This window comes from Amblyomma americanum, chromosome 5, assembly GCF_052857255.1.
Source record: "Amblyomma americanum isolate KBUSLIRL-KWMA chromosome 5, ASM5285725v1, whole genome shotgun sequence".
NCBI classification, from domain to species: domain Eukaryota; kingdom Metazoa; phylum Arthropoda; class Arachnida; order Ixodida; family Ixodidae; genus Amblyomma; species Amblyomma americanum.
In genome coordinates, this window is record NC_135501.1 from 177078114 (window position 1) to 177222292 (window position 144179).

At 47.0% G+C, this 144179-nt stretch overlaps 3 protein-coding genes across 3 annotated transcripts; all 3 read right to left on the minus strand.

Annotated features, from left to right (window-relative positions):
- Positions 1 to 16524: 16524 nt before the first annotated feature.
- On the minus strand, positions 16525 to 32168 carry LOC144134389 (uncharacterized). Its single transcript, XM_077667311.1, has 7 exons — positions 32161 to 32168; positions 30819 to 30922; positions 29119 to 29226; positions 26776 to 26954; positions 23790 to 23930; positions 19244 to 19417; positions 16525 to 16617 (listed from the first exon to the last, which is right to left on the minus strand). Exons 1-7 carry the CDS (start codon positions 32166 to 32168, stop codon positions 16525 to 16527), a joined length of 807 nt encoding a protein of 268 aa, XP_077523437.1.
- Positions 32169 to 55279: 23111 nt separating this feature from the next.
- On the minus strand, positions 55280 to 75009 carry LOC144135338 (membrane metallo-endopeptidase-like 1). Its single transcript, XM_077668035.1, has 4 exons — positions 74822 to 75009; positions 63780 to 64009; positions 63232 to 63375; positions 55280 to 55693 (listed from the first exon to the last, which is right to left on the minus strand). Exons 1-4 carry the CDS (start codon positions 74955 to 74957, stop codon positions 55343 to 55345), a joined length of 861 nt encoding a protein of 286 aa, XP_077524161.1. The 5' UTR covers positions 74958 to 75009; the 3' UTR covers positions 55280 to 55342.
- A 2803-nt stretch (positions 75010 to 77812) lies between these two features.
- Positions 77813 to 118442, minus strand: LOC144134390 (uncharacterized). The gene is made up of 12 exons (XM_077667312.1): positions 118413 to 118442; positions 113576 to 114661; positions 109221 to 109297; positions 107462 to 107565; positions 105770 to 105877; positions 103466 to 103644; positions 100792 to 100932; positions 96304 to 96477; positions 91891 to 92050; positions 88327 to 88425; positions 78320 to 78631; positions 77813 to 77829 (listed from the first exon to the last, which is right to left on the minus strand). Exons 1-12 carry the CDS (start codon positions 118440 to 118442, stop codon positions 77813 to 77815), a joined length of 2487 nt encoding a protein of 828 aa, XP_077523438.1.
- Between the last annotated feature and the right edge of the window lie 25737 nt (positions 118443 to 144179).

Consider the following 144179-nt stretch of genomic DNA (forward strand, 5'->3'; position numbering starts at 1 on the left):
ACCTAAGCTATGTAATGATGGGGACTCTGCGTGTGAAGCATTACACGTTACTGAATTGAAAAGAGAACGAAGCGCAACTCATAAGACTGAATGAGCACGAGCAATAAAACCACCATGAACTACTGCGATAGACGTTCGGCATATCCAACTATTCTGGACAAAAAGCATTTTTCACCTAGAAACCTTTAATCAACGCATTTTTTTTCATGTAATGCAAGGTTTAATTGTAAGAATTAATATATCCGCACATCACCCGATAGAAGGCTTGAATTTTTTCTATTAACGTTTTCGCTATAGACAATAGCGTTCCCTAATGGTTTTTTAAAGGAATCATAAATGTTCGGTGCGATAGATGCAAACTCTGTAAAAGAAAGGATTTGCTACATATCTCAAGATTGAACCATTGCCGTCATTATTTTGGTAAAAGTATCTTACAATTTTGCAATATTGAAACATTTTTGTGCGAAATTGGTGGACATGGTTTGTGGAAAAGTAAAAGATGTTTGTCATACGAACCTGTGCTGAAGTAACGCTGGGAGACAGCCAGGGGCATCACGCGGACGACGTGTTTGTAGCAGAAATCCGTGACGTGGTCTTCCTGGCCGTGAGATTTGGTCAGAGCTTCCGAGTTCATCATCTCGCCATTGGCGAATGGAAGGAGCTGGTGAACAAGACTCCAAGAAATTAGAAGCCGAGAATCATTGCGCGCCATCAGGTTCCGGTCCAGCAGCAACACCACAAGTTGCGTTGCGTTGCCTTGCACCTCAACGCTGTTCTGAGCTTTCACCCTGTTGGAGGTGGCTTCCGCGATCAGGCGCACCCATTCATCTAGAAAAGGCGAACGCGCATGTTTTGATTAGTACAGCTGGAACAAATCCTGGTCCTCAGACCATCGAGTTCATAGTCACCGACGGTTTAATTAGTAAGTGGTTTCATTAAAATAATAATAGAAAGGAAGGAAAAGATTTTTGCTAGTACCGGCATCTGCCATCGATACTGGAGCACCTGAGCTGGGGTAGGATATCAAATATATCAGGCAGAATGAACAAATGAATTGAAAGAGGTGAGGGGTCAGGAAAAGAGGATAGGTGGAGGTGCAATATACACAAACTATTGTCGCATAAAGAAATGTGTCCATGTTGTGCGCGTGATTAGTTCATGATGGAGCAATAAAAACACAAGGGCACAGCACTATGTTGCCTACAACTGGAGTGGGGCGTCCAGTTGTTAATCGTCCAAGGTGGCACACGTTGAGAGTTCGGTCACTGCGTGTAACTACCCGGCGGAGAACAGACGGGAAGCCAAGCCCGTCTGTTCAAGGAATTCGGAGAGGCTCACCAAGGTTCTCTCACGGGTGCGCGCACAGCCCTGCGGCCACAATAGCGTTTTGAGGGTGTCTGGTAGTATGCCGAGCGCCTTATAGGCCGCAAGCATATAGCGACGAGCTTCGGCGAACGCGGCACAGCGAAGGAGCAGGTGCTCCAGTGTTTCCACTGCACCGCATCCATCACACACATCACTCGTCGCGATTTCGTGACGCTCCCATCGTTTCCCGGGCCACATGCAGCCAATGCGCGCGCGGAGGATGGCTCAGTGGTTAGGGCGCTCGACTACTGATCCGGAGTTCCCGGGTTCGAACCCGACCGCGGCGGCTGCGTTTTTATGGAGGAAAAACGCTAAGGCGCCCGTGTGCTGTGCGATGTCAGTGCACGTTAAAGATCCCCAGGTGGTCGAAATTATTCCGGAGCCCTCCACTACGGACCTATTTGTTCTTCTCTTCTTTCACTCCCTCCTTTATCCCTTCCCTTACGGCGCGGTTCAGGTGTCCAACGATATATGAGGCAGATACTGCGCCATTTCCTTTCCACCAAAAACCAATTATTATTATTATTATTATTATCGAAAGTTGAAGGCGAATATGCACTAATGACCACAAGGGAAAAACCGGTGAGGTGGCTTAGAAGATGGGACACTCAGCTGCTGAGCCGAAGAACCTAGATTGAATCCCAGACGCATGGGGCCGCATTTAGATGGACGCTTCACGCAACAGGCGGCTGTGTGCTGCCCCTTGTCCCTGCATTTTAAAAAATGAATGTAGATTAGCTCAGCTAATCCAGGATAAACAAAGCGAAAGCTGTCGGCGGTCATTGTGTTGGCGCTGGCTTTGACAAGGTTCTGGACGCCGATAATTTTGAGGAAAGGAAGGGAGCATAACTGGCCCCCTGGGACAGTGGACGCTTCATATGCGCTTTCAGGTACTTAGCGGTGGTGAGAGTGAGAGAGAGAGAGAGAGAGAGAGACGTGGGCTGCGTGCATTAGCGGAGCGGCGACAATGTTGTGGCAGAAGCGGCACTGCAGCAATAAGCTGGAGCATTAATCGGGTGACCAACCTCTCGCGATGAACCAATAATTTAACAGCTAGGGCGGCAGGGTGAACGCCCCGCCTATCCAGTGTGCGGAACGCACTCAACGTTACAGATGCCATGCCGCGTCTAGTTGCGCCACACACGACAGCTTTCGCTCTCAAAACAGGGACCGGATTACGCAACTCTCAATTAGCAAAGTTGTCAAAAACTTGTCAAAAAGGTGTCATTTAGCCTCGCTCCTATTGGTCGGTCGTGGCCGGCAAAAATTTTGCCTTTTTGCGTCATGGGTGGATGCAGATTACGTCACGGATCTGGCAGAAGTGGTGACCTTGCACACCTAATTATGCAGGCGCTAACTGACAGTTTTTTGTGACAGTCTCGAGGCGGTCAATTTGACCGTTGCGTTTGACAGAAAATGGCGGTTGTGTACACGGCGATACGACTGAGCCGGCCTTGCCAGTGCGAGCAGCGGCGAAGGAGGGCTCACGAAGAGGCCTTAGACTACGTTTGACTTGCCGGACGAGCTGTTTCGACGCATTTTTGACTGGAGAAGGAGATGGTGGAGTGGCTATGCAACGAACTCGCTGATATATGAGACAGATACTGCGCCATTACCTCCCCCCCCCCCCCAAAAAAAAACAAACAATTAACTGGGTGTTTTGCGTGCGAACGCGCCGTCGGTGCGGCGGCAGGTGCTGTGTGTACTGCGGTTCTTTGCCACCGGCGGCTTTCAAGCTGCCGTTGGTTACGAGGCGCACGTCGGCATCGCACAACCGATGGTAAGCAAATGCGTGCGGCAGGTGTTGGAGGCGATCTGCAAAGTTAGCACGCAGAAGGGGTGGGTTCCCACGGTAACCTCTGTGCCACATAAATAAAACACGCTTATGCTGGCAAAGCACTTTATTTTCCCCAGGAAATCGCACTTTGTGGTCGTCTTCTGTTTCCCAAGGGAAAACAAACAGACTACACATGACACACTGCAACACCTCTCATTTTGGCATTGTTTCCATCGATCGAAAGAGCCGAAAAACACAGACTTCGGATTTTTACGTTGCGGTCTTTGCGTTGCTTGCGTACGTAGCGTTGACAAACATGGCGGCGCCCTGCCCGCCGCTTCACAGCGATAACAGCTTCGTCGCTAATCCCTCGACGCGATATCGTGCTCTAAGCTGTTGTATTCGCCTTCGATTTGCCCATTCTTACCCTAGCACAAGGTTTCAAGCGACAAATAGCTTTTGTTTTTCAGACAGAAGGGCGATTTTTCAGCTATTAAGCCTGACGAAGTAGCGTTGGTCGTCGTCATAGCAACGGTCTCGCGAGATCTCGAACTAAGAGAGCCCCAAACCAGCCAAACATAGCCAAACCGCCAAACGCGAGGACCATAGAGTTTATTATTATTAATAGTAAGTTAATAGTAACATTAATAATAGTTAATAGTAAGAAACTCTGTGACGAGAACAGACCGAATGGCTTGGCTTAGACTTGTTTTGGATGATTTAGGCTACAACCAGTGTATGTGTTTCTTACTAGATGGCGCTAGGTGTAACGCGTGGCGTGCGTCGCGTACGTGTCACTATAAAGCCCCAACTCGATGCACACATCCTAGGCGTACGGCGGAGCGCCTACGCGCCCAGCGCCGCGCCGTGCCAAGCGTCGAAAAAAGTCATAAGGCGGAACCGCATGGCGCGTTTTCCGCGAGTGAAAAACGCGACGCGCGGTGGACGCCCGCGTTGCCGTCAACGCGCGAGCACCCGCACGAAAAAAGGGGAGCGGCGCCTTCGCGGCGCGTTTTCCGGGTTGCCAGACAACGTAACTCCCAACGACATGAATTGTCCCTGCTACCACATATGTAATATGCCCTTAAACTTACACAACACTGCAATAGAAATAATCTTAGTGTAATTACACAACGACCTTTTTTTTTTCCGAAGTGTATTTATCAAGCTTAATTTCAAGCAGGAAGAGTGTGTGCGAAACTGCGACTATGTACTTTCTGCATGCCAAGAGGCCGCTGCTTGTTTACAACTCGACATAGAAAATGGAGAGTCGGGCGCTTACTACAGAGCAGAAGAGGCGGTCGCGTATATTCCACAGGACGCGACGCCTCTCCACTTCCGTGATAAGGGCCTCGTTGAAGACTGCTTTCTCCATTTTCGATGAACACGATGCGCGCACGAAACAGTAGCACGTGTTTTTCACGTGCGCGCCGGTTCTGCAGAGCGAAATAAAAATGCGCCGAAGAGGTTCCGTCGAGATGCGCAGAGAGTAGGGCCATCTAGTGGCAAAACCAAAAACCAAAAATGCCACGTGACCAAATATCACGTGACTTACTTGAAATCTGATTGGCGGACGCGCCCCGGACGCGCCACACGAGGCGTTTTTTTCTACTCCGAGCAGCAGCACGCGGCGGCGCGATTTCGTGACGGATCATACTGGGCACGCGTCAAAATGACGCGCGCGTCCCACCATCCGCGCGTCAATCGCGCCTGAAATCGCGCCATGCGGTTCCGCCTATACACCTCCATGCTCCCTGTGCTGGGGCGTTCTCCCTCTCGAGCCGACCGAAGGAATTTCAACCGTGAAGTAAGGGGATTTGGGGGGCGCTGAAAGGACAACTTAAACCGCGAAGAAAAGTTCCAGGAACCTGGGATAGGTTCAAGCCATAAAGAAAAGAGTCCCCGAGAGCCCCCGCCGTCCTCCTATTGTAAACCGGACCCCGCTTCCGACGCGCGCGCAAGCGCGCGCGCTCAGGCGCGGATATCTGACATGGACAGATATCTGCCCCTGCTCGCGCCTGCGCGCGCGTCGCGCTTTGCGCATGCGCAGACAGGATCCAGCGTACGCCCGTGCGCGTAGGCGCTCCGCCGGTACGCGTAGGATGTGTCCACCGAGTTGGGGCTTAAGGGTTTCAAACGACCTGCGTGCAGGCTACGTAGACTTCTCACGTTTGCGTACGTGAACCCTCTACGTACGTGAAACTAAAACTCTCTAATTCTCTTCGGTTGGTTCCCGTTGACTGACGCCTTCCATAGGCTTCATCTCGGCGGCTATGCGGCGTCTATTACGCTCGGCAGTCTGGCGTCTCCGTTTGGCAAGGCATTCCTCTCTCTGTTTGGGCGTCTCCGCTGCTCTCTTCACCTTCTGACGCCCACTCTCTGTTTGTTGAGTAGCCAATTGCCAGGCGACAACCTCATGATTCGAAGAATTATTGTTCTCTTGTCCATACCTCCGTTTAGCAGCGGCTGGACTCTCCTTCTGTGCATCCATATCAAGCGTTGTGATAAAGCCGCCGATTACATCTCCGCCTTTTATACGCAATGCTGCGCATGCGGCGACGCGGGGTTCGGGTGATAGAGCGGCGTGCGGCAAGGCGGTGGTGACGAGCGCGGTGCAGCTGTAGGCTCTCTCGTTACGATAGTATCGGCGCATGCGCACAACTGCTCATCCGCGTGACGTCACATTCACATTCGACGGTGGAGCGCGTCCTCGGCGACAGCAGCGACGAAGCGCGCAGCGCACCCACTGCTCCTCTCCGGTTGCCATGGTAACGGCGCATGCGCAGAACTGGCCTCTCCCATGTACCAGAAAGTGCGCGGCGCACCCACGGCTCCTCTCCGATAGGCATGGTAACGGCGCATGCGCGCAACTGGCCTCTCGCATGAACCGCGAAATGCTCGAGTGGTAGCCCAGTGTAGCTTTCGCTACAAAAAGGGAGACTGAGGACGGGGAAAGGCTTTCAGGAATAATTTCGACCACCTGGGGAACCACTGACATCGCACTGCACACGGGCGCCTTAGCGTTTCAATGGCGGCGAAAGGCAAAGGTACCTGTATGCTGCGCGATGTCAGTGCGCGTTAAAGATCCCCTGGTGGTCAAAATTATTCAGGAGCCCTCCACTACGGCACCTCTTTCTTCTTTTCTAATCTTTCACTTCCTCCTTTATCTCTTCCCTTACGGCGTGGTTCAGATGTCCGCCGATACGTGAGACAGATACTGCGCCATTTTCTTTAACCAAAAGCCAATTTTCAATTCCACTTGTCTGCTTAACAACTTGAAAATTGAAAATGGCCTTTTGGGGAAAGGAAATGGCGCAGTACCTCTCTCAAATATCAGACGACACCTGAACCGCGCTGTAAGGAAAAAGATACAGGACGTGAAAGAATACAGGAAGAAAGAGGTGCTGCAGTAGAGGGCTCCGGAATAATTTCGACCACCTGGGGATCTTTAACGTGCTGTGACATCACACAGTACACGGGCACCTTATCGGTTCGCCTCCATCGAAACGTAGCCTCTAATTTTGTAGCGTAAGCTACACTGGCCGAGGTTGAGAAGTTTCGCGTGGCTCCTCAAAAGCCGTGCTGCGCATGCGCGACGAGTAGTGACGTCACACAGCTTACAGCTGACGCGCCGAAGCCACCGCGTGCACCTCGCTGGTCTGCGCATCCTCTGGAAACCGCACCACGTGACCAGCCACGGCGCCACTAGGGTTGCTCGAAAAAGTTCCAGCCACTCTAGCGCCGTCCCGCCGGCATCTGATCCGCACCAGGTGACCGACCACGTGGGCAGTCCCCCGCACACTCACTGAATAAAAAAAGCCCTGTGTGGAGGCTGGGAATCGATCCAGGGCCTTTGAGGCGGAGACGCTTCCACTCCAACACGACGGCTGTGCGTACGTTTTACCGTGAATTAAAGCGCAAGTAGTGAATGCGCGCATTTCATATATTAACTTTTCCGAACCTGATGCCGGCGCGCTTACGCTACGTATATCCTGGCCTAACAGAGCTAGGCCTTCATAATTTTTTTTTTCGTGTTTCGCCTCAATCGAAACTCGGCCACCGCGGTCGGATTCTAACCCGGATACTCCGGCACACCAGCCGAGCCCCCAACCACTCAGCCACCGCAGCTGTTTGAGTTCTTGTCGTTGCAATTCTTTTGTCATACGCGAAAGAATACTGAATAAAGATTGATTGATTGATTGATTGATTGATTTCGTTCTGTGTGGCTTTAAATGGTCATATGTTCCGGTCTATGCCTGCGACGTACGTCTAGGATTGAAGTGGCGGTGCTACGTTTGATGTGTGTGCATGACATGCGGCCTCTTATGACGTCACCCTACTTTCTTCACATGGTTGGAATTTGCTGTACCATCTGCGACACGCCGCCAGCACTCTCGTAACGGGACAAGCCACGCTTTCATAAGATATTGCTAGACGAGTCCCGTATTTCATTTCCGCCCACATTAGAAATCATAAGTTTGTGAAATTCTGGACAGCGTGGGCATACCTAACATCATACCGCTCACGGAGCTAAGCTTCTCCAAGATACATAGCCGCCTTGTCTTCCTGAAAAACACACGCTGCCGCACCAATACAATGCGCAAGAGCTGAGCGAAAGAAAAAGGTTTCTATGCGACTAAGAAGAAAGAGATCAAATTAAACTACAACGCCTCACTCAACTCATCAGTCCTTTATTATTTCTTCCATCCATTGCGAGAACGCCCGAATAAATTTGCCGGCAAGGATTGCCTTTCTTAGAAAAACGAGCCGTCCAGACTGTCAGCATCTCATTCGTCTGTCTGTCTGTTGTTGCCAGGAAGAAAGAAAAGGAAAGTGCACAGGCCTGCACACTGGCCCAAGCCGAGCCACAATCGCTACCACGTGCAGATAGTAGGAGAGTTGAAAGATGGGATAGAAAGACAGGATAGCAAAGACGCGCTAAAACAAGGCCGATGCCAGAGGTAGTGCAATACCGGACCAAACTGTGGCGGGAGTGGAGCATCCTTGAAACTCTCCGCCACATTTCCAAAAATAAGTCCATTTGGACCCGTAACAGATACTATACGGTGTCCGGACAGTCGATACTAAGCGAATCTCATTCGTTCAGTTCCTGCACACAACTTTCGTTCGGCTTCCCTTCAATCGCTGAGCGCATTAGGCGTGCGCCCACCGAGATGGCTCAGTGGTTATGTCATTCGACAGCTGAGCACGAGGAGGCCGCACAGATTCCTGGTTGCTTCGAACCCTATACGATTCAATAGGCGGCGGTTTCCTTAAGTAAAGTAAATGAGATTTTGATTACACAAAATCCGCTTTAAGAGCGTCAGACACCGCTGACGCGTCATCATAGCAATAGGAAGACGTACTCATGGGTGACCAGCCTCTAACGGTCAACCATTAACTCACACCTGCCAGGGTAGCAGGGTGGGAGCGCTGCCTATCCAGGGTGCGGAAGGCAAAGCCGGTTTTTGCAGTTAGAAACCAACGCCACGTATGTACATGAAAGCGAGACTGAGGCTCCGTGGTGGCTCAGTGGTTAGGGATCTTGGCTACTGATCCGAAGTACCCGGGTTCAAACCCGACCGGAGGCGGAACGCAAGGCGTCTGTGTGCTGTGTGATGTCAGTGCACGTTAAAGTTCCCCAGGTGGTCGAAATTATTCCGGAGCCCTCCACTACGGCACCTCTTTCTTCCTTTCTTCTCTCAGTTCCTACTTTCCCTCTTCCCTTATGATAATAATAATAATAATAATAATAATAATAATAATAATAATAATAATAATAATAATAATAATAATAATAATAATAATAATAATACTAATAATAATAATAATAATTGGTTTTTGGGGAAAGGAAATGGCGCAGTATCTGTCTCATATATCGTTGGACACCCGAACTGCGCCGTAAGGGAAGGGATAAAGGAGGGAGTGAAAGAAGAAAGGAAGAGGAGGTGCCATAGTGGAGGGCTCCGGAATAATTTCGACCACCTGGGGATCTTTAACGTGCACGGGTGCGGTTCATGTCTCCGCCGAGGTATGAGACAGATACTGCGCCATCTCCTTTCCCCCCGGAAATTGCTGATGATTTCGCTCTGGTTAACCCTGGTCGAAAGCAAGAAGCTGCAGCTCCGTGGTTACGTTTGTGGTCGAGCGACTGGCGGTCTCCTCAGCAGGCGTCGCAATGCACACACCTAGGGTTAGGCTGAACGCGTCAAGGGGCACCAGCGTTTGATTGAAAATTGGTTTTTGAGGAAAGGAAACGGCGCGGTATCTGTCTCGCATATCAGCGGACACCTGACCTGCGCCGTAAGGGAAGGGATAAATGAGTGAATGACTGAGGAATGGAGAAACTAGGTGCCGTAGTGAAAGGCTCCGGAATAATCTCGAACACCTGGGGATCTTTAACGTACACTGACACCGCACAGCACACGGGCGCCTTAGCGTTTCGCATCCATTGAAAAGCGTCCGCCGCGGTCGAGTTTAGAAAGTAGAAAAGTGGACAGCCGCCGAGTACTCTTATGATGCGCGGCGCAGCACCCCACATTTATTTCTTATTGTGTATTTGAACATAGTGTCTATTACCCCCTACCACTATTATTTCTCACTATCACTCCTCCCATTCTTTTCACTCTCCCTCCACTAGCCGCCGCTCAGGTGCTTCAGGTTTCGATGGCAGATGCCATGGCTAGCAACACCGTTTCCTTCCATTGTTATGTTATTATAAGTAGCCACTTACAACAACAGCTGCTCGTCATAGCTGAGTTGGTAGAGCACCGTACGTGACATGTGGAGGTTGCGGTCATGCCGTTACACAAATATCTTTAGACAGTCCATCGGCTGTCCATGGGCTTGTGTCTATAAACACTATAGACTCTCTATAGAGAAACCGTAGAGAACAGTGTATAGGCAATACAAATCCTATAGACAGTCTACCGACCAGCTATAGATTTAAGGCCGTACACTTTTAGTAAATTTTGTGGATACACCGTCTATAGCCTAGGAATGCGCTAAAAGAAAATCCATAGGAATGCAATAGAGTCTATAATATGTCTGTAGACTGTCTATAGGCCATTTTATAAGGGTGGAACCCACTGGTGGCTTGCAGCTTCTTTTTCTTCTCTTTAATCGCTTATCATTCAGCCAGAAAATGATTACGCTAACATTTTCCCATCAAAGAACACCAGCAACCAAAATGAATAGAAATGTTGCGCTATGCTTACTTTGCTCTTGATGACATTTGGCTTCCTTATTACGCATGTCATAACGTACTCCCATTTTCCTTGCATTTTCTGCTCCTTCAGTTTTGTGCTGTGAATACGTTTTTGTGATGTGATATTGCTCCCCTGAAATTATCATGCTGACTGGTACCATGGGACTCTCAATTAAGCTTGTGACATTACAGGATTCGTGCGTTCTGCTTTACACGTGGCAGTTCGCTCTGACCGCTGAAATGACAAAGATCCGCTCTGCCGTAGTGAGTCCAACAGAGCATGACCCATCGTGGGTATCAAAGGAGCCGTATTCACATAACTAAATGTAAAAAAATTCGCAGTGGCTTAAGTTGGCTAATCCTGGAATTCAGCGGAAAGCAAGGACGCTTGCTAAGCCTCTGAGGCTCGCCCTTGGCAGCTCCGCTACACGCTCGCGACAGCCGTTATCTATATAGACAATGACCACGTGGCTATGACGTGGTACCACGTGGTCTTTTGACACCCCCATCGGATGTCAACACGTGGCTTCACATCACCCCGTTGGATGTTCTTAAGGTCAACGGTCAGCCCAAATCTCAAAGGTCAAATAAAGGTCATAGGTCAAGTTCAGGGGTCAAGGGTTGCGACACCATAACTGTAGCACATATGGTCATACACGGCTAACGTGGTTGGGCTGAAGGTCGTTCAAGGACATTCTTCAGCCTACGAGCCGACTGTTTTATTTAGCTAGTGAAGATTTTCGCTTCAAACTGCTGTTGCGATCTTATGCAGTCCCATTTTCTTAGCGCCCAAGTAAGGGTAACGGCCGTGTGTTTAGAGTTGAACCCACACTAGATATACGAATCTGACGGTAATACACGGTGCAATGCTTAGTTTCGCGTTTCAAAGCGATATTTAGGCTGTGCAAGACGCAGTTGCAGGGGGCTTCGGAATAATTTCGATTAGCCAGAGTTTTTTAACATGCAGCGACCTCACACAGCGCACCGGCGTTTTCGCGTTTCATCTTCTTCAAAATGCAGCTGACGCGACCTATGGGTTAAATTATATTAAGAGCCCAAACATGCCTTGCCGCCTTAGGTGCATAATTATAATGAATTTCATTCCTTGAGGGGTAACCCAAGAGTGCCATAATGGTGCTGATTTCCAATAAAAGAAAACAAAACGAAAATTGCGTTGAGTGCCGAGCTCAACAACCGATAATTGTGTTGATATAACGACTAAAGAGAAATTTTGCCCCTCTCTTGCACTCAACTGATAATTTAAAACACTGAAAGGTGCTAGATGTATACTCTATACCCTACTGCAAGTTTCCATATGAGGAGTTTTATAATTTTATGTGATTCAATAAGAAGTTTTACGGAGTCAGTATAGAACATATGGAGACGGTATGAACTGTATGGAAATGCGTATCGAATCATACGGATTTCTGATGATGTCAAGTCATGGATGTCAAGGAAATCGCAAAGAAATTATGTGGAGTACTTATGGATTCTGTACAGACTAGATACGGATTTCTAAATATTTCCCATATCTCGTGGACTCCATATTTTCATATATCTATACGAGCGGCTCATTTGGAATGTTTTAGTCGGATGCCGATGCCTCTAAAGGACCTAGGATTATTTACCTGCAGCGCATGTTCTTAACGGGCAGTACACTGTAAACCAGAACGCACCATTTGAAACGTAACCATCCGTGAAGGTTCCGAGGGTCCCCACATTTCCAAGCACGGTGTGAAATCCATGCTGCCAGAGATTTCGGACATGCTTCATCACTGCGGTGTAAAAAATACGAGGGCATTTTGTAGCTTCAGAGAGACCGGCACTATACCAACCTGCAAAACTGTTCTGACAGGCTCCGGTTTGTGCCAGTAAATAAGAGAGGTAACGAATCGCACACCTCTTTATAGTTGCTGGCCGGACCAAGAATGTAGTTAGAAAAACAAAGCGCGAAAAGTAATTCTGCAAAGTGCACTTGCATCCACTTGCACACTAGTGTCAGTAAGACATCAAATGGTGAATCCTGTGCGTGTATTTAAAGCGGCGGAGATGGTTCGGACCTGCAGGAACACAATAGGCATCTAAATGATGTCACAAACCCTGAAAAAGTTGCTCAGTAAAAAAGTGCGAAAAACTAGAAGCATGAAAAAACCATTCATTGGTTTCCGCGTGAGGAAAGATATTGCCACCTGAGTTAAGAGCGACGCGAATACTTTCGCTTTGCACCGAAGAACTGTGCTCAAGTAGCTAAGGCAAAAGCGTAGGTGCGTGTAGAACTCTGAAAAAATTGGCGGTGGTCACGTGACCAACCACGTGACAAACTACGTTATCAGCCGCGGCTCCGCGCCGCCGGCAGCTGCTCCGCACCACGTGACTAACCACGTGACAGCGTGGCGGCGCAGCCACCGCTTGGTGGCGCGCAGCCATAGGGAGGCGGCGCCGCCACGCTGAAGGCTTGAAATGCTACCGTAGTTAGTGTAGCTATCGCTACAAAAAAAGCCACCTTGACGTCAACAGAAACAGATTGATCATTGCCCTTTGGGAAGCTGGTCCACAACGTTGTACATGCTGTCTCTTCATGCCATTCATTTATCAGACTTCCAATGCCGCGAAGAGCTACGTTTTCACAGATAAACCAGCCGTCTCAGTATTTAATGTGGCTCATCCTGTTGAAATCAGTATGGATGTTGATTGCCAAACACGCTATTGGCTTCAGCATAACAGACGGACGGCAGCTAGAACGACGAAACTCATTGATGTGGTCTTCCTTGCTTTGACCCCCCCTGGGCCGGTGTAGGCTTGGATTACTGGAACCAATTCGCCCAGCAAGTTTACGTGCCTAGCAAGCTGAGTGGCAGGGTCGTGCGTTCAAAGATAACTATCCTAATTTCAAGAGATTGTGTCATGCGAGGAGCTGCGGCACGGAATCAACATATTGGTTATCACTTTCACGCCATCCAAAAAAGAACTAGTCACTTGTTCTTAGAGTAACAATCACCTCCTGTTTATTAAAAAGCTGCGACAGATAAATTAACCAAACATGCAACTACAGTTACTTATTTCATTCGGAATTCTTGAAAAGTGAAGTACTCCAGAGCACCCAAATCGAATAGGTTAACACGAGAGGAAGCAGCTTCATATTGACTGACTGCACAACCACAGACGAATACGCTGAAGTGTAGCTATTAAACGCTAATAACTTGAAAAATATTAGGTTTCTGCTGATCGCCGGTAAAAAGTCGAGCAAACAGCGAGGGCCTATTGTCCCCACTGTGTGCCATTCGTGACGTTTCCCTGTAATTAAGTTGCAAGAGCACTGAGGGCTGTTGCGTGGTACGAAGAGGTTTTCACTTTTTTGTCACAGCCACTGCAAAATGTTGGCAACCTTCGCAAACATTCTATATTCTAAATGCGGGGCGATGACACAACCGAGAGACAGCAGAAAGCCGCTTTGAAGGCAACACGTCTCAGGAGTTTGTTAATAAACAAACCACGCATAAAACGTGCGGCCATTGCTATAATATCGCTGCATAAACGATGCAGAATTGAACGCGTAGGTTATTTTAAGGTCATCAGTCTTCGTTTTTTATTGGTTCCCGGCAAGAACGCGCAATTTTTTATCAGGCGGTTAGCTCCACTCTCGCTAGAGGCAAAGCCTACTCCTAAGCGGGAAAATACTCTAGGGCTAGATGGCCTGCTTTTAACAATATAGGAATGCGCACATTGCAACAGCACCTTTGCGCCCCCATAACGCGGCGGACTTTTGTCACAACCCTTACAGAAAGCTCTTCAGATAGTCTATAGATTGCACATAGATTTCGGTCCATAAAGTCTACAGGGTATAGACGAACTTCAGGGAACAGTTTATGCGCAATACAAATTCTGTGACAGTCTATAGAGAATCTATACATTTATGGCGATACACTTTTAGTAGACTTTTGTTAACAGAGAGCCTATAGACTATGATTATATAAAAAGAAATATCTATAGGAGGGCAATAAAATATATAAGAAGTCTATGGACTATCTATAAACAATTTTTATACGCGAAGACTACAAGCCGACGTGAAAATAGTCAAGGTGCCTGCCAGTTCACCTGCATTACACCGAAGACCACCCTATTCGTTAAAAGCCTAGATTTCTTACATAGCCACGTACAACATGCATTGAATACATGACATCATGTGCTGGAGCAGATTACTTATTCTTCTTAGGCGAGCTTGCAAGAGTGCAAATGTGAAGAATTGAAATTACGTTGCAAAACGACGAATATTGCTTTAACAGAACACAGGGGCTTTTAAGCGAAGCCGCACGCAATCCATTTTTTCAGCAGTTCCTGCGCATTTAGAGTGCGGCAGGTACGTTTTGCACCAATACTTTTCGCTATTCTACTCTTGTCGGCACAACCTATTCGGTCGTAATTAGAAATTTTTCGGTGTAATTAACACGGTTGCACACAAGGCTGGTACACCCACCGACCAGCTCCGCACGGAGGATGCGCTCGACGATTGGCGCGGAGTCCAGGTTTGGGTCGTAAATCGCCAAATATTTCATGTAGAATTGGTTTAAGGTAGACCCGTTGTACTTTTTGTGAGAAGTCTTCATCCACATCATGTCGTCTGTGTTTATCGAGATCTGCGGAAGTGTAGAGACTTCAAATTAGGCGCATATTGTAAGACACTCGTCTCCGTTAACAGTAGAATAACAAATAGGAAAAAAAAGATTCTGGACCACGAGTAGCGTAAACGCGACGATGGTGGTGGTAGTGGTTTTTTTAAAATTAAAACAATAGTAAAAAGGAAGGGAAAGATTTTTGCTAGCCCCGGCATCTGCCATCGATACTGAAGCACCTGAGCTGGGGCAGCGGAAATAAAGGATAGCAGGCATAATGGAGAAATGAAATGAAAGAGGTGAGGGGACAGGAAGAGAGGATAGGGGGAGAAGTAATATGTACAAGCTATTTACACAATAAGAAATGTGTCCACGTTGTGCGCGTGATTAGTGCATTTTAGAAGAATTAAATCACACGCGCACAGCACTGTGTTGGCTACAACTGGAGTGAAGCGTCCAGTTATTAATCGTTCGCGGAAGAACTCGCGGAGCGTTCGGTCACTGCGTGTAACTACCTGACGGAGAACAGACGGGACGTCAAGCCCGTGTTCGAGGAATGCACAGAGGCTCACCAAAGTTCGCTCACGAGTGCGCGCACTGCCCCGAGGCCACAATAGCGTCTTCATAGAGTCTGGTAGCATGCGCTGCGCCCTATAAACCGCGAGCGTAAACGCGACGGCATCGCCGTTTCCAGGGTGAAAAATTCTCCGCCAACATTGCCTCAGTGTTCGACTTAAGCGCGTTATCTACGGGAGCTTCAAGTGTTCACGTCTATGTGCACAGCAAACATGGAGAAGACCAAATCCAAACAACCGCGGAGTTTCCTTTCCAGAAACATCTTTTCTAAGACACAAGCAGCGCAGTCTGCCTTATGAATTTTGCACTGTTATTGCGATTTACAGCCTCCTTCTCTACACCCGGTATATTTTCTCATTATATCAGTTATATAATTCCATAAACGTGTGCTTCTCGACACGACGAATCGTTTGAACCATCCGGAACTCTTTGCGACGAACTGTTCGGCCGTCATGGCCGTGTGAAGGTCATCGGAATGCATGGTTTGGGGGCGTAAAGGTCGTCGGTGCGAATCCCACACACGCTTCGAGCTTAATCGCAATTAGTAATTTCATCCTCAGGAACATGCCTAGTCATTTGACACCACTTCAAACATTCTGCGTCAAACGGGTGGCCCCCACATTTTATGCAAATGGTGGTCCCGGGTGGGTGTCCCACTTCGATGACCGCTATACTGGCAATATATAACGGATCCAAAGTATAGGTATCAAATGAGACGCTGCGCTCCTAATGTTGATATGCGATACAGTGTGGTCACGTGGCAACTGTTTTGGTCGATTTGACCTTCATTGCAGACCGGCGCGTCCTTGACAAACGTTAGTAGTAAGCGTTCACGCTCTTAAAATCAAGCTAAATTGCTCGTTCCCTGATGAAACAGATCAAAACGCCGTCGATATCAATCCAATAATGTGAGAAAATCGAGGGCACCAGAACTCAGCGAGGGGTTTCATCATGAACCGAACACAGTTTTACAGTTGGAGTTGATGCTTTTATCGCATCAAACTTCCTCTTTCATGCACAGTTTTTAGTTCCGAGTAATGTCGACTAGGCGGGCTTGGAATTGACGCTCTGATGATGAATGCCTGCAATCACAAAAGAATAAAAAAATAATGGTATGTTACTTCTGAGGCAAGGTTAGTGGGTGGAAGTGTGCCCGACTAACCAGAAGTATCTATCACGCGTAAATTTGGCGAAATGATCTACTCATTTACCTCGGAAAAAAACAGGGAGGGAAAAATGCTTGCCATAAACACTATCAACTTTGCAGAAATCGTCTGTTGCCTGCTTTACAAGTTCTTGCGCAATACTGAGTTTATATTTTACAGTTCTCTTCACAAACACGCTATAGTTTCTGTGTAGGGTCTCAATCAGATTTACCAGGTAATTTGTTTTACCTGACAGCGATTTATGAAGTGTTTTTAAACTCCAATGGTAGAAAAACTAATTTGTTCTTAATAGTCGTAGTAAGCCATTTTTAAAATTTCAGAGCCATGCGCCACATGGCGGCTGCAAAATGAACTACAAGCGTTCATCGCCAATTTCTGCAAAGCTGAGCCGCGCATCCACAGCCGTTGCGACGAGTTTCGAGGCTAAGGCGTTCCCTCTGAGGCTTGTCATGGGGTGCCTGAACCAATGGTTTAAGTCCTTTGTTTTGTTCAGGCAAGGTAGCAGTTTCCGTGAACTTTGAGGCATTTGGAATGCTGTGAATGCGTAACGAGTAACACAGCGCGACCCACAATGTAACCGCTTGAGCTGCTTATTTTTGACAAAGACTGTACCTTTACCCGACATATGCAAGCTAGTGTTATGATCAATGGCTTGTGCAACGACCTCCTAGCTGGGCTAGTTGGTTGATAGTTTGATCGATCGACTCTCCCAGCAGAAAACGTTTTCAGGAATGTTGCACCTCTCATGATAGCTCACATATTTATTGATTCATGTCTACTCAGTCACCACGCTGCCTCTGTCTCAGATTCCTCATGCGCAAACCCCCTATTCCAGAAAGAGCTGCACACTGTTAATCCTATGGTAATTCCTGGAGGTCCCAGTCCCCAATGTGCCTGGCGTTTGCTTAACCGGAACGAGCTCGAAGCTCAACGCACATGACTTCCTTTTATTGCCACAGCCTTGAGAACTTATTAAAGGCTTCCTTTTTTTTATAGCGTCCGTCGCTCTGGCTTTATAACTTTTTTTTTGTAGTCTTTAATGAAGCTGTTGATAGGATATAGGTTTTTCCATTGAATACACGCGGCTGTCAAATCACCTGCTCTTTCGACCGTGGCGAGTGGTTAGAGAATGCTCGCGCCACCACGTGACGCTTCCGCGAGGTCCAGAGAGGAGTGCAGTCAAGACTACGACAACGCCCAGGGAGAGCTTATCGGAAAAGTCTGTACGCCATCACGAGAACACGCAGAGAGACGTATTGTCTGTCATGCCACGTGCCGGAGGAGGCCGAGTTTCACACACACCCAGCAATTCTGGACAAAAGCGTATTTGAGCGGGAAAACGCTTATGTGCTCAGTTTTTTCAAATAATGTAATATTTCACTACAACATTCAATATAACCTTCGATCACCTGACGGCAGTTTTGTATTTTTTTATCTATTACCGTTCTTTCAGTAGTCAAAGGCGTTCCCTATGGGTTTCATATGGCAGTCTTAACTGTACGATGCAATCGATGGAATCACTTTGAAAGATTTTGTTACTTATAAGAACAATGGACCATTACCTTTAATATTTTCATAACGGTGCCTTATAATTTTCTAATTTTCACAATTTCTGCCTGAGAATGCTGGGCATGTTCACTTCGCTTGCAGGGAAGGTGAATTACAGGCAACTGCTTGGATTACCCTATTAAAAAATGTGTACAGGTTTGAATAGGAGACAAATAGGATTATGACACATTTCGTTTAACATTATAGGATGAAGCTTCCAAAGCAATTCAGCCTTTGAGTGACTCCTTAGTGGAGGGCTCCGTATAACTACCATTACCAGCGGGTAATTACCGTGCACTTACATCAATCAGTGCATGCAAGTGATGGGTTCAAACCCGCCCACTACGGTACCACTTTGATGCAGAAAAAATGTGAAAATTCTGTGCACTGTGCATTGTTAGTGCCCGTTAGGAACCCCAGGTGGTCGAAATTATCCGGAGCCCTCCACTACGGCGTCCCTCATAGACTGAGACGCTTTGGGACGTCCATCCTATAAAGCCAAACCAAATGTGCCATAATCCTATTTGCTGACCCGTTCAAAACAATATACATTTTTCAGTAGGGTAGGGTCTCATCCAAATCCATCAATGGCTGTTGGTAGCTTGGTTGCAACGCGTGCCAGTTTAAAGTCTTTCAGTAAAGAACACCGCTTCGTGGCCCTTTCCCTCTAAAATGTCAATGGCTCAAGTTGTTTAGGAATTAAATTTGGTAAGCGCATTGTTCCTAGCCTTAACACTTTATTACACTCTTCTCGCTTTCCAATGGTCCCTTGAGGATAAAATAGCTTTTTTTCTTGCATGCAAACATCAATTACCAACCTTAGTTATCTGCCATTTCTTTAACATATATCGCCTAAAAGTGAGTCCTCTAGCGATTGACATTTTCTAAAGCACGCGCTAGCAATTGATATCCCACAGAGTAAGGCGATGCACTATGTGTTATTAGAATGTGATGCGTTGTTAGTGTTGCCGGGGGTGTGAAGAAGCATACGTACTTCTAGCAACTGGTTCAAAGTGTGAGCCGTGGCGGCGCCGAACCAGACGAAGGTTGGAACCCCGTACACGAAGCTCAGGTAAAGCAGTCGGCGCAAGATGTCGAAGTTCGGGTCTTCTTCATTGCTGGAGATGTCGAGGCGGAGCTCAGACAGAAACATTTTCAGCGCATCCACCTGTAATAATAATAATAATAATAATAATAATAATAATAATAATAATAATAATAATAATAATAATAATAATAATAATAATAATAATAATAATAATAATAATTGGTTTTTTGGGGAAAGGAAATGGCGCAGTCTCTGTCTCATATATCGTTGGACACCTGAACCGCGCCATAAGGAAAGGGATAAAGGAGGGAGTGAAAGCAGAAAGGTAGAAAGAGGTGCCATAGTGGAGGGCTCCGGAATAATTTCGACCACCTGGGGATCTTTAACGTGCACTGACATTGCACAGCACACGGGCGCCTTAGCGTTTTGCCTCCATAAAAACACAGCCGCCGCGGTTGGGTTCGAACCCGGGAACTCCGGATCAGTAGTCGAGCGCCCTAACCACTGAGCCACCGCGGCGGGTGCATCCACCTGTACTCGATACAGCAATAAAAGCGCTCGAGGGGTAAGTGGCAGCGAAAGTGATGTTATTCTGCCGCTATTTTGATTATCGCGAGTGTAAATACTTCAGTGCGAAGCATTCTTACATTAAAATTCCCTTCATCCTCACAGCGGGGCCATTCATGCTAAGGAAATATTCCTCTCCGTTTTCTACTTTTAATCTCTCTCACAAGAGTGTTATAACCTTCGCAAATCGTGAGAGTGGAAAAAACAGACGCTGCTGACTCATCTCAATTATAAACCAAAGGGTTGGTTCCACTTTGGTGAGCTCCGATGACTTTAAACCCCTTGGTTTTCAGGACTGTGCGCTAAAATATCGAGCTCATTTGTTTATCCCGGCCTACGACCAGCACTGATATAACTAGTCATTGCATTAATCGGCACGGTATTTATGGAGTTACCTCCATTCAGCCATCTTGTATTCCAAGGAAATAAAATATGGAAAAATTAGTTGTCTGTAGAAGTAATGTTAACCTTGATATAAAACACTGGCTGAGCGACAACGCGGTAGATTTCTCAGAGGTCAGTGCATGGGGAATGTAATTATCACATAGAATTGCCTATGTAACAGTCTATTTGCATCAATGTCATCACGTGAAACAGTGACTCATAATCAGCTTCTCGTGAAGAAATGTGTTATTTACCGTGTGATCACCTGTCCTGCAGTTGTGCTCGCTTTACAGACGACCTAGGTGGGATTTCTTTACAAACAGACCTTGATAGAATTATTTACAAGTGGAAATCTTTGATGAGGCGAATTGTCCAAAAAAATTACTCTAGTATTTATTCTGCCTTTCTCAAACATGGCAAAGTCATCGAACGAGCTTGTAGTGTGCAAAGTTAGGAGCCATTATTTGTAAACGTATGAGCAGCAAGGCTCAATTAAAATACATCACTAACAAAGAGCTTAGTAACGTTGACCGTCTGATCTGTCTATTTCTTGATAACTTTGACATGAAAACTTAACGCATATTTCTTCGGTCGCCGTTCCAACACTCTCAGGTAATATGGGACCAGGGCATTACTAATCTGACTAATACGAAAAAAAAAACTAAGCCAGTAGGCACTCAAACCAACGAATGGCGACGTTTTTAAGTTGCGCTGTCTTAAAAGTGGTAAATTTCAAGTCCGATAATTTTCAGAATAATGGCAGAATGGCTCAGGAAGCAGTTGCGCTTAATGACGTCCTAGTCGAAATCAAGAATTGGGCTTGGGCAGGTCACGCAATGCAAAGGCAAGACAATCGACAGTATTAAGGGCATAGTACTGGATTCCAAGAGAAAACAAACACAGCAAGGGCAGACGAAATTAAGTTGGGCGGTGAGATTAAAAAGCTTGTGGGGATAAGGTTCTTTCAGCTGGCTCAGGACATGATTAATTAGAGGCGTATGAAACAGGTCTTTGTGTTGGAGTGGGCGCAGTCAAGGCGATGATGAGAAGAAAAGGCAACATACCGCTGGTGGTATGTTAACCCCAGACCCGCATGCCACGTACGGTGCACTAACAACTCAGGTACGGCGGCAGCTGTCCAATATTTTACGTACTTTTGATTGTACTTGTGCCGTGTTTAGCCTTACTATGAAACCACCTGAGACCTTCTGAGACTAACCACCTCATAGAGTGAGTTCATTATCGCATGTGCCATTTTATTTGTAGTGTATAACGATACACTGTAGCTTTGTCGTCTCGACAGCGAATTTTCTTCTGTGTTACGCTCCGCAACATCTGGGTGGCCTGCGAAGACGTGTTTGATGCGTGCTTTTTTCCTTGAAGGTAGCACTTCTGATTGTTCTAAGTGGCACAGCTGTTTTTGTGACACTAAGCCTATCACGTGCGTATGATAGCAGCGGCAGTGGATTCAGCCACGCAGGAGTCGTCGAAGCAACGATCTTGAACTGGGTACTGGCCAAAATGAATCCGCGAACGCTACAGCACTCTTTATCAATGGATCTATAGACTCGAAGCCCTCCTGGAAGCACCTGCGAGGACGTACCATCGGGGACAAAAGTAACAGACCTCCCCTCCAGACCTCCCCTCCAAGTTCCGACCCGTGCCACCATGCGTGGGGGCGCCACCTGACGAAGCACTGCTGGTGTTGAAACAGGTCCACTGCGTCGGTTTCGACACCTGATGTGTTTTGTCAGGTAGCGCCCCCACGCAGAGTGGCACGGACCGGAACTTGGAGGGGGTCTGTTACTTTTACCCCCAAAGGTACTTGAAAGGGGTATAGACACCTATATTTTGGGTGCACGTTTTCTTGTTTTTAATGATACGTAAGGCTTTACTGTGCATGGATTACCACCTGGTAGTCTCATACGAGCGCTAAATAATTTATGATCGCATTTCTTTTCCGTGCTGTTTCGGTTTCCGTTTCAACAGCCGAATGAGGACTGTGACGTCAACGTGTGCTTACAGCTCATGTGAGACATGAAACAAACTGCAATATAATCGCTGCTTCTTCACTCGTTGTCATTCCGGCTCTTGAGGAAGGCTGGCTTCAGCACTGCAGTAAATTGAAACGACGAAGCAGCGATTTTGTGGACGTTTTTCATGCCTCACGTGACACAAAAGCACTCTTTGACGTCACAGCCATCGTTCGGCTGTTGAAACCGAAACCGAAAAAGCATGGTAGAGAAAATTCGATTGTAAATTATTTATTGCCCGTAGGCGAATATCACATGGTGATTAATGCGTAGTAGTACCTTCCGCATAATTATAGAGAAGAAAACATGCCACCAAAACTAGGCGTCTATACTCCGTTAATTCGACACATGTACTAAGTAACTGCAGCTTTGAGGTGCTTCCCCATGAACCGGCACCCGAAATAGCTGAAAGCCACAACGCTGCCATAACGTAAGTGCCGGCTTATGCGGTACTGGTTTTAAGAACCAATATTGACCTCCTAGGAGATTCCGTGTCGCGCAAACCATGTCTAATTAATATAGGTCTCGCTATGAAGTGCTCGCTCTTCGGTTGGACAGAAAATGTGAATTTTGTAACGTCGGGTGTTAAATGACTGCTGTGAATTGATCACACTGTTCACGTGAAATGACGTCATCATCATGTGGCCAGCTGCGCAGATGTGAGTTAAGAAACAGCGCGAGCCGGGACAGGAAGATAAGGGTAACAGACACTGATCTTGTAGTCAGCGCTGTTTATAATAATAATAACAATTGGTTTTTAGGGGAAAAGAATTGGCGCAGTATCTGTCTCATATATCGTTGGACACCTGAACCGCGCCGTAAGGGAAGGGATAAAGGAGGAAGAGAAAGAAGAAAGGAATAGAGAGGTGCCGTAGTGGAGGGCTCCGGAATAATTTCGACCACCTGGGATCTTTAACGTGCACTGACATCGCACAGCACACGGGCGCCTTAGCGTTTCTCCTCCATAAAAACGCAGCCGCCGCGGTCGGGTTCGAGCCCGGGAACTCCGGATCAGTAGTCGAGCGCCCTAACCACTGAGCCACCGTCTCACTGGCATCCTAAGTCGTCAAAGCGGATGTTCTAGCTGAAGCGGTTGCGTCGGAATTCGTTGAGCTCTGCGCACACGTATCAAGATGATCCGTGATTGCGTGAAAGCGCCACGACTGCAACCGCTTACAGCAAAAGCCAGGGTTGCATGTATAGCGGGCTAGGTGGTCTAGAGACCACGTTCTCTTTAAATCTGTATCACATAACTACAAACCTCTGGTATAGCATGAGGTGAAGCACGAGGTAAGTCACAACATGAAAGTTTATTTGTTTTCTTTATAGAATTTTAGTATATTATTTACATTTAATTATAGCCAGATATCAATTTGGATGAAATTATATGCATGTTCCTATTATGTATATCAATTGGAGTAAATATTTTCAGTCTTTGAACGTTGAAAGAATGTCCTGTCAAGCAGAGACAGATCGTTTCATATCATGTCCACCCTATGAACCCCTACCTCGGATCTCCTAGGGTCGGATGCGAGGTCGATGCAGGCACGATATAGGCCGGCCGCCTTCTCCACTGCTGTCTGGAATCTGGGTGGGATGTGCATTGTGGCCAGCATGCGTTTGATGTCTTCGTGTGTGCGTGTTGCCAGCTGCGAAAAGGAAGGGAGTAGCAGTAGTAATTAGGTCTCAAGATTACGTTTGTTTAAGGAACGTTAACTCTTTAAAGGATGTCATGGTTGGTACATTTTCAGGTTAATGTAGGTAAAAGGGCTGTCGTAATAAACTGAGTTCGCTGTTGTGTTCTAAGCGAAATCTCTCCTTCCTTAGCAGAAGAGAAGCAGTGTTCACGGAAGACCGCACTAGCGATCCCGATCAGCATGCACATCATCACCACAACCAGCCTGACTACATCGATAGCAGGATAAAGGCCTCTCGCATCTCTTCTCTTTATACAGTCTCATGCACATATAAACGTACCATACACACAATTTCAGTTAAGCAGTGCGCGAGAAATATAGATGTCCATAACATGCTGCTTCAGTTTATTATTCCTTTGTTTATAATTGTATATGGGCAGTGAAATATCCTGACGGTCCAGAGAGGGTGGCAGGGTAAAGGATAATCGAAATAAAACAACTACAAATAATTGTTCTTGCTCTGATGATCAGATAGTGCAATATGGGAGCTGGCGAAATATAGGAATAAGAAATGTAGGCACACAACCAATACTTAAGTCAGAGATAAAAGAGCTAAAATAACACAAAAGACATAATTGGATGTAACAGCAACGATTTTGACGCCAAGTATACAGCACATGGCAGCTCCTGAAAATTAACACGAGAATGAGAAAAGAAACCGTGACGCGAACGCACTTCACTAAGGAGTGAGAATAGAAAATCCATAATAGCCAAAAAACAACATGATGCTCTAAAGTGACAAAAGATAATAAAAAAATTACAATGCGGTTACCACTGGCTAACATGAGATTCAGCGACAGCTATAAAGGTATTTGTAGTTTTTGATATGTTGTGGTATAGAATATCAGAGCGTCTCCACATGTGTATAGTTGTACGGCGCTCTTTTTATTTTTCAGCACATAGTCGTTTTTCGTCTCGCTCTGCTCTCTAGTCTGCCCCTCTAGAAGCGCAGCGCCACCTATCATCCTCACCTCGGGCGGCGCGTTTCGGAGCAGCTGTCGCAGATTTACTGTGCTGCATTCTTCCGCTATCGCCATACCCTTCCTCTTTTTTCCAAGGTACCCAAGTTCCGGATGGTTAGTGCAATACGCCATCCTACATGATCGTCTTGACATCCTCTTCTCACGTGCCCTCCTTCCCCGTCAACCTTCCTTCTCCTTCTAAAGTAAATACCCCGCGGATGGTTACCATGGCAACCACGTACTAACTGCGCCTTCTCATGCTCTCGCCATACCCTCCTCCTCCCACCGTAATCATCCTCCGATTAGTGTTTTCCCCCTCTCGCCACACTCTCCTCCTTCCGGGGTAACTACCCTCCGGACAGTTACCTTTGTAACCATCCTCCGGTTATGCCTTCTTGTGGTGTTGTCATAAAGCCTCCTTCCATCGTAACCCTCTACGTCCTTCTGGGGTTACTACCCTCCGGACGGTTACCTTTGTTGCCGTCCTTCGGTCATGCCTTCCTGCGGTCTTGCCATAAAGCCTCCTTCCATGGTAACCCTCCACGTTCTTCCGGGGTAACTACCCTCCGGACGGTTACCTTTGTAGCCATCCTCCGGTCATGCTTTCCTGCGGATTTGCCATAAAGCCTCCTTGCACGGTAATCCTCTACGTCCTTCCGAGGGTAACTACCCTCCGGACGGTTACCTTTGTAACCATCCTCCGGTTATGCCTTCCTGCGGTCTTGCCATAAAGCCTCTTTCCATGGTAACTTTCCACGTCCTTCCGGAGGTAACTACCCTCCGGACGGTTACCTTTGTAGCCATCCTCCGGTCATGAATTCCTGCGGTCTTGCCATAAAGCCTCCTTCCATGGTAACACTCCACGTCCTTCCAGGATAACTACCTTCCGGACGGTTACCTTTGCAGCCATCATCCGGTTATGCCTTCCTGCGGTCTTGTCATAAAGCCTCCTTCTATGACAATACTCCACGCCCTTCCGGGGGTAAATACCCTCCGGACGGTTACCTTTGTAACCATCCTCCGGTTATGCCTTCCTGCGGTCTTGCCATAAAGCCTCTTTCCATGGTAACTTTCCACGTCCTTCCGGGGGTAACTACCCTCCGGACGGTTACCTTTGTAGCCATCCTCCGGTCATGAATTCCTGCGGTCTTGCCATAAAGCCTCCTTCCATGGTAACCCTCCACGTCCTTCCAGGATAACTACCTTCCGGACGCTTACCTTTGCAGCCATCATCCGGTCATGCCTTCCTGCGGTCTTGTCATAAAGCCTCCTTCTATGACAATACTCCACGCCCTTCCGGGGGTAACTACCCTCCGGACAGTTACCTTTGTAACCATCCTCCGGTTATGCCTTCCTGCAGTCTTGCCATAAAGCCTCCTTGCATAGCAACCCTCTACGTCCTTCCGGGGTAACTACCCTCAGGGTGGTTTCAGCGGCAACCGCCGAATGGTTCGCCTTCCTACGCACTCGCCATACTCCCTCCTTCCAGGGTAACCGTCCTCCTGTTGGGGATTCCTTCGCTCTCCCGATACCCTCCTTCCATGGTAACCACACTTCGTATGGTTCCTGGGGTACCCACCCACCGACTACGCCTTTCGCCGCTCTCTTGATATCTTCCTCCAGGCACGGTAACCACCCTGAGTCGTTCCCACGGCAACGCACCGACCAGTTACGCTGACAACAGCAGAGAACGATAGGCGAAGACATGTCTTTACAACGCGAAATCCAGAACGGTCGTTCATTAGCTTTCGCGGTGAAATGAAGCCTGCATTTTTCCCAGTGTTTTTTCGGTTGTGTACGTCTCAACATTAGAGGTTGGCCAAAAAGAACCTCACCTTCTTGGTGGCGTCTTTTCCGCCCGAGAATGTACTGCATACGAAGCTGTAGAAGTCGTCGCATGGTGCATAGCTCCTGTTGAGCGCCTCTTTTATAAATCGTGCAGCGACTTCGGCGCCACTCGGGCGGGGCGTAGTTGTAGAACCTGCTGGCGTTGGAGCTCTCGTCTTCGTGGTCACTGTTGGCGGGACAGGAGTAGCGAACACAAGGTTAGCTTCAAACATACAGTAAGTATCACTTGGGCTGTTCGACAAGAGAAAAACATGCTGATAATAAACTGAACTTTGATTTTATCAAATTGTTAACCAATTTCAATCAAAACGGGTGTATACTTTCACTGAATACAAACACAGTATAGGCTAGCCACCGTTTTCGAGAGCGATCTGAGGTGAGGTCATGACTTTTTTTGGGTGTCGATGCTTGAGGTTCGGTAGCATCGTCATTCAGTTGAAATAGTGATGATGGAATAATTTTTGGTGGATTCGTTACGATTTTCAATGGAGAGGGGACAGAAATTTTGTGTATTTTAAATACAATTACACAAATCTATTTTTACTTGTTTTGCTCCTGAGCAAACACCAAAATGGCCTAAAAGGGCTATAGAATCGATTTTAGTAAGAATGAAATTTAGATAGCAATTTCTTGAACGTCAATATTTCAGTGAAAATTCTTACGTAGATGACATGCTGCGCTGCACATGCGCGCACAGCCTTTGACAAAAAAGAATTGTGAAAAAAAGATTTCACTAGCGCAACACCCCTGATGTACCGACATTAAACCAAAATGTATGGCGTGCTAATGGCTCAGAAGAAACACTCAATAACATGTCAGCTCCTACAGCTCACATTAAACCTCCTGCCCAACTAAGATGACGCCCAGCAACAATAGGAATACAAGTGCTTCCTAACAGCCTTCGGAGCAGCTTGGCAGTAAAGGCCAGCAGCTGGGACGAAATTGACAATCCGCTGAAAATCCCTCTCCAATTAAGGTCTTAAATTTTAACCACTTAAAACAAGAAGATCTCTATCCTTCTTCAAATTTGCTCCTTCGCTTCTGACTCGCAGTGATTTTTTTGCGGTTCCAATGAAACAAATGCGACGTTTCTTCTTTCTATGTAACTTCCTCTCTGGCCAGAGAAGCGTCACGTTTCCAGAGCTCTCTCCATGTACAGTGAAAGCTGTTGTAGATTTGGTTTAGGCATATAGCCCTGCATTCTACCGGTGTATAGGTATACCAATGCTATTTATTTTATTTACATTGCCTGTTCAAGCATTAGAGGTAGGGCAACATCATTGTAACAAAAGTGAAAAGAGAAATAACATGTACAAAGAGGGGCATAACCTATTACATGCTTTTGCTGAAACAATATTTTAGTGCGGCCACGGTGGTTCAGTGGTTATTGTGCTCGGCTGCTGACCCGAAAGATGCGGGTTCGATCACGGCCGCGGTGGTCGAATTTAGGTGAAGCCGAAATGCTAGAGGCCCATGTACTGTGCGATGTCAGTGCACGTTAAAGAACCCCAGGTGGTCGAAATTTCCGGAGCCGACTACAGCGTCCCGCGTAGCCTGAGTCGCTTTGGGACGTTAAACACCCATAATGCAAACCACACCAATATTTTGATGGCAAAGCATTCGATGCACTTTGCGTATGTGCAGAGAAGGAATAACGCAGGACATAACTTGTAAAAGGAAGTTCACGAGATTTGAAATTGTAATCCCGATAATATAATAATAATAATTGGTTTTTTTGGGGAAAGGAAATGGCGCAGTATCTGTCTCATATATCGTTGGACAACTGAACCACGCCGTATGGGAAGGGATAAGGGAGGGAGTGAAAGAAGAAAGGAAGAAAGAGGTGCCATAGTGGAGGGCTCCGGAATAATTTAGACCACCTGGGGATCTTTAACTTGCACCGACATCGCACAGCACACGGGCGCCTTAGCGTTTTGCCTCCATAAAAACGCAGCCGCCGCGGTCGGGTTCGAACCCGGGAACTCCGGATCAGTAGTCGAACGCCTAACCACTGAGCCACCGCGGCGGGTTAATCCCGATTTTGCGATACCTAGTTATTGGAAAGCCAAAACAGCTTTCATTCTTTAAGGCGCTAATACGGTAAGCTTAGCTCACCAAGTTTTTCTTTTTATTGACAATTAACACCGGCAGGTTCATTCTTGCTCGCAAAAAAAAAAGTGCTTGCTACGACCGCTCTGATAGTGCGACTAACTTCGCCACTACCAAAACTACGGCCATTCAGCAAAGAGACAGAAATTTCGTTTTTTTTAGGTCAAAATTCACAGGACTTGAAAAAAGCCTTTTAACTTGCTAGAAGGTACGCTCCTTACCTGTTGGATGCGAGGTGCAACGTTTGCATCCGCCGGGCTCGGAACCACCACCGCCTATTCCTTTGCTTCCGATGACCTCATCATCGAGACCTCCATTGCGGCCGTCATCTGCGTCAGACGGGGCCATGACAGGCAGTATAGTACAGGAGGCTTTCACGTCACTGTACGCGTGCGATTATGTGCTAGGGCGCGCCGCGTGAGTGCATGCTCCCTACAGGGAATCACGACACTTTGGACGCTATTTTGTGGGCATGTAACGCGGTGGAAGGCTGCTCTCATATCCAAACGGCTTATGAGCACCTGCTCCTGCTTGAGCTGTTGAATCTACGCGCAGTACCCCGAAATTGCGCCCGTGGCTCACGTGAATCCCTCGAAGAGGAAGCATACAGGACGTCAATATGATCGCAGTTTTGTGAAGCATGGAGCAGGGCGAAAGTCTGCTGTATCTAATCCGCCACCTGCCTTGGCATGCACTGGTTATGCTGCGCTCTGTGGCTCCAGATGCCGCCAGTGACGACGAGTGTGTACATACTATAGCTTACGAAGAGGTGCACGAACTAGTGTGAGAGCTCAAAATGGTTTCCTTTGTAGTGCGCATGCGCCGAACACTGAAGCGTAGTTGTTGCTTACGCATTTGTTGAGTATCCAATTTTTATGTTTATCGCATGCGTGCATCACGTGGCGAATTAGAAACAATTTGTCAACATGACGACGGTTTATGATTAAGTGCCTGGAGCTCTCCAGTTGAGTCATTTTTTAACGGTTTTACGATACCTTTATTGTTTCTCAAGGTGCATCACGGTTGTGTATCCAGTCTTGCCGCTGACGACTAAAAAGGAACGCTGAATAGACAAAATTAGTTCCACTTCCTTCTGTAATTTTGTCGTTTTTAGTGGTAAGCCAACGCGTCAGTTTATTGACAGGAACTGACTATAGTTAATACCAGCAAACGTCAGTGAGAATTAAGATATCATTCTCGATTGAGTGGGGAAAACTAGAAGTACGTACAAGAGAGCCCACAAGGTCACGTGTTTCGATTTTGTATAAGTGGTGGTAGTGGTTTTTTTTTATAAGGATGTGCACGCCGTAGTAAACTGTGCATCATCTGTGTGCGAAAGATTGTTAAACCTTTTTCTAGCTCAAGTGCCACGATCCTTTACTGCCACTACCGGGCTTGATATTAGAATTGAGAGTTTGCTAATCTCAAGTAGCATCCATCGTTACCTGTCGTGACAGTTGCTTTTAATCCTTTAGACATTATTCTGATTATTCTTTTGGTCGTTTCTGATGCCATATCGACTTTGGAACATACGAACGCAATAATACCGTAAGCAATTAAAGAAGCGTTCGTGAGTGCTGTTAGCCATTCTTCATCTCTCTTGAAGGGACATCATGTGGACGATCACCAAAGCGCGCTCTGCAACTATTCGTTTAGCAAACCTTGAACATCGACTAACCTAAGAACCGGAAGATCCGGCCCAGTGAACTTAAACAGGCAGTGAACTTAAATTTGCGTACGCCTTTCCAATACTCGATACGAGGATATAAGCAGGTAAACAACTGCCTTTAAACATCAAACGTAGCGTTCCCGCTTTTGACTGTTAAAAACATGCCAGCCTCAATATCATATTGAAGAGGACTCTAAGGAGTGCTGTGCGGCCATACCTCTTGCATTTGCGCTGCAAGTCATGAATCCTCACCAGGGGCAATCGTTCCAACGTAGACGATGATTACCAGTGCAACAATTCCAGCTAGAAGCAGGCAGAAGACAACGACACTGATCCTCGCTTTGGTGACGAAGTCCCTGCACGAATAGCGTCAAAATACTCTTTAGGATTCCCATGAATACCTCGCACCATGAGCTAACAGGACGGACTAGGAAAGGCGTGTTGCATTGTGCACGACTTTGATGAACGCATAGGTGCTACACAATATGCGTCGACCCAGGCTCTGGCAAGAGCAAGAATGAAAACCACCAAACTATGTATTTTAGTTGCATATTTGAACGTGGTTCGCTGCAGTGATTTCCGAGCAGGATGGGGTGGCCCAAGAAACATGTTTACCATCGATTGTGTAGGCAGTCTAAGAAATACAGAGAAGGTTGTTAGAAGCAAGTAAGTGCACGCTGTGGATGTGTCCATGATCTTGCAGTGACTCTGTCGCCAGCGTTTTGGACATATAATGATGCTCAGATGTAAAAGAATTAGCCAGGACTTACTCTATTTTATCGGATGAAATTAAGAAAAACAGCATTAGGATTTCGGGAGTAACCCAACAGGTGGGATACTGTTCATTTAAAACAAGCTGAGCTGTATATATCAAAGAAGAGGGCGCTTGCTGTAGCCAAAAGCGTAAAATAAAGGGCAGCTGGCACTCTTGTATTACCACGCAGCTGAGATATTACTTTCATGTCTTGATAATAACAATAATTGGTTTTGGGGGAAAGGAAATGGTGCAGTATCTGTCACATATATCGGCGGACACCTGAACCGCGCCGTAAGGGAAGGAATAAAGGAGGGAGTGAAAGAAGAAAGAGGTGCCGTAGTGGAGGGCTCCGGTATAATTTCGACCACCTGGGGATCTTTAACGTGCACTGACATCGCACAGCACACGGGCGCCTTAGCGTCTTGCCTCCATAAAAACGCAGCCGCCGCTGTCGGGATCGATCCCGGGAATGCACTTTATAATCGTCTTTAAGGGTGAAAGCACAGCTGATGGCAGGCAAGCTTATGTCCGGACGAGACTGCCTAATGTCTACAATTCTTCTGAGCTGTTTTCTTAGTACGTATACGAATCCTCCTCTAGCTGCCCGTATCCAACGCCCGCTTGCGATAGAAATAGAAGAGGACGCATCTGAAGGCTGTGCTTAGGTCTACGGCACACGCTTTGGTTTAGTCGCGACATAGCATCTAGAAGTGGAACCTTGCAATACACTCTTAGAGTTGCTCTTATGACTCCGCCCACAAGCAACATATTTTGCTTTGTGTTCATCTTGACAGCTTACTTTAAGTTACGTTACTCTCGACCCATGCCCATGCTTACCCGACCATGTCGATTCGTACTGAGAAGGAGCAGCGCTCAGGAACATGGTGCACCTGTATTTTGACGCGTCCTCCCGAAGACGGACGCAAACAGCCGTGAATATAAGATTGGTTTTATTTTCTTCAAATATCCTCTTGATGTAGGCACCTAGATCGAATCATAGTAAAGAAATAAATGTGACAAAGAAAATCACACTATGGTTGCGGCAATCTAACAAAAAACGTGAATGGGCATTGCTCACTCGTTCCGTCACTCGATAAAACAGGAGCAGAGCGGGCACATACCAGATATAACTTAAAGGTCCGTGCATCTGTAGCTGCAGAAACGATGACTCGCACCACTGCAGGGTCGCCTTAAGATGGCGGCGGCTATGGGGAGTCCGGAATCTTGAGAATGCTGGAAGAGCCCATCGTCTCACCTGAGGTGAAACCGGGAGAAAGAGGCTGCGTTGGAAAAGCTACCATGAGATGTACTCGGGCCTGAAGGCCGGAAGTTCCGCGCAGTCTCAGGGCTGTGGGAAAGGGGCGACAGTGAAATGCAAAGATCGCCTGTTGCGAAAGGCAGGACTCGGTAAGGAAGGAAGGCCTCAGACGTTGCTAGTACATACCCACTACGGGGGAGTGGCCAAGACTCAGGGAGTTAATTGCTGGATACAGGAAAGTTTTGACGGGAAAAGGAGTGGTATTTGTAAGTAGTCTGATAGATTGGAAGACGGAAGGACAGGGGCCCTGTTAACTTAGAGATCGAAGACGGGACAATGGCTTAATGTGCATAATTGTATAAAATGCCTGTAATGCTTTAATGTCGTACTGACTGAGACCGGGAAAAAGAAATTAGAACGGGAGTCGCTGCGTTTCTTGAAGGAAATTTTGCACAGCAGAGCGCACACTCCTGTCGCTTCGTCCAAGCACAGAAGCGCCAATGGAAAGAACAACCGCGGAAGACACAGGCAAGCCCAGTTGATGAAATGGAATTTGCAAAAGACGCTTCCTCAAATGAGAAAAGCGGTGGCAGAACAGCAGGAAGTGATCTATTGTCTCAGGTTCGGCACAAAAAGGGCACACTGGGGAAGCCGCCAGGCCAGATTTGTGAAGGTAGAAATTTAGAAGGGGAACCCGGCAACGCAAACGCGTGAAAGAGACCTCTAGTCTGCGCGAGCGCCAGTCTTTGCTACTCCAAGGATGCAGAAGATGCTGATATTGGGGAGATGATGTAAGAGCCCAGGCAGAAATTTCCTGAAATATTGTGTAGCTGCGAAACCTCACCGCAGCTGTATATGCACACGCTGGCAGGACAGCAACAATTGGGCCGCAGAGAGAGGCTCTTGCTAAGGAATCTGCTACTTCATTTAAGTGAAAGCCCATGTGACCTGGTGACCAAAGCAACCTTACCGAATTTAGATGGAGCGGAATCAGGAACTTAAAGAGGCGTAATGCCCTAGACACTGTGGGTGAGGATAACAAAGAGCAAGTGGACAGAGAGTCCGTCATAACCACGACCTGGGAAACGGTAGTTTCTAATTTTCGGAAGGCTAAGATTAGTGCTAATAATTCAGCCAGATAAAATGAAGTGAAGTCACGAAGACGGAGAAAAAAGGACCTACCCAGTAAAGGCGAAAAAATTCCCACAGCTGCCTTTTCGCGATCCTGCGAGGCATCGGTAGCAATAAGTACATGAGAGGGAAAGGACCTTAGGTGGTCCTGCAACAGACCCTGAAGAATCGAGAAGGGCTGCAGTCTTGCGTTCGATGGGAAAATGTCATCGAATTCAATCTTGACAGATGATGAGTTGTTATACATTTGGCGGACATCTGTGAAATGAATGTTTATGGGATCAAGGAGAGACTGCACGTAACATATCTGCGGAGTATGATAAGGAGACCAGGCGGCACTAAAAAAGGCGGAAGGTTGACTAAGAAATATGATACCGGAGGCGTGAAGAGGTGAGTTGCACAATTTTAAAAATGTTTGAACTATTAAAAGGCGAAACCTAGCGGACAACGATGGGATTCGCGCCTGAAGGTGCAGAACAGTATTGACGACATATTTTGGAAGCCCCCGACAAAGGCGCAACGCCTCACGCTCCAACAGCACAAGAGTTCGAAGTTTATAGGCAGGAGCTCCTGAGAATAAAACACGCCCGAACCCCAAAATTGGGCGGTCGTACATTTTATAAATCATCAGAAGTGTACGCCTTCTCATGCCTGACCTAGCACTACAAAGCCTGCGCAGGATGCCGATGGCCCGAACTCCTTTTACAGAAACTTGCTCCATGTGTAGCCGTCTGAACTTGAGGAATTATATTATTTCTATAGACCAGGCAGATATTTACAGGAACAGAAACCAGAAATACTAACAATGCGCATTTCTTCACATTGAAGGACAGATGAATTCTTCCTAACCAGTTGTCAATTTTGCACGTTTCGATAAAGAGTGTGAATGTCACCCGCTGATTCAAAAAATGCAATATCGTCAGCGTACAAATAAGTTTTCACATTTTGAATGCATAAAATTGAGCTTAGAAAAATGTTAAAAAGAACAGGTGAGAAAACTGATCCCTGCGGTACACCTTTTGTCTGTTCAAATCTCCTTGAGGAAACACCATTTTGGCAGCAATAAAATTCTCTATTTTGCAGAAAAACAGAAATTCAGGCTACAAAATAGCTTGGGAATTTCAGTTCCTGCAATTTTAGTAACAGAGTCGAGTGCTCCACGCTGTCTAATGCTTTACTGACATCCAACGTGACAAGCGCAGCAAACTGCTTTCTATTGCGAGCGAATTTAATACGACTCTCTAGGTCAGTATGAGCACACCAAATTGAACAACCCGGCCTGAAACCAGTTTGACATGGATTCAAGAGAGCATTTTCCGTAATGAATGACATGACACGGCTGAGAAGGAAGGACTCTTTCCACCAATTTCACTAGGTTCGATGTTAATGACATAGGGCGTATGTTGTCTAAAGTAAACCCCTCCCCTTGATTTTTAAGCAATAGAACTACTTCAGCAAGACGCCACTCATGTGGTATCCAAGGACCTTTAATAGAATGGTTAACTAGAGCCAACAGGTCTACAGGAGATTCATTGAACAAAATTTTGATCATAGATGAAGTGACCTTATCGGGGCCAAGAGCCGCTGGGGATAAGCGCAGAACAATTTGCGACAGTTCAGGCATAGAAACCTCAGTCAAATCACCTGAGGTGCATGTGAATATAGCAGGAGAAGGTAGAGCAGATGTAAAGCGAAGCTCTAGGCCACACGCAATGTCGTCTAACGCCTTTGCGATGTCAGCAGGGGACTGAACAAGGGATTCAATGTTGGCAGCCGGAGGAATCACCTTGTTGCGCCTCATGAAATTAAACAAAGCTCGCTTATTTCCCGATTGCGAAAGGAAATCATAATGATATGTATTATACTCCTCTTTTGCTCCGGCGACAGTGCGCCTAAATGTTGCTGCAAGATACTTATAATCCAACCAATTTTTTTGGGCCTTCATTGATGAGAAGTTTATTCCAAGCTGCTTTCCGTCGTATATATGCACGCGTGCACTCAGCATTCCACCAATTGTTCGCGATTGCAATCTTGGTTCTCTTAACCAAAAATTCAGACTTTTGCCTTGCATGGTCCAGTACTGAACACAGATGTGTAGCCTTGCTTTTGGCACTTGTCTCAGCGCAAAGGTCTGAAGCGATTCGGAGAGCTGATTTTAGCGTGTATTTAAAGCAACTGTAATTTATTAACGTGCGCTGATGTCCCTCAAGAAGAGTTAATTTACACGCAAAATTGAAACTAATCGGTAGATGATCACTGTTTGTTGCACAGTCAACAGGCGCCCAAGACATAACAGAGACTCCTGGGGAGGAAAAAGTTAAATCCAAGGCAGAGCGGCATTCACTCCGAACAAACGTAGGCAATCCGGAATTGCTGCAGATCAAGTTGTTGTCAGAAGCCTAATGGAATAGTCTAGAACCAAAGGTGTCTGTGTTAAACCCCCACGTCGCATGGTGCGAATTGAAGTCTCCAAGTAATAAAACCGGAGATCGGCTACTAGACATAGTGAGTCAAGGGGCCGAGTGTCATGCATACCAGACGGGAAATATGCATTAGCTACCGTAAAGGGCTGTTGACCAGGGACACTGAGGTCAGCCGCAAGGATTTCGCATTCATTGTCCGCATATTGGAAAGAAATGCATGCCCTGTGGCAAAACATTGTAGAGATGAGCACTAACAACCCTCCCCCTCGTGATGACCGGTGAAGCCGGAACGGACGGTAATTCTTGAGATGATAATTGAAATTTGTAGTTAGCCATGTTTCCTGTAATGCAAATAAATCTGGTAGAAGCTGACTGCATAGGCAATTTAAATCTGTTGAAGGTGAGAATATAGATCAGCAATTCCACTTGAGTACACTTAAGAACCCTATATAGGCGGGAGTGCCGCAGCCGTGACTGCCTTTTCTAGAATCCTGGTCTGAGCATTTTGACTTGCGTTACTTTTGTCTTTGACTGGGGGGCATGATGGACCTGCAATATTCAGAGGAGACCCACTTCGTTTCTTGGCGCGGAGATCAGACTCCATATCCACACAGTCTATAGAGGATGCGTCCATAACGCTGTTCATTCATTCATTCATTCATTCATTCATTCATTCATTCATTCATTCATTCATTCATTCATTTTTATTTGTTCTTCACAACATGACGTACACATTGTGAAAGGGGCCAAGAAGAAAAGCCGTTCCTTTACGGCTTGAAAAAAAAATCTTGGTCCCCCCTGGCATTGACGGCAACGAAGCAACACAATCCAGAAACAAATGTACAGAAAAAAATATACAGAAATATACAGAGACAAACAAAATTATAACTTGGCATTTTTATGAAAGGTATGGCGACAAGCTCATGGAGCGGTCGGGAAATAAAGACATGCAGTCATAATGAAACAGTGGCTAAATATCTGTACAAGGTGTTTTGTTTATGAAATGTGTGGTGTGTATTAGAGACATGCAAATTAATAAAACAACACCTTCAGGTTCCGGAAATTTAGTCCTAAAATATCTGTTCCCGCTTCAATATGTTCATTTAGTAATCGATGCAGGTTATTCCTAAGACTCTGAAACCCATAGTTCGTACGGCATTTTGGCACTTTCCAACGGTCTGTTGTCCTCGTATTGTAGGCCGCGTTGCCTATTAATTCTAAGTTCGATATGTCCAAAAACAGCCTTTGATTTTCCTTGATGCTGAGAGGTCTTTTGTTCCTCATATTGTTTTTGGCCCTGTGGAGCGGAAATGGTTACCACAGTAGGAGGAGCAGCTTCCGAAGCCAAGGAAGGCAAGAGCGGAGCGATGGACACATGCAGAAGATTGGTCATCTGAGTAGCTATGACCTGCGAAATGCATGTGGATACGGTTTCCATAATGCGATCCATTGCATTTGCCACAGCTTTCTCAACTGCCGCTGTAATAGCCTGGGACCAACTACAATCCATTATGTGTGGGCATTTGGCGGCCACACTAGAGTAGCCTGAGGCGCTCTCCTTGACTGCTGCAAAAGCCTCTCTCCGCGTGCATCTGGGCTTGTCTATAAGCTCAAGCACCTGAACTTCTTGTGCTCGTACAGGACAGTCAGGCGAATTAGCAGGGTGAGCACCACTACACAAACAATATTTCTCTTCCTGTTCAGGACATTCCTTTCTGCAATGACGTCCCCCACAGGCACAGCAGCGTAAGGCCGATTTGCAGGCTTTGCCGCTGTGACCAAATCGCCAGCAGTTTTTACACTGAAGGGGCCGAGAGTTAAACGCATCTACTCGAAAAACCAATGGCCACACCTTAATCTCTGACGGGCAAGATATTCCTACAGATATGGCAATGATGGACTCCGTAGGAACTTTTACTCCATCAACCATCCTGCTGCATCGATGAACAGCAATCACTCCCGCAGGCGAGAGGTTCTCAAGCGTTTCCACAGGGCTCAATCGAGAGTCGACCCCTCGAACCAAGCCCTTGGAACATGCTAGATGAGGCGGAATGAATGCGCTCACCGGGTGGCTGGCGAAGGACGTACACTTCAGCAGGTCTTCAATGCAGCCCTTATCCGGTGACCTGCACAAAATACCACCCCTGCCGAACTGCCGGACATCAGTAATGCGCATGAAGTGCTTCGATGTGGATTGAAGAGCCGCCTGTGCTGCCTCCGGGTTGTTCAGTCGGATTGCGGCTCCATCGGAAGGCCCTAAAGCGACCGGAATGCTGGAAACACCACTGCGGAAAAAGGAATCGTTTGGGAGCTGGAATTGATGCAGATATGTCGACAAAGGGGAAACCCCTGGCCGGGAGGAGAAGTAGAAGACATTAAGCTCTCGTCCCGCACCCAATCACCCTAGAACAGGAGCAAGCAGGTACAGACAAAAAGAAGGAGAGATTTAACAAGCTAGCACAACACCGCCAGGTACGTAGCCCTCTACCTCGCAGTGACTCAGCGAGAGCGTCGGCAGGGCTCGGGAGGCTGTAACAGAAGAAGAAGAAGAAGGAAGTGCTCGGTCGAAAACTGCTTCTTCTTCTGCGATCGCGCACTAGTATCGACGATGATACGAGGCAGGTTGGGGTGCAAAGAAAGATGGCGGAGCAATTCGTCCAAAGTGGTGAGAAGATCCCGAAGCTCATGAGTCAGGACATTTGGGTGCGACACAGGCTAGCTGACATACCCAAACTCGGACTCATTCTATCAATTTCGAGCTGGAATTGAGGAAGAGATGCCGACCAAGGGGAAACCCCTGGCTGGGAGAATAAGTAGACATTAAGCGCTCGTCCCGCGCCAAATCACCCTAGAACAGGAGCAAGTTGGTACAGACAAAAAGAAGGAGAAATTTAGCAAGCTAGCGCAACACCACCAGTTACGTAGCCGCTACCTCGCAGTGACTCAGCGAGAGCGTCGGCAGGACTCGGGAGGCTGTAACAGAAGAAGAAGGAAGTGCTAGGTCGCAAACTGCTTCTTCTTCAGCGATCGCGCACTAGCATCGACGATGATGCGAGGCAGGGTGCGGTGAAAAGAAAGATGGCGGAGCAATTCGTTCAAAGTGGAGAAAAGAGCCCGAAGCTCATGAGTCAGGACATTTGGGTGCGACACAGGCTAGCTGACATACCCTAACTCGGACTCATTCTACGTGCTGAAGTCACTTAAGAAATACAACATGAACTGGTGGGCGAGTTGGCCAGACATCGTTCTTGTAAACGAGCTTAACGGCGGCAGTGTTTCGATGGAGGCGAAACGCAAAGGCGCCCGTGTGCTGTGCGATGTCAGTGCACGTTAGAGGTCCCGAAGTAGTCGAAATTATTCTGCAGCCTTTCACTACGGCACCTTTTTCTTCCTTTCTTCTTTCACCACTTCCTTTATCCCTACCCTTATGGCGCGGTTCGGGTGTCCGCCGATATGTGAGACAGATACTGAGCCATCTCTTTTCCCCAAAAACCAATTATAATTAATATTATTTTCAAAATTCGTGGAAAACTTCTTTTTGGGGAAAGGAAATGGCGCAGTATCTGTCTCACATCTCAGTGACACATAAACCGCGCCGTAAGGGAAGAGATACAGGAGGGAATGAAAGAAGAAAAGAAGGAAGAGGTGCCGCAGGGGAGGTCTCCGGGGTAGGATAGGATAGGATACAGTTTAATGCTCTAACAAGGTGTTTCGGACAGACAGAGGTCTTCATCTTCAAGCAAATGTCTCCCTCTGTCTTGCAGAGGTCGGCGCTTCAATTGCAGGGCACCGCTTAGTTGGGCCGCTCGCTGGGCATGGATGACCAATCCTCTTTAGAGGATTGGGCTGCCGCTGGAGAGCACACTCTCCCACTGCTCCGCACTCGGATTTTCTGAGCCATGGAATGCTTTATTTCTGTCACATTCCCAAGTAACATGGTATAGGGTGGGTGTTGCGGCGCACCATGGGCAGATGTCCCTGTATTGGTTCGGGAACATTTTGCTAAGAATGTGTAAATTGGTGAAGGTTCCGGTTTGCAGCTTCCTCCAGTAAACTGCTTCTTGTTGATTTAATTTGTTGTGAGGAGGAGGATACTTTAGTCTCGTCCTTCTGTAATAATTTAGAATGTCTCAGAGTACGTCGGGATTACCCTCAAGAAGTCCTCCGGGTCTTCGTTCAAGAGTGCTCGGTTAGTGTACTCGCGAGCGACTCTATCGACCCTTTGGTTGCCTTCTATCTCGGTGTGTCCCGGTATCCAGGAAGCGGTGTGTCTAATGTGATCTTTGGGTAGGCCTGCGCGGAGGAGGATTTGGAGCGCTTTATGACCTATTCTGCCGTTAATGTAGTTACGGCATGCCTCTTTCGGATCTGTGAGGATTGTTAAGGACTTATTCACGCGATAACCCTCCGCTGCCGCTAGAGCAACAGCCATTTCCTCTCCCTCGGTTACCGTGCAGTCCCGTGCCGACGCGCAAGTGATATCCTTATAGTCTGAGCCTATTACTGTCACGACGACTTTTTGCTCTCTTGTTCCCCGTCTCCGGGGTACATCGCGGCGTCCATGTATACTGTGTTCGCCTTGACTGCCAAGTATTTTTCTACATATTTCGCTTGGGAATTTCGCCTAGCTGCGTGTAAATATGGATCCATATTTTTTTGTGGAGCGAGCCTATTTTGTTTGTTCTGCGGAAATTATCAGGCAGACTCGCTGTTCTCGGCTCTGCTCTAAGCGTTGCTTGATGTCCCAGTCTTATGAGGAGCGCTCTGCCAGTGGTCGTCTGCTGGAGCCTGTCTCGTTGTGACTCTAGTTGCGCTTCTTTGAGTTCCTCGAACGAGTTGTGAAGGTTCAGGGCCAGCAGCGTCTCCGTTGATGTGAATTCAAGCAAGTAAATTCAGGAATAAGCAGCAGCAGACAGTGGAGATAGCTTGGCGGTGGTTCTGTTCTGGACGTGTTCGATTCGGACCTGCTCTGCTGGGAACGATCGGCTAAGTTTCGGGTGACTTCTCGTTTTGTGGGCTTTAAGCACGCGGTAAGGCAGTAAGCCCGGGCTATGTCTACCCAGTCTCCCGGCCAGGGGAGCTCCCCTGGTCGGTTTCTCTATCACTTGATCTCCTGCCTTTGGAAGCTTTTTTGCGCAGCGGCGTCGGCAGTATCCATGTTGCGCTGGTGCCTCCTGATGGCGGTGCAATCAAGATGACCAACCCTGGAGCTGTTCGGGCTGCTCTCCAGTCAGCCACTTCTCATTATGAGTCAATCTCGGAGGTACGCCAGTTTGGACGTGACAGGATTCTGTGTAGATCGCCACACCTCGACGGTGTCAGATAGTTACTAAAGGCCTCATCCTTTGCCTCGCTTCAGGTAAGTTCATTTATCCTTCACATGTGGCTTGCACGATAGGTATCGCTCGAGGCGTGGACTCTTCCCTGTCTCCAGCAGAAACTCTTGAGCTTCAGTCTACTGCAGTTGTTATTGCTGAGCACCGCTGTAGCCGGAATGTAAACAACATGCGGGTGCCTACCGAATCTGTAATTGCCACCTTTGTCGGTACTTCCCGCCCCTCTGAAATCAAGGCATGGCCTCTAATTTTTCGGGTAGACCCTTTGTCATCTAGGCCTCTGCAGTGCAACCACTGCTGGCGCTATGGCCATAGCGCCGGCGGTTGCAAGTCCAACTTGCGGTGTTGCAACTGTGGGGATGGTCATGCAACGAACACCTGCACTGAGCGTAATGTGAAGTATTGTCTTTGCGGTGCGACCCACTCTGCAAACTACTCAAATGGTCCCTACCGAGCGCAGGAAATTCAAATTCTAGAGATAATTGACAGAAAACGCTGTTCGCGCCGTGACGCCATTACACAGTGTATAGAATGGGCCCACGGTTGTGTAGGTGTGACCGCTCGTCAACGAGTCATGTTAGACTCGATGCTGTCCCAGGCAATTAAGGCTGCTGTGGAGGCTTCAATGTCTAAAATGGTAGAAAGGATTGTCGCAAGTGTATCGGAGTGCCTTACAAACGTTCTAGCGACTCAGCTTACACATGCTGCGCAGGCCGGTTTGGCCCTTTCTCTACAGCAATTCCCTCTACTCCTACCGGGTCTACAATTCCTGAAGCATTTCAGCCCCAGGAACGTACTACAGCCCCTTCCGCGGTACTTACTTCAGGTACTTTGAGTGACGATGGTATCATCTATGATTCCGAGATGATGGAACCTGATGCGCGGGTTCTCAAGTGCAGCCGGTCCCCCATGCCTCATTCGTCGTCTTCTCCACTTACCCAGCCCAAATCAAAGAAGGAACAGCTTGGCACCAAGCCCAAGGATACCATTTTATGGCAGGCAGTTGCTGCTGCTATTCTTTCGCAACCACAGCGTCGTTGCGAGTTCTACAGTAGAACTGTCGCGCTATTCATTCAGCTTCCACAGATTTACAGTGCATTTCTACCCAGCTTAATGCGGATGTCATAATTCTGAAAGAAACCTGGCTTTCAACTGACAAACATTTCCATATCAAAAATTACTGTTCATTTCGCCTAGACCGCTAGTCAAGAGGAGGGGGTTTACTAACTTTAGTCCATTCAAAATTTTGCCACATGGCTATGGTATCTTTTCAACAAATGTCTCCTGACTGTGAGATTTTGGCACTAGACTTTGTACTTACTGGGTGCTCTCCATATTCAATAGCAAATTGTTACTTCCCCAATGGAGCCCAGGATGTTAGACCTTTGGACATGTTACTCGCTTAGTTTAAAAGCCCATTTCTCGTGGCTGGCGACTTCAATTCTCACCATGTGTCGTGGGGTTTTAGGACTAAACTATGCGGCAAGCGCCTTTGGGACTGGGTTTCTGATCACAACCTGATGTGCTTAAATTCAGGATCGGCCACTTATCTTCGCTCACACACTCAATCTGTTTTAGATCTCACGTTCACTAGTCCTGGAATTGGCGTAACGGATTGGTCGATGGTTGACTGCGGCACCTCAAGTGACCATACTGTCACGTAGTGGCGACGGCATTCGAAGCAGCGATGAAGACGGACGAAAGGGTCTTCTAAAAGAAAACTGTTTATTGGGCTGACGTTCACCCAAAATGCACTGAATCACTCGGCGGCGGCGAAGTGACAAGCGTGCTCGGCGGTCGTCGAACAGAATGCCCGCCGCTGTCGGCCGTGCTCAATTTAAAGCTGATAGCGAACTTTTGAGATAAAGCCTGCAAAGTTACTAGAACATTCCGGAACAATGTAGAATCAGCTCTGCCTGGCTGCGATCAATCGAGATAAATCTAGTCGCGTCTTGCGTCGCAAAGAAAGCGATAAAGTGGTGTGGCGGCAGATTTGAAAAACCAACAAATACTGCAAATATTTACAGTATTTGTTCGTTTTTCAAATATGGCGTTTTTCAAATATACCTATTCATTTTGATATATGTCGTGTAACTCAGGCGTCTTCTCAGTTGCGGTCACATGTAAATTATGACAGATTTCAGACGGCGTTGCGCTCTGAAAAAAAAAAAGGCGTCTAACATCGCTGAGGCCCACCAGTCCGCAAGCGTATGTCTGGCTATAGAAGAATACCGTAAAAAGTCGGAGTTTCTGGTGCGGCCAACAAAAGGGAATTCTTCTACCTGGAGGAATGCGGACTGCACAAAAGATCACTGGTGGAGGAAGGCAGCATGAAAAAAAGCTTCTTCATAACTAATACCCAAATAACTGGAGTGATTATAATTTTTTGCAGCCACCTTTAAACGCACAGTTTCTTGTGCGAATGAAAAATATGACTCAGAACATTTCGATTATCTTTCGAAGTCGGGCAACCAACGTGCACTATTCGGCTTTCTACCGTCTAGAAAACTGCCCACGTCCTCTAGTAATTTACAGTAGTTAGTTATGTCACCTAAAGAAGCTATCCAGGCGGTTGAATTAATTGCCACGGGCCTGCAAAAGCGGTTTTCGTCTCTACCGCTTTTGCGACCAATGTTGTTTGCGTTAGTGGTGCCAAATAATAATGCCTCACAAGTTAATCTATCGCAGCTTTCGCAAGTTGTACAGAGATTACCAGCTGCTGCTCCTGGCCCTTATGGTGTCACTGCACAGATGCTCAAGATTCTCTATGAGGAGTCTACCGACTCCTTATTGCACCTCATAAACTACTCTATCAAACACGCTTGGATACGTCCTGGGTGGAATCTGACCAAGGTGATTCCTTTACTGAAAAATCAGGGTGGAGGCTATGAATTGGATAATATTAGGCCAATTTCTTTAACATCAAACGTGGTAAAGTTAATAGAAAGGGTGTTACTAATTTGGGTGTCAGCCTTCTTGGACAGCAAAAATATACTCAGCCCGTGTCAAATCGCATTCTGGCCACCGTGTTCGATATGGAATGCACATGCTGGACTTGAGAGTAGAATTCTCCTTGCTCGTCGTCAACGCCAGGTCGCGGCTTTGGATACGCTAGACGTCTCCAAAGCTTATGGCAGTGTAGAACAGTCCATCCTAATAAATATGCTACAGTCTCATCAGTTTCCAGATTATATAGTGGCTTGGATATAATAGAGAATTCTTTTGCGTCTAAAATGGTGTTAATTCAGAGAGGTATAAACAAACGGGAGGGGTACTGCAGGGAGCTGTTCTTTCTCCTGTGCTCTTTGATATTCTCTTTAGCTCAAGTCCTCTCTATCAACATGTACGCACTTACGTGTATGCGGACGACATTGCGCTTTTTGAGACTGCGCCGGATATAAATTCACTCCATGGTCTGTTGCAGTCATATCTGAGTACACTTGAGCACTGGTTGATCAGCTTACACCTGAATCTAAATGTTAGCAAGTGCGCCATCCTTGTTTTCCCTCTACAGAATCCTGTAGTGGTCTTTCTCACTTGCCACTTACAACCAGTACCGCAGGTTCAATCCCTAAAATACCTAGGGGTCACTTATGACGAGAAACTCACCTGGCGACCCCACATTGACAATGTCGCGGTGAAGGGGGCTCGGGCCGTGGGCATGTTGCGTAGGCTGAGTAGTCATCGGTCTGGCATGCGAAGAGATGCACTATTAATGATTTACAAAATCCGTAATGCTGGACATCCGTAATCCGTAATGCCAGAACTGCCGGACATCCGTAATGCGCATGAAATGCGCATTAAGGATGTCCGGCAGTTCGGCAGGGGTGGTATTTTGTGCAGGTCATCGGATAAAGACTGCATTGAAGACCTGCTAAAGTGTACGTCCTTCGCCAACCACCCGGTGAGCGCATTCATTCCGCCTCATCTAGCATGTTCCAAGGGCTTGGTCCGAGGGGTCGACTCTCGATTGAGCCCCGTGGAAACGCTTGAGAGCCTCTCGCCAGCGGGAGTGATTGCTGTTCATCGATGCAGCAGGATGGTTGATGGATTAAAAATTCCTACGGAGTCCGTCATTGCCATATTTGGAGGAATATCTTGCCCGTCAGAGATTAAGGTGTGGCCATTGGTTTTTCGAGTAGATGCGTTTAACTCTCGGCCCCTTCAGTGTAAAAACTGCTGGCGATTTGGCCACAGCGGCAAAGCCTGCAAAACGGCCTTACGCTGCTGTGCCTGTGCGGAACGTCATTGCAGAGAGGAATGTCCTGAACAGGTAGAGAAATGTTGTTTGTGTAGTGGTGCTCACCCAGCTGATTCGCCTGACTGTCCTGTACGAGCACAAGAAGTTCAGGTGCTTGAGCTTATAGATAAGCGTAGATGAACGCGGAGAAAAGTTTTTGCAGCAGTCAAAGAGTGCGCCTCTGGCTACTCTAGTGTGGCCGCCAAATGCCCACCCATAATGGATTCTAGTTTTGTCCCAGGCTATTACAGCGGCAGTTGGGAAAGCTGTGGCAAATGCAATGGATCGCATTATAGAAACCGTATCCACGTGCATTTCGCAGGTCATAGCTGCTGAGATGACCAATCTTCTGCATGTGTCCACCACTCCGCTCTTGCTTTCTTTGGCTTCGGAAGCTACTCCTCCTTCTGTAGTAATCGATTCCTCTCCACAGGGCCACAAACAATGTGAGCAACAAAAGACCACTCAGGCTTCTCCTTCGAACAGCGTTATGGACGAATCCTCTATGGACTGTGTGGATATGGAGTCGGATCTCCGCGCCCAGAAACGAAGTGGGTCTCCTCTGATTATTGCAGGTCCATCTTGCCTCCAGTCAAAGACAAAGAAAAGTAACGCAAGTCAAAATGCTAAGACCAGGATTCTAGAAAAGCCAATCGCGGCTGCGGCTCTCTCGTCAAGATAGGGTTCTTAAGTGTACTTCAGTGGAATTGTCGATCTATTCTCAGCTTAAACAGATTTAAATTGCCTATGCTATCAGCTTCTACCAGATTTAGTTGCTTTACAGGAAACATGGCTACTTACAAATTTCAATAATCATCTCAGGGATTACCGTCCGTTCTGGCTTGACCGGTCATCACGAGGGGGAGGGTTGTTAGTGCTCATCTCTACAAAGTTTTGCCACAGGGCATGCATTTCTTTCCAATACGCGGACAATGAATGTGAAATCCTTGCTGTTGACCTCAGTGTCCCAGGTCAACAGCCCTTTACGGTAGCTAACGCATATTTCCCGTCTGGTGTGCGTGACTCTCGGCCCCTTGACTCACTCATGTCTAGTAGCCGATCTCAGGTTCTATTACTTGGAGACTTCAATTCGCACCATGTGACGTGGGGGTTTCAAACAGACTGCTTTGGTTCTAGGCTATTTGATTGGGCTTCTGACAACAACTTGATTTGCAACAATTCCGGATTGCTGACGTTTATTCGGAGTCAATGCCGTTCTGCCTGGTATTTAACTTTTTCCTCCCAAGGAGTCCCTGTTATGTCTTGGGCGCCTGTTGAATGTGCAACAAACAGTGATCATCTACCGATTAGTTTCAGGTTTGCGTGTAAATAACCTTTTGCTGAGCGACATCAGCGCACGTTATAAAATTACAGTTGCTTTAAAGACACGCTGAAATCAGCCCTCCAAATCACTTCACGCCCTTGCGCTCAGACAAGTGCCGAAAGCAAGGCTGCACATCTGTGTTCAGTACTGGACCACACAAGGCAAAAGTCTGAATTTTTGTTTAAGGGAAGCAAGGGTGCAATCGCGAACAATTGGTGGAATGCTGAGTGCACGCGTGCATATTGACGACGGAAAGCAGCTTCGAAAAAACTTCTCATCAATGAATGCCCAAAAAAGTGGTTGGAATATAAGTATGTTGCAGCAACATTTAGGCACAGTGTCGCCCATGCAAAAGAGGAGTATAATACAAATCATCATGACTTCCTTTCGCAATCGGGAAATAAACGAGCTTTGTTTAATTTCATGAGGCGCAACAAGGTGATTCTACCGGCTGCCAACATTGAATCCCTTGTTCAGTCCCCTGCTGACATCGCAAAGCCCTTAGAGGATATTGCGTGTGGCCTAGAGCTTCGCTTTAATTCTGTTCTACCTTCTCCTGATATATTCACATGCACCTCAAGTGATTTCACTGAGGTCTCTATGCCTGAGCTGTCGCATACTGTTCTGCGCTTATGCCCAGCGGCTCCTGGCCCCGATAAGGTCACTTCATCTATGATCAAAATTTTGTTCAATGAATCTGCTGCAGACCTGTTGACTCTAGTTAGCCATTTTATTAAAGGTCCTTGGATACCTCATGAGTGGCGTCTTGCTGAAGTAGTTCCATTGCTTAAAAAGCAAGGGGAGGGCTTAACTTTAGACAACATACGCCCAATTTCATTAACATCGAACCTAGTGAAATTGGTGGAAAGGGCCCTTCTCAACCGTGTCATGTTATTCATTTCGGAAAATACCATCTTGAATCCATGTCAACTTGGTTTCAAGCCGGGTTGTTCTATTTGGTGTGCTCATACTGACCTAGAGAGTCGTATTCAAATAGCTCGCAATAGGAACCAGTTTGCTGCGCTTGTCACCTTGGATGTCAGTAAAGCATACGACAGCGTTGAGCACTCGACTCTGTTTCTAAGATTACAGGAACTGAACTTCCCAAGGTATTTTGTAGCCTGGATTTCTGTTTTTTTTTGGAAAATAGAGAATTTTACTGCTGCCGAAATGGTGGTTCCACAAGGAGGTTTCCACAGGCAAGAAGTGTACCACAAGAATCAGTTCTTTCACCTGTTCTTTTCAACATTTTTCTAAGCTCAATTCCATGCATTCAAAATGTGAAAACGTAGGTGTACACCGACGATAATGCATTTTTTACATCAGCAGGTGACATTCACACTCTTTATCGAACCCTGTAAAGTTACCTCATTGTGCTTGACAACTGGTTAGGAAGAATTCATCTGTCCCTTAATGTGAAGGAATGCGCATTATTAGTATTTCCGGTTTCTGTTCCTGTAAATATGTGCCTGGTCTATAGAAATAACATAATACCTCAAGTTCAGACGGTGAAGTATCTCGGAGTAATATACGACTCTACTCTATCCTGGCGGCCACACATTGAGCAAGTTTCTGCAAAAGGAGCTCGGGCCATTGACATCCTACGCAGAGTTTGTAGTGCTAGGTCAGGCATGAGAAGGCATACACTTCTGATGATTTATAAAATGTACGTCCGCGCAATTTTTTAGTTCGGGTGTGTTTTATTCTCAGGAGCTCCTGCCTACAAACGTCGTCCTCTTCTGCTGTTGGAGCGCAAGGCATTGCGCCTTTGTTTTTTTTTTTTTATTCGAGAAGTGTGCCATGAGGCATAAGTTGAAAAAGGAAAGGGGGGAAGGAATGCACGGGATTGAAAGTTAGAAGAAGGAGTGAAGAACCGTTGCGCTGAGGTAGTCGCAGAGGTTGTTATTAAACGGTTGTCCATTGTCCACTTCACGAAGTCACTTTCGCGGTTCCACCGCAGGCCCACCTCCCTGAGGAGCCGTTTTCTGATAGCAGCCGTCGCTGGGCACGTCCACAACAGGTGCCGCACATCACATATGTCCGGTGCAGCGCCACAGTGAGGGCACCTGTCAGGTAGTGGCAGATCATTGGCACGCCACCGATGACGGACAGATGGTGTCAGAGCCGCCCCTGCCCGAATCCGGCGCACGGATACCTCCTCCTGCCGAGTAAGACTACGGGGGAGAGGGTGCGAACACGGAGGAATTAGAGCGCGTGTTCGCTGGCGCAGGACTTCGGAATCGGAAACGTGAGACAGGAACGGATCTGGGGGAAGAGGGGAAGGTGGCGGATCGTCTAATGTACGAAGATGAGTCATAGCATCTGCTTGAATGTTATGTGGATCCTGGGCATGGCCGCGAATCCAGTGTATGCGCACAGGACATGGATACTTTGCGCAGAGCACATGAATAGATTGTGAAATCTGGAACGTTCGTCGAACAGCCTTCAGCTGTTTAAGGGCGGCGCGGGAGTCGGTGTAAATGTGAACTGTATTGAATGTTGGAACAAGCGGAAGGGAAGCAATGGCATTGTAAATGACTTGAAGTTCCAATGCCAGGGGAGTGCACGTATCCGCAGATACGTCGCGCGAGAGTTGAGATGCGGATGAGATGGACTATACACAGCAGTAACTCCCCTCTCTGCAGAATGAGATGCGTCCGTGTATAATATGCACCCTTCAGGCAGATACGCTGCTGATACCGACGGGGAAACAGTGGGGCGATTGTCAGTGAGCTGGCAATAGGACCACGGTGGAAGTGTCTTTAAACGATGAAGTTTGAGAGACTGTTTTCGAGCTCTATTTGCCACTTGTTGGTCGACGATTTCACTGAGTGTATTAAGTTGGGCGAACTCCTGTAGCACAGGTATGGGTGTTAAACGAGGCAGATATGTTATGACGCGCATAGCCTCACGATTGATAGCTTCAAGGGAGTCCCACTGTCTGCGGGTGAGACGTTGAAATTGAGCCTGATATACTATCCGTGGCTGAAGGATAGAGAGCACAAGCTGGCGGGCCGTATGAGCACGTGCGCCACCAGAGCGCATAGCTATTCGACGAATCAGACCTAGAGTAGCTTGAGCCGATTTACGGGTGGCTGTCAGCCACGGGGTGCCAGTCCCAGATGTATGGAGGAGAAGACCAAGAATACGAACAGTTTCTACCTAAGGAATCAGAGAATTTCTCGGTAAAAACCCCTGATCCCACCAGAAACCTCCTTAGTTGCGACCGCGTAGTCCGGAAGCAGGCGCCGCAGTCTAACTTGGCATACGGTGCGCAAGAACGGGTCCATTGTGTCCCGAAAAAACAAGAAACGACTGACTAGCTGTCGGAAAAACAGATGGCCCCGTCCAACCGTCCATCTTGTACCAGCCGGAACAACATGGTCCGGCTACAGTGCTCCCATTGAGACGACGAGATAAAGACGGCAAAAATCCTGTGCAGCTTTCGAATGATCGACCGTGAACATTGCACCATGAGAAAAGGAGCGCGAAAACAAGACGACGGACGAAGACAGAACACACAGCACGAGCGCTAACTTCCGACTAAAGGAAAAACACAAAACCGCGTCGACCGGGACTTGAGCCTAACTACCAAGCGCATGCGCCAAGGCTGGGAAGCGGAAAAAAATTCTAAGGAAAAAATTCACAGGAAAAAAGGCATAAGAAGATAAAGCTTGTTGCAAACCTAGGAATCTCAATTCACGTTTCTATAAATATATAGAAGGCTCGCTGACACACAGATCACGCAAAGTAGCTATCTGTGTAGCTTCAAGGATTTCTCTTGTCAATTTATCTCTGCTTCTGGCAACGACAGAGCATTTATCCAGAAATGGCTCAAGTCCCGGAAGACAAGGTTTTTTGTTTTTCCTTTACTCGGAAGTTAGCGCTCGTGCTTTGTGTTCTGTCTTCGTCCGTCGTCTTGTTTTCGTGCTCCTTTTCTCATGGATCAATACCGACTCGCCCAACATTCCACCCTTGTGAACATTGCAACACCTGCATTACGTACCAGAGCATGCTGATAAAGAACAAGTTGCAAACAGTGGATCTGGAATAAATCGCTGGTCCATTTCCATTCTCCGCTCTGTCTCGTATCTCTTTGACCTGCCCTTTCCGGTTCACTGTCACGGTAAGCATCCAGCGGAATTCGTCCATGTACTTATCTGGTGTCGTCGTCCAAGGCGCACTGGCGAATCGTACAGGCGTAGTTGGCCACCTTTCATGCCAAAGCCCGACACACTTCGACCAATTAACCCCGCTCCCGGTGACTTGGCTGAATTCGCGCACACCTTTAACTGCATCACTTATGCTTGCCTCATCAACTGCAAACACAGCGATACCTTCTGCGTAGGCCAAGAGCTTAACTTCGGCAGCTTGCAATCTAAACCCATTAATGCTGCTGGTTTTGAGCATTTTCAAACAAAGGTTTCAATATAAACACAAGCTAAAAGAGGGCTGAGGGGGCAGCCATGGCGCGCCGAACGCTGCAAGCTAATGGGGGCCCCAAACTCTTGTTAACGATCAATCTCGCCGTGCAGTTCCGGTACGCCAGGGCGACGCCCTCGCAGTTAACAGAACCTAAATTCACGTGGTCCAATACGGCAAACAAAAGTTCATTGTCGACGCAGTCAAATGTTTTTCTAGATCAATCTGGAGAATGACCACGCGACCATTATTGTCACCATAGCATTCCAAGACATTGCGCGCCTTGTGGATGTTGGAAAAAATCGACCGGCTTTTAATACCACAGGTCTGGGGGGGGGGGGGGACCAACTACGTCATGAATCATGGTCTGCAACCTTCGCCCCAATACCTTCATAAAAATTTTATACTCAAAGTTAGTCAGTGCTATAGGTCGGCATGATGTAACCAGTCGTAATTTGTCTATGTCGCCTGTTTTGGGAATCAGCACAGTGTGGGACGACCCATAGGAAGGTGGCAGTGCGCTTTACTTTAAAGGCTTCATTAAAGATTGCATTCAAGACCGGGGTAATCTCATGCTTGAATTTTTTTATAAAACCCCGCGCTCAACCCGTCTGGTCCAGGCGATTTAACGAGGTTTAAACTATCTATTGCGTGCTCCACTTTCCCTTCAGTTATGTCCTGCTGTGATCTGTCTTTTGTTTTGTCGTCGAGACGTGGTGTCTCGGCCAGAAACACGTCCTTAAATCTGACAGCATCCACCGGATGCGATGCGAAGAGCACCTGGTAATGCTCGAAAAAGGTTCCTTGATATGGTTGATGTCTGCGGTTAAGACCTCTCCCCATTTTGTTTCGTTAATGTTAATTATTTTCCGCATGTATTTCTAAACCAAGCGCTTGTTTCGTTGCGCTTCCCCTGCAGCTGTGTCTTCTGCCCTTGTCCTCACCTGCGCTCCCCGATAACGTTCTTCTTCGATTAGCTCTATCTCTTGTTTGTTTTTCTTATGTCTTCTATCCATTCCCAGGCTCTCGGCATTCCTGTTTTAGCATTTTATGAAGCAGAGCCCTTAGCTCTGTTTCCTTTGCTTCTCTTCATGACCTATACAGCTGGCTCTTTCTAATGCTTTTAATTTTAAGTTCTTAGTGAGCTCCCACTGCTGCCAAATCCTCATGTTTCTACTTGGTTCTATTTTTGCTATTTCTTGTGTTACAGTTTGATTATAAGATTCGTCCTGACGTAGCTGGTCATTTAACTTCCGATTTCCTATGAAAAATCATTCCCCTTCGTAACGGTTCTATGCAGCATTGAACCAAACAATGGTCTGAAAAAGATACCGGCACTACTCGGGGTCACCACTTCCCGCACTTTAGTGTGCACTCCCAGACACCCTTAGAGCGTGTGGGGGTAGTGGTCTTGGTCACAAAGGAAATGCCCTCGACTCAGCGTGGCAAGCTCAGCCGGAGACCAGCCACCATGTGACAAGAGGGTTGGTCGTTTGGTGCCCAGCTTTCGCCGGTCGCAAGCCAGAGAATGGGTCGGAGCCAAAGGTTCACAAACAAAACAAAGTTTATACAGCAAAGCGACAATACAGAGGACTTCACAATTACCCGCACGAGCATATACGAAGTGATTTACAAATACAATGCAACTCGTGCAAATTGACACCTGAGAGAGATCACAATTCAACAGAATCTTTGCACCTAAAGTGCACAGAGAGAGACAAACTAAACATAATTTGTTCACCGGGCACTGCGACAGACCGACGACGACCTGAAGAGCATGACGGGGTTGATCCGCAGACTGGCGAACGTTGCCTCGCTGGTCCGTGTCTGGGCGAGTGGTGTTCTCCCGGTTGTCGAGCGGGCGCGCTTCTCGGAAGCTTAAACGGCGGCTCGGGCTAACAGACAGCGGTTACAACCCCTCATTTATAGACGCGGTCCGCGTCTGTTCCTTCTTCGCGCCAAGGCAGGCGCGCACATACACGCAGTATCAACTGCACAATTTCCTTCATCTCACACCCGGCACGCGACTCGATTGGTCGAGCGCGGAAACCGCCTTCGAGAAGATTCTGGGTCCTTCTTGCGATGCGAAGACGCCGGCGCGAGAGCGAAGGGGAGAGGGTATCACTTTAGCGCGGTCAAGGTTACGCCCTCTCCGTCGACTATGAGTAGAAACGAAACTACTCTGATGTTCTAGAGAAATCGACGGCTGGCGCGGTCATGTTTCCTTGGGCGCCGAGCCGGCGAGCTGAGTGGAAATGGCAGCAGCACACACAACTTTACGCGCTCTCCGGGGTTCCTTCCACGCTGGATTTTTGTTTTATTTTATCGCGCCGGCGCGATTGCTTATGCGCAGCGTCGGTCTTTCGAATATGCGCCGAATTTTGTGACACTCGGTAACTATTGCATTTAGGTACGATATCCACAGGTGCACCTTAAAGAACCCCAGGTGTTCGAAATTTCCGGAGCCCTTCACTACGGCGTCCCTCGTAGCCTTAGTCGCTTTGAGACGTTAAAACCCCATAAACCAAACCAAACCACAAACGCATAAATGCGGTCCAGCCGTGCATGGCTTGAGCCCTTGAATCGGGTATACTTTACAGTAAAGCACGTTTTCCTTCGAGACATTCTGCCACATCCCCGAGGTTGCAGTTCTCAATCATTCGGAAAAACACTGCAGTGCTCTTGTCTCGAAAACCTCGGGTGCTTGTCTTCTCGCGCGCGCTCAGGACAGTTATAATCGCCCATAACAATGAGCCATCTGCCCGTACGAAGCCGTTATTCTACATTCCCAAAAACACATGGCTCGGTCATCAAGCGCATTAGGCGCGTACATGCAAACAGTACGACACTCAATTTTGTTCAGCGAGAAATCGAGGGACACATCTCGACCCAAAATGCACGATTGATGACCGTGTACCTCTAGCCCCGGTACCTTCTTTAAAAAGAAGAACACAGCCAGCCGATGTGCCCACAGCATGGCTATTGACGGCAAAAAACCTAGACGTGAAACGCTGCACCATGATTACGCTACTTCCTGCGAATGGATAAGAAGTTCTCCTTGGGCAACATTATCAAGGCGAATGCCTTTAATGCCTCATACTCACGGCGTCCGATCACACATAGCTGTCAATCAAATTACTTCCACTCGGCAAGGAAAAATATCCTTCTGCACGGCGGTGTTCGAACCACCATCCTTCCTTTCCGCAGCCGAGCGTGCTAAAGACTAAGCTACTTTCTGCCAAGGCATATGAAGTTCTCCTTGGGCAACATTATCAAGGCCAAAGCCTTTAATGCCTCATATGGCGTCCGGCTTCCGGCCACACTATAGCTGTAAATCAAATGGCGTCAACCGAAACCGAGTCTAACCGAAACTTTCGCCAACAGCCAACATTAGCCAGTAGCCAAGTCACTAGTAGCTAGTAGTCACAACTGCGGCGGTCTCGCACTGCGCATGCGTCGAGAGTGGCGCCGCTGTCGCGTGAACCCTTTCGTCGGCAGACGCTCCTTGGCAGTCGAAGCAGCCGGATGCCTCCTAGCGCGCTCCCCTTTCACCATCAACGCAGCGCGAGGTTCTTAAAGGCTCTTGCCTTGCGCACTTAAGCTGGTCAATGTGCCCCTGAAGTTTTTTATTGTCGCCTTACCCACATGAAAACCCTCTTTAAAGCTGAAGGGTACATTGTAATATTAAAAATAACACTTTACAAGCACATGGCAAGCATCGATCATTATTAGAAGGTAGAGAAATATTAACTAAAGGAATGAAGGTTGCACGACTTATTCAGTTTTTACTGTCGCGATAAAAATTCAGCCACAAGCTCTTCATTTACGTAATATTCGACTACAATTAATTCGGACCGCTGCGGCGTTCACTTAAGTCTCACGACTCTACCAGAAGCTGCACTTCTTGACGGGGTTCATAGGGTCACCCCGTTTGCAAGAGAACGCTTCGGAGAACTGGGCCATGTTTCTCAATGGCACAATGCAGCGTGACCGGCTGTGCCAGTACAGACCACCTGGCGCACGCCGAGTTCCTGGAACTGAGGAGCACCACTTGAGGCAGTGCGAAACAAAGAAAATCTGTTCGGCGGTGAGGTCGACTCCTGGCAAGGTCTCCCGGCGCTCCGCATCCGGAAGACTCCGATAGGCGGCGTACGCCAGCTGGACGCCCATGCAGTCGACCAACCCTTCCTTGTCGGTTCGCGTGTCCAGAGTTCTATCTCTTGTTTCAGATTCAGCCTGCACGTTGAGAAAAGGTCTTGCAAGCACTAACAGCGAAAAGGACACCTTTCGACGCACATGGTTCAGATGGTAGTGATTGAAAGGAAGAAAGAAACGACTAGCTTTGGATACCCGAAGCATCAACGCAGAGGGCGCAGGCACCATACTCAACAATTCTGGACAAAATTTTTTTGAGTGGGAAACCTTTTATGAATGCGATTTTTTTTATAACGCAAGATTTCACTATAACAATCAATATAATGGCAGATCAACCGACGGCAGTCTTGCATGGTTTTATATTAACGTTTTTAATATCGTCAAAAGTTTTCACCATCGGTTTTCTATGGCCGTCTGTACTCCTCGATGCGATCGGCTGAACACTATAAAACAATGATTTTTCTTGATATCGGAACAATAGACCATAAATTTCAATATTTCCATAACAGTATCGCAGAATTTTTCCATTTTCAATTTTTTTGTCTGAAAATGTTGAACATGCGATGAACAGAGCCGACAAAAAGGCAAGCTGACAACTGAGTCCTATTATACTATAGCACAGAAACGATACTGAGGGCGGAGCCTACATGAGTGTAATTTGCGTAAAAAAAACATATCAAGAAAGGGTGAGACAAATAATTTTTTTTATTCCAGACATGAAGCTCCAGACACGCACTGGAAAAATTCTAAGCACCTGCTTGCATACGAACCTTGAAGTATAGCGAACGGAGTGAAGTCTGCGATATGTGGTCGTGCGCTGTTGCACCGTGGTGAAAAGTCTCCACGATACCTGGTTTGCTAGATAAGCCAATAGGTTGGTTTATGGCACGTTGGTCGAGACTGCACGTATAATAGTCAACCGACGAGTCGCGACAGCACATGTAATATTCAAGACTTATGTGCTGCAAAGCGCCGTAGAGAAATTAGATGAACGCTGTAAACTGTAACATCTAGTCACCTAAATCTGTTTTTTTCGTCCTGCAGGCTTCGTCGCCAATAGAACATATGTCATTCATGACAGCGACAAATGGTGAACTCAGTCACTCCAAATAAAAATACGTCGTACCAGCCATCACTCGGAAGTGGCCTGAGTACCGAGAATTGCTTCCGCGGCCAGGGTGTCCGATATGTAAACACGAGGACATTGAGGCCGGCATTCATCACTTAATGTGGGACTGCCCAGCTCTCAAGCCTACAAGAATCCGGCACCTGATGGTAGCAGGTCTTTCACCAAGCAACCCTGCTTCATACATTGTCTGGACGCAGGGACCGTACCATCGTTCTCTACTGGACATCATCAAATCAGCTAAATTTTTTCTATTCTTTTTAATCTCTACTACATCATTCGTCACACCTTCACTCATCATTGATGCCCTGGGGCAATAAATTTCGCTTAAAAAAAGCACTTCACTCTGCTTCGACATATTATTAGCTTTAGTAACGACTGCCTTATTCAGACTATACAACCGTGTTGGTGGGACATGCACATCAATCGCCGAGCTCTCTCATTATCACCAGGTTTGTTTACGACTATGAAAGCCCTGCCATTCGCCTGTCACTTAGTGAATCTGGAAGCCTTTTGGCAATGACTCCACATGGTTTCGACCGGTCAAAGCTAAAGGAAAATTCCTGTCCGTGCAGACCTCCAGATACCAGGAGCTACGCGTCCCCTTGGATTGCCTCTGCACAGGAAGCAAGGGCGACCTGTCACCAGTTGCCGTGAACGCTTCTGCCGTGCTTAGCTGCATCGCGTCTTAGATCAACTTTTCGTCAGCAAGGATCTTGTGAAGGAGCAAAAGGAGGCGCTGAAGAGCTCCGAACGTGCAGTTATATATGCTGCTTTGTTTTGCATGCGAATCAAAACACCACATATAACTGCACGTTCGGAAGTCTAAAAAAGAGAAGCGCCGCTTTGGTCGCTGTTAGCATTTTAGCTGCAATATTAGGAAGCCCGTTTGCTGCGAACTTCAGACACAACGAAGGCCACCCCTAAAACCGTCTTATTTTTTATAAGTGAGCTCGAACGCGGTGCAGTCATTTCCGCACGTCGCGATGGTCTAAGAATGAACGGTCCGGCAAAGCCGATTCGAGAGAGTTCGATCGACTTAGGGCTGAAATACGATTCGGGGATTTCAGTCCACCCGCCGTGGTGGCTCAGTGGTTAGGGCGCTCGGCTACTGATCCGGAGTTCCCGGGTTCGAACCCGACCGCGGCGGCGGCGTTTTTATGGAGGCGAAACGCTAAGGCGCCCGTGTGCTGTGCGATGTCAGTGCACGTTAAAGATCCCCAGGTGGTCGAAGTTATTCCGGAGCCCTCCACTACAACACCTCTCTCTTCCTTTCTTCTTTCACTCCCTCCTTTATCCCTTCCCTTACGGCGCGGTTCAGGTGTCCAACGATATATGTGACAGAGACTGCGCCATTTCCTTCCCCTAAAAACCAATTATTGTTATTATTAATATTATCATTATTATTATTTCAATCCCTTATGTACGCTGTGTGCCAAGGATGTTTTACTGAAGCGAAAGCTTTACTAGGCTATGTAGGCGGTTTGGCGTCATCAAAACATGTCCGTAGCCATTGTGCGGAACTATAAATAGAGAACGTCTGAAAAGTGGTTATGATCGAAGGAGGGTGATGTGAAGATGCGGTGCAAATATTTGGTGACGATCTAATGAGTAGTTAGTTGATTAGAGCCAAAAACGCGCAAAAAGTGGTCGGGGCCACAGTAAAAGTGACGCCAAATTTGAAACGCCGGAAGTGTAGTACCACGTGACCGGAAGTGTGGACGGAGCCAACACGCGGCGCCAAATTTGAAAGTTTGGAACGAAACATGGGAGGAGGGATATTAGACGAATTGCACGAATTCCCAGGCAAATTGGGGCAATAGAGGAAAAGAGGAGCAAATAGGGGCAAAGAGGAGCAAATAGAGGCGACGAGTGCCAATGAGGTGTCAATGCTTTCGCGTTACACCGATGCGGGTTACTTCAGTGATCTCGAACTTTTTCCTGCCAAATGGAACTAAATTCTTAGGAAATGTTTAATAACGCTATTAAATGCGGCGCCCATGTGATCAGTTCCTTAGTTGTATTTCCCAACTATGCGTTTTTCGCCCTAACTTGATGTACGATATTGTTTCAACAGCGCCAGGGAGGAGAAAATGAAGGCAAGACACATAGATCTATGTTTCCTTCTTTTCCTGCCATTCAGGCTGGGGCCGTTATTTGGAGCTCAACTTCAGCCCTCGTGGGACTGAAGATCGTTGTAGCTGTTTGCCCCGCTCGACGCCAATCCTAGGTGCTTAAAACACATTCATGCCAATCAAATTAAAGGCAGCAGAAAAAATCAGAACTAGAAAGAAGAGTGCAAGAAGTGGACAAGAAGAAGAGAAGAAGGATATAGAGAAAACAGAAGGAAGCCGGTGTGTATAGTGAACTAGAATAGTGGTCTAGTGGCGCGAGCGGAGGCGCGCGGCAGCAGATCGGCTGAAGCAAAACGCCTCTCTTCGCCGCAAGGGGCGCTACCGCGCCTTTTTAAGCTCCGCCCCTCTGCCGCCATGCTGGCCGGGTCCAGTAGGAACGGCTCAGCACTTGCTTTTTCGCGGCTCACTGCTGGTGTTCTAGGTCCCAATTATGCATCTGTTAGGCTTCATTTATTTCTGTCACACCTAGCTGAGTGCGTGGGAAAACCAGACTAATGGAATGAAAGGCTTTCATAAGCTAGTCGACAGTTACAGGAGTGCGTGTGACACTGTCTAGCGTACGTGTTGTCACTGTTGGAGCACCTAATAAAACGTGTAGGTTTCAATTACCTGACGGCAAGTAGAGTGAGCCAGGATCCAACCGGGCATCTTAACAGAATTGTGCGCCAGTCTTCGTTCTGGCTGCAATACCCATACCCTGCGCCTGAGCAGACGTTCCTAGTTATACTGGAATCTGCCTTGCATTTAACAACCTTTCCCACTCAGTTTCTGCGGGAAACCTCGAGCCTGGCATCCTCATTGCCATTTTGTACGCAGATGCTGGCCATCAAAGCTGTCCCAGTGGCACGCAGCACCTTGATAAATTCTAGATGCAGGCAACATGCAGATGAAGCAGGCGCAGCACTTAATTCTGAAAATACCGCCATACCATTCCACTTGAAGTCTAGAGTCGGACGGAAACCCGTCTGGTCGGGATGGTACATGACGAAAGAAGAAGGCGCCGACCAAAAAAAAAAGATGGGATGACGTTTCGGCTCCCCCACGGGAGCCTTGTTCACAATGAGGCATAACGTAGCTTCGTCCTTTATTTATACACCTCGCATGAGCGACCCCAGAAACCTTGCGTAGATTGGGGGCAAGTTCCCGTCATTTCGATTGAGCGTGAGGGCTGTCGTCTGAATAATCAATGATTCCAGATAGAGCCGTGACTTGCTGTCTCTTTCAAGCAACGCCGGAGAAATCATGGTTTCATTCGACGTAAAGTCACTCTTCACAAGTGTGCCGATTGACCTTGTCGTGGAAGCATGCACCGCTGCCCTTGAATCAGACCCATCACTGCCAGAAAGAACCCCGATAGATGTGCATGACCTGACCCGCCTTCTGAGATTTTGCCTGTAAAACACGTACTTCACTTTTGAGGATGTCCCGTTCAGGCAGATTCACGGAGCCGCCATGGGTGCATCGATTTCTGTGACAGTTGCGAACTCGGCCATTGAAGAAATCGAAGGCCGTGCTCTTGCGTCCTTCACGCCTGTCCCAAAAGTATTCCTGAGGTGCGTGGACGACTGCTTTTGCATCCTGAAGAAGCATTGCATGAATTTACTACTCACCTCAACAGTTTGGAGCCTAGCATACAGTTCACCGTTGAAGAGGAAATCAATGGCCGCCTCCCATTTTTAGATATACTCGTTTCCAGACAGTCCTCACGTCTAAATTTCACCATTTACAGAAAACCCACGCACACCGGCCGGTACCTACATTTTTAGTCCGTTCACCCTGATTGCCAGAAACGTTCTGTGGTGTCATCGCTGCTCCGACGAAAAGAAATGTGTTCCAGAGGAGAAGACCAGATTGCTGAAGATGTGCGTGTACGGCGTTGCTTGTCCACATGTGGCTATCCTGTACACGTCATGGACTCCGTACAGCGCCAAATGGAACGTCCTAGGCTGCAAGCTAGTCCCGCTACCCAGAAACGAGCCGCGATTTCCTATGTTCCTGGCATCAGCGAACCTTTGGCGCGCATATTACAGTCCTACGAAGTTAAGACAGCGCATGTGCCAGCTCGAAAACTGAGGAGTCGGCTTGTGCACGTCAAAGACAAGCTAAAGAAAGAAAAGTTCCCAGGTGTCGTGTATTCGATACCCTGTGCGGACTGCCCATCTGTGTATATCGGCGAGTCGGGTGACTTTGAACGAGGAATACGGGATCACCAGAGTGACGTCAGAAACCGGCGCGCAGGTCAAAATGCGCTTGCCGAGCACTCGGCTTCCGCCGCACACAACATAGACTGGGCCGAGGCACGTGTGATTGCAAAAGAAAGGGACAGCAAGTGACGGCTCTATCTGGAATCACTGATTTTTCAGACGACAGCGCACACGCTCAATCGAAATGACGGGAACTTCCCCCAATCTACGCCAGGTGTCTGAGGTCGCTCGTGCGCCGTGTATAAATAAAGGACGAAGCTACTTTATGCCTTATTGTGAACAAGGCTCCCGTGGGGGAGCCGAAACGTCATCCCATCTTTTCTTTTGGTCGGTGCCTTCTTCATTCGTCACCATTCCATTTGCACTGCAGAATAAAGTGACAGGCGGCAAATATTCTAAAGGAGAAGCTTGGGCGTGTTTGGTGGTGGATCATTCTTAAAACACAGCGCTTACAATTCGAGGGTGCAGAGACAGTAGGTAAGGGGCGATCGAAAGAAACGCGAACAAAGCGGAGCCTATAGGCGCTCCGCTGTTCGCATTTCTTTTGATCGCGATTTTACTTCGGTGGTAACTAAAAGACGCCAGAGTCGTCCGTAATGATTTCTAGGATAACTCTAACGCCTTTTTCTTACCACCGAGGTAAAAGCTCGATGAAAATGAATTCCAACAGTGGAGAGCGTAGGCGCCGGGTTGTTCGCGTTTCTTTCCATCGCGATCGATAGCACACACGAGCGCTCATGTGTACGTCTCGTCTATGTGCGCTCGTATTGTTAGCTGTGCGGTTATGTAGCAAAAAAGAAAGATGGCATCTTGAAGACAGGCTGTGAAGGCTATCTGAATTAGCTTCTTAATGGCCAAAGAAGCGACAGCAAACTCCAGCTAGCCAGTTCACTCGCATGAACGACAAGGGTGACTTTCGTCCCTCTGCAGGGCCCCTTCTACAAATTGTAGCTGACCTGGAAAATACTTGCATGGCATGCTTTAGCCTCTTATAAAGCTACATGCAGACAGTACCCTTGATACTGTACAGGTCTTTAAGGCAAAAAGAGATTCTGGCTCTCTGGCTACTGTGAAAATTTGGCAGCCGAGCTCACTGCTGTAGTGCCTAGCTACCACTACTTTTTACATACCACAACCGCCTTCCATTTTTGAACGACCGAAAGTAAAAAAAGATTCTGAGTACCAGAAAATTAGTCGGTGCGCTTAGACCTGGAAAGGACCTGTTAAGGTGAAATTTCATTGCACATAATTTCGGCTGGTTGCTCGAAGAATGCGCCCGCTAGGAAGCCAAGATTTAATATAATTTTTATTTTGCAAATATCTGCACTTACAAGGCAAGCCTTGCCTAAAATTGGGGTGAAAATGTTTTTAATTGTGGGTTAAGTTTTGTCAATAAAATGTGTTTTGAGGCCGCTGAACCGCCTCAGGAAAAGTTAATTAGGAGATAACTCGAACAGTGCCCTCACAGATGAATCACTAGGGTAGCTCAATAGTCGCATGTAAACAAAATTAGCTCAGTAAGAGATGCACCTAAAAAAAATTACGTCCACGAGCAAAACTATGATCAATTCGCATTGCACTTTGTCGGTAGCAGACGACATAGAGCGACGCGATTTTTAATCATCGCCAAAATGCTCAAAGGGGCATGGTGAGAAAAAAAAAGGTGCCTAGGAGGTTACGTTGAAGTTAGGTGAAGCCAATGGCATGCAAGTTGCTTAACTAGGAGCGTATTATGCACCCCACCGTTACGACGATGCCGAGAAACATACAAAAGTTCCTGAAGCAGCAGTGACGGCGCCGCTACAAAAAGTTGCAGTGGCGTCATCTGGTGGCTTCTACGCCAAAGAGTACGTCCGTGCCCTCCCGTTCGCGCCACTAGACCAGTATTCTAGTTCACTATACCGGTGTGGAAGGAGCAACCAACATGATGGCGCTCGCCAACTCTTTTCTGTAGGCCGCAGCGCAGTTTACTCAGCACTTTTTTCCCTCGCCTTTTGAGCTGTCGCGGCAGTATCAGCTCAAAACAATTTCTCTACATTTTCCTGTCTCAAGAGTAATTGCTATGCTGCCTTTTGATGTCAGAATGCTCTGCCGTCTCCCCTCAACACATTATCTTAAACCCGTATGTGTTGAACGCCCAGGATAGTTACGTACCTGAATATAAGACGACCGGAGGCACAGCACTTTCGATGCGTACAGCTGATGCGTTGTAGTGTTCTGCAATTTGAACCATTCTAACCAGGTGCTCACTTCTACGTTTGAAACGTCAAAGGCGTGCGTCAGTTCATGGGCAGCGATCTGCGAACGCCGCAGAATGAACAGGCAATCAAACGCCTACTTCGAAAACGAAAGAAACAGAGGATACTATGTGATAAGACGCTGGATAAACGATAAAGCGGCCACATGTCACAACACGGATCTTTATCTACAGCGTTCAATCACGGCGAGGTGAATTGAGGTGGGTGTATCTGAGAAGCTGGTTTCTAGAACAATAGCGTCAAAGAAATTGGGCCTCAGGGCCTGCCTTCTGTGAATGGCGACGCTTGAAACAATTAAATGTGCCAGTTAACAGGGCACAACTAAGGAGTCGCTTTCAAAGAAAGGCGTCCTTTAAGAAGCAACGAAACTGTGATCGCGTTATGCTGTTCGGTCTGCTCTCAGGATACGAATGCTTACGACGCCATATGCACGAGCAAACGTACCTGCCCAATACCTCCGTAGTTAAACGCTGCCGGAGCCCCGGGAATGAACACCGGTGGCTGTAGCATGGCGCCCATGACGCGGACACTTCTCCGTCGACGATCGTAGTAAGCGTTCGCGAGGATTGGGTTGAAGCCTAAGCTGTAATCCCACCAGTATGCGTTCATCGTCGTGACACGCCGCGCGGCCAGGTAAGGAGCGGTGAAGTTCCCGCCAACATCCGGGACCTCCTCTGCACCCACGTCGACCAACAAAGTGCCACTCAGTCAACTGTAGATAAGCTTAGCAGCAAATATTTTCTGCGTACATTAGTAAAACAAAAATATATTAAGATTTAGAGAGTGGAAACAGTAAAAGTAATTTATTTCGGAAGAGAAGATTTAAGGCGTAGGGAGTGAGGGAGAGACAGATTTGGAGCTTCAGTGGTCGGTACTCCCTATTCTAGCATCCAGTTGGCCTCCTACGTGCTCGGGCTACAGTAAGTCAGGAGGGCATCCCACTGCTCTATAGACTAGGGTCAGTTATCTTGGGTAGTAAATGGCTTTTTTCACAGGCCCAGTTGACCGGGTACATCGTGGCGTAGCCCCACATAACACGCACTCTTTCTCACATCTCTTCGGCCACATTTTATGACGACTCTGATCGGGTAATTGTTTGTTCGCAGTCGTCTGAGCGTGGTGCCCTGCTCTCTGCTGAGGTTGTCCGCCGGAGCCTTGTACTTGTATCGCGCCCCAAACAGCGCCTCCATTGCCTCCCCGTAAACAATTCAGGGGCACTTTGGCGATATAAATTGCGCGAGGCGAAAGCCTTTACCGCGCCACTTTGACTGCCTCTGTTTTGCGAATGAAGTTAGCGGTTACAGTGAAAACTGCGCATGCGCCGTGTGTGTATGGCTTGTCACCTTTTTGCACCACTTTGACTGCTTCTGTTGCTGATTTTGGGGGCGGGTGGGTCGAATTTGGGGGTCACCATGGTGCTCGCCATAGTCGAATTAGGCTGGACATCTATTTGGTGCAAATCGGCCAAGGTCAAATTTCGGGGGTGGGTGGGCCAGTTCGGGGCAGATCCGGGCCGAATTTTGGGCTCACCATGGTGTTTGCCGCAGTCAAATTAGGATGGACATTTATTTGGGTGCAAATCGGCGAAGGTCAAATTTCGGGGGTGACCTGGGCCAAATTTTGCGGTCACGATAGCGTTTGTCAAACTCAAATTAGGCTGGACATTGATTTTGTTGCAAATTGGGCAAGGTAAAATTACTGGTGTGACCCGGGCCAATTTTGGGGGTTGCCCGTGCCAAATTTAGGGGGTTATCATGGATTTTGGTGCAAATTGGCCAAGATAAAAGTGTGGGTATGACGCCGCTTCCGCGGTCACGACTTTCGGCTGCCGATGTAACGGACGGACCGGATCTCGACCAGGAGTGTGAGCCACTAAATGCTTTTGCCTTAATATTCTGGCGTGCTGAAGGGATCGACCGGAAAACCCGTCCTCCGGTGTGTAAACCTTTGGACAACGGTGTCTACGATGGCATTTCCCTCAACCCCATTGTCGGGTATCCAAATGATGCTGTTGAATGTTTGTGTTGTTAGTTCCGCGTCTGTGTTGTTTTAAAGCGAAAGCTTTACAAGCCTTGTCAAGCTAAGGCCATCGGCAAAGGCCATCGGCACCACATTTTGAATTTCATGTGGAGGCGCGGTGGAGGTGTGGCAGCCAAGTGACATAGCACGTCACTCGCCACAGCAGCCATCCACCTGACGGAAGCAGTCTCGAGGAGTCAAGACCTCTTTGCCTGCTTCTAATCGCGAGGCCCCAGCCCCCGTCACTCAGGCCTGTGTGCCGGGAATGGGGAGTAGGGGGCCTCATTATCTGGTGGAAAATACAGTTGGTATCATGATCACCATCGTCTGCAACCGCGCGCCGCCGCTGGGCCGACCGCTGCGCGTACCGCCGCCTTGGCAGCTGTGGCCGCGTGACTAACCACGTGACTTGCCGTCCGGAACTGGGAACTGCAAGGCATCATCATCATCAGCCTGACTACACCCACTGCAGGCAAAGGCCTCTCCCACGTCTCACCAATTAACACGGTTTTTTGACAGCTGCGCCCACCCTATGCCTGTGAAGTTCTTAATCTCATTCGCCCACCTAGCCTTCGGCCGTCCCCTCCTACACTTGCCTTCTCTTGGAATCCACTCCGTTACCCTTAAGGACCAGCGGTTGTCTTGCCTTAGCATCACATGCCCTGCCCAAGCACATTTCCTCCTCTTGATTTCGACTAGGATGTCATTGACCCGCGTTTGTTCCCTCACCCACGCTGCCCGTTACCGGTCTCTTAACGTTGCACCTATCATTTTTCTTCCCGTGACTCGCTGAGTTGTCCTTTAGAACCCTTTTCGGTAGCCTCCACGTTTCTGCCCCGTAGGTGAGTTCCGACAAGCGGTTGTACAGTTTTCTTATGAGGCATATCGGTAAAGTGCTATTCATGATGTGAAAGAACCTGGCATATGCGTTCCAGCCCATTCTTATCCTTCTAGTTATTAACGCGATAGCGTTGAAGCCTCGTGTCGCAGGAAAGCCGGTGTCGTCGGCGTCGGCATCTTTGGCCGTGAGCGATAAATGCCGCAATTCGGCGGACACCTGAAACGCGCCGTAAGGGGAGGGATTTTAACGCGACAGCGTTAAGGATTGGTTGAATGATGGATGGATGGATGGATTGATTGATCGATTGAATTAATGAATGATTGATTCATTTATTGATAGATCAATTATTTGATGTATTGATCGATCGATCGATTTTTCCTTCCCTTACGGCGCGATCCAGGTGTCCAGCGAGAAATGTGAGACAGGTGTGATTTCTTTTCCTTAAAAGGAATTGTTAATTTCATTTTCCTTCCCTCACAGCCCGGTTCGGATGTCCGCCGAGATATGTGCGACATGCGTCTTTTCCTTAAATTGTCCAACGGGCTACGCGTCGCGCTGAAAGGGCGATGGCGTTCCCTGTACTCCTCGACAACGCTGCGACACGCTGTCGCGTCTCACTCTTAAAGACGAAGCTTAAGCGTCCACCAATTCTTTTTCCCTCTCATGATCCAGATCAGCTGTCATTAGACGTGTGTGTTTCTTTACCACTTCCAGCACCTCGCTTCATATTGTTCCCTTGCTAGGCTGTTGAATTACAAGGCGTGGTGCCGTAAACAAGGGTCCCCGAGGAACGCTCTCTGTCCTCTGTCTACATTCCGGCTGTCCCGCTGTGATCAACAAAGCACAGCCAACGGACGCAGCTCGACGGTTTCCCTGTCAACTTCCAGAAACCGACAGAACAGCAGCAAAAACTCCTCGCGTTTCACTTGGGTAGGCCACGTTTCTGGCAACGCCACCCGTCATGCGCCGCCACCCAAGTCCTCCCAAGGAGATCCGAGAGACCAGGAACTCTGGGCCTTGTGCGACGAGATGAGCCGTCTCTCCTTCCTTCTAAGCACTCCCACCACTCCTCTACCTACTAAGCTTGCACCCTCTCTCATTAACCCGACCTCCACATTCACAGACACTTCGAGCACCCCTCCTGCAAAGAAGCACTGCTCCTCAGACGCCACACCGCCTCCCATACCCCCGGAAATAGACGCTAAATTCGCCGCACTCGATGAGAAATTTGACCACAATCTAAAAGGGCTTGACGCCCGCCTTGAGGCCAGATTCAATCACCTTGCCTCCACTTTCAGCGAAAAACTTGAGCAGCGCATGGACGCTATGCTTACCGAGATGGTGGAGCTCATCGCATATAACCTTACCCATCGCTTCGCCCAACTTCAGACCACCTCTACTCCTCCCACCCTACCCCCTCAATCACAAACCCCCTTTCCTGAACAACACATAAAAATTGACACCCGTCCCACTCCCCTCCTCAACCCCCCCCCCCCCCCCCACTGTCCAATATGGCAAAACGGAACATTAATTCTCTCCCCATTTTAAGTTTGAACTGCCGTGGTTTCCGGGCCAAGCCGCACCCCTGCAACTTCTTCCCATCCTCACGCCCACTCCTCACATGCTTCTTCTCCAGGAGTCTGCACACCGGGCAATCCTCCCCAGTTGCACATCTACATACACAAACACCACTAGCACACCCAGGGCATCGACACTCGTCCACCGCAGTCTCAACTACAAAACTCATCACATCACGTCTGAGACGCCCTGCGTGATCACTGAACTTATACATCACACACATACACTTGCTTCAATCTTTATAGCAAATATATACCACCTCGGGCCCCAGCCGATGGCCTTGTTAGAATCACTTCTGCGAGAGCTACACCCCATAGCAGAGAAACATCGTCTGCTAATCGGTGGGGACTTCAACAGTCAGCAGACTGACTGGTGATACACAACCAGGACGCATCGAGGTCGCAGGCTCTGGCTGCTCCTGCAGAACCTCCAACTCACGGTTCACAACACGTTTCAGATGGCCACGCGGATCGGCAACAATGTCAGCATGGACACGAGTCCGGACCTGACGCTGAGCCGCTACACTCGCGGTTTTACCTTGAACAGAACTCAACATACATTGGGCAGTGATCATTACATTATACAAATCACAGTCCCGTACAAACCACTCCGTCACGCCTATACAACACACAAACTGCTTAACTGGGATGGACTTCGCGCTGCCCTCGCCACCCACCTAGAAACTTCCTTCACAGACATCGACGCCTGGATGCAATCAGTCAAGCATGACGTTCACCACAACACATAACACATTGAAACGACCACGGAAACCCCTACCTTGGACACCCGCCTAGCACACCTCTGGGAGGCTTATCACAGCCTCCTGGAACGCTGGAAAGGAAATAAATATAACAAGACACTTAAAAAGCGGCGGGCCGCGCTGCAGACACAAATCCAACAACACTCGGAGGCGCTCTGCCGATCCATCTGGGGACAGATATGTGACGGCATCGCCGGAAAACTGTCCAGCAAACGCGCATGGCATCCCCTCCGACACCTCATCGACCCCACAGACAGCAATCCATCAACACAACACCACGTGACACGCCTCACACACCAACACATTGACAATCCCGAGGCCCTCATAAACACACTCCAGAACACATACACCTCTCTGGGTGCCCCGCACTTCTACCCCCCTACGCAGGACAATAATAATAATAATAATAATAATAATAATAATAATAATAATAATAATAATAATAATAATAATAATAATAATAATAATAATAATATTAATAATAATAATAATAATAATAATAATAATAATAATTGGTTTTTGGGAAAGGAATTGGCGCAGTATCTTTCTCATATATGGGTGGACACCTGAACCGCGTCGTAAGGGAAGGGACCAGCCAATCCTACACTCGACACAGACATCACTGAGACGGAAGTCAGAGCGGCCTTCCTGACTCTCCGGAGCAACTCTGTGGTTTGGTCTGCACCTGATGCAAACTCCGTGCTCCGTAATCTGGACGACCAATAGATCGTCCAAATTACGCTATACTTCAACGAATTCTGGAGGGAGCGTATCCTCCCACAGCCCTGGCGCCACGCGAAGGTAATACTCATACCCAAACTCAACAAACCACCTACATTCCAAAACCTTCGCCCGATTTCGCTAAGTTCATGCCTCGGGAAGGTGCTCGAGCATGTTGTGTTAGCAAGACTCACAACACACATGATGGACAACAATCTATACCCGTATAGCATGGTGGGATTCCGCCCCATCTGTCCGCACAGGACGCCATGCTGCAACTGACACACGACATTTTCGACCCGCTTCTGCCTGGTCACAGCAAAGCAGTCTTAGCTTTGGATCTCTCTAAAGCTTTTGATCGCATCGAACATCAGGCGATCATGACTGCCTTATCTCCATTGAATGTGGGTGCGCGCACGAACGCCTACATTCAAACATTCCTCACTGACCGCTCGGCTGAGATACATTTTGGTCCCCTCTCTTCACACTCCTACACGCTTCAGAGTATCGGAACCCCTCAAGGGTCCGTCCTCTTCCCCTTCCTTTTTAATATCACCCTCATTCCCTTCGCCCGAAAATTGGCAACTGTTCCTCACCTCAAGCACACTATTTATGCCGACGACATCACATGGTGGACCACCCACGGCAGCGACGACGACATCGAGAACTCCTTATAGGAAGCAGCCACCCTCACCCAAAATTATGCACGGAGCATCGAAGTGTCTTGCTCGCCACAGAGGCCTGAACTGCTCCTTATCCGGCCTAAGAACCAAAGCTCACCCCGCTCCTCCATTGCCATCGAACTGAATGGGGACCGGTGCCGGAGGTTGACACCCTCCGCGTATTGGGCCGCATACCCAGAACGATGGAAAAACACCACCACCCTCAAGAAACTCGAGCAAGTTGCAGGCGCGATATCGCATCTCATTCGCAGAGTTTCGGGCCATAATAGAGGCATGAAGGAACGCGACCTCTGTCGCCTCATCCACGCCTTCGTCCTCGCCCGTCTGCTCTACACTACCCCATACTTGCAACTATCCAAACACGACATAAATTTGGATGCCTTGACCCGCAAGGCATTCAAGGTCGCACTTCATCCCCTCAAAACCACCACAGACAGATTACTTGGCCTGGGCCTCGACATTACGATCGGGGAACTCGTGGAGGCCCACCGACAGGCCCAATACATAAGGCTTACGCAAACCTCCACAGGCCGATATATCCTGGACTCCCTCGGAATCGGAATACCGGCCAACAACCAAACCCTCCTCCCCCTTCCTCGACCCCTTCACCGAGAGCTGGTCATCAAGCCACTGCCAAGAAATGTATACCCCTCCCACCATGAGCACCGCCGCAGAGCCCGTGCGAAGGCATTCCGTCGAATGTACGGCTCCGAGCCGGATGCCGTATGGGTGGACGCTGCCTGCACGGGTGATGAATCAACCGCCGCAGTGGTGGACTCCTCTTCATCCGCCCTCCTCACGCTACATCTCCCCCCAGACACCACCGCAGACGCTGCAGATGAAGCCGCCATACGAATTGCCATCACCCGCATGGAAGCGCGGCAGATTTTAACAGACTCTAAAACTGCAATTCTAAATTTTGCATGAGGCCGAGTCCACGTTTATGCTTTTGGCATACTAGGCTCGCCAGATGAACCCCCCCCCCGCCATGTTGAGCTTATATGGGTCCCTGCGCACTCCGCGAATCCCGGAAACGAGGCCGGCAACCTGTTACACGAGGTTCACACACACACACACACACACACACACACACACACACACACACACACACACACACACACACACACACACACACACACACACACACACACACACACACACACACACACACACACACACACACACACACACACACACACACACACACACACACACACACACACACACACACACACACACACACACACACACACACACACACACACACACACACACACACACACACACACACACACACACACACACACACACACACACACACACACACACACACACACACACACACACACACACACACACACACACGCACGCACGCACGCACGCACGCACGCACACACACACACACACACACACACACACACACACACACACACACACACACGGGACATACACTTGAGTGCAGTGGGGTTGTGCGGGAACCCATCAATCCCTCTCAACCAATAATATTTTTTTCTCTCTCTATGGACGGAGTGAGTAGGCCGGAGCCATCTACGTCATCTTGACGATTTCGCTAAACCATGCTTACCTGAGCTGAACTGCAACCATTTTTTGTTAGGACAGGATTCTAGCGGCGCTTATGCCGATCCTTCTGTTTGTGCCCTAGCTGCATCTTAAGATTTCATCGCTATACATTAACTCAGTTCCTGCCGATTGGCCTTAGTCAGGGCTAGAGCTATGGCGATCTCTTCCGCTACGTGTGTTGTCTTAGTGCGCAATGACGCAACACTGATTATTTTTCCTTTGATGTTCACTAATGCTCCCGCCTTCGCGTTTTCCTCCGTTCTGTACTTGGACGCGTCGACAAGAGATTGTTACAAGTCAGTTAAAACTTATCCGCCGCGGTGGCTCAATGATAAGGGCGCTCGGCTACTGATCCGGAGTTCCCGGGTCCAAATCCGACCGCGGCGGTTGCGTTTCGATGGAGGCGAAACGCTAAGGCGCCCGTGTGCTGTGCGATTTCTGTGTACTTTAAACATCTTCAGGTCGTCGAAATTATTCCGGAGCCTTTCACTGTGGTACTTCTTGCTTCCTTTCTTCTTTCACTTCCTCCTTTATACCTTCCCTTACGGCGCAGTTCAGGTGGCCGCCGATATAAGAAGGAGACACTGCGCCATTTCGTTTCCCCAAAAACGAACCCACCAAGTTAAAGATTAAAAATGACTGGTAGCATATAAACACACTTTATGTCTAATCGGCTCGTGGTCGCTTTCCCATAAACGGACTCAGTGATGGTAGTGCTCTCTACAGCAGGTTTCAGCCGATCAATTAGAACAGGCTACTCACTGGTTTATGACACATTATGAAACCTATGTAAAAATGGGTGTGGTTTGGCTCTGGTTAAACCTGGAGTGACAAGATAGCTACAGCAAGCCTAGCGGAACTCGCTCAGTCGAATTGCATACTCAGACTTTCGCCGCCGGAGCCGTGTCGCGCGCGTTTTGCCGCCAGTGTGTCCGTGCCGTAACGTTGGCGCGCGGCGCGCACACCAGCTGCGTGCGCTGACCTCACTCCGCGCATGCGCACAATTGACGAGGCGGGCGACGCGTGCGTCGCCGTTGGCACACGGGCGAGGCGCGTGGCGTGCAGACCAGCTACGGGCTATGATGTCACTGCGCGCATGCGCACAGCTGGCGGAGCGGTGGTGCCATGGCTCAGCGCGCAGCCACACTGACCTCGCGAAGTGGTTGGCGTAGTATAGCTATCGCTACAAAAGTAGAATAGCGGTGTTCCGGGAGGAGTCGCGATACACAGAACTAAAAGTGTTTCCTTTGAAGCCACAGCTGGCTGCGCACCGTCGTTTTTTTGCTGCGGCCCGTAGGTGTGAATACAGGCACACGAGAAAAAAAAACAGTGAGATGCCTTTCACATTTTGGTGTTGCAAGATTCGCTAGATCGGTTCACATTTATTAAGCAGCTAGAGCTCTATGCAAAAAGCTACGAAAAACCCCACCTAGTGTTTTGGGCACCTACGATCAGCTGCAGCCAATAAAAGCGCAGACAGCGCCACTCCCGTGACAACCTAGTGGGCACCCTTAGTTTCTCCTAAGCCCAGCCGCCTCCTTGCTCGTTTTCGCATCCAACACACCACTCTCATGGAAGAGCGCGTACGTATTCCATGCCTGTGGAGATGCGCCCATCACGTGCACCCTCTTCCCGCGAACATGAACCATGAGTAACATAATGGCCGGCGCCTGGCGCGGGTGGAAGCCCTGGCTCGCCACTGGATGGAAACCGGGCGTATTCTACGTGGATGCAACCGGCCCCCCCCCCCTATGAGGGATGGTACACGGTGGCAGTCGTACAACAATCTAAAACAGTAAACGGGCTTACTTTCAGCGCCTGTGACATAAAACATAAGCAGGAGGTCGCCATTGCGTTCGCTGCGTCTCATCGAACTTCCAAAACAATTATTTCCGACTTTCGAGGGGCCAGTCAGGACCTTGAGTAGGGCTCGGTAGTGTACCTCGCCTACCGCCTTCTCCAAAACAGCGTCTACACCGGGGATCCCGCTCACCGGAATATTGTCCGGGCTGCTGTTCACAAGGGCCTTGAGAGAAACGAGGCAGGTGACGCTGCCGCCCGCGCGGTCTCTCACCGGGCATTCATTCCCCTCTGACCCCGACGATAAGGATATCGAATTCACTCCGGCTTACTCCTTCAAAGACATTGTTTCAGTCTATCAATCTGGCCACGGCCTATATATACCCCGTGTAAAGGCCTCGCAAAGGCGGAGGAGCGGCTTCTGCTCCGCCTGTATACTAATACTTTGCGGTTCCCGACTGCTCTCAAACACTTCGACCGTTTTTTTTCTTGGGCAGCTGTCCGCAATGTGCGGAGAAGTCTTCAGACATGCACCACATGCTGTGGGCCTTGTACCTCTAACCCTGTTATCCCCCATCACCCCAACCCCACCCGGGAGGACTAGGAGGCAACCCCGCTCGGCTGCTCTGACCTACAGGCCCAAAGGTTCCTGGTTGAGCGCGCCAGGGCAGCGGCCAACGCCAATGGGGTCCCGTACAGGGGCCCCAACTAGTGTTTGTGAGAGCCGGCCCCTCAAAAGTTGGTCCAATCATACCTCCCTGCGCTTTTTATCGAGGCAACAAAAATCATTCACCCCTAATTTCCGTTTGGAGCAATCATCCTTCTTCTCACGCTGAATATAACACAGGCCGGCTGTAAGAAGGAGTTCCCAGGATTTTGCTTCAGAGACGGCATTGGCGCCGAGCGGGGACAGGGAATAAAAGTGTTCCGCTTTCTCTATTCGGATTTTAGAAAGAAAATATAATTCCAAATACTGCAACACATTCACGCGCTGTGCATTGCGCATCGTCTTCTTCATAAACTAATAGTACTGTTAAACTAATATTCACGCTTATGCTATGTGGCGGTAGTGTCAGAAACTCGTGCGTTGCATGCGTTGGCGTGGACAATATGTGGCATAAACACTGCACTTAAGCAAAACGTGTTGGCGTGGACGACATTGCTGCAGAATCGCGGCACTGGAGTGTAGGCTTCCGGCGCACATTGAGTAAATTGGCACTAACAAGGAATAAATACAAAACACGCATAATAACCCATTCAGGTACGTGGCGGTGGTGTCCACCTGCAGAAAATTGTGCGGAGAAATGGGGAACTGGCGTAATGTCGAAGTAAGATAGCTGTCCATGACCCACTAGTCAATCTACTCAACGAAACTGCTACTCGCCTGACAATTTTGATAATAACTATCAGAAAATATCCCGAGTAGAAGCACCCCAGCCAAGGTTTAACGCATCAGTGCGGAGCTTCGCAGAACCAAAGGACACGCGGGTCACAAGACACTCACGGGAGAAGCCTTCAACTAGTGATTCTGTGCTGATCGCTTCCGGAATGCCCAGCATAAACTTCAGCCGCTGGGCCTTCTCAAACATCAAACACCAAATGGGGCCCTGGATCCATTCGGTGTCATTGATCTTCTTCATAAGCGTTCGCTTCACATTCCCAGCCAGCCGAAAGACGGAAGCCAGCACTGAAGGCGGGAGCACTGAGGTGCAGCAGACCCGTGGAAGTGCCAAGAGCATGCGTGAGGTGTCATGAAAACAGAACAGAGAAACACGTTGTAGGATGACATCTTCACCGCAAGCTACCTTCATAACTTTAAGGAAGTCCCAGTGCCGAATTTTGAAGTCAAGGTTTTCTAACTTCTCTATAGTCAGACACAACTCAAGTACGAAGTGGCCTTTTCCCGACAAAGAACCTGCTTCCAGCCAATGGTGTCGGGCAATTTCCATGGGCCTATTAACGCGACAATGCGAAGAGCGGCGTGGCAATGTAGGGCGGGGCTATCCCGGCCATTGGAAGGAGGGGACTATGCCCTTCGATCTGCCCCTCTCTGCATTGCCGTATTGCAGGCTCGTGAGAATCAGCCGACGCCATTGGCTGGAAGGGGGACGTTTGACGGGGAAAAGTAGCTTAATTCATGAGTTGTACTCAAATATAGGTGTAGTATTCTCTTATCTTATTAGTGGCTAAGCGCAAATACTTAGCTCAGGCTAAAAGGTATCAAACGCATTGTGCCTGTTTATTGCGGTTAGTTATCGTCAAACCACGAGGAGTGACTCAAGAGAGATGCACTTTATTTGCCCTAATTTTGCTGCACACTGTGCTGATGGGCTAGAGAAATTCGGTCTCCCTAACACCGGTCGGACACCGGCTAAATGGTGCGGCTCCACGAGTTTGCCATTAATGAGCCACTGAAGACAATCTGGAAAGGAAGCCCCAAATATTTGATGAAACCGTACCGTCGACTCATGCATGCTGAAAGCAGTGAGCTCATACGATGCTTGTTAAATACGGTTACTCTCAATCGACTTCTGTTTTGTTTCAAAAGTAACAGGGCAATAACCCTTACGACCGCCGCGGAGGCTAACTGAAAGCTCAAGTCAGTTACGTGTCCAACCGTTCTGCTCTTTGCGAGTAAATGGTGAGAAATGAAACCCAAAAGCGGTGTTTATACTCGGCATCAGGCCTGTGCGTCACATGTTTGAGCCTAATTATTGCAGTCGTGAGTCATCCGACCCTGCCAGATTAATAAATTGTTCTTTATTTGGGGGGTGGGGGTGGGAGAGGAAAGGAAATCTCGACGGACACCTGAACCGCGCCGTGAGAAAAGGGATAAGTGAGGGAATGAAAGAAGAAATGAAGGAAGAGGTACCGCGGTGAAGGGCTCCGTATTAATTTCGACCACCTGGGGATCTTTACCCGCCGTAGTGCCTCAGTGGTTAAGGCGCTCGACTACTGAGAAGGAGTACCCGGGACCGAAGCCGGCCGCGGCGGCCGCGTTTCGATGGAGGCGAAATGCAAAAGGCGCCCGTGTGCTGTGCGGTGTCAGTGTACGTTGAAAATCCCCAGGTGGTCGAAATTATTTTGGAGCCCTCCACTACGGCACCTATTTCTTCCGTTCTTCTTTCACTTCCGCCTTTACCCCCTTCTTTTACAGTGCGGTTCAGGTGTCCACCGATATATGTGACAGTTACTGCGTCATTTCCTTTCCTGAAAACCAATTTTCCATTTTCCGGTTTTTTGGGGAAAGGAAATGGCGCAGTGTCTGTCTCCTATATCGTTGGACACCTGAACCGCGCCGTAAGGGAAGGGATAAAGGAGGGAGTGAAAGAAGAAAGGAAGAGGTGCCGTAGTGCAGGGCTCCGGAATAATTTCGACCACCTGGGGATCTTTTTCCAATTCCAATTCCAATCTTTAACGTGCACTGACGTCGCACAGCACACGGGCGCCTTAGCGTTTTTCCTCCATAAAAACGCACCCGAGGCGGGTGCGTTTTTATGGAGCAAAAACGCTAAGGCGCCCGTGTGCTGTGCGATGTCAGCGCACGTTAAAGATCCCAAGTGGTCGAAATTATTCGAAAGCCCACCACTATGGCACCTCTTTCTTCCTTTCTTCTTTCACTTCCTCCTTTATTCCTTCCCTTACGGCGCGGTTCAGGTGTCCAACGATATATGAGACAGATGCTGCGCCATTTCCTTTTCCCCAAAACCAATTATTATTATTATTGTTCCAATGTCTACACGTGTCGGTGGCTCAGTGGCTAGGGCGCTCGTCTATTGAGCCAGAGTTCCCGGTTTCGAACTTGACCGCGGCGGCTGCGTTTCAATGGAGGCGAAACGCTAAGGCGCGCGTGTGCTCCGGAATAATTTCGAGCACCTGGGGATCATTAACGTGCACTGACATCGCAGAGCACACGGACGGCTTAGCGTTTCGCCTCCGTCGAAACGCAGCCGCCGCGGTCGGATTCGAACCCGGAGCTCCGGATCAGTAGCCAAGCGCTCTAAGCACTGAGCCACCGCGGCGGGTGGTGATGCGTTGGAAGGGCGTAATTCTGTCGCCTTCGCAGCCGATGAGAGCTGGGTTAGAAGCGAGATTCTTTGACGACATCCGCGCTCGAGGGTGTTCCTCTCAGCCTCACGACTGCTTAGTTAAGAACTTTTCTTTATATCTTCTATATTTTCTCTTCTCGTAAATGAGTAAACTAAGCGATAAAGTGAAGACATATCCTGGACAATCATATGCGGTTACCCAGGATACACAACGCTTCCGAGAGTTACCCACGGATGCCTTTTTTTACATTTTTCGCACGGACCATGGATTCCTCATTTAGCAAATCTTTCTCGGTCCGGCTTCAAGTTAACTTATCGGTACGTGTTTTTTTTTCATATAAAGACATATAAAGCGGTTTCATATGCTATCACTTCACAGGCGGACGCTATGTCACCCCCTTTCTATACTTTGCTTATCTCTTCGCATTGTTATACACTGACCTAAGCTATGTCATGATGGGGACTGCGTGTGAAGCATTACACGTTACTGAATTGAAAAGAGAACGAAGCGCAACTCATAAGACTGAATGAGCACGAGCAATAAAACCACCATGAACTACTGCAATAGACGTTCGGCATATCCAGCTATTCTGGACAAAAAGCATTTTTCACATAGAAACGTTTAATCAACGCAATTTTTTTCATGTAATGCAAGGTTTAATTGTAAGAATCAATATATCTGCAGATCACCCGATAGAAGCCTTAAATTTTTTCTATTAACGTTTTCGCTATAGACAATAGCGTTCCCTAATGGTTTTTTAAAGGAATCATAAATGTTCGGTGCGATAGATGCAAACGCTGTAAAAGAAAGGTTTTGCTACATATCTCAAGATTGAACCATTGCCGTCATTATTTTGGTAAAAGTATCTTACAATTTTGCAATATTGAAACATTTTTGTCTGAAATTGGTGGACATGGTTTGTGGAAAAGTAAAAGATGTTTGTCATACGAACCTGTGCTGAAGTAACGCTGGGAGACAGCCAGGGGCATCACGCGGACGACGTGTTTGTAGCAGAAATCCGTGACGTGGTCTTCCTGGCCGTGAGATTTGGTCAGAGCTTCCGAGTTCATCATCTCGCCATTGGCGAATGGAAGGAGCTGGTGAACAAGACTCCAAGAAATTAGAAGCCGAGAATCATTGCGCGCCATCAGGTTCCGGTCCAGCAGCAACACCACAAGTTGCGTTGCGTTGCCTTGCACCTCAACGCTGTTCTGAGCTTTCACCCTGTTGGAGGTGGCTTCCGCGATCAGGCGCACCCATTCATCTAGAAAACGCGAACGCGCATGTTTTGATTAGTACAGCTGGAACAAATCCTGGTCCTCAGGCCATCGAGTTCATAGTCACCGACGGTTTAATTAGTAAGTGGTTTCATTAAAATAATAATAAAAAGGAAGGAAAAGATTTTTGCTAGTACCGGCATCTGCCATATATACTGAAACACCTGAGCTGGGGTAGGATATTAAATATATCAGGCAGAATGAACAAATGAATTGAAAGAGGTGAGGGTTCAGGAAAAAAGGATAGGAGGAGGTGCAATATACACAAACTACTGCCACAATAAGAAATGTGTCCATGTTGTGCGCGTGATTAGTTCATGACGGAGAAATAAAAACACAAGGGCACAGCACTATGTTGACTACAACTGGAGTGGGGCGTCCAGTTGTTAATCGTCCCGGCGGAGAACAGACGGGAAGCCAAGCCCGTCTGTTCGAGGAATTCGGAGAGGCTCACCAAGGTTCTCTCACGGGTGCGTGCACAGCCCTGCGGCCACAATAGCGTCTTGAGGGAGTCTGGTAGTATACCCAGCGCCTTATAGGCCGCACGCATATCGCGGCGAGCATTGGCGAACGCGGCACAGCGAAGGAGCAGGTGCTCCAGTGTTTCCACTGCACCGCATCCATCACACACATCACTCGTCGCGATTTCGTGACGCTCCCATCGTTTCCCGGGCCACACGCAGCCAATGCGCGCGCGGAGGATTACCGAAAGTTGAAGGCGAATATGCACTAATGACCACAAGGGAAAAACCGGTGAGGTGGCTTTGAAGATGGGACACTCAGCTGCTGAGCCGAAGAACCTAGATTGAATCCCAGACGCAGGGGCCGCATTTAGATGGACGCTTCACGCAACAGGCGGCTGTGTGCTGCGCCATGTCCCTGCACTTTGGGAAATGAATGTAGATTAGCTCAGCTAATCCAGGATAAACAAAGCGAAAGCTGTCGGCGGTCATTGGGTTGGCGCTGGCTTTGACAAGGTTCTGGAGGCCGATAATTTTGAGGAAAGGAAGGGAGCATAACTGGCCCCCTGGGGCAGTGGACGCTTCATATGCGCTTTCAGGTACTTAGCGGTGGTGGGAGAGAGAGAGAAAGACGTGCGCTGCATGCATTAGCGGAGCGGCGACAATGTTGTGGCAGAAGCGGCACTGCAGCAATAAGCTGCAGCATTAATCGGGTGACCAACCTCTCGCGATAAACCAATAATTTAACAGCTAGGGCGGCAGGGTGAAAGCCCCGCCTATCCAGTGTGCGGAACGCACTCAACGTTACAGACGCCATGCCGCGTCTAGTTGTGCCACACACCACAGTTTGCGCCCTCAAACCAGGGACCGGATTACGCAACTCTCAATTAGCAAAGTTGTCAAAAACTTGTCAAAAAGGTGTCAATTAGCCTCGCTCCTATTGGTCGGTCGTGGCCGGCAAAAATTTTGCCTTTTTGCGTCACGGGTGGATGCAGATTACGTCACGGATCTGGCAGAAGTGGTGACCTTGCACACCTAATTATGCTGGCGCTAACTCACAGTTTTTGTGACAGTCTCGAGGCGGTAAATTTGACCGTTGCGTTTTTGACAGAAAATGGCGGTTGTGTACACGGCGATACGACTGAGCCGGCCTTGCCAGTGCGAGCAGCGGCGAAGGAGGGCTCAGGAAGAGGCCTTAGACTACGTTTGACTTGCCGGACGAGCTGTTTCGACGCATTTTCGACTGGAGAAGGAGATGGTGGAGTGGCTATGCGACGAACTCGCTGATATATGAGACAGATACTGCGCCATTTCCTTCCCCCCCCCCCCAAGAAAAAAACCAATTAACTGGGAGGTTTGCGTGCGAACGCGCTGTCGGTGCGGCGGCAGGTGCTGTGTGTACTGAGGTTCTTTGCCACCGGCGGCTTTCAAGCTGCCGTTGGTTACGGGGCGCACGTCGGCATCGCACAACCGATGGTAAGCAAATGCGTGCGGCAGGTGTTGGAGGCGATCTGCAAAGTTAGCACGCAGAAGGGGTGGGTTCCCGCGGTCACCTCTGTGCCACATAAATAAAACACGCTTATGCTGGCAAAGCACTTTATTTTTCCCAGGAAATCGCACTTCGTGGTCGTCTTCTGTTTCCCAAGGGAAAAGAAACAGACTACACATGACACACTGCAACATCTCTCATTTTGGCATTGTTGCCATCGATCGAAAGAACCGAAAAACACAGACTTCAACAAGCTTTTTTTTTCGTACCAAGTGCTTCTTGCAAGTTCGCTTGGTAGGCACGTAGCCTTCACTGCAATCGTTCAAAATTTTCTGCACACTTCAGTCAACCGCACAGTAGCTTGATTTCAGACGTCGCGTAAAAAACAATAACACGGCATGGAATCGGCTGCTTTCGTGCAAAGCGGCTTGACGTTTTACCGCCGTCAGCGCATCCCCGCGGCAGCAGAAGTTACCCACCAGCAAATTTAAAAGTACATCTTCGAACGCTTTTTTTTTTTGCTTAATATTTTACAAGTTTAAGCACAATCTTTTAGCAAAATAAAATATTAGTTACTTTTATGGCTGCGTATTTCTTGAGTCTTTTTACAAAAAATTTAGCAGACTGCACCTCGCCGTGCAAATAAACGCGCTCGGGGCGCCGCCCTGCTGTAATTGGCTGATTCCTCTTTGCGTGAAGCGGTGACGTCCCATCGTTTCGTCATTTCGACGTCATTGTGAATAACTTTTGACACTATTTGTGACAGTTGCACCATACAGCCCCTGGTCCATTATTAGTTAAACAGAAGCTAAATTTTGAGGCGAAAGCCTTTCTGGGCTCGTGAGTGGTGTGGATGGAAGCTGTAGACGGAAGTTGTCCGCGCCAACTGTCCATCGTAGGCTGTGTGGTAAATAGAGCAAAAATTGAAATGTTGATTAAGCAACAGCTCTGAACCAACGTATATGTAATTAAATAAAGCAGGAATAAAAAAACGAGATAAATAAGAAAGAAACAGTAAAACAAGGAAAAACAAAAATGAAAATATATAGAAACAATAAGGGCAACTAAAGTTACAGGAAATAACAGAAACAAAAATTGGCAGTGGCTTAGCTCCGCTATGTCAAGAAATACGTAGCGGAAGGTACGTTTCCCTGATTGAGCTTGTTGCTCCGGTATTGCCAAACGCAGTGTCATACATTAGATTACCCACTGGTGTCAAGTCCTTTTGGTGCCACAGTCTATCGCACACACCAGAAATGTGTCCAAACGGATTGTTCACAAAGTCTGCTTCAAATGTCCGGGTCGCAGATGCCCTTTCGCAAACTCGAATGGTGTGATAACTCACACTACGGGTCCTCACATTCTCTTCGGTTGGTTCCCGTTGACTGACGCCTTCCATAGGCTCCATCTCGGCGGCTATGCGGCGTCTATTACGCTCGGCAGTCTGGCGTCTCCGTTTGGGAAGGCATTCCTCTATCTGTTTGGGCGTCTCCGCTGCTCTCTTCACCTTCTGACGCCCATTCTCTGTTTGTTGAGTAGCCAATTGCCAGTGACAACCTAGGAATCCGAAGAGTAATTGTTCTCTTGTCCATGCCTCCGTTTAGCAGCGGCTGGACTCTCCTTCTGTGCATCCATATCAAGCGTTGCGATAAAGCCGCCGATTACATCTCCGCCATTTATACGCAATGCTGCGCATGTGGCGACGCGGGGTTCTGGTGATAGAGCGGCGTGCGGCAAGGCGGTGGTGAGGAGCGCGGTGCAGCTGTAGGCTCTCTCGTAACGATAGTATCGGGGCATGCGCACAACTGCTCATCCGCATGACGTCACATTCACATTTGACGGTGGAGCGGGCGCGCGTCCTCGGCGACAGCAGCGACGAAGCGCGTAGCGCACCCACTGCTCCTCTCCGGTTGCCATGGTAACGGCGCATGCGCACAACTGGCCTCTCCCATGTACCGGAAAGTGCGCGGCGCACCCACGGCTCCTTTCCGATAGGCATGGTAACGGCGCATGCGCGCAACTGGCCTCTCGCATGAACCGCGAAATGCTCGAGTGGTAGCCCAGTGTAGCTCTCGCTACAAAAAGGGAGACTGAGGACGGGGAAAGGCTTTCAGGAATAATTTCGATCACCTGGGGAACCACTGACATCGCACTGCACACGGGGGCCTTAGCGTTTCAATGGCGGCGAAAGGCAAAGGTACCTCTATGCTGCGCGATGTCAGTGCACGTTAAAGATCCCCTGGTGGCCAAAATTATTCAGGAGCCCTCCACTACGGCACCTCTTTCTTCTTTTCTAATCTTTCACTTCCTCCTTTATCTCTTCCCTTACGGCGTGGTTCAGGTGTCCGCCGATACGTCAGACAGATACTGAGCCATTTTCTTTAACCAAAAGCCAATTTTCAATTCCACTTGTCTGCTTAACAACTTGAAAATTGATAATTGCCTTTTGGGGAAAGGAAATGGCGCAGTACCTCTCTCAAATATCGGAGGACACCTGAACCGCGCTGTAAGGAAAAAGATACAGGACGTGAAAGAATACAGGAAGAAAGAGGTGCTGCAGTAGAGGGCTCCGGAATAATTTTGACCACCTGGGGATCTTTAACGTGCTGTGGCATCACACAGTACACGGGCACCTTATCGGTTCGCCTCCATCGAAACGCAGCCTCTTATTTTGTAGCGTAAGCTACACTGGCCGAGGTTGAGAAGTTTCGCGTGGTTCCTGAAAAGCCGTGCTGCGCATGCGCGACGAGCAGTGACGTCTCACAGCTTACAGCTGGCGCGCCGAAGCCACCGCGTGCACCTCGCTGGTCTGCGCATCCTCTGGAAACCGCACCACGTGACCAGCCACGGCGCCACTAGGGTGGCTCGAAAAAGTTCTAGCCACTCTAGCGCCGCCCCGCCGGCATCTGATCCGCACCAGGTGACCGACCACGTGGCCAGCTCCCCGCACACTCACTGAATAAAAAAAGCCCTGTGTCGAGGCTGGGAATCGATCCAGGGCCTTTGAGGCGGAGACGCTTCCACTCCAACACGACGGCTGTACGTACGTTTAACCGTGAATTAAAGCGCAAGTAGTGAATGCGCGCATTTCATATATTAACTTTTCCGAACTTGATGCCGGCGCGCTTACGCTACGTATATCCTGGCCTAACAGAGCTAGGCCTTTATAATTTTTTTTCGTGTTTCGCCTCAATCGAAACTCGGCCACCGCGGTCGGATTCTAACCCGGATAATCAGGCACACCAGCCGAGCCCCCAACCACTCAGCCACCGCAGCTGGTTGAGTTCTTGTCGTTGCAATTCTTTTGTCACACGCAAAAGAATACTGAATAAAGATTGATTGATTGATTGATTTCATTCTGTGTGGCTTTAAATGGTCATATGTTCCGGTCTATGCCTGCGGCGTACGTCTAGGATTGAAGTGGCGGTGCTACGTTTGCTGTGTGTGCATGTCATGCGGCCGCTTATGACGTCACCCTACTTTCTTCAAATGGGACAAGTCACGCTTTCATAAGATATTGCTAGACGAGTCCCGTATTTCATTTCCGCCCACATTAGAAATCATGTTTGTGAAATTCTGGACAGCGTGGGCATACCTAACATCATACCGCTCACGGAGCTAAGCATCTCCAAGAAACATAGCCGCCTTGTCTTCCTGAAAAACACACGCTGCCGCACCAATGCAATGAGCAAGAGCTGAGCGAAAGAAAAAGGTTTCTATGCGACTAAGAAGAAAGAGATCAAATTAAACTACAACGCCTCACTCAACTCATCAGTCCTTTATTATTTCTTCCATCCATTGCGAGAAAATCCCGATTAAATTTGCCGGCAAGGATTGCCTTTCTTAGAAAAATGAGCCCTCCAGACTGTCAGCATCTCATTCGTCTGTCTGTCTGTTGTTGCCAGGAAGAAAGAAAAGGAAAGTGCACAGGCCTGCACACTGGCTTAGGCCGAGCCACAATCGCTACCACGTGCAGACAGTAGGAGAGTTGAAAGATGGGATAGAAAGACAGGATAGCAAAGACGCGCTAAAACAAGGCCGATGCCGGAGGTAGTGCAATACCGGACCAACCGGTGGCGGGAGTGGAGCATCCTTGAAACTCTCCGCCACATTTCCAAAAATAAGTCCAATTGGACCCGTAACAGATACTATACGGTGTCCGGACAGTCGATAATAAGCGAATCTCATTCGTTCAGTTCCTGCACACAACTTTCGTTCGGCTTCCCTTCAATCGCTGAGCACATTAGGCGTGCGCCCGCCGAGATGGCTCAGTGGTTATGTCATACGACAGCTGAGCACAAAGAGGCCGCATAGATTCCTGGTTTCTTCGCACCCTCTACGATTCAAAAGGCGGCTATTTTCTTAATTAAAGTTAATGAAATTGATTTTGATTACACAAAGTCCGCTTTAAGAGCGTCAGACACCGCTGACGCGTCATCATAGCAATAGGCAGACGTACTCATGGGTGACCAGCCTCTAACGGTCAACCATTAACTGACACCTGCCAGGGTAGCAGGGTGGGAGCGCTGCCTATCCAGGGTGCGGAAGGCAATCAAAGCCGGTTTTTGCAGTTAGAAACCAACGCCACGTATGTACATGAAAGCGAGACTGAGGCTCCGTGGTGGCTCAGTGGTTAGCGGTGTCGGCTACTGATCCGGTGTACCCGGGTTCAAACCCGACCGCGGCGGCCGCGTCTCAGTGGAGGCGAACGCAAAGACACCTGTGTGATGTCAGTGCACGTTAAAGATCTCCAGGTGGTCGAAATTATTCCGGAGCCCTCCACTGCGGCACCTCTTTCTTCCGTTCTAATCTTTCACTTCCTCCTTTATTCTTTCCCTTATGGCGCGGTTCAGGTCTCCGCCGAGATATGAGACAGATACTGCGCCATCTCCTCCCCCCCCCCCCCCCCCCCCCGGAAATTGCTGATTTCGCTCTGGTTAACCCTGGTCGAAAGCAAGAAGCTGCAGCTCCGTGGTTACGTTTGTGGTCGAGCGACTGGCGGTCTCCTCGGCAGGCGTCGCAATGCACACATCTAGGGTTAGGCTGGACGGGTCAAGGGGCACCAGCGTTTTATTGAAAATTGGTTTTTGAGGAAAGCAAATGGCGCGGTATCTGTCTCACATATCAGCGGACACGTGAACTGCGCCGCAAGGGAAGGGATAAAGGAGTGAGTGAGTGAGGAATGGAAGAACTAGGTGCCGTAGTGTAGTGGTGGGCTCCGGAATAATCTCGACCACCTGGGGATGTTTAACGTACACTGACACCGCACAGCACACGGGCGCCTTAGCGTTTCGCATCGATTGAAAAGCGTCCGCCGCGGTCGAGTTTAGAAAGTAGAAAAGTGGACAGCCGCCGAGTACTCCTATGATGCGCGGCGCAGCACCCCACATTTATTTCTTATTGTGTATTTGAACATAGTGTCTATTACCCCCTACCACTATTATTTCTCACTATCACTCCTCCCAATCTTTTCCTTCTCCCTCCACTAGCCGCCGCTCAGGTGCTTCAGGTTTCGATGGCATATGCCATGGCTAGCAACACCGTTTCCTTCCATTGTTATGTTATGATAAGTAGCCACTAACAACAACAGCTGCCCGTCATAGCTGAGTTGGTAGAGCACCGTACGTGACATGTGGAGGTTGTGGTCATGCCGTTACACAAATTTCTTTGGACAGTACGTCGGCTGTCCATGGACTTGTGTCTATAAACACTATAGTATCTCTATAGAGAAACCCTAGAGAACAGTCTATAGGCAATACAAATCCTATAGACAGTCTACCGACCAGCTATAGATTTAAGGCCGTACACTTTTAGTAAACTTTTGTGGATAGACCGTCTATAGCCTATGAATGCACTAAAAGAAAAATCCAAAGGAACGCAATAGAGTCTATAATATGTCTGTAGACTGTCTATAGGTCATTTTATAAGGGTGGAACCCACTGGTGGCTTGCAGCTTCTTTTTTTTTCTCTTTAATCACTTATCATTCAGCCAGAAAATGATTACGCTAACAATTTCCCATCAAAGAACACCAGCAACAAAAATGAAGAGAAATGTTGCGCTATGCTTACTTTGCTCTTAGTGACATTTAGCTTCCTTATTACGCATGTCATAACGTACTCCCATTTTCCGAGCATTTTCTGCTCCTTCAGTTTCGTGCTGTGAATACGTTTTTGTGATGTGATATTGCTCCCCTGAAATTATCATGCTGACTGGTCCCATGGGACTCTCAATTAAGGTTGTGGCATTACAGGATTCGTGCGTTCTGCTTCACATGTGGCAGTTCGCTCTGGCCGCTGAAATCACAAAGATCCGCTCTGCCGTAGTGAGTCCAACAGAGCACGACCCATCGTGGGTATCAAAGGAGCCGTATTCACATAACTAAATGTAAAAAAATTCGCAGTGGCTTAAGTTGGCTAATCCTGGAATTCAGCGGAAAGCAATGACGCTTGCTAATCCTCTGAGGCTCGCCCTTGGCAGCTCCGTTACACGGTCGCGACAGCCGTTATCTATATAGACAATGACCACGTGGCTATGACGTGGTACCACGTGGTCTTTTGACACCCCCATCGGATGTCAACACGTGGCTTTACATCACCCCGTTGGATGTTCTTAAGGTCAACGGTCAGCCCAAATCTCAAAGGTCAACTAAAGGTCATAGGTCAAGTTCAGGGGTCAAGGGTTGCGACACCATAACTGTACCACATATGATCATACACGGCTAACGTGGTTGGGCTGAAGGTCGTTCAAGGACATTCTTCAGCCTACGCGCCGACTGTTTTACCAAGCTAGTGAAGATTTTCGCTTCAAACTGCTGTTGCTATCTTATGCAGCCCCATTTTCTTAGCGCCCAAGTAAGGGTAACGGCCGTGTGTTTAGAGTTGAACCCACACTTGATATACGAATCTGACGGTAATACACGGTGCAATGCTTTGTTTCGCGTTTCAAAGCGATAGTTAGGCTGTGCAAGACGCAGTTGCAGGGGGCTTCGGAATAATTTCGATTAGCCAGAGTTTTTTAACATGCAGCGTCCTCACACAGCGCACCGGCGTTTTCACGTTTCATCTTCAAAATGCAGCTGACGCGACCTATGGGTTAAATTATATTAAGAGCCCAAACACGCCTTGCCGCCTAAGGTGCATAATTATCATGAATTTCATTCCTTGAGGGGTAACACAAGAGTGCCATAATGGTGATGATTTCCAATAAAAGAAAACAAAACGAAAATTGCGTTGAGTGCTGAGCTCAACAACCGATAATTGTGTTGATATAACGACCAAAGAGAAATTTTGCCCCTCTCTTGCACTCAACTGAAAATTTAAAACACTGAAAGGTGCTAGATGTATACTCCATGCCCTACTGCAAGTTTCCATATAAGGAGTTTTATAATTTTATGTGATTCAATAAGAAGTTTTACGGAGTCAGTATAGAACATATGGAGTCGGTATGAACTGTATTGAAATACGTATCGAATCATACGGATTTCTGATGATGTCAAGTCATGGATGTCAAGAAAATCGCAAAGAAATTATGTGGAATACTTATGGATTCTGTACAGACTAGATACGGATTTCTAAATATTTCCCATATCTCGTGGACTCCATATTTCCATATATCCATACGAGTGGCTCATTTGGAATGTTTTAGTAGGATGCTGACGCCTCTAAAGGACCTAGGATTATTTACCTGCAGCGCATGTTCTTAACGGGCAGTCAACTGTAAACCAGAACGCACCATTTGAAACGTAACCATCCGTGAAGGTTCCGAGGGTCCCCACATTTCCAAGCACGGTGTGAAATCCACGCTTCCAGAGATTTGCGACATGCTTCATCACTGCAGTATAAAAAATACGAGGGCATTTTGTAGCTCCAGAGAGACCGGCACTATACCAACCTGCAAAACTGTTCTGACAGGCTCCGGTTTGTGCCATTAAATAAGAGAGGAAACGAATCGCGCACCTCTTTATAGTTGCTGGCCGGAACAAGAATGTAGTTAGAAAAACAAAGCGCGAACAGTAATTCTGCAAAGTGCACTTGCATCCACTTGCACACTAGTGTCAGTTAAGACATCAAACGGTGAATCCTGTGCGTGTATTTAAAGCGGCGGAGATGGTTCGGACCTGCAGGAACACAAAGGGCCTCTAAATGATGTCACAAACCCTGAAAAAGTTGCTCAGAAAAAAAGTGCGAAAAACTAGAAGCATGAAAAAACCATTCATTGGTTTCCGCGGGAGGAAAGGTGCCTGCCACTTGAGTTAAGAGCGACGCGATTACTTTCGCTTTGCACCGAAGAACTGTGCTCAAGTAGCTAAGGCAAAAGCGTAGGTGCGTGTAGAACTCTGAAAAAATTGGCGGTGGTCACGTGACCAACCACGTGACGAACTACGTTATCAGCCGCGGCTCCGCGCCGCCGGCAGCTGCTCCGCACCACGTGACTAACCACGTGACAGCGTGGCGGCGCAGCCACCGCTTGGTGGCGCGCAGCCATAGGGAGGCGGCGCCGCCACGCTGAAGGCTTGAAATGCTACCGTAGTGTAGCTATCGCTACAAAAAAAGCCACCTTGACGTGAACAGAAACAGATTGATCATTGCCATTTGGGAAGCTGGTCCACAACGTTGTACATGGTGTCTCTTCATGCCATTCATTTATCAGACTTCCAATGTCGCGAAAAGCTACGTTTTCACAGATAAACCACCCGTCTCAGTATTTAATGTGCCTCATCCTGTTGAAATCAGTATGGAGGTTGATTGCCAAACACGCTATTGGCTTCAGCGTAACAGACGGACGGCAGCTAGAACGACGAAACTCACTGATGTAAAATCAGTTGCTGGGCGAGTTGGTACTTCATGCTAACATTCACAGCGCAAGACGAACACGGACACGAGGGGAGACACCACAAAGCGCCGACTTCAACAAAAGTTTATTGCTGTGCGAGCGACTATATATGGTGTACAGCGGACATGCGCAGCAACGAAAAGGTACAATCATTCATGAGCATCTGGTAGCGGCGCCACATCGCAAGCGAACACATCATTTTCTGCACACGACAAAAAAGGAAAAAACAAAAAGCTAAAAAACCTAAAAAGCAGTACGCGCACAAGAACGTCGAAGCCATAATACTCATTCCGAAATTCGCAAGATATGACGCTCCTTATCACTTAACAGCAATGATGGAGTGCTGACACAGTGATCCCTTTTTTTTTTTTGCAATCTCTGCAGCCTCAGCAATCTCCCTGGCTGTTTTGCTTATGTACTTGTGAAGGATGGTGGTTCCTCCCAAAGAAGGACCACGTTCCTTGCGCTGTTGGAAATCACGGCAGTGTATGCCGAGATGACGAGATGCCCCGATGAAGCTGTTGTTATGTTCCATGAGCCTCTCGTTGAGGCACCTGCCTGTTTGGCCAATGTAGGCTCGTCCGCAGGGCAATGGAATCGAGTACACCACGTTTCTCGCGCACTTCACAAATGGCTGCCTGTGCCTAACAGCGCAGGATTTGCTGACAGAGACGGCGGAATTCACCTTTTTGCATAGTTAAGAGAGTTTCTCAGTTTCTCTCGTGTCCGTGTTCGTCTTGCGCTGTCACTGATGTAGTCTTCCTTGCTTTGACCCCCTCTGGGCCGGTGTAGGCTTGGATTACTGGAACCAATTCGCCCAGCAAATTTACGTGCCAAGCAAGCTGAGTGGCAGGGTCGTGCGTTCAAAGATAACTATCCTAATTTCAAGAGATTGTGTCATGCGAGGAGCTGCGGCACGGAATCAACATATTGGTTATCACTTTCACGCCATCCAAAAAAGAACTAGTCACTTGTTCTTGGAGTAACAATCACCTCCTGTTTATTAAAAAGCAGCGACAGATAAATTAACCAAACATACAACTACAGTTACTTATTTCATTCGGAATTCTTGAAAGGTGAAGTACTCCAGAGCACCCAAATCGAATAGGTTAACCCGAGAGGAAGCAGCTTCATATTGACTGACTGCACAAGCACTGACCAATACGCTGAAGTGTAGCTATTAAACGCTAATAACTTGAAAAATATTAGGTTTCTGCTGATCGCCGGTAAAAAGTAGAGCAAACAGCGAGGGCCTATTGTCCCCACTGTGTGCCATTCGTGACGTTTCACTGTAATTAAGTTGCAAGAACAATGAGGGCTGTTGCGTTGTGCGAAGTGCTTTCCACTTTTGTCAGAGCCACTGCAAAATGTTAGCAACCTTCTCTAACATTCTATATTCTAAATGCGGGGCGATGACACAACCGAGAGACAGCAGAAAACCGCTATGAAGGCAACGCGTCTCAGGAGTTAATACACAAACCACACATACAACGTGCGGCCATTGCTAATATATCGCTGCATAAACGATGAAGAATTGAACGCGTAGGTTATTTTAAGCTCTTCAGTCATCGTTTTTTATTGGTTCCCGGCAAGAACGCGCAATTTTTTATCAGGCGGCTAGCTCCACTCTCGCTAGAGGCAAAGCCTACTCTTAAGCGTGAAAATACTCTAGGGCTAGATGGCCTGCTTTTAAAAATATAGGAATGCGCACATTGCAACAGCACCTTTGCGCCCCCATAACGCGGCGGACTTTTGTCACAACCCTTACAGAAAGCTCTTCAGACAGTCTATAGATTGCACATAGATTTCTGTCCATAAAGTCTACAGGGTATAGACGAACTTCAGGGAACAGTTTATGCGCAATACAAATTCTGTGACAGTCTATAGAGAATCTATACATTTATGGCGATACACTTTTAGTAGACTTTTGTTAACAGAGAGCCTATAGACTATGAATATATAAAAAGAAATATCTATAGGAGGGCAATAAAGTATATAAGAAGTCTATGGACTATCTATAAACAATTTTTATACGCGAAGACTACAAGCCGACGTGAAAATAGTCAAGGTGCCTGCCAGTTCACCTGCATTACACCGAAGACCACCCTATTCGTTAAAAGCCTAGATTTCTTACATAGCCACGCACAACATGCATTGAATACATGACATCATGTGCTGGAGCAGATTACTTATTCTTCTTAGGCGAGCTTGCAATAGAGCAAATGTGAAGAATTGAAATTACGTTGCAAAACGACGAATATTGCTTTAACAGAACACAGGGGCTTTTAAGCGAAGCCGCACGCAATCCATTTTTACAGCAGTTCCTGTGCATTTAGAGTGCGGCAGGTACGTTTTGCACCAATACTTTTCACTATTCTACTCTTTTCGGCAGAACCTATTCGGTCGTAATTAGAAATTTTTTGGTGTAATTAACACGGTTGCACACAAGGCTGGTACACCCACCGACCAGCTCCGCACGGAGGATGCGCTCGACGATTGGCGCGGAGTCCAGGTTTGGGTCGTAAATCGCCAAATATTTCATGTAGAATTGGTTTAAGGTAGACCCGTTGTACTTTTTGTGAGAAGTCTTCATCCAGATCATGTCATCTGTGTTTATCGAGATCTGCGGAAGTGTAGAGACTTCAAATTAGGCGCATATTGTAAGACACTCGTCTCCGTTAACAGTAGAATAACAAATAGGAAAAAAAAAGATTCTGGACCACGAGTAGCGTAAACGCGACGGTGGTGGTGGTAGTGGTTTTTTTTAAAATTAAAATAATAGTAAAAAGGAAGGGAAAGATTTTTGCTAGCCCCGGCATCTGCCATCGATACTGAAGCACCTGAGCTGGGGCAGCGGAAATAAAGGATAGCAGGCAGACTGGAGAAATGAAATGAAAGAGGTTAGGGGACAGGAAGAGAGGATAGGGGGAGAAGTAATGTACACAAACTATTTACACAATAAGAAATGTGTCCAGGTTGTGCGCGTGATTAGTGCATTTTAGAGGAATTAAATCACATGCGCACAGCACTGCGTTGGCTACAACTGGAGTGAAGCGTCCAGTTATTAATCGTTCAAGGTAGAACTCGCGGAGCGTTCGGTCACTGCGTGTAACTACCTGACGGAGAACAGACGGGACGTCAAGCCCGTGTTCGAGGAATGCACAGAGGCTCACCAAAGTTCGCTCACGAGTGCGCGCACTGCCCTGAGGCCACAATAGCGTCTTGATAGAGTCTGGTAGTATGCGCTGCGCCCTATAGGCCGCGAGCGTAAACGCGACGGCATCGCCGTTTCCCGGCTGAAAAATTCTTCGCCAACATTGCCTCAGTGTTCGACTTAAGCGCGTTATCTACGGGAGCTTCAAGTGTTCACGTCGATGTGCACAGCAAACGTGGAGAAGACCAAATCCAAACAACCGCGGAGTTTCCTTTCCAGAAACATATTTTCTAAGACACAAGCAGCGCAGTCTGCCTTATGAATTTTGCACTGTTATTGCGATTTACAGCCTCCTTCTCTACACCCGGTATATTTTCTTATTATATCAGTTATATAATTCCATAAACGTGTGCTTCTCGACACGACGAATCGTTTGAACCATCCGGAACCCTTTGCGACAAACTGTTCGGCCGTCATGGCCGTGTGAAGGTCATCGGAATGCATGGTTTGCGGGCGTAAAGGTCGTCGGTGCGAATCCCACACACGCTTCGAGCTTAATCTCAATTAGTATTTTCATCCTCAGGAACATGCCTAGTCATTTGACACCACTTCAAACATTCTGCGTCAAACGGGTGGCCCCCACATTTTATGCAAATGGTGGTCCCGGGTGGGTGTCCCACTTCGATGACCGCTGTACTGGCAATATATAACGGATCCAAAGTATAGGTATCAAATGAGACGCTGCGCTCCTAATGTTGATATGCGATACAGTGTGGTCACGTGGCAACTGTTTTGGTCGATTTGACCTTCATTGCAGACCGGCGCGTCCTTGACAAACGTTAGTAGTAAGCGCTCACGCTCTTAAAATCAAGCTCAATTGCTCGTTTCCTGATGAAACAGATCAAAACTCCGTCGATATCAATCCAATAATGCGAGAAAATGGAGGGCACCAGAACACAGCGAGGGGTTTCATCATGAACAGAACACAGTTTTACAGTTGGAGTTGATGCTTTTATCGCATCAAATTTCCTCTTTCATGCACAGTTTTCAGTTCCGAGTATTGTCGACTAGGCGGGCTTGGAATTGACGCTCTGATGATGAATGCCTGCAATCACAAAAGAATAAAAAAATAATGGTATGTTACTTTTGAGGCAAGGTTAGTGGGTGGAAGTGTGCCTGACTAACCAGAAGTATCTAGCACGCGTAAATTTGGCGAAATGATCTCCTCATTTAACTCTGAAAAAAACAGGGAGGGAAAAATGTTTGCCATAAACACTATAAACTTTGCAGAAATCGTCTGTTGCCTGCTTTACAAGTTCTTGCGCAATACTGAGTTTATATTTTACAGTTCTCTTCACAAACACGCTATAGTTTCTGTGTAGGGCCTCAATCAGATTTACCAGGCAATTTGTTTTACCTGACAGCGATTTATGAAGTGTTTATAAACTCCAATGGTAGAAAAACTAATTTGTTCCTAATAGTCGTAGTAAGCCATTTTTAAAATTTCAGAGCCATGCGCCACATGGCGGCTGCAAAATGAACTAAAAGCGTTCATCGCCAATTCGCGCAATGCGGAGCCGCGCATCCACAGACGTTGCGACGAGTTTCGAGGCTAAGGCGCTCCTTCTGAGGCTTGTCATGGGGTGCCTGAACCAATGGTTTAAGTCCTCTGTTTTGTTCAGGCAAGGTAGCAGTTTCCGTGATCTCATTTGGAATGCTGTGAATGCGTAACGAGTAACACAGCGCGACCCACAATGTAACCGCTTGAGCTGCTTATTTTTGACAAAGACTGTACCTTTACCCGACATATGCAAGCTAGTTTTATGACCAATGGTTTGTGCAACGATCTCCTAACTGGGCTAGTTGGTTGATAGTTTGATCAATCGACTCCCCCAGCAGAAACCTTTTTCAGGAATGTTGCACCTCTCATGATGACTCACATACTTATTGATTCATGTCTACTCAGTCACCACGCTGCCCCTGTCTCAGATTCCTCATGCGCAAACCCTCTATTCCAGAAAGAGCTGCGCACTGTTAATCCTTTGGCAATTCCTGGAGGTCCCAGTCCCCAATGTGCATGGCGTTGACTTAACCGGAACGAGCTCGAAGCTCAACGCATATGACTTCCTTTTATTAACACAGCCTTCAGAACTTATTAAAGGCTTCCTTTTTTCATATAGCGTCCGTCGCTCTGGCTTTATAACTTTTTTGTAGTCTGTAATGAAGCTGCTGATACGATATAGGTTTTTCCATTGAATACACGCGGCTGTCAAATCACCTGCTCTTTCGACCGTGGCGAGTGGTTAGAGAATGCTCGCGCCACCACGTGACGCTTCCGTGAGGTCCACAGAGGAGTGCAGTCAAGACTACGACAACGCCCAGGGAGAGCTTATCGGAAAAGTCTGTACGCCATCACGAGAACACGCAGAGAGACGTATTGTCTGTCATGCCACGTGCCGGAGGAGGCCCAGTTTAACAAACACCCAGAAATTCTGGACAAAAACATTTTTTAGCGGGAAAACTCTTATGTGTTCAGTTTTTCAAATAATGTAATATTTCACTACAACATTCAATATAACCTTCGATCACCTGACGGCAGTTTTGTATTTTTTTTTCTATTACCGTTCATTCAGTAGTCAAAGGCGTTCCCTATGGGTTTCATATGGCAGTCTTAACTGTACGATGCAATCGATGGAATCACTTTGAAAGATTTTGTTACTTATCAGAACAATGGACCATTACCTTTAATATTTTCATAACGGTGCCTTATAATTTTCTAATTTTCACAATTTCTGCCTGAGAATGCTGGGCATGTTCACTTCGCTTGCAGGGAAGGTGAATTACAGGCAACTGCTTGGATTACCCTATTAAAAAATGTGTACAGGTTTGAATAGGAGACAAATAGGATTATGACACATTTCGTTTAACATTATAGGATGAAGCTTCCAAAGCAATTCAGCCTTTGAGTGACTCCTTAGTGGAGGGCTCCGTATAACTACCATTACCAGCGGTTAATTACCGTGCACTTACATCACACAGTGCATGCAAGTGATGGGTTCAAACCCGCCCACTACGGTACCACTTTGATGCAGAAAAAATGTGAAAATTCTGTGCACTGTGCATTGTTAGTGCCCGTTAGGAACCCCAGGTGGTCGAAATTATCCGGAGCCCTCCACTACGGCGTCCCTCATAGACTGAGACGCTTTGGGACGTCCATCCTATAAAGCCAAACCAAATGTGCCATAATCCTATTTGCTGACCCGTTCAAAACAATATACATTTTTCAGTAGGGTAGGGTCTCATCCAAATCCATCAATGGCTGTTGGTAGCTTGGTTGCAACGCGTGCCAGTTTAAAGTCTTTCAGTAAAGAACACCGCTTCGTGGCCCTTTCCCTCTAAAATGTCAATGGCTCAAGTTGTTTAGGAATTAAATTTGGTAAGCGCATTGTTCCTAGCCTTAACACTTTATTACACTCTTCTCGCTTTCCAATGGTCCCTTGAGGATAAAATAGCTTTTTTTCTTGCATGCAAACATCAATTAACAACCTTAGTTATCTGCCATTTCTTTAACATATATCGCCTAAAAGTGAGTCCTCTAGCGATTGACATTTTCTAAAGCACGCGCTAGCAATTGATATCCCACAGAGTAAGGCGATGCACTATGTGTTATTAGAATGTGATGCGTTGTTAGTGTTGCCGGGGGTGTGAAGAAGCATACGTACTTCTAGCAACTGGTTCAAAGTGTGAGCCGTGGCGGCGCCGAACCAGACGAAGGTTGGAACCCCGTACACGAAGCTCAGGTAAAGCAGTCGGCGCAAGATGTCGAAGTTCGGGTCTTCTTCATTGCTGGAGATGTCGAGGCGGAGCTCAGACAGAAACATTTTCAGCGCATCCACCTGTAATAATATTAATAATAATAATAATAATAATAATAATAATAATAATAATAATAATAATAATTGGTTTTTTGGGGAAAGGAAATGGCGCAGTCTCTGTCTCATATATCGTTGGACACCTGAACCGCGCCATAAGGAAAGGGATAAAGGAGGGAGTGAAAGCAGAAAGGTAGAAAGAGGTGCCATAGTGGAGGGCTCCGGAATAATTTCGACCACCTGGGGATCTTTAACGTGCACTGACATTGCACAGCACACGGGCGCCTTAGCGTTTTGCCTCCATAAAAACACAGCCGCCGCGGTCGGGTTCGAACCCGGGAGCTCCGGATCAGTAGTCGAGCGCCCTAACCACTGAGCCACCGCGGCGGGTGCATCCACCTGTACTCGATACAGCAATAAAAGCGCTCGAGGTGTAAGTGGCAGCGAAAGTGATGTTATTCTGCCGCTATTTTGATTATCGCGAGTGTAAATACTTCAGTGCGAAGCATTCTTACATTAACATTCCTTTCATCCTCACAGCGCGGCCATTCATGCTAAGGAAATATTCCTCTCCGTTTTCTACATTTAATCTCTCTCACAAGAGTGTTATAACCTTCGCAAATCGTGAGAGTGGAAAAAACAGACGCTGCTGACTCATCTCAATTATAAACCAAAGGTTTGGTTCCACTTTGGTGAGCTCCGATGACTTTAAACCCCTTGGTTTTCAGGACTGTGCGCTAAAATATCGAGCTCATTTGTTTATCCCGGCCTACGACCAGCACTGATATAACTAGTCATTGCATTAATCGGCACGGTATTTATGGAGTTACCTCCATTCAGCCATCTTGTGTTCCAAGGAAATAAAATATGGAAAAATTAGTTGTCTGTAGAAGTAATGTTAACCTTGATATAAAACACTGGCTGAGCGACAACGTGGTAGATTTCTCAGAGGTCAGTGCATGGGGCATGCTAATTATCACATAGAATTGCCTATGTAGCAGTCTATTTGCATCAGTGTCATCACGTGAAACAGTGACTCATAATCAGCTTCTCGTGAAGAAATGTGTTATTTACCGTGTGATCACCTGTCCTGCAGATGTGCTCGCTTTACAGACGACCTAGGTGGGATTTCTTTACAAACAGACCTTGATAGAATTATTTACAAGTGGAAATCTTTGATGAGGCGAATTGTCTAAAAAAATTACTCTAGTATTTATTCTGCCTTTCTCAAACATGGCAAAGTCATCGAACGAGCTTGTAGTGTGCAAAGTAAGGAGCCATTATTTGTAAACGTATGAGCAGCAAGGCTCAATTAAAATACATCACTAACAAAGAGCTCAGTAACGTTGACCGTCTGATCTGTCTATTTCTTGATAACTTTGACATGAAAACTTAACGCATATTTCTTCGGTCGCCGTTCCAACACTCTCAGGTAATATGGGACCAGGGCATACGAAAAAAAACTAAGCCAGCAGGCACTCAAACCAACGAATGGCGACGTTTTTAAGTTGCGCTGTCTTAAAAGTGGTAAATTTCAAGTGCAATAATTTTCAGAATAACGGCAGAATGGCTCAGGAAACAGTTGCGATTAATGACGTCCTAGTCGAAATCAAGAATTGCGCTTGAGCAGGTCACGCAATGCAAAAGCAAGACAATCGACAGTCTTAAAGGCATAGTACTGGATTCCAAGAGAAAACAAACGCAGCAAGGGCCGACGAAATTAAGTTGGGCGGTGAGATTAAAAAGCTTGTGGGGATAAGGTTCTTTCAGCTGGCTCAGGACATGATTAATTAGAGGCGTATGGAACAGGTCTTGGAGTGGGCGCAGTCAAGGCGATGATGAGAAGAAAAGACAACATACCGCTGGTGGTATGTTAACCCCAGACCCGCATGCCACGTACGGTGCACTAACCACTCAGGTACGGCGGCAGCTGTCCAATATTTTACGTACTTTTGATTGTACTTGTGCCGTGTTTAGCCTTACTATGAAACCACCTGAGACCTTCTGAGACTAACCACCTCATAGAGTGAGTTCATTATCGCATGTGCCATTTTATTTGTAGTGTATATCGATACACTGTAGCTTTGTCGTCTCGACAGCGAATTTTCTTCTGTGTTACGCTCCGCAACATCTGGGTGGCCCGCGAAGACGTGTTTGATACGTGCTGGTTTCCTTGAATGTAGCACTTCTGATTGTTCTAAGTGGCACAGCTGTTTTTGTGACACTAAGCCTATCACGTGCGTATGATAGCAGCGGCAGTGGATTCAGCCACGCAGGAGTCGTCGAAGCAACGATCTTGAACTGGGTACTGGCCAAAATGAAGCCGCGAACGCTACAGCACTCTTTATCACTGGATCTATAGACTCGAAGCCCTCCTGGAAGCACCTGCGAGGACGTACCATCGGGGACAAAAGTAACAGACCTCCCCTCCAGACCTCCCCTCCAAGTTCCGACCCGTGCCACTATGCGTGGGGGCGCCACCTGACAAAGCACTGCTGGTGTTGAAACAGGTCCACTGCGTCGGTTTCGACACCTGATGTGTTTTGTCAGGTAGCGCCACCACGCAGAGTGGCACGGACCGGAACTTGGAGGAGGTCTGTTACTTTTACCCCCAAAGGTACTTGAAAGGGGTATAGACACCTAAATTTAGGGTGCACGTTTTCTTGTTTTTAATGATACGTAAGGCTTTACTATGCATGGATTACCACCTGGTAGTCTCATACGAGCGCTAAATAATTTATCATCGCATTTCTTTTCCGTGCTGTTTCGGTTTCCGTTCCAACAGCCGAATGAGGACTGTGACGTCAACGTGTGCTTACAGCTCATGTGAGACATGAAACAAACTGCAATATAATCGCTGCTTCTTCATTCGTTGTCATTGCGGCTCTTGAGGAAGGCTGGCTTCAGCACTGCAGTAAATTGAAACGACGAAGCAGCGATTTTGTGGACGTTTTTCACGCCTCACGTGACACAAAAGCACTCTTTGACGTCACAGCCATCGTTCGGCTGTTGAAACCGAAACCAAAAAAGCATGGTGAAGAAAATTCGATTGTAAATTATTTATTGCCCGTAGGCGAATATCACATGGTGATTAATGCGTAGTAGTGCCTTCCGCATAATTATAGAGAAGAAAACATGCCACCAAAACTAGCCGTCTATACTCCTTTAATTCGACACATGTACTAAGCAACTGCAGCTTTGCGGTGCTTCCCCATGAACCGGCACCCGAAATAGCTGAAAGCCACAACGCTGCCATAACGTAAGTGCCGGCTTATGCGGTACTGGTTTTAAGAACCAATATTGACCTCCTAGGAGATTCCGTGTCGCGCAAACCATGTCTAATTAATATAGGTCTCGCTATGAAGTGCTCGCTCTTCGGTAGGACAGAAAATGTGAATTTTGTAACGTCGGGTGTTAAATGACTGCTGTGCATTGATCACACTGTTCACGTGAAATGACGTCATCATCATGTGGCCAGCTGCGCAGATGTGAGTTAAGAAACAGCGCGAGCCGGGACAGGAAGATAAGGGTAACAGACACTGATCTTGTAGTCAGCGCTGTTTATAATAATAATAACAATTGGTTTTTAGGGGAAAAGAATTGGCGCAGTATCTGTCTCATATATCGTTGGACTCCTGAACCGCGCCGTAAGGGAAGGGATAAAGGAGGAAGAGAAAGAAGAAAGGAATAGAGAGGCGTCGTAGTGGAGGGCTCCGGAATAATTTCGACCACCTGGGGATCTTTAACGTGCACTGACATCGCACAGCACACGGGCGCCTTAGCGTTTTTCCTCCATAAAAACGCAGCCGCCGCGGTCGGGTTCGAGCCCGGGAACTCCGGATCAGTAGTCGAGCGCCCTAACCACTGAGCCACCGTCTTACTGGCATCCTAAGTCGTCAAAGCGGATGTTCTAGCAGAAGCGGTTGCGTCGGAATTCGTTGAGCTCTGCGCACACGTATCAAGATGATCCGTGATTGCGTGAAAGCGCCACGACTGCAACCGCTTACAGCAAAAGCCAGGGTTGCATGTACAGCGGGCTAGGTGGTCTAGAGACCACGTTCTCTTTAAATCTGTAACACATAACTACAAACCTCTGGTATAGAGTGAGGTGAAGCACGAGGTAAGTCACAACATGAAAGTTTATTTGCTTTCTTTATAGAATTTTAGTATATTATTTACATTTAATTATAGCCAGATATCAATGTGGATGAAATTATATGCATGTTCCTATTATGTATATCAATTGGAGTAAATATTTTCAGTCTTTGAACGTTGAAAGAATGTCCTGTCAAGCAGAGACAGATCGTTTCATATCATGTCCACCCTATGAACCCCTACCTCGGATCTCCTAGGGTCGGATGCGAGGTCGATGCAGGCACGATATAGGCCGGCCGCCTTCTCCACTGCTGTCTGGAATCTGGGTGGGATGTGCATTGCGGTCAGCATGCGTTTGATGTCTTCGTGTGTGCGTGTTGCCAGCTGCGAAAAGGAAGGGAGTAGCAGTAGTAATTAGGTCTCAAGATTACGTTTGTTTAAGGAACGTTAACTCTTTAGGGGATATCATGGTTGGTACATTTTCAGGTTAATGTAGGTAAAAGGGCTGACGTAATATACTGAGTTCGCTGTTCTGTTCTAAGCGAAATCTCTCCTTCCTTAGCAGAAGAGAAGCAGTGTTCACGGAAGACCGCACCAGTGATCCCGATCAGCATGCACATCATCACCACAACCAGCCTGACTACATCGATAGCAGGATAAAGGCCTCTCGCATCTCTTCTCTTTATACAGTCTCATGCACATATAAACGTACCATACACACAATTTCAGTTAAGCAGTGCGCGAGAATTATAGATGTCCATAACATGCTGCTTCAGTTTGTTATTCCTTTGTTTATAATTGTATATGGGCAGTGAAATATTCTCACAGTCCAGAGAGGGTGGCAGGGTAAAGGATAATCGAATTAAAACAACTACAAATAATTGTTCTTGCTCTGATGATCAGATAGTGCAATATGGGAGCTGGCGAAATATAGGAATAAGAAATGTAGGCACACAACCAATACTTAAGTCAGAGATAAAAGAGCTAAAATAACACAAAAGACATAATTGGATGTAACAGCAACGATTTTGATGCCAAGTATACAGCACATGGCAGCTCCTGAAAATTAACACGAGAATGAGAAAAGAAACCGTGACGCGAACGCACTTCACTAAGGAGTGAGAATATAAAATCCATAACAGCCAAAAAACAACATGATGCTCTAAAGTGACAAAGTCAAAAGATAATAAAAAAATTACAATGCGGTTACCACTGGCTAACATGAGATTCAGCTACAGCTCTAAAGGTATTTGTAGTTTTCGATATGTTGTGGTATAGAATATCAGAGCGTCTCCACATGTGTATAGTTGTACGGCGCTCTTTTTATTTTTCAGCACATAGTCGTTTTTCGTCTCGCTCTGCTCTCTAGTCTGCCCCTCTAGAAGCGCAGCGCCACCTATGGTCCTCTCCTCGGGGGGCGCGTTTCGGAGCAGCTATCGCAGATTTACTGTGCTGCATTCTTCCGCTATCGCCATACCCTTCCTCTTTTTTCCAAGGTACCCAAGTTCCGGATGGTTACTGCAATACGCCATCCTACATGATCGTCATGACATCCTCTTCTCACGTGCCCTCCTTTCCCGTCAACCCTCCTTCTCCTTCTAAAGTAAATACCCCGCGGATGGTTACCATGGCAACCACGTACTAACTGCGCCTTCTCATGCTCTCGCCATACCCTCCTCCTCCCACCGTAATAATCCTCCGATTAGTGTTCTGCCCCTCTCGCCACACTCTCCTCCTTCCGGGGTAACTACCCTCCGGACGGTTACCTTTGTAACCATCCTCCGGTTATGCCTTCATGTGGTGTTGTCATAATGCCTCCTTCCATCGTAACCCTCTACGTCCTTCTCGGGTTACTACCCTCCGGACGGTTACCTTTGTTGCCATCCTTCGGTCATGCCTTCCTGCGGTCTTGCCATAAAGCCTCCTTCCATGGTAACCCTCCACGTCCTTCCGGGGTAACTACCCTCCGGACGGTTACCTTTGTAGCCATCCTCCGGTCATGCTTTCCTGCGGATTTGCCATAAAGCCTCCTTGCACGGTAATCCTCTACGTCCTTCCAAGGGTAACTACCCTACGGACGGTTACCTTTGTAACCATCCTCCGGTTATGCCTTCCTGCGGTCTTGCCATAAAGCCTCTTTCCATGGTAAATTTCCACGTCCTTCCGGGGGTAACTACCCTCCGGACGGTTACCTTTGTAGCCATCCTCCGGTCATGAATTCCTGCGGTCTTGCCATAAAGCCTCCTTCCATGGTAACCCTACACGTCCTTCCAGGATAACTACCTTCTGGACGCTTACCTTTGCAGCCATCATCCGGTCATGCTTTCCTGCGGTCTTGTCATAAAGCCTCCTTCTATGACAATACTCCACGCTATTCCGGGGTAACTACCCTCCGGACAGTTACCGTTGTAACCATCCTCTGGTTATGCCTTCCTGCAGTCTTGCCATAAAGCCTTCTTCCATAGCAACCCTCCAGGTCCTTCCGGGGTAACTACCCTCAGGGTGGTTTCAGCGGCAACCGTCGAAGGGTTCGCCTTCTTACGCACTCGCCATACTCCCTCCTTCCAGGGTAACCGTCCTCCTGTCGGGGATTCCTTCGCCCTCCCGATACCCTCCTTCTTCCATGGTAACCACACTCCGGATGGTTCTTGGGGTACCTACCCACCGATTACGACTTTCGCCGCTCTCTTGATATCTTCCTCCAGGCACGGTAACCACCCTGAGTCGTTGCCACGGCAACGCACCGACCAGTTACGCTGACAACAGCAGAGAACGATAGGCGAAGACATGTCTTTACAACGCGAAATCCAGAACGGTCGTTCATTAGCTTTCGCGGTGAAATGAAGCCTGCATTTTTCCCAGTGTTTTTTCTGTTGTGTACGTCTCAACAATAGAGGTTGGCCAAAAAGAACCTCACCTTCTTGGTGGCGTCTTTTCCGCCCGAGAATGTACTGCATACGAAGCTGTAGAAGTCGTCGCATGGTGCATAGCTCCTGTTGAGCGCCTCTTTTATAAATCGCGCAGCGACTTCGGCGCCACTCGGGCGGGGCGTAGTTGTAGAACCTGCTGGCGTTGGAGCTCTCGTCTTCGTGGTCACTGTTGGCGGGACAGGAGTAGCGAACACAAGGTTAGCTTCAAACATACAGTAAGTATCACTTGGGCTGTTCGACAAGAGAAAAACATGCTGATAATAAACTGAACTTTGCTTTTATCAAATTGTTAACCAATTTTAATCAAAACGGGTGTATACTTTCACTGAATACAAACACAGTGTAGGCTAGCCACCGTTTTTGAGAGCGATCTGAGGTGAGGTCATGACTTTTTTTCGGTGTCGATGCTTGAGGTTCGGTAGCATCGTCATTCAGTTGAAATAGTGATGATGGAATAATTTTTGGTGGATTCGTTACGATTTTCAATGGAGAGGGGACAGAAATTTTGTGTATTTTAAATACAATTACACAAATCTATTTTTACTTGTTTTGCTCCTGAGCAAACACCAAAATGGCCTAAGAGGGCTATAGAATCCATTTTAGTAAGAATGATATTTAGATAGCAATTTCTTGAACGTCAATATTTCGGTGAAAATTCTTCCGTAGATGACATGCTGCGCTGCACATGCGCGCACAGCCTTTGACAAAAAAGAATTGTGAAAAAAAGATTTCACTAGCGCAACACCCCTGATGTACCGACATTAAACCAAAATGTATGGCGTGCTAATGGCTCAGAAGAAACACTCAATAACATGTCAGCTCCTACAGTTCACATTAAACCTCCTGTCCAACTAAGATGACGCCCAGCAACAATAGGAATACAAGTGCTTCCTAAGAGCCTTCGGAGCAGCTTGGCAGTAGAGACCAGCAGCTGGGACGAAATTGACAAGCCGCTGAAAATTCCTCTGCAATTAAGGTCTTAAATTTTAACTACTTAAAACAAGAAGACGTCTATCCCCCTTCAAATTTGCTCCTTCGCTTCAGACTCGCAGTGATTTTTTTCCGGTTCCAATGAAACAAATGCGACGTTTGTTCTTTCTATGTAACTCTCTGGCCAGAGAAGCGTCACCTTTCTAGAGCTCTCTCCGTGTACAGTGAAAGCTGTTGTAGATTTGGTTTAGGCATATAGCCCTGCATTCTACCGGTGTATAGGTATACCAATGGCATTTATTTTATTTACATTGCCTGTTCAAGCATTAGAGGTAGGGCAACATCATTGTAACAAAAGTGAAAAGAGAAATAACATGCACAAAGAGGGGCATAACCTATTACATGCTTTTATTTTAGTGCGGCCACGGTGGTTCAGTGGTTATTGTGCTCGGCTGCTGACCCGAAAGATGCGGGTTCGATCGCGGCCTCGGTGGCCGAATTTAGGTGAAGGCGAAATGCTAGAGGCCCATGTACTGTGCGATGTCAGTGCACGTTAAAGAACCCCAGGTGGTCGAAATTTCCGGAGCCTGAGTCGCTTTGGGACGTTAAAAACCCGTAATGCAAACCACACCAATATTTTGATGGCAAAGCATTCGATGCACTTTGCGTATGTGCAGAGAAGGAATAACGCAGGACATAACTTGTAAAAGGAAGTTCACGAGAGTTGAAATTGTAATCACGATAATATAATAATAATAATTGGTTTTTTTGGGGAAAAGAAATGGCGCAGTATCTGTCTCATATATCGTTGGACAACTGAACCACGCCGTATGGGAAGAGATAAGGGAGGAGTGAAAGAAGAAAGGAAGAAAGAGGTGCCGTAGTGGAGGGCTCCGGAATAATTTAGACCACCTGGGGATCTTTAACGTGCACCGACATCGCACAGCACACGGGCGCCTTAGCGTTTTGCCTCCATAAAAACGCAGCCGCCGCGGTCGGGTTCGAACCCTGGAACTTCGGATCAGTAGTCGAACGCCCTAACTACTGAGCCACCGCGGCGGGTTAATCCCGATTTTGCGATACCTAGTTATTGGAAAGCTAAAACAGCTTTCATTTTTTAAGGCGCTAATACGGTAAGCTTAGCTCACCAAGTTTTTCTTTTTATTGACACTAACACCGGCAGGTTCATTCATGCTCGCAAAAAAAATGTGCTTGCTACGACCGCTCCGATAGTGCGACTAACTTCGCCACTACCAAAATTACGGCCATTCAGCAAATAGACAGAAATTTCGCTTTTTTTCGGTCAAAATTCACAGGACTTGAAAAAAGCCTTTTAACTTGCTAGAAGGTACGCTCCTTACCTGTTGGATGCGAGGTGCAACGTTTGCATCCGCCGGGCTCGGAACCACCACCGCCTATTCCTTTGCTTCCGATGACCTCATCATCGAGACCTCCATTGCGGCCGTCATCTGCGTCAGACGGGGCCATGATAGGCAGTATAGTACAGGAGGCTTTCACGTCACTGTACGCGTGCGATTATGTGCTAGGGCGCTCCGCGTGAGTGCATGCTCCCTACAGGGAATCACGACACTTTGGACGCTATTTTGTGGGCATGTAACGCGGTGGAAGGCTGCTCTCATATCCCAACGGCTTTTGAGCACCTGCTTCTGCTTGAGCTGTTGAATCTACGCGCAGTACCCCGAAATGGCGCCCGTGGCTCACGTGAATACCTCGAAGAGGAAGCATACAGGACGTCAATATGATCGCAATTTTGTGAAGCATGGAGCAGGGCGAACGTCTGCTGTATCTAATCCGCCACCTGCCTTGGCATGCACTGCTTATGCTGAGCTCTGTGGCTCCAGATGGCGCCAGTGACGACGAGTGTGTACATACTGTAGCTTACGAAGAGGTGCACGAACTAGTGTGAGAGCTCAAAATGGTTTTCTTTGTAGTGCGCATGCGCCGAACACTGAAGCGTAGTTGTTGCTTACGTATTTGTTGTGTATCCAATTTTTATGTTTATCGCATGTGTCCATCACGTGGCGAATTAGAAACAATTTGTCAACATGACGACGGTTTATGATTAAGTGCCTGGAGCTCTCCAGTTGAGTCTTTTTTTAACGGTTTTACGATACCTTTATTGTTTCTCAAGGTGCATCACGGTTGTGTATCCAGTCTTGCTGCTGACGACTAAAAAGGAACGCTGAATAGACATAATTAGTTCCACTTCCTTCTGGAATTTTGTCGTTTTTAGTGGTAACCCAACAAGTCAGTTTATTAACAGGAACTGACTATAGTTATCAATACCAGCAAACGTCAGTGAGAATTAAGATATCATTCTCGATTGACTGGGGAAAACTAGAAGTACGTACAAGAGAGCCCACAAGGTCACGTGTTTCGATTTCGTATAAGTGGTGGTAGTGTTTTTTTTTATAAGGATGTGCACGCCGTAGTAAACTGTGCATCATCTGTGTGCGAAAGATTGTTAAACCTTTTTCTAGCTCAAGTGCCACGATCCTTTACTGCCACTACCGGGCTTGATATTAGAATTGAGAGTTTGCTAATCTCAAGTAGCATCCATCGTTACCGGTCGTGACAGTTGACTTTTAATCCTTTAGACATTATTCAGATTATTCTTTTGGTGGTTTCTGATGCCATATCGGCTTTTTAACATACGAACGCAATAATACCGTAAGCAATTAAAGAAGCGTTCGTGAGTGCTGTTAGCCATTCTTCATCTCTCTTGAAGGGACATCATGTGGGCGATCACCAAAGCGCGCTCTGCATCTATTCGTTTAGCAAACCTTGAACATCGACTAACATAAGAACCGGAAGATCCGGCCCAGTGAACTTAATCAGGCAGTGAACTTAAACTTGCGTATGCCTTTCCAATACTCGATAGCAGGTAAACAACTGCCTTTAAACATCAAACGTAGCGTTCCCGCTTTTGACTGTTAAAAACATGCCAGCCTCCATATCATATTGAAGAGGACTCTCAGGAGTGCTGTGCGGCTACACCTTTTGCATTTGCGCTGCAAGTCATGAATCCTCACCAGGGGCAATCGTTCCAACGTAGACGATGATTACCAGTGCAACAATTCCAGCTAGAAGCAGGCAGGAGACAACGACACTGATCCTCGCTTTGGTGACGAAGTCCCTGCACGAATAGCGTCAAAATACGCTTTAGGATTCCCATGAATACCTCACACCATGAGCTAGCAGGACAGACTAGGAAAGGCGTGTTGCATTGTGCACGACTTTGATGAACGCATAGGTGCTACACATTATGCGTCGACCCAGGCTCTGGCAAGAGCAAGAATGAAAGCCACCAAACTATGTATTTTAGTTGCATATTTGAATGTGGGTCGCTGCAGTGATTTCAGAGCAGCAAGGGGTGGCCCAAGAAACATGTTTACCATCGATTGTGTAGGCAGTCTAAGAAATACAGAGAAGGTTGTTAGAAGCAAGTAAGTGCACGCGGTGGATGTGTCCATGATCTTGCAGTGACTCTGTCGCCAGCGTTTTGGACATATAATCATGCTCAGATGTAAAAGAATGAGCCAGGACTTACTCTATTTTATCGGCTGAAATTAAGAAAAACAGCATTAGGATTTCGGGAGTAACACAACAGGTGGGATACTGTTAATTTAAAACAAGTTGAGCTGTATATATCAAAGCAGAGGGCGCTTGCTGTAGCCAAAAGCGTAAAATAGAGGGCAGCTGGCACTCTTGTACTACCACGCAGCGGAGATATTACTTTCATGTCTTGATAATAACAATAATTGGTTTTGGGGGAAAGGAAATGGTGCTGTATCTGTCACATATATCGGCGGACACCTGACCCGCGCCGTAAGGAAAGGAATAAAGGAGGGAGTGAAAGAAGAAAGAGGTGCCGTAGTGGAGGGCTCCGGGATAATTTCGACCACCTGGGGATCTTTAACGTGCACTGACATCGCACAGCACACGGGCGCCTTAGCGTCTTGCCTCCATAAAAACGCAGCCGCCGCTGTCGGGTTCGAACCCGGGAATGCACTTTATAATCGTCTTTAAGGGTGAAAGCACAGCTGATGGCAGGCAAGCTTATGTCTAGACGAGACTTCCTAATGTCTACAATTCTTCTGAGCTGTTTTCTTAGTACGTATATGAATCCTCCTCTAGCTGCCTGTATCCAACGCCCGCTTGCGATAGAAATAGAAGAGGACGCATCTGAAGGCTGTGCTTAGGTCTACGGCACACGCTTTGGTTTAGTCGCGACATAGCATCTAGAAGCGGAACCTTGCAATACACTCTTATATTTGCTCTTATGACTCCGCCCACAAGCAACATATTTTGCTTTGTGTTCATCTTGACAGCTTACTTTAAGTTACGTTACTCTCGACCCATGCTCATGCTTACCCGACCATGTCGATTCGTACTGAGAAGGAGCAGCGCTGAGGAACATGGTGAACCCGTATTTTGACGCGTCCTCCCGAAGACGGACGCAAACAGCCGTGAATATAAGATTGGTTTTATTTTCTTCAAATATCCTCTTGATGTAGGCACCTAGATCGAATCATAGTAAAGAAATAAATGTGACAAAGAAAATCACACTATGGTAGCGGCAATCTAACAAAAAACGCGAATCGGCATTGCTCACTCGTTCCGTCACTCGAAAAACAGGTGCAGAGCGGGAACATACCAGGTATAACTTAAAGGTCCGTGCATCTGTAGCGGCAGAAACGAAGACTCGCACCACTGCAGGGTCGCCTTAAGATGGCGGCGGCTATGGGGAGTCCGGAATCTTGAGAATGCTGGAAGAGCCCATCGTCTCACCTGAGGTGGAACCGGGAGAAAGAGGCTGCGTTGGAAAAGCGACCATGAGATGTACTCGGGCCTGAAGGCCGGAAGTTCTGCGCAGTCTCAGGGCTGTGGAAAAGGGGCGACAGTGAAATGCAAAGATCGCCTGTTGTGAAAGGCAGGACTCGGGAAGGAAGGAAGGAAGGAAGGAAGGAAGGAAGGAAGGAAGGAAGGAAGGAAGGAAGGAAGGAAGGAAGGAAGGAAGGAAGGAAGGAAGGAAGGAAGGAAGGAATGCCTCAGACGGAGCTGGTACATACCCACTACGGGGGAGTGACCAAGACACAGGCAGTTAATTGCTGGATACAGGAAAGTTTTGACGGGAGAAGGAGTGGTATTAATATGTAGGCTGATATATTGGAAGACGGAAGGACAGGGGTCCTGTTAACCTAGAGATCGAAGACGGGACAATGGCTTAACGTGCATAATTGTATAAAATGCCTGCAATGCGTTAATGTCGTACTGACTGAGAGCGGGAACAAGAAATTAGAATGGGAGTCGCTGCGTTTCTTGAAGAAAATTTTGCACAGCAGAGCGCACACTCCTGTCGCTTCGTCCAAGCAAAGAAGCGCCAATGGAAAGAACAACCGCGGAGGACACAGGCAAACCCAGTTGATGAGATGGAATTTGCAAAAGACGCTTCCTCAAAAGAAAGAAGCGGTGGCAGAACAGTAGGAAGTGATCTATTGTCTCAGGTTCGGCACAAAAAGGGCACAATGGGGAAGCCGACAGGCCAGATCTGTGAAGGTAGAAATTTAGAAGGGGAACCCGGCAACGCGAACGCTTGAAAGAGACCTCTAGTCTGCGCGAGCGCCAGTCTTTGCTACTCCAAGGATGGATAAGATGCTGATATTCGGGAGATGATGTAAGAGCCCAGGCAGCAAATTCCTGAAATATTGTATAGCTGCGAAACCTCACCGCAGCTGTATATGCACACGTTGGCAAGACAGCAACAATTGGGCCGCAGACAGGCTCTTGCTAAGGAATCTGCAACTTCATTTAAGTGAAAGCCCATGTGACCAGGTATCCAAAGCAACATTACCGAATTAGGATGGAGCGAAATCAGGAACTTAGAGGCGTAATGCCCGAGACTCTGCAGGTGAGGATAATGAAGAGCAAATGGACAGAGAGTCTGTCATAACCACGACCTGGGAAAGGGTAGTTTCTAATTTTCGGAAGGGTAAGATTACTGCTAATAATTCAGCCAGATAAATTGGAGTGAAGTCACGAAGACGGAGAGAAAAAGACCTACCTAGTAAAGGCGAAAAAATTCCCACACCTGCCTTTTCGCGATCCTGCGAGGCATCGGTAGCAATAAGTACATGAGAGGGAAAGGATCTTAGGTAGTCCGGCAACAGACCCTGAAGAAGCGGGAGGGGCTGCAGCTTTGCATTCGATGGAAAAATGTCATCGAATTCAATCTGGACAGATGATGAGTTGTTATACATTTGGCGGACATCTGTGAAATGAATGTTTATGGGATCAAGGAGGGACTGCACGTAACATATCTGCGGAGTATGATAAGGAGACCAGGCGGCACTAAAAAAGGCGGAAGGTGGACTAAGAAATATTAAACTGGAGGCGTGAAGAGGTGAGTCGCGCAATTTTAAAAATGTTTGAACTTTTAAAAGGAGAAACCTAGCTGACAACGATGGGATTCGCGCCTGAAGGTGCGGAACAGTATTGAAGACATATTTTGGAAGCCCCAGACAACGGCGCAACGCCTCACGCTCCAACAGCACAAGAGGGCGAAGTTTATAGGCAGGAGCGCCTGAGAATAAAACACACCCGACCTCCAAAATTGGGCGGACGTACATTTTATAAATCATCAGAAGTGTATGCCTTCTCATGCCTGACCTAGCACTACAAAGCCTGCGCAGGATGCCGATGGCCTGAAATCCTTTTGCAGAAACTTGCTCAATGTGTAGCCGTCTGAACTTGAGGAATTATGTTATTCCTATAGACCAGGCAGATATTTACAGGCACAGAAACCGGAAATACAAACAATGCGCATTTCTTCACATTGAGGGACAGATGAATTCTTCCTAACAGTTGTCAAGAACATTGAGGTAATTTTGCAGGGTTCGATAAAGATTGTGAATGTCACCTGCTGATGCAAAAAATGCAACATCGTCGGCGTACAAATAAGTTTTCACATTTTGAATGCATGGAATTGAACTTAGAAAAATGTTAAAAAGAACAGGTGAGAAAATTGATCCTTGCGGTACACCTTTTGTCTGTTGAAATCTCCTTGAGGAAACACTATTTTGGCAGCAATAAAATTCTATATTTTCTAGAAAAACAGACATCCAGGCTACAAAAGAGCTTGGGAAGTTCAGTTCCTGTAATCTTAGTAACAGAGTCGAGTGCTCAACGCTGTCGTATGCTTTACTGACATCCAAGGTGACAAGCGCAGCACACTGTTTCCTATTGCGAGCTATTTGAATACAACTCTCTAGGTCAGTATGAGCACACCAAATTGAACAAATCTGCCTGAAACCAATTTGACATGGATTCAAGAGAGCATTTTCCGTAATGAATGACATGGCACGGCTGAGAAGGACCCTTTCCACCAATTTCACTAGGTTCGATGTTATTGAAATAGGGCTATGTTGTCTAAAGTTAATCCCTCCCCTTGCTTTTTAAGCAATGGAACTACTTCAGCAAGACGCCACTCATGAGGTATCCAAGGACCTTTAATGAAATGGTTAACTAAAGCCAACAGGTCTGCAGGAGATTCATTGAACAAAATTTTGATCATAGATGAAGTGACCTTATCGGGGTCAGGAGCCGCTGGGGATAAGCGCAGAACAATTTGCGACAGCTCAGGCATAGAAACCTCAGTGAAATCACCTGAGGTGCATGTGAATATAGCAGGAGAAGATAGAGCAGATGTAAAGCGAAGCTCTAGGCCACACGCAATATCCTCTAAGGCCTTTGCGATGTCAGCATGGGACTGAACGAGGGAGTCAATGTTGGCAGCCGGTAGAATCACCTTGTTGCGCCTCATGAAATTAAACGAAGCTCGTTTATTTCCCGATTGCGAAAGGAAATCATAATGATTTGTATAATACTCCTCTTTTGCACGGGCGACAGTGCGCTTAAATGTTGCGGCAACATACTTATAATCCAACCAATTTTTTTGGCCTTCATTGATGAGAAGTTTCTTCGAAGCTGCTTTCCGTCGCATATATGCATGCGTGCACTCAGCATTCTACCAATTGTTCGCGATTGCACATTTAGTTCCCTCAACCAAAAATTCAGACTTTTGCCTTGCATGGTCCAGTACTGAACATAGATGTGCAGGCTTGCTTTCGGCACTTGTCTGAGCGCAAGGGTATGAAGTGATTTGGAGGGCTGATTTTAGCGTGTATTTAAAGCAACTGTAATTTATTAACGTGCGCTGATGTCGCTCAAGAAGAGTTCATTTACACAGAAACTTGAAACTAATCGGTAGATGATCACTGTTGCACAGTCAACAGGCGCCCAAGACATAACAGAGACTCCTGGGGAGGAAAAAAAATCCAAGGCAGAGCGGCATTCACTCCGAACAAATGTAGGCAATTCGAAATTGCTGCAGATCAAATTGTTGTCAGAAGCCCAATGGAATAGTCTAGAACCAAAGGTGTCTGTTTTAAACCCCACGTCACATGGTGCGAATTGATGCCTCCAAGTAATAATACCGGAGATCGGCTACTAGACATAGTGAGTCAAGGGGCCGAGTGTCATGCACACCAGACGGGAAATATGCATTAGCTACCGTAAAGGGCTGTTGACCAGGGACACTGAGGTCAGCCACAAGGATTTCGCATTCATTGTCCGCATATTGAAAAGAAATGCATGCCCTGTGGCAAAACATTGTAGAGATGAGCACTAACAACCCTCCCCCTCGTGATGACCGGTGAAGCCGGAACGGACGGTAATTCTTGAGATGATAATTGAAATTTGTAGTTAGCCATGTTTCCTGTAATGCAAAAAATCTGGTAGAAGCTGACTGCATAGGCAATTTAAATCTGTTGAAGGTGAGAATATAGATCAGCAATTCCACTTGAGTACTCTTAAGAACCCCATATAGGCGGGAGTGCCGCAGCCGTGACTGCCTTTTCTAGAATCCTGGTCTGAGCATTTTGACTTGCGTTACTTTTGTCTTTGACTGGGGGGCATGATGGACCTGCAATATTCAGAGGAGACCCACCTCGTTTCTTGGCGCGGAGATCAGACTCCATATCCACACAGTCTATAGAGGATGCGTCCATAAGGCTGTTCGGAGGAGATGCCTGAGAGGTCTTTTGTTTCTCATATTGTTTTTGGCCCTGTGGAGCAGAAATGGTCACCACAGTAGGAGGAGCAGCTTCCGAAGCCAAGGAAGGCAAGAGCGGAGCGGTGGACACATGCAGAAGATTGGACATCTGAGCAGCTATGACCTGCGAAATGCATGTGGATACGGTTTCCATAATGCGATCCATTGCATTTGCCACAGCTTTCTCAACTGCCGCTGTAATAGCCTGGGACCAACTACAATCCATTATGGGTGGGCATTTGGCGGCCACACTAGAGTAGCCTGAGGCGCTCTCCTTGACTGCTGCAAAAGCCTCTCTCAGCGTGCATCTGCGCTTGTCTATAAGCTCAAGCACCTGAACTTCTTGTGCTCGTACAGGACAGTCAGGCGAATCAGCAGGGTGAGCACCACTACACAAACAACATTTCTCTTCCTGTTCAGGACATTCCTTTCTGCAATGACGTCCCCCACAAGCACAGCAGCGTAAGGCCGATTTGCAGGCTTTGCCGCTGTGACCAAATCGCCAGCAGTTTTTACACTGAAGGGGCCGAGAGTTAAACGCATCTACTCTAAAAACCAATGACCACACCTTAATCTCTAACGGGCAAGATATTCCTGCAAATATGGCAATGATGGACTCCGTAGGAACTTTTACTCCATCAACCATCCTGCTGCATCGATGAACAGCAATCACTCCCGCAGGCGAGAGGTTCTCAAGCGTTTCCACAGGGCTCAATCGAGAGTCGACCCCTCGGACCAAGCCCTTGGAACATGCTAGATGAGGCGGAATGAATGCGCTCACCGGGTGGCTGGCGAAGGACGTACACTTTAGCAGGTCTTCAATGCAGCCCTTATCCGGTGACCTGCACAAAATACCACCCCTGCCGAACTGCCGGACATCAGTAATGCGCATGAAGTGCTTCGATGTGGATTGAAGAGCCGCCTGTACTGCCTCCGGGTTGTTCAGTCGGATTGCGCCTCCATCGGAAGGCACTAAAGCGACCGGAATGCTGGAAACACCACTGCGGAAAAAGGAATCGATTGGGAGCTGGAATTGATGAAGATATGCCGACAAAGGGGAAAACCCCTGGCCGGGATGAGAAGTAGAAGACATTAAGCTCTCGTCCCGCACCCAATCACCCTAGAACAGGAGCAAGCAGGTACAGACAGAAAGAAGTAGAGATTTATCAAGTTAGCACAACACCGCCAGGTACGTAGCCCTATACCTCGCAGTGACTCAGCGAGAGCGTCGGCAGGACTCGGGAGGCTGTAACAGAAGAAGAAGAAGGAAGTGCTAGGTCGCAAACTGCTTCTTCTTTTGCGATCGCGCACTAGTATCGACGATGATACGAGGCAGGTTGGGGTGCAAAGAAAGATGGCGGAGCAATTCGTCCAAAGTGGTGAAAAGATCCCGAAGCTCATGAGTCAGGACATTTGGGTGCGACACAGGCTAGCTGACATACCCTAACTCGGACTCATTCTATCAATTTCGAGCTGGAATTGAGGAAGAGATGCCGACCAAGGGGAAACCCCTGGCTGGGAGACTAAGTAGACATTAAGCGCTCGTCCCGCGCCAAATCACCCTAGAACAGGAGCAAGCAGGTACAGACAAAAAGAAGAAGAAATTTAGCAAGCTAGCGCAACACCGCCAGGTACGTAGCCGCTACCTCGCAGTGACTCAGCGAGAGCGTCGGCAGGACTCGGGAGGCTGTAACAGAAGAAGAAGGAAGTGCTAGGTCGCAAACTGCTTCTTCTTCAGCGATCGCGCACTAGCATCGACGATGATGCGAGGCAGGGTGCGCTGAAAAGAAAGATGGCGGAGCAATTCGTTCAAAGTGGTGAAAAAAGCCCGAAGCTGATGAGTCAGGACATTTGGGTGCGACACAGGCTAGCTGACATACCCTAACTCGGACTCATTCTACGTGCTGAAGTCACTTAAGAAATACAACATGAACTGGTGGGCGAGTTGGTCAGACATCGTTCTTGTAAACGAGCTTAACGGCGGCAGTGTTTCGATAAAGGCGAAACGCAAAGGCGCCCGTGTGCTGTGCGATGTCAGTGCACGTTAGAGGTCCCGAAGTAGTCGAAGTTATTCTGTAGCCTTTCACTACGGCACCTTTTTCTTCCTTTCTTCTTTCACCACTTCCTTTATCCCTACCCTTACGGCGCGGTTCGGGTGTCCGCCAATATGTGAGACAGATACTGAGCCATCTCTTTTCCTCAAAAACCAATTATAATTAATATTATTTTCAAAATTCGTGGAAAACTTTTTTTTGGGGAAAGGAAATGGCGCAGTATCTGTCTCACATCTCAGTGACACATGAACCGCGCCGTATGGGAAGAGATACAGGAGGAAATGAAAGAAGAAAAGAAGGAAGAGGTGCCGCAGGGGAGGTCTCCGGGGTAGGATAGGATAGGATACAGTTTAATGCTCTAACAAAGTGTTTCGGACAGACAGAGGTCTTCATCTTCAAGCAGATGTCTCCCTCTGTCTTGCAGAGGTCGGCGCCCCTATTGCAGGGCACCGCTTAGTTGGGCCGCTCGCTGGGCATGGATGACCAATCCTCTTTGGAGGATTGGGCTGCCGCTGGAGAGCACACTCTCCCACTGCTCCGCACTCGAATTTTCTGAGCCATGGAATGCTTAATTCTGTCACATTCCCAAGTAACATGGTATAGGGTGGGTGTTGCGGCGCACCATGGGCAGATGTCCCTGTATTGGTTCGGGAACATTTTGCTAAGGATGTGTAGATTGGTGAAGGTTCCGGTTTGCAGCTTCCTCCAGTAAACGGCTTCTTGTTGATTTAATTTGTTGTGAGGAGGAGGATACTTTAGTCTCGTCCCTCTGTAATAATTTAGAATGTCGGAGTACGTCGGGATTACCCTCAAGAAGTCCTCCGGGTCTTCGTTCAAGAGTGCTCGGTTAGTGTACTCGCGAGCGACTCTTTCGACCCTTTGGTTGCCTTCTATCTCGGTGTGTCCCGGTATCCAGGAAACGGTGTGTCTAATGTGACCTTTGGGTAGGCCTGCGCGGAGGAGGATTTGGAGCGCTTTATGACCTATTCTGCCGTTAATGTAGTTACGGCATGCCTTTTTCGGATCTGTGAGGATTGTTAAGGACTTATTCGCGCGATAACTCTCCGCGGCCGCTAGAGCAACAGCCATTTCCTCTCCCTCGGTTACCGTGCAGTCCCGTGCCGACGCGCAAGTGATATCCTTATAGTCTGAGTCTATTACTGTCACGACGACTTTTTGCTCTCTTGTTCCCCGTCTCCGGCGTACATCGCGGCGTCCATGTATACTGTGTTCGCCTTGACTGCCAAGTATTTTTCTACATATTTCGCTTGGGAATTTCGCCTAGCTGCGTGTAAATATGGATCCATATTTTTGTGGAGCAAGCCTATTTTGTTTGTGCTGCGGAAATTATCAGGCAGACTCGCTGTTCTCGGCTTTGCTCTAAGCGTTGCTTGATGCCCCAGTCTTATGAGGAGCGCTCTGCCAGTGGTCGTCTGCTGGAGCCTGTCTCGTTGTGACTCTAGTTGCGCTTCTTTTAGTTCCTCGAACGAGTTGTGAAGGTTGAGGGCCAGCAGTTTCTCCGTTGATGTGAATTCAAGCAAGTAAATTCAGGAATAAGCAGCAGCAGACAGTGGAGATAGCTTGGCGGTGGTTCTGTTCTGGACGTGTTCGATTCGAACCTGCTCTGCTGGGAACGATCGGCTAAGTTTCGGGTGACTTCTCGTTTTGTGGGCTTTAAGCACGCGGTAAGGCGGTAAGCCCGGGCTATGTATACCCAGTCTCTCGGCCAGGGGAGCTCCCCTGGTCGGTTTCTCTATCACCTGATCTCCTGCCTTTGGAAGCTTTTTTGCGCAGCGGCGTCGGCAGTATCCATGTTGCGCTGGTGCCTCAAGATGGCGGTGAAATCAAGATTACCAACCCTGGAGCTGTTCGGGCTACTCTCCAGTCAGCCAATTCTCATTATGAGTCAATCTCAGAGGTACGCCAGTTTGGACGCGGCGTGATTCCGTGTAGATCGCCAGACCTCGACGGCGTCAGAGATTTACTAAAGGCCTCATCCTTTGCCTCGCTTCGGGTAAGTTCATTTATCCTTCACATGTGGCTTGCACGATAGGTATCGCTCGAGGCGTGGACTCTTCCCTGTCTCCAGCAGAGACTCTTGAGCTTCAGTCTACTGCAGTTGTTGTTGCTGAGCACCGCTGTAGCCGGAATGTAAACAACATGCGGGTGCCTTCCGAATCTGTAATTGCCACCTTACCTTTGTCGGTACTTCCTGCCCCTCTGAAATCAAGGCATGGCCTCTAATTTTTCGGGTAGACCCTTTGTCATCTAGGCCTCTGCAGTGAAACCACTGCTGGCGCTATGGCCATAGCGCCGGCGGTTGCAAGTTCAACTTGCGGTGTTGCAACTGTGGGGATGGTCATGCAACGAGCACCTGCACTGAGCAGAATGTGAAGTATTGCCTTTGCGGTGCGACCCACTCTGGAAACTACTAAAATGGTTCCTACCGAGCGCAGGAAATTCAAATTCTAGAGATAATTGACAGAAAACGCTGTTCGCGCCGTGACGCCATTACACAGTGTATAGAATGGGCCCACGGTTGTGTAGGTGTGACCGCTCGTCAACGAGTCATGTTAGACTCGATGCTGTCCCAGGCAATTAAGGCTGCTGTTGAGGCTTCAATGTCTAAAATGGTAGAAAGGATTGTCGCAAGTGTATCGGAGTCCCTTACAAACGTTCTAGCGACTCAGCTTACACATGCTGCGCAGGCCGGTTTGGCCCCTCTCTCTACAGCAATTCCCTCTACTCCTACCGGGTCTACAATTCCTGAAGCATCTCAGCCCCAGGAACGTACTACAGCATTTCCGCGGTACTTACCTCAGGTACCTCGAGTGACGATGGTATCATCTATGATTCCGAGATGATGGAACCTGATGCGCGGGTTCTCAAGTGCAGCCGGTCCCCCATGCCTCATTCGTCGTCTTCTCCACTTACCCAGCCCAAATCAAAGAAGGAACAGCTTGGCACCAAGCCCAAGGATACCATTTTATGGCAGGCAGTTGCTGCTGCTATTCTTTCGCAACCACAGCGTCGTTGCGAGTTCTACAGTCGAACTGTCGCGCTATTCATTCAGCTTCCACAGATTTACAGTGCATTTCTACCCAGCTTAATGCGGATGTCATAATTCTGAAAGAAACCTGGCTTTCAACTGACAAACATTTCCATATCAAAAATTACTGTTCATTTTGCCTAGACCGCTAGTCAAGAGGAGGGGGTTTACTGACTTTAGTCCATTCAAAATTTTGCCACATGGCTATGTTATCTTTTCAACAAATGTCTCCTGACTGTGAGATTTTGGCACTAGACTTTGTACTTACTGGGTGCTCTCCATTTTCAATAGCAAATTGTTACTTCCCCAATGGAGTCCAGGATGTTAGACCTTTGGACATGTTACTCGCTTAGTTTAAAAACCCAGTTCTCGTGGCTGGCGACTTCAATTTTCACCATGTGTCGTGGGGTTTTAGGACTAAACTATGCTGCAAACGCCTTTGGGACTGAGTTTCTGATCACAGCCTGATGTGCTTAAATTCAGGATCGGCCACTTATCTTCGCTCACACACTCAATCTGTTTTAGATCTCACGTTCACTTGTCCTGGAATTGGCGTAACGAATTGGTCGATGGTTGACTGCGGCACCTCAAGTGACCATATTGTCACGTAGTGGCGACGGCATTCGAAGCAGCGATGAAGACGGACGAAAGGGTCTTCTAAAAGAAAACTGTTTATTGGGCTGACTTTCACCAAAAATGGACTGAATCACTCGGCGGCGGCGAAGCGACAAACGTGCTCGGCGGTCGTCGAACAGAATGCCCGCCGCTGTCGGCCGTGCTCAATTTAAAGCTGATAGCGAACTTTCGAGATAAAGCGTGAAAAGTTACTAGAACATTCCGGAACAATGTAGAATCAGCTCTGCCTGGCTGCGATCAATCGAGATAAATCTAGTCGGGTCTTGCGTCGCAAACAAAGCGATAAAGTGGTGTGGCGGCAGATTTGAAAAACGAAGAAATACTGCAAATATTTACAGTATTTGTTCGTTTTTCAAATATGGCATTTTTCAAATATACCTATTCATTTTGATATATGTCGTGTAACTCAGGCGTCTTCTCAGTTGCGGTCACATGTAAATTATGACAGATTTCAGACGACGTTGCGCTCTGGAAAAAAAAAAAGGCGTCTAACATCGCTGAGGCCCACCAGTCCGCAAGCGTATGTCTGGCTATAGAAGAATACCGTAAAAAGTCGGAGTTTATGGTGCGGCCAACAAAAGGGAATTCTTCTACCTGGAGGAATGCGGACCGCACAAAAGATTACTGGTGGAGGAAGGCAGCATGAAAAAAAGCTTCTTCATAACTAATACCCAAATAACTGGAGTGATTATAATTTTTTGCAGCCACCTTTAAACGCACAGTTTCTTGTGCGAATGAAAAATATGACTCAGAACATTTCGATTATATTTCGATGTCGGGCAACCAACTTGCACTATTTGGCTTTCTACCGTCTAGAAAACTGCCCACGTCCTCTAGTAATTTACAGTAGTTATTTATGTCACCTAAAGAAGCTATCCAGGCGGTTGAATTAATTGCCACGGGCCTGCAAAAGCGGTTTTCGTCTCTACTGCTTTTGCGACCAATGTTGTTTGCGTCAGTGGTGCCAAATAATAATGCCTCACAAGATAATCTATCGCAGCTTTCGCAAGTTGTACAGAGATTACCAGCTGCTGCTCCTGGTTCTGTTGGTGTTACCACAAAGATGCTCAAGATTCTATTTGAAGAGTCTCCCAACTTCTTATTGCACCTAATAAACTACTCTCTCAAACACGCTTGGATACCTTCTGAGTGGAAGCTGTCCAAGGTGATCCCTTTACTTAAAAATCAGGGTGGAGGCTATGAATTAGATAATATTAGGCGAATTTCTTTAACATCAAACGTGGTAAAGTTAATAGAAAGGGTGTTACTAATTTGGGTGTCAGCCTTCTTGGACAGCAAAAATATACTCAGCCCGTGTCAAAACGCATTGTGGCCACCGTGTTCGATATGGAAGGCACATGCTGGACTTGAGAGTAGAATTCTCCTTGCTCGTCGTCAACGCCAGGTCGCGGCTTTGGTTACGCTAGACGTCGCCAAAGCTTATGACAGTGTAGAACATTCCATCCTGATACATAGGCTACAGTATCTTCAGTTTCCAGATTATATAGTTGCTTGGATATCTGCATTTCTATATTATAGGGAATTCTTTTGCGTCTATAATGGTGTTCATTCAGAGAGGTATAAACAAACGAGAGGGGTACCGCAAGGAGCTATTCTTTCTCCTGTGCTCTTTAATATTCTGTTGAGCTCAATTCCTCTCCATCAAAATGTACGCACTTACGTGTATGCGGACGACATTGCGTTTTTTGCGGCTGCGCCGGATATACATTCTCTGTATGGTCTGTTGCAGTCATATTTGAATACACTTGAGCACTGGTTGAGCGCATTACACCTGAATTTAAATGTTGGCAAGTGCGCCACTCTTGTTTTCCCTCTATTCACTCCTGTAGTGGTCTCTCTCACTTGCCAGTTAAAAATAATACCGCAGGTTCAATCCCTAAAATACCTAGGGGTCATTTATGACAACAAACTCACCTGGCGACCTCACATTGACCATGTCGCGGCGAAAGGGGCTCGTGCCGATGGCATGTTACGGAGATTATGTCATCACCGGTACGGCATGCGCAGAGATGCGCTATTAATGATCTACATAATGTATGTCAGGCCAATTTTAGAATTTGGGTGAGTGTTGTTTTCAGGCTCGGCTACTTATAAACTTCGTCCTCTCGTCCTTTTAGAGAGGGAAGCACTTCGCATGTGCCTCGGTCTTCCAAAATTTGTGGCTATCAATGTGCTGTACCTTGAAGCCCGCATTCCGCCTCTGTTATCACGACTTCAATTTTTAACTGTTGCAAACTTACCTCAGGATCTATGAATCCCATTTCCACCGCTCCTAAAGCATTTTATGCTGTCAGCCGACCTCCATTTTTGGTGTCCCCTGGTCTCGTTTCAATTCCCCTCAGGTAGTGTTTGTGCAAAGATTACTTCAGCCTTTAGATGTAAACATTTATGATATCCTTCCTGCGCTTCGCAATGGGCCTGCTATCCACATTGTTTTTGACGACATATTCCCAAAAAATGCAAAACTGTTGCCACCAAGTATTCTAAATGGTCTTCTAGAAGATCATCTGAGGAGCCTACCTACAGATAGAGCAATAGCCACTGACGCATCGCAATGCAATGAAAAAGCAGGTGTAGGAATATTTTGCTCGCATTTAGACTGGTCCTTTTCACTGCGCCTTCCAGATTTCACCCCTATTCTTCAAGCAGAGTTTCTAGCAGTTGTACTTGCTCTACGCAAGCTAGACCCCTCTATTGCAGTAGTTGCAGTAATTACTGATTCTTTATCTTTGTGTTCGTCCCTCGCTGCACAGGTTGACGGTCCCATTTTATCAACTTTCTTATCCCTACTTCCTCCGCATTTGAGCCTTGTTCATTTAGTATGGGTTCTCGGTCACAGCAGTGTGACAGTAAATGAGATTGCTGATAATCTCGCAAAGGCTTCCCTCAGCGGCCCCGTGTTGCCAATCATCCCGGCTACAGGCTATATTACAGCATCTAGATTTCGGCGACGTGCGTTTTTAAGCACGCAAGACACAACTCGTTTAACATCGGCGGATTATGCGCACCTTTTATTGTAACAGGAAAATTTGTTGCTCTCGGCAGCTTGAAGTATCACTGACGAGGCTGCGCTGCCGCATCCCCCCCTCTAAATTTCTATTTATACAAGTCGGGTTTGGCGCTCTCTCCCCTTTGTGCATTTTGCCGTGATCCTGAATCCATTCAGCATTTTTTGCTCTATTGTCACCGATACACCTCTTTGAGAAGAAGGTTGCTGGAGGAGCCCTTGCAGCATCTTGGCCTTAGTTTGAGCAGCTCACTCTTGCTATCATTTGGCGCCACCATATTTGGGTTGAGCGACAGATTTGTTTGTACCGGTGTTCTAAATTTCTTGCTAGAATCTCACCGACTGCCATGCTAAGGGTTACAAACTTTTCTTTCCACTAAATTAGTACATTTTGACTCAATAAATCTTTCCAGTCCCTGTCTTTATTCTTCTTCTTCTTATTATTATTATTTGCCGAATATTCACCAACGAGAAACGAGATGGCGCCACCAATGCAATAGCTGAGAAAGCGACCTGTTTCAGTTTCGTCGTTGCCGCAGACGATGCGAATATCCGACTTTTACTGTTTGATGTAGGCAAGAACCCCAAACAAATGTGGCTAAAAACAATTATGCCAACAAAATGCCATTTCTGTGCTAAATTTGAGCTCAAACAATTCGCCGGGTTAGCTGTGATGTACATTCCACGGTGCGCGTACAATTGCGCAACGCGCTGTAGACTGCATGGAAGCGAAAGTTCTCAAGTCAGTTTTCTGATCGTAGTTTCTAATTGTGAAGGTATTAAATGTCATTTCGAAGGTGATATATTTTTCAAACACCGCGTTACGTGCGCGTTGGGGTGATCCCAGCTGGGGGTACTGGGCGGGAGCGCGGCCCATCGAAACACAAGCATGAAAAACTTTTCGGAATATATTGCCCGTTTTAAAGAGTACCCATGAAATCAGCTGTCAACCCTTGACGAACGCTTTGAAGAAGAGTGTGAGAAAGTATGGTGGGGGGAATCACCCCCACGCGCAGGTAACGTGGCGTTTTAAATATACATCGCCTCCTAAATGGCGTTTCATACTTTAACAATCTGTTCTGGGGTGAACTCGGTTGTTCTTCACAAAGGAACGATATCATAGATCCATTGTGAAATAAAAAAGTGCTTTGAAAATGTTTGTTTGGTTGTTCTTCACGAAGGGACGACGTCATAGATCCATTGTGAAATAAAACAGAGCTTTGAAAACGTTTGTTTATATGTTATTCCTATGGCTGCTAACCGTACTTTTCACGCCAAGTCGTCCCAGCTGGCGACAGCAGCGCCTCTGCATCTTGATTACGTCACAGATAGGTGTTAGCCTATACCTTGAACACATGCCATGACAACACGGGTGCCCAATGAAGCGGTCAGGTGTCCGAAAATCGGCGCAGCCTCGCCTGTCTGCTAACAGCGCCGTGTCGTATTTTTCTGGCGATAACTAGAGACACCGATAACCCGTGCACCGGAAGTCTAATGGGCCATAGGCATCTTAGTTGGTGGTACGGAAGCGCATGCGGCTACTTGGCGCCGATTGCCCCACCGACGGTTTGCGCAGTGTCGCGGGCGGGAAGAAGATTCTGAACATGACCAATTAATTGCTAGCGACTACCAAAGACTGCATACCGCTTCGCAGTGTTAACTGCAGTGTTTAATTTGCACGTTGGTACTAAACACACAATTAGGAAAAGAGTATGCCAGCAGTCGACGGAAATCACAGAAAGGACTGCATGACTCTGGCTGTCATTCGGGGATGAATACTGTGTGGCTGAACCCCAAGGCCACTTGACACGTCGCCGTTTTATCAGCCCATAGACATGCGTGCAACATTTCATGAGACTTCCGAACGTGTCGAGGGACCAGAGGCCGTTATTTTCATCCACAGCACGCGGCATCAGTCCGAAATCAGACACTCAGCCGTCCTCATATCTCGTCTTCCACTGGTAGAACGATCCTGTCGTCGATATCGGGCACAGGTTGCTCAGGTAGGTGCGGCGGGTAAGGCTCGGCTTCTAACCTGGGTGGCTGCATTGACGAGGCGGGCTGCGAGTGGGCGGCCTCGCTCGACCCCATGGCCTCCCGGTACGAGCCGAACGACAGGAAGACGGACAAGGCGAGCACCGCCAAGAAGGCGGCCGCGCCCCCCGTCACCACCAGCAGCTGCGTTCGGTCGGGCAGCCGCATCTCGGACAGCAGCGCCGCATGCCGCCGGCGACGCCGATGGGGCAGTCTGAAGGTCGCCTCCAGCTTCGGACTCATGTCCGTTGTCCTTTTCTTCTTCTTCACCCCAGGCACGAAGCTTGTGATCGTGGCGAATACAAGGTTGCTATGCTAGGAGGAGTAGGGGACACTCAGTGGAGATGTTAGCCTGGTAGCATGCAATACTTGCAGGCAACGCAATGGGTAAAAAAGCTAAAAAACGAACTTATTCACGCACAACTAATGCACACACGGGCACATGCAGGATTTTCATAAGTGGCGTTTTAGACTTGTGTCCTTAAATGAGCACTGAGAATTAGTATACTATTTTTTTTCTTCTCAGTAAAAATCGATAGTATGGATCTTTCTGGGCATGTTGATGTTTGCCCAGCAGAAAAGAGATGCATTCATTGTTGCGCTCCAGAATGGCAGGCTATTATTGTGACAAAGACACACGACCTGCCCGAATTTATTTTCGAGAAAGAATGGACTGTTTTCTGGCCATCCAGAAAGCCGCTGCGGAGCCTCCCGAGTGGCTCTCGAGGTTAGAGCCGCTGTGCATGCTTCGTGAATTTTAGTATGACGAAGCCAGACTCATGCTGGCTGACCACAACAGTGTCGTATGTACATAGCGTTTTGTGTGTTTTTTGTTGAGTGTTTTTTGGTTAAATGTTATGGGCCGAAGTTCTACCTTGAACGATTAATAACTGGACGCCCCACTCCAGTTGTAGCCAACACAGTACTGTGCGCGTGTGTTTTAATTCCTCTAAAATGAACTAATCAAGCGCACAACCTGGACACATTTCTTATTGTGCAAATAGTTTGTATATATTACTTCCCCCCATCCTCTCTTCCTGTCCCCTCACCTCTTGAATTTCATTTCTCCAATCTGCCTGCTATCTCTTATTTCCGCTGTCCCAGCTTAGGTGCTTCAGTATCGATGGCAGATGCCGGGGCTGGCAAAAATCTTTTCCTTCCTTTTTACTATTATTTTAATTAAAAAAACCACTACCACCGCCATGACAGCACCCGGAACGCTGCACGGCAAAATTTTGTGTGAAAATTTAGCAGCGAATCTTGTCGGGGAAAACTGGCGCCACATGAAGGTCAGCCAATGGCGAGTGTTTAGTATAGTCGAACGAAGTGCATAGAATTGTCCGAAGCTTCGGTACTCGGCTTACTGTGTGCGTCATACAGCCGCTTGTTGATGTCACCCTATTTTCCTTGCCATCTCTGTGATTTTCTGTACCATCTGGCATCTGCGAGCGCACACACACACACACTGGCATTCGCCCGTTTCTTGCCTTTCTTGTAATAGAACTTTTGATGGTTTCGTATCAATAACATTGGCACTGAATTTTTAAGAACGTTAGTTTTTACTACTTACGTTTGTCAAGGTAGCGTCTGCCTGCAATGAAGGTGCAGTTGACCAAAACGGAACCCCACGTGACTACACAATATCACATTGAAACCGTGGGCTCCTAGCGCCTGAATTGATGCGTATGCATTCGATTCGTTTATATATTTGTCAGTACAGTGGTCATCGAAGTGAGACACCCTCACAGGACCACCGTTTGCATACAATTTAGGGGCCACTCGTTTGACGCAATGGTGTGAAGTGGCTTAGCATGTTCCCGAGGATAAAATTACTAATTGAGATGAAGATCAAAATATGTGTGGGATTTGCAAAGACGACCTTTCCGCCTCCAAACCGCGCATTCCGAGGGCCTTCAGAGGGTTACTACGGCCGCAACGTTTGCCGCAGCGGGTTCCAGATGGTGTCAAACGATTCGTCGTGTTGAGAAGCTTATGTTTATGAATTCATTAACTGATATAACGAGGAAATATACGGGTTATAGAGGAAGTGGCAGTGCTTTGCAATAGTAGTGCAAAATTGGTGAGGTAGATGGCGCTGCTTGTGCCTTAGAAGGAATGTTTACGGGAAGGAAACATCCGCGGATGTTTGGATTTGGTCTCTACGCTTGCTGAGCACGCCGATGTAAACACTCGAGACTCCCGCAGCTAACGCTCTTAAGCCGAACACTGAAGCAGTGCTGGCGCAGTCACTTTTTATTTTTATTTTAGGTGGCAATGTTATTTAAGAGAATGAAGGACGCGCCCACGTTGAAGCTGAGCATTGTTTTTAAAGTTTCTTAGTCTGCAATGTGGTTAGAAGCATCATTCGTCAAAAATACTGAGTTCAATGCCCGGCTTTTCCGCATTGTACATTTATAAAATGACATTGATCGCATTTCATAGGCACCAGATGGAGGCGCCGTTTGTTTATTTGAAAGTGTAAAAGAATATATCTTGATTTCAGTGACAGCACTACGCGCAGCGACGCCATTTATACCTGTGCAAGGCAGGACTATCACCAGAATCAGGTTTGTAATGCGTATTTTTGACGTTCGATATTTTTTACCACAAGACCGATTACTAAAATTTTAAAACTCGGCTCACCGTATATGTTGACAGGATTTTTTCGCAATTTATTCTTGGTCATTCTAAATCTAAAATGAAACGTTTACAAACTATTTCAGCAAATTATCGCCTAAAATTAAGGTATATCCCTTACATAATTTACGCTTCCCGTATAACGCACCTGTCCGAACCGCACTAATGAATTTCTCAAAATTAAAAAAAATCTATAAACAAAAAAAAACAAAAATCACCCGGTATAGTATGAAATAATTTTTTCTAACCTTGTCGACTCTTTGGAAGGCACCTGAAATGGAGCCGCCATCGAACCATTCTACCCAGGTGATGTTAAGCCAAATTGATCGCATGTTCTCCTCGATCAGCTGGAAGTACACCCAAAGCAATGCAATGCAAAATTTGATTTAATTTTATACATTTTTTTTAGAAATGCACGAGCTTGACACAAATTTTTTTTAATTGGTTTTCGGGGAAGGAAAATGGCCCAGTATCTGTCTCATATATCGTTGGACATCTGAACCGCGCCGTAAGGAAAGGGATAAAGGAGAGAGTGAAAAAAGAAAGGAAGAAAGAGGTGCCGTATTAACGTGCACTGGCATCGCACAGCACACGGGCGCCTTAGCGTTTTTCCTCCATAAAAACGCAATAAGTGAAAGCAATCCCTGAAGGAAACTTTCTTCGTCGCAGTGGATGCGGCACTTGTTGCAATGGCTGGTGCGGCACCTGCATTAGACTTTGGGATCTTTCATTTCCAGCGAAAGTCATTTCAATGGAGACGAAACGGGAAATGGTTTTGCGCTGGCCGATGTACGCGTTAAAGAACCATGTTTTTTAAAATGGGCCGTAGCCCTCGAAACCAATGCGCCTAGCTGATGTGCAGTTTAGGCCGGAAGCCGCCGGGGTGGCACAGTGGTTATGGCGCTCAGCTGTTTACCCAAAAGACGTGAATTTGATCCCGGCCGCGGCGGTCGCATAACGATGGAGGCGAAATTCTAGAGGTCCGTGTATTATGCGATGTCAGTCCATGTTAAAGAATTACAGGTGGTCGAAATTTCCGGAGCCCTCCACCACGGTGTCCCTCACAGCCTGAGTCGCTTTGGAACTTTAAACCCAAGAAAACCACCGCAATAGTGCTTTTTAACTATGAAAAACTTTTTTCCAACTCTTACGACACGCCGATATGTTATATTAATTGAGGCACCCGCTCTATATGTCGCGGAAATCGCCAATACTGTGCCATATTTAAATCCTTGGGCAGCGCTTTGTATGTGTTTGTTCATGCTCCGTCTTGAATAAGTGCTCTGGTGGTTACCAATAAAAGGCACAAAGCATGATAATAATAATAATAATAATAATAATAATAATAATAATAATAATAATAATAATAATAATAATAATAATAATAATAATAATAATAATAATAATAATAATAATTGGTTTTGGGGGAAAGGAAGTGGCGCAGTATCTGTCTCATATATCGTCGGACACCTGAACCGCGCCGTAAGGGAACGGATAAACGAGGAAGTGAAAGAAGAAAGGAAGAGAGAGGTGCCGTAGTGGAGGGCTCCGGAATCCTAATGTCACTCTGCTGGAGCGTTCTTTTTCAAGACTGCCCCGCTGCCGGTGTCGTTTTTAGTGCTTGCCATTTTCACCACAGACGAAGCGCGCAAGGCGGACTGTTCCGATACGAAATTGTAAGGCCCCTTTACTTCGGATGGTCTCATCCGCGTTGTTCTTCACTGTAATCAGTTCCTAGAAGTGTTATGCACTTGCTGCATGGTATAGCCTCAGCAGGAATTCCCCGGTGATAGAAGCCTACACAAGCGTGGGCGGAGGTGACCTTATCGCGCGGTCTCATACAAGGAGAGCACACCTCTCACCACGAGCCCCAACCATCCTCGAATGACCAAAGTTGCTTTCGCACAGGGTTTTTCTGGCGTTGAATTCAAAATTTTCGAAAGGAAAATACCCTGAATAAAATGTTTGTATCTGAGCCGACGTCAGCAGATGTAAATAAGTGATAGCTTCAAGCAAACCGAAAGGAAACGGCAAATTATAAAAAAAAATGTATGCACGCGCGAACCGCAGCTCGGCAGTCTACTTTCCCAGGAGGAGTTGCTGGTACAAATACTGCCACGCACGCAGGGATTGATACGGCTACGATATAGGCGAGTTAAAACTCAACGGGTTATCGAGTTAACGTTGACTACGATACGGGTTAACGCTGGGAATCATCTCGACGCTCTCATATCAATCTTCCAGCTGATAGGGTCGTCATTGCCTTCCCGATAGCGCTCCATGTCAATAACAAGAGCGTTGAAAATTTTGGAATGTGCAGCCCAATGAAGAAAGATATTTTCTTTGAAGTCGTGCCTTGACGTTACTATGAGATAGCCATAGTCACCCCGGCTGCACATCGTTCACGTCCCGCCGTTCGGCGAATCAGTCTTGTAGTTATTAGACTTAGTTGAAGGAGCCAATCGCAGGATTTTTTGCAGTCATCCACCAGGATACTGCTGTTTGTGGTGGTGCCCGAGGAGAAGGGGCTATTTAAAATTTTTACCGCATCTTAAAATATGATTTTACTGCACCAGCTACGAAGGGCAACGATAAAACAACTGCTGAAACGGAGGTCGATCTTTCGTGCTCTCCCGTTCAGTGCTGTGAAATAATTGATGATCGGACCAATTTTTCTTCACTCGTGCTTTAATGCTTATAGTAGGGTTCACCATGCCGATTCATTCGCGTGTAAAATTTATTTTCTAGTCCCTGCCTCTGTACTGATGAACATAGGCGGACGGTGCTACCTCAGACCGTGCCAATTTCAGAGAAGGCTGCATAATCGTCGCACAGGTCAAAATTTTCGAATGAACGTGTTATAACTGCAGTGTTCTTCTTATCAGTTCTCAGATGATGTCGACGGCTACACGTGCCATTCTGGTTGCCTATCTTACGTTTTCTTACTTTGTTTCTCTTCCCCTCCTTCCTTAACCTGTCTTTATATTTCGACGTGCGCTGCAAATAAACGCCCATTCTTCCAGCTTGCCAGCTTGTGTCTGCCTCGCCTGCGTCAAGCGCAGTGTCCGACCTACGATGTAACAGAACCAAAACAGATAAAGATACTTTATTTTTATTTTTTTTTCTTGCCTGTCCCGCAAGTTAAAAACCCTCTAGAAGTCTCAAGTACTGAAGTCAAATTCCCCAAGTCCACAGGGATCATTCGGATATTGAACACCTTGCTGGAAGTTTGATGTTTTTCGCCACCTTTAACTGGAGGACCCTTCTGGAAAACGCAAAAAAGAAAGGACATTGCAAACCTGCTGTGTGCTGCAGAAATTGCTTCGCCGCAGATGAAAGACGAAAGGAACAAGATGTCTAATGCACATGTGGCGGCTACGATTGATTGATCACGAAAAAGTGCGTTAGAAAACATTCTTTTTTTATAGTTTTCAAATATGAGCATCTTCAGAGCAAAAAAAAAATAACGCCAGACATGTTTGATTGAGCTTATTCTAAATCGGCCTTGAAATCGACAACCAGAGTTCTTTAACCAACAATATTTTGACGAATGGTTCCCATATTCACCCTATTCTAACGAGTACTGCTTGAAGATCGGCGAAGCTTGTACCTTAATGCGGCAACCCCACATCTAACCAAATGTGGTTTGACCGACTCACCGCTGTGTGCGCCCTGTAGCCTTAACACGTGGCCCTCTCAGATTATTCGATTAAGCATGCTGCTTTATAAACGTACAATGTCCACCTTTTTACAGAAATTTCATTGTCGTTGGGCTTCCTTGTATTTATTTCTTGGGGCAGTCTGCCGGGAACGCTGGGAAATCTCGTTGCCCACTTCTCCGATGCGTGCAACTCACTACATGCGCACCTTTTCGGCACGTCTTTATTTCCTTAGAAACTCAAACTTTAGATTACATACGGGTTTTGGTACGATACTACGCGTCCCTTCAGCACACTACACTAAATATTGCAGCACGAACACAGATTTACGCCCTCAATAATTGTACAAGTGCTAAAGGTAGCGCACATTATCGGCCCGGCGACCTGAGCAGGGCTTTCTCTACTGCGCCCAGTGACGTCGGCGCCTTCGTACGCTTCCGTTTTCTCTCCCACAGATCGCCGCATGCTGCTTCTTAAATTCACTCTTCAAACCATTGCCCTATTTTGCAGCCGCCGTGGGGAGCAGTGCTCTGTGGATTCGGGGCAGCTGAAAGACCTGGAAGCGAAAGCTCTTAGCCCGAGAAACATTCAGGCTTAAATGCATCAGGGTCGCAAGATTAGTGATGGAGAATTGTGGCCAATGTTAAGAGATGCTTTTTTATTGTAGCGTTTCAAGAAAGACGCGTTCTGCTTTCCTGCGACTGCCGCAGCCCATTCACCACACATGAATGCTTAAGCATCGAGAATGTAATTAGTAAATGCGATTGTAAGGGGCTTAGATTGGAATATGTTAATAAAACTCTGCATTGTTTTAATATAAAGTATGATTATTCTTAGTTTAAATTTATCTTACGCACTAGGTAGAAAAGTGCGAACAATTTTTCTCTTCAACATGCCACCATCTGTGCAAGCGTGCCGTTCGTAGCATGTTCAGGCTTAGTTATGCTTAATCAAGGTATAAATCGTCATGCAAGCCCACGGAAGCTCCTAGTTCACGAAAATAAACCCTTTGTAGCTACAATTATGTTTGGAAAATTAGTTTTATTCTCGATTTTATAATGTTTGCCCTAGCAATAATTTGAAAACATTGCATCGCATTATGCCTTTTTGAGGAAATAGCACTAACGGTTGAAGAAGGGCAGTCTCGACTTACCAGTGCCTTCTTAATCCATGTCCATCCTTCCTCTGACTGTAAAATTCAGAGAAGAAAGCGTTATCGTACTTAGCCCCTGATATATGTTCTTCATTTGTGTCATAACACTCTGACTCAACTCAGCTGAGGAGACAGCTCCAAATCATAGCGGTATCGGCGTGCTACCTTTCATCGTGTCAGCCTTAGCGAAGGATCAGGGGGTAGGAATGAAGAGCCTTTGTTTTGCGTATAGAATAAAATGGACGCCAGTTTTAGGCGACTGAGGCAAGTTAATCGCCGCGGCTGAAGCCTTCAGAAGAAGGAATAGACGAAGAAACTGAGAGGATAAAAATAAGATGCGTTTTAAAAAGAGAAATTTTCTTACAAAGCCCTTTGCACATATTTAAAATAAATGTGTAAAAAACAAACGCTACAACAAGTTTATTTCTTTCTAGGTCCCAGAGTAAACATGAACGCTATTCCCAACGCTTTCTTGATGAAATGTTATTAATCCTGGCACAGTTTGTCTTGCAAGACTGCGGAAAACGCAACGGCACTCAAAAAAGGCTGTCTTTACAAGAACCTTCGCGTTCAAGAAATCAGTTTCTTTTTTTGTGCGCGTGAGGTTGCACTGATTGAACGCGCAGGTAGACAACGTACCTTTATTTTCCAATGCTCAAAATAACTATGAGTCATAATCAGTACTCACTGACACGGTGCGGACGCTGTGTGCGAGCTGTAAATTAAAAATATGCAGATTTTAGCATACATCGCCTTCTCCGAAGGGTATTCTGCGTTAATGTGTTATCGTGGCAGGCTGACGCGACTGCGTAAACAGGTGCATAAAAATGCGTTGGCTACATTTTTTATCTCTAAAATAACCTCTGTCGGTTCTGCGATATTCGGTGACTATATGTGGCACGTCAGTGTCAGGATCTAACAATGTGGCATAGTGCAAGGTGACCTTGTTCAAATACCCCCCCCCCCCCCCCCCCACCCCGGACTTCACTGCGAAACAATCTCCGTTCATAGGGGACAGTGTCTAATCCCAGAGAATATCTGTCGGCGACATTCAGCATAGCAGTTGTAGTGAAAGGGAGCAGTGACGGAGATAAAGACTCGTTATTATTTCCATTTCCACAAAATAGGACACTATCTTCACCTCATTATGCAGCCTAGTCACCAGAATTGAGAGTGGGTTGATTTGGATTGCAGTCTGTTATGTGTGCTTAAAGAGGACGCAGAAAAAATGAAAAACTGAATATGAGAACGTGCTCAAGGTGATGTTTCTTTATCGTTGGAGATAAAAGGGCCAGTTTATGTCAGCTATAGCCGGCTACTAAATCTGGAGAGTTACTTCCTTGGTATCGGAAGCTTCCCAACTGTCGCCGCCTACACACAGCTCAACGCCGCTAGCCGGTGGCTTCGTCGCAGTTCCCAGGGTTGCTGATCAGCCAGGCCAACCTCCTGCGCGGACACCCGATAGCGCCTAATAAAGGTAAGAATGACACTACAGGTCCAGGCTGTGTCCATGCGTATACTTTGATGTGGTGCCGCGGGGCGTTGAGTGCCCTGTGTTCGTGTTCGCTGGATAAGAATGTATTGTGTCTCCCGTCTGAATGCGGTTAGACCGTCCCAAAGATGAGGATGCCGCGGAGGTTAGGTCCCAGACCTTGTATTAGGCCAGAGTTGACATAAGCTGACCTTTTAGTATGCGCGTTTACAGAAACACCGCAGTATACCACAATAGTCTGATCAAGTTCTCGCTCATCCTTTGCCCTTTCCTTCGTCGCGTTGCACCCCTTTTGTGAGTGAGTTCTGTAACTATTCGGGCAGATATTTAAGGATCCTGTTGAAGTTTTGGCGCATTCAGAGAATGTCCACTCATAAAAAAATCTTGAGAACACAGACAATCATTACAAGAACACAGTTTAAAAATGTTTTAAAAAAAAAATCTCACTGCTAAGAAAGTTTTTACTAAAAAGGAAAGAGTTCGTACCAAGTAGCAAAAAAATTCATTCAACACTTTTACAATCAAAGATCTCAAAACAAACTGCACTCGGACGTAAAAAGCCAAATACATGAGCTCAAGAGTATAATATGAAGGAGGCAGTGGGTGCTCCAGAATATCACAGCATACTGGGGGACCCCCTGTGACGATTATGCTCATTTGTGTTTCGCAGAGGCCAATCCAGTGAGGGAATCTTTCATAAAAAGAGAAAAATATGGCGTTCCCTAAAAAAGAAACAATGGACTCAGAAGATACAGCATCAGCCAAATGCCTTCATTTTCAATTGTCCCTTAAAGGCAGTACTGCTCAAAGAACAGCGAAACGATGACGGACAGTACAAGTGAAAAGTTGAAAGATACACTTCACGCTTCCACCCTCCCTATGATCAAGCACTTCACCGCAATCAACTGCCATGCGCACTGACTGCTTTAAAAGCCCTTTCAAAGCACTGACTCCCTCAAACTATACTGTGTTCTGCGGAGCAGGACTCAGATTAACGAGCCTCGATCCTCTTTGTACTTGCTATGTGAAACTGCAGTCTTCTCGCGACAAATGAGACTCATGCAGAACTAAATAAAGCATGCCAAAATGCTTCACCACTCTGAATTGTTGACTGGCTTGCCTCACAATTCTGTATAGCATCTCGGGCTCGGCAAGTTTATTTTTCTGCATATTTTTAGCTTCTTTTGCTTCATTCAAAAGCACCACTGAAATTTAGCGTTTAACAGCCAAATTGATTCCCAAAACGCGTCTCAAAATCGACAATTTTTGTGTCGATGTTAGCCGGAAATGAGTTTTGTGAAGTTTAAAACGCGTTATAAAGGCACAATACGTCTTCCATGGAGAATTACCACCCTCCATTGTTGAAAAATGCAACCAGAGCATTTTTTATTGCACACCATAACTTCTCTTTGGCGGTGGGAGCAATGCAGCATCGAACGGACTAACGTGACTCGTTATTAGCGATATTGGTACAATCTCCCATGAAAAATACAGTTCGAGTAATGATTAAAGGGTTAAGCAAAGCCGTCATTATGATACCATGAACACCAGAAGAATCAGGTTATACTATGAAAGTACAGAAAGTTTTCCAGCCTCTTGTACCATTCCCTGGAACCCATATTGCACCTTTACATGCCTTCAAAACGTACGCACCTGTAAAACGCTGGTTTCCACCCGTTTCTCCTGTTAAGTTAAAGAAACAGACAAAAGTTTTACCATACTCGCTTTCGCTGAAGGAAATCTAGTGCCATAGTGTCTTAAAACGACAAAAGTAAAACGACTAAGTAAAGTAGTGCATAGAATGCAATGTCTAGACGTTCCCTTCAGAGTCTAGTCTCATTGCTTGATTAAATCTGGTCTCCAGTGAATAGCACCCGGAGCAACCGGAATATTGTTACTTTCCAGATAGCAACGCTGCCTTACTGACAACCCGTCAGACATGACGCTATAGTACTAACACTACTTGGAAGATAAAGCACCTAATTCGAGCATATTTTTCGTTTGCCATGTTTCAGCACCACTGTCCTAAGAAAAAAGATGTGTGGTAGAAATGTAGAAAGAGCATATTTTTGCTCCGGACAAGACGCAACACACTTTTCATGCGACAGTTGCGAGTGGCGGATAATAAGGCGTTCAGCGGAAAGAATGTTCAAAAGGAATTCGATGGCAAATAGTATAAAACTTCTAATCTTTTATTATAAAAATATCGTATTTATTCCAAAGACACACTAAAGGTAAATATTAATCGAAGTATAATATTGGTACGTTCTTCTTCGAAAACACTACCGAAGCTTTTTCAGACAGGTAGTTACACGCAGCGACCGAATGCTCCGCGAGTTCTACCTTGTACGATTAATAACTGGACGTCTCACTCCAGTTGTAGCCAACACTGTGCTGTGCGGGTGTGCTTTAATTCCCCTAAAATGAACTAATCACGCGCACAACCTGGACACATTTCTTATTGTGTAAATAGTTTGTACATATTACTTCTCCCCCTATCCTCTCTTCCTGTCCCCTCACCTCTTTCATTTCATTTCTACATTCTGCCTGCTATCCTTTATTTCCGCTGCCCCAGCTCAGGTGCTTCAGTATCGATGGCAGATGCCGGGGCTAGCAAAAATCTTTTCCTTCGTTTTTACTATTATTTTAATAAAACAACCACTACTACCACCACCAGCTTTTTCAGAGCGGAGAGGTGGCTGCGGTGCAGAGAAAATAGCGAATGCAAGTTTAAACCTTTCCGCAGATGAAAGCGCCCGCTAAGAATTACCACTGTGACGGCATCTCTATGACGCATATGCCATGAAGCTCTCCTATCAATCAAAGCTTTGGTTCGGTTTATGGTTCATGGGTGTTTAACGTCCCAAAGCGACTCGGGCTATGAGGGAGGCCGTAGTGAAGGGCTCCAGAAATTTCGGCCACCTGGGGTTATTTAACATGCACTGACATCGCACAGTACACGGGCCTCTAGAATTTCGCCTCCATCGAAATTCCACCGCCGGGGCCAGTATCGAAACGGCGTCCTTCGGGCCAACAGGCAAGCACCATAACCACTGAGCCGCCATGGCGGCTCATGAAATTTATTTAATGAGACTATTTGCATTGTTCGCTACTCCTATTGCTCTACTTTCGTTGTGTTTCAACGGTTATTGCCCATTCACGGCGAAGTAAATTTCCTCGAGAAAACGCATGAATACGCCACCAGCCGAAGTTGCATTAACGTACAAATGGTGGCGCCACGTGTACGTCGGTTTTACGCAATTTTTTCGCTTATAAAAAACATTGTTTTCGGTAAAAATGGCATAGTCGCTATCAGGTGACGCTAACTTGTCACTTATCCTGACTTCTTATTCCGCTTCAGTGTCCCTTTAACGCAAAGGTTTTGCTGAGATGAATATGTGCGTGAAATTAATACAATACAGAACAGAAAGAGCGATGCAAGAGTACACGTTATCCTTAACGTACTTCAAGTATGCAAAAGCGCCGCTTTTAACGCCCTCCTGACGGTGCGTAGCTGATTTACGGCATACTGCTGTAAACGTTCAGAAAAGAACCCCTTTCGTTGACGGTGCTATAAATATATAGATATTTGATCAAGCATGTTCCGCACTTACCTGGGGGACGGTATCCGGTCGGGTATCCTGCTAAATTAGGAGAACAGAGAGAGGTTCTACCTTACTCGCCTCGCTAAAGGAAATCGAGTGCTATTCGCGATTTTAACGACTGAAAGGACACGCCTTAGTTTGTCCATTATGGCGGCGCTTATGGCGTGGCCTACGTACATACGCTTGTTTTTAAAATTTCACGACAACCCTGTTCTTCTTTGTCGATGGCGGAGACTTAGTGTGAGTCAGTCTTTCGTTGCACAACCTTGTAAAAGGTCGAAACGAGAGGCAAAGAAAAAATAGCTGTCTACTATGTGTTAACAGCTGGCGTGAATGCGAAGCGGTGAACCGTGGAGGAGTACTTTTGAAAGAATTTAAAATTGATATCATCGATGTCGTAAACATTGCGCAGCAGATTATTGAATAAACTAGAAGCGAAATTTTCTGCGTTTAGCGCTACAGGTAAGCATGACGCAGTGGCTTGCGCAGGAAACAAGCTCAAAACTTTCTCACCGTGACATAATTTTTAACTTTTAAAGCTTCCCCCGTCTTGCGTATTTTCGGCATCATAAATTTTGATGACCACGTGTTGCTTTGCATGCGGATATAGATTTTAATCATGTACAGACTTGCAAGGCGAGAACAGTATGAGATTTCTCCACTCGTTTTAGTGCATGTTGTTACAACGATGACATGGGGAAATAATTAAATTAAAAAAATTATAACGCAATATAGTTCGAGTAAATAATTATATCACCCTCTCTCTCTGTCTTTCTCTCTGTAAGCAAGAACTGATCGTACGATTCCGCCCTAATAAGGCCTGCCATTACAGGTAAATCCATGCACCAATCTCCTCGCGCTTCCGTCACTCGTTTTTGGGATAGTTGTTAACAAATTGTGCCTCATATTTACAGAGGTTCAAGCAAATGATCTCTCAAGATACAGAGGCTCGGTGCCGGATAACAACTATTTTCATGGTCCCAGGAGGCAAACTTCCTGTCCCCGAGCTCTCTCTCTATTGCTGGCACGATGACACCTCCGCTCCTATCTCGTCAGCGTGCGAACATCCTCTAACAAGCAAGATAATATAGCGCAGAATAGACAGGACACACGACGAAACGAACGACACGAGCGCTCAAAGTCTTGTGTCCTGTCTACTTTGTGTTATATTCTCTTGCTTTATCATGCACCAACAAGCCCAAAAAGCCACACTTTTGATCCTCTAACAAGCTTTCTCAGATATAATTTTAGAACAAAACTCTGTCAACAACGTCTGAGTGTGGCAGCTAAACACTCGAGCAACAGATCGAACGGCAGGGTGTCGCGCGGCGACCCTTCCTTTGGACTTGTTCGCGGCGCCGCAGCAGAACGGCGTCGACTCTCTCAAAATCGCCATTAGTGTTCTAACGCGATGAGATAAAAGCAGCTGCGTAAAGTGTTGCACGAAATGCGATGCCTACAGCCCCGTTCTGAAATGTAGACTTACCGCTTTTAAAAGTAGGTCTACATTGAAAAGCAACAAAAAAAGTAAGAATATTATTGTCATACCGCTACGCTACTTTGCTCACAACCCATGTGCACCACTTTATAGTACCGAATTCGCGAAGAAGAGATTGTCTAATACGAGGAGATTTTGATCCACCACATATGAGCACTATCGTCTTAGCGAAAGAGAACAGTGGCAGAGCCAAACAGACGGTTTGATTTCTTTTTTGGGTGAGACGCCACGCGGTTTTTTGGCGACTGGTGAAAATAAGTAGCAAACAATGAAGGCATTAGTGAGTAGAATGTTCGATTGTTCGAAGGGAATGGAACTGTAAACATGTTAAAAATTGTCATATATAATCGAAAAAATAAATTTCAACCCTTATGTGTTGGCGGAGATAATTATGTCTGTGAAGTTAATAGGAAACTTAACAGTTAGAACTAGGCAAGGTGCATGTAGTCCTCAACGTGCTGCGAAATATGGAAAAGCGCTGATCATAATGCTCTCCTGGCGGTGCGCAGTTCAATTGCAACATAATGCTCTAAACGTGGGGAATGCATCCATGTACTGAAGCCGCCTTGGCCATAACCTGCGCATTGGAAAAATCTCGTTATATTGTGAAAGTAGAAAACTTTTGCAGCCTCTTGTACTCAGTGGAACTCACTGTACTTAAGCAATCTCTTTTTTGTATGCAAAAAGATTTTTGATCAAAAATGATTCGCACTCACCTGGGGAACGGTATGGACTCTGGCCGCCTGATAAATTAAGGGAAGATACAAACGCTTTAATTTACACGCCATCGCTGCAGCAAGTTCAGCTCTCTAGTATCGTTACGCGGCAAGAGAAAAGCGACTTCGTAAAGCGGTGCATGAAATGCGATGCCTGTACTTACCAGTCTGAAATCTAGTCTTACTGTTTGATTACATCTGGTACTCATTAGATAGCGCCGATAGCGGTGAGAATATTGTTTTTTTCTTCATGTCGCAACGCTACGTTGTTCAGAACCTGCAGGCGCCACATTAAAGTGCCAGGTCCACTTCGGAACGAGATCGCCTCATGCATGCAGATTTATGCCTTCAATGTTTCAGAATCGCTGTCTTGGAAAGCATAAGGGTGTTGAAAGAAGGGATATTTTTATTCCACTTTGAGATAAGACATCACAGGCTTTTCAGGCGACTGGTGCGAACCAGTGGCATATTATGAGGGCTTCAGTGGAAAAAAAATTGATTGTTAATTCGATAGAAAGCATTGCAGAAAGTGTCATCTTTTATTAAAGCACTCAAAAATTAGTCCTAACACGAGATATTTGCTGATACAAAGCTGTCTTTGAAATTACTGGAAAGGCTTAGCGAAAGAAAAACGATGCAAGGGCACATCTTATTCTTAAGGGGGTGCAAAATGCGCACGTGTGCCTTTCATAAAGTTTCTCTCTTTTGCATAGTTAAATCACCACGTAAATTTATTGCTAGGTACGTCAAAGCTACTGTAACAAAAAAAGGCGTCATAATTACGCTCTCCGCTTTCACAAATTCATTTTTTATTGTGAACATACACTTTTTTTGTATCATCTCCAGGAAAACATTAACGACGTAAACTTTTTATCATGCTGTGCTATAACTGATTCACAAAGCATGGTCAGTACTCACTTGGGCGTTGTCTAAAGTTGGGTTCTGTAAGATAAAGAAAATGATGAACTTCTTTCAAGCAAATTCTGAATTTGTTCCACAGAACGCCTCCACAAAGTGAATAATACCAAGAAATTCTTGACAAAAGCATTTTTCAATGCGAAAGTATTTATGAACGCAGTTTTTCGTATGTTGTTACGGTTTATTACAAAAATCAATATATAAGCAGATCTCCGGTCGGCAGCTTGCATTTTTTTTTTGCTAGTAACGTTTTTGCTACAGTCAAAAGCTTTCCCCATTGGTTTTCTATGGCAGTCTTAACTTATCGGTGCCAGCGATGAAAAATACTTTAAAAGAAAGTTTTTGCTACGCATCAGAAGAATGGACCCTTATTTTCAACATTTCAATAACAGTGACTTACAGTATTTGAATATTAAAAATTGTTTCACAAATGCTTGACATGTTCGGGCTGGTACTTTTAAGAAACGCAGTTTTGGCAAACGAACACAGTAGAGAAAGTTAAAATCTGTTTTCTTTAAGTTCCGAATCAGACCCACGATGTTTCCTGGTGATTAGCGCATGCCACTCAAATCAGATTAGCACGATCTACTAAGATCACGCCGCCAAAGAACCGAATAAGCCTGTCTTCAAACGTCACGTCGCCGTTGACTGAAGCAAAGAAACTTTCCTTGTTGGCCGGTATCGACGAGATCTATTCAAAATTACTAAATATACCATCTGTACAGTGCAGTGTATTTGCAGTTGTTCCTTGTAGTGGCTTTTTACAAGCCTTATTTCAAAATACTGGCAAAAGGACGTTGTCTCTACATTTTAAGCGATATTTAATTTTTTCTGGAGCAACGGCGAAAGTTAGCCCGCGCAAATATGCTTGGCCAGCGAAAAGGCGAAAATCTGCGACAAACTTTAGGATGAGACAGCCCTGTCCAAATTTCAAGCACAAAAGGTGAAGCCATCGGTTGCAATGAGACGAACGGAGGTACAAACGACATTATTTTTTGTACCCGCTATCTCGCTTTAATCTGCTCTAAGTCACCAACTTGGATTTCTGATGCTTATGAAATGTGTTCTTTGGTAATCGCAGTCCACGAGAGTTTGCATGAAGTGAAAAAAAAAATAATCTCGTAAGGCTGTTCAAGAGTAGGACCACCGTCGCTCTCTGTGCTGAGGCCAAGACACATGTTCCAAGAAAGTGTAGTGACATATGCAAGAAAGGCAGCTGATAATTCGGCGATTGTCCACGGCGCATTTCGAAGCCTCAAATCGGGGTTATCTGCGCGTTGCGCACAAAGGATAGGCGTAATTTCATTTCGTTGCCCTAAGTGTCTGGTTTTACACTCTCTGGCAGTGGAGCGGTGCTCTTAAGTTGCAAACGACCGGCAGTCGAAGGGGCGCCGTTCACCCAACGGTGCCACGCACTTTTAGTGAACAATTCAGTTGCCGTCATCGGAGTAAAGACGAAGCCATAGACCAGTGGTGGTGGCGACGAAAGAAAATTGCGCCGACAGAGCGGTAGAAAAATCTGAGTTTCAGAACGTTGCCATGACAATGGAATGACCGGCTGCGATGCGTCGTGTCTCAATACACACGCGGCATGACCTTATTTTTTTTAAAGGCCATCATTATAAGCGTGCAGTTAATAGTTGAAGGCTTATCATAGCTTGCTGCGGAAGCGTGTGACAAAAAACAACTTTGAGAATACTTGAGTCAACGTAAGAGTGGAATGCGATGACAGTAGCTTTCGCATTTGTCTCAGCTTCTGTTGCAACTCGTGAGTCTGTTTGTTTCTTTGCAATTGTCGGTCCATCAAGCGCCGATGTTCCTCCCGAGTACAACTGGCCATGTTCTTCAATTAGTAATATGCTAATCTGGCCCCTCATGTTCACCCGGTCTCTAGTTTTCTGGATTACGAAAAGGCATTTTATAAAGTAATACATCAGCCATTAATACTATATTTATCACGGTTCACTTACACCCTGATGTCAATATGGAACAAAGCCTTCTTGACAAACCGCTTTCGATCTGCCATCGCAAATACGTAACCAGTCTTCCTACGCTGTTCCTGTACTTAAGGCGCTTTTGAAGTGCCGGTTCTTCCCCTCTTTAGTCTTTGATAAAAATTTGTACCGCTCCGCAACATGTATCAAGCAAAATACTGCATGTCTGCTGACGACTGCCTGATCTGCCACCCATTAACTGATACTGCGATCAAGAACTCTAAGACGACGTTAACTAAACTAAATGGAACAGTGGTGTGCAAGCTGGCGCATAACCTAACCCAAGCGAATACAGCCTTCTTTCTATTACTTGTCGCCTCAAAACGCGTGGCTTTCAACACAGAATCACTGACGATACCTTAGAATCCGTATCACCTTTGAAATCCGTAGGTGTCATATTATCTAATCACTGCATATGGATTGGTTGGTTTATGGTTTATAGGGGTTTAACGTCTCAAAGCAACTCAGGCTGTGAGAGACGCCGTAGTGAAGGGCTCCGGAAATTTCGACCTCATGGTGTTCTTTAACGTGCACTGACATCGCACAGTACACGGGCCTCTAGAATTTCGCCTCCATCGAAATTCGACCGCCGCGGCCGGGATCAAACCCGCGTCTTTCGGGCAGGCAGCCGAGCGCCATAACCACTCAGCCACCGCGGCGGCTTGCATATGGATTGCTCATGTTGGTCACGACACATCATCAGCTAAACAAAACACTGGAATTTCCAAACTTACGCCTTCGCTTCACTCCGACCATAAGAAGTCAGCTGTCCGCTTAGAAGTTACTCGTTCTAGTTACACTAGAATAAGAGTCCGCCATATGACGCCTGCACTATGTTAACATCAGAAACGACCTCGAAGCAGTTCAATATATTGTGCTACAAATTTAATTATTTCTTCTTATTCCTATCTCTAAAAAGTAGTTCTTGAATATCCGTACATCTTGTTCATCGCTTTGTAGCCACTGTTTCACTTTATCGCAAGTTCTATTACCCATTTCTTGTATGTGGAGCTTCCATCATTACAGGATCGCACATATTGCTCTATTCAAGCCACTCACGTAAAGCTTTCCGTCTTCGCATCTCAACTACAACTTTTTCTGCCGGCTTTGCAGGCGCTGATAAAGGCTGGATATGTCTTCCTAAGCAAATCGTGAACATCGCCTTTCCACCATTGTTCGCTCAAATGTTAACTATCCTCCAATGCATCTATTACATATGCATGCTTCTTTGTTATTTTTTCTGCCTATCGCTGATTCCGCCCTCTACGAAATACCCCCTTCGGGGGTTTTATTGGAAGAATGGGAAATATGTTAAACCCTATTGTATTTAACAGACCCAAAATAATTGCAACGGATGATTTCTTGTCTAGAAAAAGCTTTCACTGCGTTTAAAAAAGTCAACCTAAAGAAAGGTACTAGAGAACGTTCGATCACAATAAATGTACCATATGCACAAGTGTCGACGTATCATTTCTTTGGCGGGGGTTTTGCAGAAGTATGGAATAGTTTGTGTGGGAAGGCTGCGTATGGTACCTGTAACCGAAAGGGTAGCTGTCACGGCCCCCAATTATTGTTTAAAGAAGTAAGTCTTAATTGTGATCGTGCGACATTTTCGAACTCCTTGTACCACTCACTGGAAACCATTGGATAGTATCACGCATTCATGAGGGTTTAGTAAAATATAAAGGGTCAAGCATGATTCGTACACACCTGGTGGCATATATGAAATGAAAGCTCCTGCAAAATTGAAAGAACAGATTGAGATTTAATTTTCATGCATTCACTCAAAACAATCCAGCAGTAAAGTGTTTTTATGTGCCAAGACAAAAGTTTATGCGATGATAAGCATTTTTTTTGTGCGACAAGCAGAGACACAGATATACTAAACCATTTTCACTTCGGAAAAATAACTTTAAAAACAGTGAAGCAACAATTTTTCTATATTTAACGAAGAGAGGTTCCTCACCACCTTAACCTACCTAATGTAAAAAAGGCATATGTCGATGTGCATTTCCCTTCACGTTCCTAAATAAAAGGCAGGGTTTTAAAGAACGTTCATTTGGACGACGTTTTTTCAAATGAGAGACAGACATTTGAAACCATTGCGTAGCGCACGAAGGCGAAAAGCGCTTCCTTTTGCGCTGCTTCTTAATAGGGTACCGTGC

Bases quoted from the DNA above. Each gene is read 5' to 3' on its own strand.
- LOC144134389 (XM_077667311.1), bottom strand. The intron at 19,418-23,789 runs GTAGGGGTTCAT...TTATTATTACAG, and splicing joins CCGACCCTAGGAGATCCGAG to GTGGATGCGCTGAAAATGTT. The intron at 16,618-19,243 runs GTACGTATGCTT...TTGTGATTGCAG, and splicing joins CTTTGAACCAGTTGCTAGAA to GCATTCATCATCAGAGCGTC.
- LOC144135338 (XM_077668035.1), bottom strand. From the start codon at position 74,957: ATGAAGAAGATCAATGACACCGAATGGATCCAGGGCCCCATTTGGTGT. The intron at 64,010-74,821 runs GTGAGTGTCTTG...ACGTGGGTGCAG, and splicing joins ACTAGTTGAAGGCTTCTCCC to AGGAGGTCCCGGATGTTGGC. The intron at 63,376-63,779 runs GTACGTTTGCTC...CGGCGTTCGCAG, and splicing joins ACTACGGAGGTATTGGGCAG to ATCGCTGCCCATGAACTGAC.
- LOC144134390 (XM_077667312.1), bottom strand. From the start codon at position 118,442: ATGATACCATCGTCACTCGAGGTACCTGAG. The intron at 100,933-103,465 runs GTGAGGTTCTTT...TCCTTTTCGCAG, and splicing joins GAAAAGACGCCACCAAGAAG to CTGGCAACACGCACACACGA. The intron at 88,426-91,890 runs GTGGGTGTACCA...TTTATACTGCAG, and splicing joins CCTCCGTGCGGAGCTGGTCG to TGATGAAGCATGTCGCAAAT.